Here is a 144,179-nt window from a genome sequence, read left to right as displayed (position 1 = left end):
AATCGATGCTCAAGCGCTCGAAGGGGCGGGTGGCCTTGATCAGGCTTGCTCTGTCCGGCCTAAAGAAATGCGGTTTGCATTCGGCACAGGTTTGGCAGTTCCTGGTCATGGTCCTGACCTCCTCGATGGAGTAGGGCAGGTTGCGGGCCTTAATGAAGTGGTAAAGTCTGGTGACCCCGGGGTGGCAGAGGTCATTGTGGAGGGTCTGCAGTCTATCAATTTGCGCGTTGGCGCATGTACTTCGTGATAGAGCATCTGGGGGTTCGTTCAGTTTACCAGGCCGGTACAAGATATCATAATCGTAGGTGGAGAGCTCGATTCTCCACCTCAAGATCTTGTCGTTCTTGATTTTGCCCCTCAGCTTGTTATTAAACATAAAAGCGACCGAGCGCTGGTCGGTGAGGAGGGTAAATCGTTTGCCTGCCAGGTAATGCCTCCAGCGTCGTACTGCCTCCACGATCGCCTGGGCCTCCTTCTCGACCGAAGAGTGTCGGATCTCAGGGCCCTGGAGGGTCCTTGAGAAGAAGGCCACAGGTCTCCCCGCCTGGTTAAGGGTTGCAGCTAGGGCGAAGTCGGATGCATCGCTCTCCACTTGGAAAGGGATAGACTCATCCACCGCGTGCATTGTGGCCTTAGCAATGTCTCCCTTTATGAGGGAGAAGGCTGCGCATGCTTCTGCCGTCAGGGGGAAGGAGGTGGACTTCATGAGGGGCCTGGCTTTGTCCGCATAATTGGGCACCCATTGGGCATAGTAGGCGAAGAGCCCCAGGGTTCTCTTCAGCGCCTTTGGACAGTGGGGGAGGGGAAGCTCCATGAGGGGGCGCATTCTTTCGGGGTCGGGGCCGATGACTCCGTTCTCTACTACGCAGCCGAGGATGGCAAGGCGCGAGGTGTTAAACACACATTTCTCCTTATTGTAGGTGAGGTTCAGCCGTTGGGCCGTACGGAGGAATCTCTCCAGATTAACATCATGGTCCTGCCGGTCGCGGCCGCAGATGGTGACGTTATCTAGATAAGGGAACGTGGCATGCAGCCCGTTCTGGTCAACCATCCGGTCCATCTCCCTTTGGAAGACCGAAACCCCGTTGGTGACGCCGAAGGGAACCCTAAGGAAGTGGTAGAGGCGGCCATTCGCCTCGAAGGCGGTATACTGGCGGTCCTCAGGGCGGATAGGGAGTTGGTGATAGGCCGACTTAAGGTCGATGGTAGAGAGTACCCGGTACCGTGCAATCTGATTGACCATATCAGATATGCGGGGAAGGGGGTATGCATCCAGCTGGGTGTACCGGTTTATGGTTTGGCTGTAGTCGATGACCAGGCGGTGTTTATCGCCGGTCTTAACGACTACGACCTGGGCACGCCAGGGGCTGTTGCTTCCCTCGATGATGCCCTCCTTCAGGAGTCGCTGCACCTCTGAGCTAATAAAAGCTCTGTCCCCGGCGCTGTACCGCCTGCTCTTGGTAGCGACGGGTTTACAGTCGCGGGTGAGGTTAGCGAACAGGGAGGGGGGCGGGACCTTAAGGGTGGATAGGCCGCAGGTGGTACGTGGTGGGCGGTTTAAAAGCTGCTGGTTGTAGACTGTGAGTGGGGGGAGGGGTCCACCGTATGCCAAAGTGACACTTTGAAGGTGGGATTGGAAATCCAGCCCTAGTAGGACGGCAGCGCAGAGCTGGGGCAGGACGAGAAGTTTAAAATTTTTATACTCCGTGCCCCTAACCGACAGGGTCACAACACAGTAGCCGCTGATGTCTGTAGAATGGGACCTCGACGCCATCGAGATCTGGTTGCGCGTTGGCCGGACAGTGAGGGAGTAGTGGCTCACCGTGTCTGGATGGATGAAACTCTCCGTGCTTCCGCTGTCGAACAGGCAGGTCGTGGCGTGGCCGTTTACTTTGATGTCCATCATGGACTTGGACAGGTGATGCGGGCGACCTTGGTCAAGTGTGACGGAGGCTAGTGTATGGCTGAGCGAGCTGCTGTAGTCTGCGGGTGAGGCGGTGGTCAGGTCTGGAGACAAGGTGGCGGTCGAGTGTGGTGAACAAAATGGCGGTGCCCACGATGTTGAATAAAATGGCGGAGAAGATGGCCGCCCTCACAACTCACATGAGGCACTGCCGGCGTCGGTGGCCTTGATCAAAGATGGCCGCCCGCACGACTCACACGAGGGGATACTGGCATCTGTGGCCTTGATGAAAGATGGCCGCCCCCACAACTCGCATGAGGCACTGCTGGCGTCTGTGGCTTTCCCCCTGCAGGCCTTCGCGAAGTGGACTTTCTTGTGGCAGTCGGAGCAGGTCGCGTTTCTTGCAGGGCAGCGCGCCCTCGGGTGTTTCGCCTGGCCACAGAAGAAGCAGCCGGCGGCCCGATCGCGGGGCTCCGATGTCGCAGCCGGTGCCGGGGGTGGCGGTCCCGATCGGTTCCGGGACAGCGACGCTGTGGTAGGTCCCAGAGGCGGCGGTGCGAGGGGTATTGCGGCCGGGGTCGGGCCCGAGTCCCAGGGTTGCGCAGCACAGTACCTGGAGTACGCCTCGAGGTCCCGATGGGCCACTTCCAAGGAGCGAGCGAGGGTAGCAGCTGTTTTCAGGTCGAGGTCCTTTGATTCCAGCAGTCTTTGCCGTGAGTAGTCTGACCGAAGGCCTTTCACGAAGGCATCTCGGATGTTTCCATCTGTATGTTCTGCAGCTGTTACGGCTTTAAAGTCACAGTCCCTGCCGAGTATTTGCAGCGCCCGTAAGAAATCATCAACCGACTCTCCTGGCTGTTGCGAGCGGGATCTTAGGAGATGCCTGGCGTACATTGAGTTTACAGGGCTCCGATACTGTTCTTTTAGCAGGTTGAGGGCGTCCTCGTATGTGGCAATGTCCCGGATGAGTGCAAATACTTTAGGGCTCACCTGAGCGGTCAGAACTCTTAGTTTGGATGCCGGAGGCACGCCGGATTCTCCCAGGTAGGCTTCGAAGCAGCTCAGCCAGTGTTCGAAGTCGAGGGCTGAATTCGCAGCCTGTGGGTTTAGATCCAGGTACGGCGGCCGGAGGGCTTGTAGCTAGGCCGGCTGCTGGGGCTGTTGTAGATGGCCGTTTGGCTGAGGCTGTACGTCTGACTGGTTGTTTGGCTGCTCCGTTGTAGACATTTCAAAATTTAGCCAATAAAATTGATATACCTATCAATTCAGTTCATGAAAAGCGACGAGTTAAGTTAGTAACTATAGGTTTTTATTAGCTAAATAACAGAGCCCACCCTCGTGGGTGATCGGATCCAACAAGGAGGAATACCAGCCAGTCGACCACCTTTATACCTGGGCAAGCAGGCGGAGCCATGGGCGGAGTCAGCTGTGGTCAGCCCAGGTATAACAGCATGGCAAGAGGTGACCTTGTGTAGTGATACAACAGTGTAAACAGTGATAACCATAGTGTAACGATATAAACAGTGATAACCATAGTGTAACGATAGTGAACGATAAAAGTGGTTTACCACAGCGACACATGCAGTTACCAACCAGACCCCGGCCATGATGTTCTTTAACCGAAGGTTGAGATCTCGTCTGGACTTGCTCAGACCAAATGTGCAAAGAAATGTTGAGGACAAACAATTCCAGCACATCAACGAGAAGCTGACAAGGAGCTTCAATGTAGGGCAACCAGTTTTGGCCCGGGACTATCGAACAGAGAAGTGGCAACCCGGAACGATATGTACAAGGCAGGGGCCATTAATGTACACAGTGGATGTCGGGGAGAACATTGTGAGACGCCAGGTCGATCAGATCTTAGCATCACAGGAATGCGTCAACCCCATGTCTCGAGTACCTGGGGATGAACCCGACATACCGGCAGTATCTACATGAGACCCAGTAGCAGTGGAACCCGATGAACTACCCGATGAAAGGGGGTCAGAATCGCCTCTGCACCAAGAACAAGAACCTCCGGAAAGGCGCTATCCCGAAAGGGTCAGGAAGCCGCCCCAAAGACTGAATCTATAAATGGACTTTTGTTATTGAATGTACATGTAAAAATGTAATTGTTATTTGAATATTAAGGGGGTATTATTAATCTAAAAAGGGAGGAATTGTAGTGTATGTGCTTTAAGTCAGTGTAATGATATCAGCAAATAGTGATGTTATTTGCCTGTTTGATTATCATGCCTTACCAGCATAGTTGCATGTATTGATTACTTATGCCTGACCAGCAGAGGTCATGTGAGAGACAAGCAGTGGAGTTTAGTTTCGGTTTCATTCTAGATGCATCACTAGCAGGGTGTCTCATGAAATGCTGTAAAAAGAGTTGAACAGACTTTAGATTAAAACTCATTCTCTTTCATAAATGTCTCGTCATTGAACCCACAAAGAAATCAATACATGGTGTCAGAAGTGGCTGAAAGAGATGAAGAGAAAAAATCTGAAGTTAAATCAGTTCTCCACAGATTAGCAAGCCAAAAGAGAACATCGTTACTTACCATTAGAGAATAGCTAACGAAGTGAAAAATGGAAGGTTTACACCCACCGGCGACGCTTCAGTTGACAGGTAATGTGGCTGAAAATTGGAGGAGGTTCAAACAACGTGTGGGGTTGTATTTAGTGGCAATCAGAGCTGACGAGAAAAGTAATAAAAAGAAATCGTCACTGTTCTTACATGTCGTGGGTGATGAAGCGCTGGAGGTGTATAATAACTTCACATTCGCTGTTGATGGAGACAAAATGAAGCTAGATAAAATAATGGAACAGTTTGAGGCCTACTGCATACCTAAACGTAACGTGACGTTTGAGAGGCACAGATTTTTCACATGTGTACAGAAAACGGGAGAGACTATTGATCAGTATGTGACTGAACTGAGAAACCGAAGCAAAACATGTGAATTTGGGGGACTGACAGACTCGCTGATAAAAGACAGACTGGTGTGTGGTATTCCAGATAATGGTCTAAGGGAAAGACTGCTAAGAGAGCAAGATCTAGACCTGGGAAAAGCCATAGCACTGTGTAGGGCTACAGAGACTGTGAAGTTGCAGGCAAAGGAGCTGTTCAGTGACAATAGCTGCAACGTGGATGCAGTGAGAATGAACGGACACAAACCGGTTAACAAAAAGAGCGCCAATGTGAAAAAAGAGGCGTGGCCAGTGAACGAAAATGAAAGGGACAATCGAAAGACATGTAGTCGATGCGGTACACAGCATCCACCAAAAGAGTGTCCAGCATATGGTAAAACATGCAATAGTTGCAACAAGAACAACCATTATGCCCGTTGCTGCAAGAACCAAGTGCAACAAATCAAGGTCCATGCAGTAGATGAAAGCGACATAGAGGAGTTCTATGTAGATGTTGTGTCTGAAAACAAAAAAGAAGAAAGAGACTGGATGTTGACACTAAAAGTGAATGACATACACATTCCATTTAAATTGGATACTGGAGCACAAGTTAATGTGATATCAGAGACTGATTTTAAGAAAATTAGACCCAGACCAAAGATACATGGAATAAAAGTGAAAGTGACAGGATACTCAGGTACTGATATACCGGTGAAAGGAAGATGCATTGTCAAAGTAACACACAAGGACAGAGAGCACACGCTAGCATTAATCGTGGTGCCAAAGGGTGTGCAAGCCATACTAGGTTTAAAAGCCTGTGAGAGACTGAACCTGGTAAAGAGAGTCTTCGTTGTGGAAAGCGAAGGAGAGACAGTCTATGATGAACTGAATGTTGCGTACACACCGGGTAAGCTGATGTATACAGCAGACACGTTGTCCAGAGCTGTTGACCCAGGAGAGCCTGCAACCACAGTGAAAAGACTGATGTACAAGGCAAAAGACAGTGGAACTGACTTCTACCAGAGCATGCTTGTATACCGCACAATGCCGCTCGAGTGTGGTAAGTCACCAGCCCAACTCCTGATGGGACGTCGGCTAAGGTCAAACCTACCCACCCCGGAGAACCTCCTGAAAACAAAAGAGGGGGAGAAAGTGAGGAAGTTCAAAGAACAACAGAAAGAAAAGCAAAAGTACTACTATGACAGAGGAACACAAAACCTACCTGAACTCCACACTGGTGACCAAGTAAGGTTGAAAGACAAAACAAACACATGGACTCAGAAGGGAACTGTCCTGAGTGAAGCTCAACCAACATCATACACCATTCAGACAGATGAGGGTGCTGTTCTGAGAAGAAATCGTTGAGATCTTCTCATGGGACCAGCCACAGCAGGTCAAGAGACTGATACTGTTGAACAACCTGATCACACAGCTGAGAACACATCATCTGAGGCAACAACTCAGATTCAAGGACAATCAATCAGAAAATCCTCAAGACACGTGAAGCCTCCTGAGAGACTCATTGAGCAAATTTAAGGACTATTGTTATAGAAGGAAGTAATGTTATCTTATTCTTTCTTGAAGTTCTAGTGCATTTACATATTTCATGTGAACACACAAAGCAAGGTTAAAAAACCTTGATAATGATAATGTTAATGTAAGTTCATTAAGTGTTACAGTTAAAATGCAGATTAATACAAAGAAAACATGTTGTTAGTTAAAAGTAAAATACTTTTGTTTTAAGAAAGGGAGATGTAATGATATCAGCAAATAGTGATGTTATTTGCCTGTTTGATTATCATGCCTTACCAGCATAGTTGTATGTATTGATTACTTATGCCTGACCAGCAGAGGTCATGTGAGAGACAAGCAGGGGAGTTTAGTTTCGGTTTCATTCTAGATGCATCACTAGCAGGGTGTCTCATGAAATGCTGTAAAAAGAGTTGAACAGACTTTAGATTAAAACTCATTCTCTTTCATAAATGACTCGTCATTGAACCCACAAAGAAATCAATACAGTCAGAACTACTTTTTACAGCTCCTGTATACTGTAGTACCAGCAGTGACCACACCGGTAGATAAGCTGTGCGCATGCCTCTGTACTCCAGTCTGGAGATTACCCTCCTCCAGTAAAGACCTGTTATTTGTTTATGTACAGCATCCGTGTAATTATTTATCCACTGAACCACGGATCTAACAGTAACAGTGAACCCGGTCCTTCACACCGTACAATATCCACTTCCGCGGATTGAAGATATTTTCGCCTCGCTATCTTAGAGGGAAACGCTTCACTAAGATTGATCTGGCCCAGGCGTATCTGCAAATGGAGGTAGAAGAAGCATCAAAAAAAAACCTCACAATCAACACCCATAAAGGTCTCTACCAATACAACCGGCTGGTATTCGGGGTAGCATCAGCTCCGGCTATTTGGCAGAGGGCAATGGAACAAGTCCTGCAAGGGATCCCAGGGACCCAGTGTTATTTGGACGACATCCTGGTCACGGGTGTAAATGACAGTGATCACCTTGCCAACCTGGAGCAGGTGCTCACTAGATTGCAGGAATATGGGCTCCGAGCTAACCGCCCCAAATGCGAGTTTTTTAGAAAACAAATCTCGTATTGTGGCCACATTATCGATAAAGAGGGGTTACATAAGTCCCCAGAGAAGATTGAGGCAGTAGTCAAGGCTCCAGCACCGGAAAATGTGTCACAACTGAGGTCGTTCCTTGGGCTGGTAAATTACCACCATAAGTTCTTGCCAAATTTGTCTACAATACTACACCCACTGAACACCCTACTGCAAACTGGGGTGCCATGGAAGTGGAATGACGAATGTAGACGAGCTTTCCAGAAGAGCAAAACACTAATCACATCGAAAGAGGTATTGGCCCATTACAACCCAGCGTTACCAATTCAGTTGGCTTGTGATGCGTCACCCTACGGTATTGGAGCGGTGCTGTTGCACAAATTCTCGGACGGCTCAGAGAGGCCAATAGCCTTTGCGTCACGATCACTAACCTCAGCCGAGCGTAACTACACCCAGATTGACAGGGAGGCACTCAGCCTAGTGTGGGAAGTGAAAAAGTTCAATCACTATCTGCACGGGCAGAAATTCACCTTGCTGACTGACCACCAGCCTCTTGTCTCCATTTTTAATCCGAAGATGGGCGTTCCGGTGATGACTGCGCAACGACTACAAAGATGGTCACTTTTTCTAGGGGCGCACCACTATGAGATTGAATATAAGGGCACGAAACAGCATGGAAATGCTGATGGGCTATCACGCCTGCCACTGCCTACTGCGGAGGAAGCACCAGCAGTGGATCCTGTCGAAATATTCCATTCAACTATAGTTGAATACCTACGGGTAACTAACGCTTGTATCGAAAAGGAAACCCGAAATGACCCGACACTGTCTCGGGTATATGATTTGACGGTGAAGGGATGGCCAGCATATGGCAACTCACTGTTGCCAGCATTCTCGACAAGGAGAGAACAGCTGTCAGTGTGCCGGGGGACCTTGATGTGTGGATCCCGAGTGGTAATTCCACCCAAGTTAAGGGAGAGAGTGCTCAATGAGCTTCATGAGGGTCATCTGGGAGGGGTAAAAGTGAAAAGCCTAGCCAGGGCTTATGTGTGGTGGCCGGGAATCGATAAACAAATCGAGGACCTGACCAAGAGCTGCTCAGGATGCCAGAAAGTCCAAAATGCACCACCACAGGCCCCTCTACCCCCATGGGAGTGGCCCTCATCTCCATGGCAACGGGTGCATATTGATTTTGCTGGTCCATTCATGGACTCAATGGGCCAGAAATTCCAGAACGGGGCTTGCAGCGCATGCAAGCCCCGTATTTGCACTTACCCCGCGCTCCTGCTGATCAGCTCCAGGGACGCCTGCACTTCCAGAAACTGAAACAAGAATCCCGGGCAGCGTATGACGTCACGCCGCCCAGGAGTGCAGCCAGCGCGGACCCAGGAGCGTGCAGTGTAAGTGAGACACGCCCCTTGAGGTCTCAGTTTCACTGGACACGCCCCCAATGTTTCTGTCAAGCTGCTTTGCTTTTTTACATGCAAAGCAGCAGTTTAAATAGGTTTTTTCAAGATTTTGGTAACTTTTATAAATTTTTTTAAATGTTTACATTATTTTGAGTAATCTGAAGTAGTTTTAAAGAGAATTAAAGCAATTTAAAGACTTTTAAAAGCCCTAAAAGAATTTTTTTAATTCCATTTATTTATTTAGTAATGTCGTCATCATACGTGTCTTCACACTGTTCCCTTTGGGGAACTGTATGAAGTGGTGGAAGGATTTATGGCCGTGATTAACGCTCATTCCGTGACCGTAACCATTTTGAACCAGCCATTAGGGCGGTTAGTCCTATGGCGGGAGGGTTTTACGGGCTCCCACAAGCTATACAAGGAGGGGGGGCCACCCACACCCACGGACGCAAATATCCCACTGGATGTCAACCCAGAATTTAGAGCCGGAGCTCCGACTCCACTTGCCGGGACTGTCTGGAGCGGGGTTCGAAACCCTACCCTGATCTGGCCCAGCGGCGGGGATCCTACCGCTATGACAAACGCCCAATCCGATTAGCAACATGAAATGGCAGCATAGGGCTCCAGTCACGGGGAGGGAAAAGGCGCAGGAAACGTATGGGTGTCACCTTTTGTGCGGAGTGGGCCTTTTGCGTAGCAGTAAGCATCCCCTCCGCTGGGCCAGAAGGAGTAGGGTTTTGAACCCCACTCCAGACAGTCCCGGCAAGTGGAGTCGGAGCTCCAACTTTAAATTCTGGGTGGACATCCAGCGGGATACTTGCATCCGTGGGTGTTGGTGGCCCCCCCCCCCCTCAGATGGGTTGTGGGAGCCCATAAAACCCTCCCGCCATAGGACTAACCACCCTAATGGCTGGTTCAAAGATGGTTACGGTCACGGAATGAGCGTTAATCACGGCCATAAATCCTTCCACCACTTCATACAGTTCCCCAAAGGGAACAGTGTGAGGATACGTCCGATGATGACCTCTTGCGCAATGCACCTCCTTGGACCCTCAGTCGCAGATGCGAGGGGGCAAGTCGTGCAAGTGTTAAATTTTTTATTTTATTGACATGTAAAATGTTGGCCCAATAATTCCCTTCCAAATGCGCTAGTACGGTCGGGGTACTTACGCATCTGGCCGGATGAAATGCCAGTTTTCAGCATGCACAGTGCATGTGGGGAAAACCGGCATTTCCTGTCCTCTGAACGAAGGGGTTCAGAGGCAGAACGCGTGCGACTGCACATGCAGCGCGTGCGCAGTATAATTCGCCGCTTTCATTAATGCTTTCAGTGAGGTCCAGTCATTACAACTTACACATGAAAAAAGCATGGGTACAGTTGCTACAGAGGCTGCGGAGGAAGATATTTCTTATCGTGGAGCTTCTGAAAGTATGTATGTCTGTATATATTCCTTTGCGTGTTATGTATATATTCCTTTACTTATGTGTATGAATGTATTATTTAATTATGACTTTCAGAGAAAGTAACTTATTGGAAAATCATAATTAAAAACATACATTCATAGTAAAGGAATATAAAACATACATACATATATGTAAAGGAATATATGTGGACATACATACATAACTCATTCTCACATTCCATTCACACAGCCACAATTGCTCCTTCTACCTACCGTTCTGAAAACCCTTTAAAAAATAAAAAAAATTTAACTTTAAAACTTACTTAAAATTTCTTAAAATAACTTCCCTCCCTTTCCCAAACAAAAATATTGCATTTCAAAAGCTCCATGATAAAATATATCTTCCTCCGCAGCCAATGAACCACTTTACACTTGCTTTTTTTCAGTGTAACTTCTAAGGACTTAACCTCACGGATTTCATGAATGAAATCCACGAAGTTCACTGCGCAAGCGCTGCCTGTGCAGTCGCACGCGCTCGAGGTCTGGAAATGCCGGCGTTCCCCGCATGCGCTGTTCATGCTGAACGCCGGCATTTCCAACGGCCAGAAGCGTGAGTAAGCCGACCGTACTCACGCTTCTGGCCTGGAATTTCTGGCCCAATGTTTTTAATAGCCGTGGATGCGCACTCGAAATGGCCTGAGGTCATCAATATGTCCTCCACCACCACGGAGAAAACTATTGCAGTCCTACGGACCATTTTTGCCAGGAATGGCTTGCCAGAACAGATTTGCTCCGACAACGGACCACAGTTTGTGTCCGAAGAGTTCCGGAGGTTCTTGAAAAAGAATGGGGTAAGGCATTACACATCTGCCCCATATCATCCAGCCACAAATGGATTGGCTGAGAGGTTCGTACAAACCTTTAAGAAGGCAATAAAGGATATGTACAATGACAACATTCCGCTGCAGCACGAGGTGGATAATTTCCTGTTCGCCTACCGGAATGCGACACATGCAGTCACTAACCAGGCCCCAGCCATGATGTTCTTTAATCGAAGGTTAAGATCTCGCCTGGATTTGCTCAGACCAAACGTACGAAGAGATGTTGAGAGTAAGCGATTCCAGCACATCCATGAGAAGCCAACAAGGAGCTTCAATGTAGGGCAACCAGTCTTGGCCCGCGACTACCGAACAGAAAAATGGCAGCCAGGAACGATATGCACACGGCAGGGCCCACTAGTGTACACAGTGGACGTTGGGGAGAGCATCGTGAGATGCCATGCTGACCAGATCCTAGAGTCACAGGAACAAGTCAACCCCATGCCTCGCCCATACGTACCTGGTGATGAACCCGACGTACAGGTCGCATCTACCCCAGAAACAGTAGCATCGGAAGCTGATGAACCAACTGACAACAGGGGGCCAGAATCGCCTCCGCACCAAGAGCAAGACACTCGGGAAAGGCGCTCTCCACAAAGGATCAGGAAGCCTCCCCAAAGACTGAATTTATAAATAGACTATTTTCAGCGAATGTTGCATGTTAAAAGTGTTAATTGTAATTAGTTTGATATTTAATTGTTAAATGAGTGTTATGGTACTGTTAATCTAAAAGGGGAGGAATTGTAATGTGTGTACCTTTAAGGGGGGAACAACTTTCTACAGCTCATGTATACTGTAGTACCGGCAGTGCCCACACCTGTATATAACGCTGAGTAGTAATCTGTTGTTTCAGTTGCAGTTTGAACCACGTTGAGTAAACACCTGTTGTAACGTTCCCTGCAGTCCTTTTCTTCTTGTTACATGAACGTAACAGTCTCGAAGCCGGCGTCCCGCCCCGGGGAAACGCATCGGGAGAGCATCGACCATCCCCGGGCCGTTGCCAGCACGAGAGGCCATCGACCCAACTTGGGAGAAGAGACAAAAAAATAAAGGTCCCAAGAGAAGAAACCTTCCAGCCACCCCGGCTCGGGAGAAGAGATAAAAAACTGAAGAAGCGATGGGAGCCAGCCCAAGGCTCCTCTAACCATGGTCGAGCTGACGATCCTCGACCCCGCCGACATCCAGGCCCACCGGTGTCCAGCCGCCCCCGACCCCCACCTCAGGAGAGAGGTGTGGCACAGCTCGCAGGGGCGCCACGATCCACGTGGAGACGAAACGCCTGAAAGGACCAAACACAGACTCGATTTCAAAACCTTGCACTTCCTAGTGGGATTGGTGAGCATGTTTCTGGCCCTTCACAATCAGATCTAGATAGGTTTAATAAGGGGGTGGATTTTAAGGGTACAATTAACATGAGTTGTTGTCCCTCGATGTTCCGTGTGTTTCCTTATTTCATGATGATCTTTGTAGAGTATAAGATGCCTGTATTTGCTTTAGTTAGTACTGTGTCGTTATGATTTGTTTGTGTGTTTTTCCCTCCCATGTACTCTCTTATCTGCTTGCATTTGATTTTATATTTTTCCTTTTGCAATAAAATTTCATTTTTTTTCATCAAACTTGGTCTGCAAGACTTTTCTCTACATTGTAGTTCCTGCCCCTAAGTCCAGAGTATAGAATCTAAGGGGCGAGTGGGTCGAACCACTCACGGTTTACTGTGCAAGAGAGAGGGGCCTCTAGAGAGAGAAACCTCAGGGAAATCTCTCAAGGAAAACCCCTTACAGTATCACTGCTGCTCTGTAGACCATGAGCTTAGTGCCGGGTTTGAGGTCCTGGTCTTCAAACACTCTTCCTCAGGCGACCGAAGGCTGCACTGGCACACTGAGGGCGGTGTTGGACTTCGTCATCGATGTCTGCCCTTGTTGACAGGAGGCTCCCGAGGTCTGGAAAGTGGTCCACGTTGTCCAAGGCCTTGTCGTGGATTTTGATAATCGGGGGGCAGTACTGTGTGGCGGGGGCAGGTTGGTAGAGGATCTTTGTCAAACAGGTGTTTACTGTAAGGCCCATGCTCTTGTACGCTTCGCTGAAGGTGTTGACGATGGTTTGGAGTTCGACCTCCGAGTGAGCGCAGACGCAAGCGTCATCTGCATACTGTAATTCGACGACAGAGGAATTACTGTCTAACCCGTCGCAGCATTGTCTCTCAGCACACGCTCCCTACAGGCCTGCAATCAACATATTAACACTTTATAATCACCTCTTTATCAGCCGAGGAAGGCCACACCTCCGTTGCCGTGGTAATGCAGCAATATTTGATAAGGAAGGGCCGCCAGGCTTTGGGATGAGTCCAAGGATCACCCTCCCCTCCCCCTCCAGCCTGTCAGTCAGCAGACTCTGCGTGTTGTCCGTGACTCACAGTCAATGGATCAGCAGCTTCTCGGCAGTCAGCTTTTTGCAGCCTGCTTTTTGTGGTAGCTCTTCGCCTCATAGAATACAACACAGAGCGAGGCCATTCAGCCCATCGTGCCTGTGCCGACTCTCTGAAAGAACTCTCCCATTAGTCGCACCCCCCCCCCCCCCGGCTCTGTGCAATAATTGTGGGCTCGGTTGGTATAGATTATCACCCTGTGGGGACTCAGGATTTTTTATTTGTTTATGGGATGTGGGCGTCGCTGGCAAGGCCGGCATTTATTGCCCATCCCTAGTTGCCCTTGAGAAGGTGGTGGTGAGCCGCCTTCTTGAGCCGCTGCAGTCCGTGTGGTGAAGGTGCTCCCACAGTGCTGTTAGGGAGGGAGTTCCAGGATTTTTACCCAGCGACGATGAAGGAACGGCCGATATATTTCCAAGTCAGGATGGTGTGTAACTTGGAGGGGAACTTGGAGGTGGTGGTGTTCCCATGCACCTGCTGCCCTTGTCCTTCTAGGTGGTAGAGGTTGCGGGTTTGGGAGGTGCTGCCGAAGAAGCCTTGGCGAGTTGCTGCAGTGCATCTTGTAGATGGTACACACTGCAGCCACTGTGCGCTGGTGGTGGAGGGAGTGAATGTTTAAGGTGGTGGATGGGGTGCCAATCAAGCGGGCTGCTTTGTCCTGGATGGTGTCGAGCTTCTTGAGTGTTGTTGGAGCTGCACTCATCCAGGCAAGTGGAGAGTATTCCATCACACTCCTGACTTGTGCCTTGTAGATGGTGGAAATGCTTTGGGGAATCAGGAGGTGAGACACTCGCTGCAGAATACCCAGCCTCTGACCTGCTCTTGTTGCCACAGTATTTATGTGGCTGGTCCAGTTAAGTTTCTGCTCAATGTTGACCCCCAGGATGTTGATGGTGGGAGATTCAGCGATGGTAATGCTGTTGAATGTCATGGGGAGGTGGTTAGGCTCTCGCTTGTTGGAGATATTCATTGCCTGGCACTTGTGTGACGCGAATTTTACCTGCCACTTATCAGCCCAAGCCTGAATGTTGCCCAGGTCTTGCTGCATGCGGGCATGGACTGCTTCATTATCTGAGGAGTTGCGAATGGAACTGAACACTGTGCAGTCATCAGCGAACATCCCCATTTCTGACCTTATGTGGCTGAAGATGGTTGCAAACGCTTCAGCCTTGTCTTTTGCACTCACGTGCTGGGCTCTGCCATCATTGAGGATGGGGATATTCATGGATATTCACGACTGGATGTGGTAGGACTGCAGAGCTTTGATCTGATCCGTTGATTGTGGGATCGCTTCACCCTGTCTATAACATGCTGCTTCCGCTTTTTAGCATGCATGTAGTCCTCTGTTGCAGCTTCCCGAGGTTGGCACCTCATTTTTAGGTACGCCTGGTACTGCTCCTGGCATGTTCTTCTACACTCCTTATTGAACCAGGGTTGGTCCCCTGGCTTGGTGGTAATGGTAGAGTGAGGGATATGCCAGGCCATGAGGTTACAGATTGTGGTGGAATACAATTCTGCTGCTGCTGATGGCCTACAGCGCCTCATGGATGCCCAGTTTTGAGCTGCTAGATCTGTTCTGAATTTATCCCATTTTGCACGGTGGTAGTGCCACACAACATGATGGAGGGTGTTCTCAGTGTGAAGATGGGACTTCGTCTCCACAATGACTGTGTGGTGGTCACTGCTACCAATACTGTCATGGACAGATGCATCTGCGACAGGTAGATTGGTGAGGACGAGGTCAAGTAGGTTTTCCCCTCATGTTGGTTCTCTCACCACCTGTCGCAGGCCCAGACTGGCAGTTATGTCCTTCAGGACTCGGCCAGCTTGGTCAGTAGTGGTGCTACTGAGCCACTCTTGGTGATGGACATTGAAGTCCTCCACCCGGAGTACATTCTGTGCCCTTGCTACTCTCAGTGCTTCTTCCAAGTGGTGTTCAACATGGCGGAGTACTGATTCATCAGCTGAGGGAGGGCGGTAGGTGGTAATCAGCAGGGGGTTTCCTTGCCCATTCTTGGCCTGAAGTCATGAGACTTCATGGGGTCCGGAGTCGATGTTGAGGACTCCCAGGGCCGCTCCTTCCCGACTGTATACCACACTGTGCTGCCACCCCTGGTGGGTCTGTCCTGCCCGTGGGACAGGACATACCCTGGGATGGTGATGGAGGAGTTTGGGACATTAGCTGAAAGGTATGATTCTGTGAGTATGACTCTGTCAGGCTGTTGCTTGACCAGTCTGTGGGACAGCTCTCCCAATTTTGGCACAAGTCCCCAGATGTTGGTGAGGAGGACTTTGCAGGGACGACTGGGCTGGGTGTGGCTTAGGTCAGGGATCACCGACACTGCCACACACGGGTGATTTAGTAGCAATCTCCTCAATCACCTCTCTACCAACGCTCCTGCTAAGCTGTGTGTCTGCGTGGCTGTGCAGCTCCCTGGAGGTCCCACGTAGGCCGCTTACCGGCTTCTGAACGGGGGATTTTGCACATGCGCGTTATTTTGAATGGACCGCGCAGCCCGTTAAAGGAACCATTCAACCAAAAATAATTCGGGGGATCATTGCTCACCACCCAATTCTCAAGGTGATCTACGCTGTGATGTCTTCCACAGCCAAATAGCCAGCAAACACTCAACATCTTGACTCATGAATGCAAAAAAAAATCACCAATCAGGTGCGATATCTTTCTGACGAAGGGTCATCGACCTGAAACGTTGACTCTCACTGAAACTTATAAAATTCTAACAGGACTGGACAGACTGGATGCAGGAAGGATGTTCCCGATGGCGGGGGAGTCCAGAACCAGGGGTCAGTGTAAGGATAAGGGGTAAGCCATTTAGGACAGAGATGAGGAGGAATTTCTTCACCCAGAGAGTGGTGAACCTGTGGAATTCTCTACCACAGAAGGCAGTGGAGGCCAATTCATTAAATATATTCAAGAAGGAGTTGGATATATTTCTTAAGGCTAAAGGGATCAAGGGATATGGGGAGAAAGCAGGGACAGGTTACTGAATTTGGATGATCAGCCATGATCTCATTGAATGGCGGAGCAGGCTCGAGGGGCCGAATGGCCTACGCCTGCTCCTATCTTCTATGTTTCTATGTTTCTATGATTCTGTTTCTCTCTCCACAGAGGCTGCCGGACCTGCTGAGTGTTTCTAGCATTTTCGGTTTTTATTTCAGGTTTCCAGCTGACGCAGTATTGTTGCTTTTGCGCAATCTTTTAAGGGCATGTCGAATCATTTGGCACGAGTCAGTGGCTTCAGGAGAGAGGCAGACAAAATTGTGTTTTGCGAGGGAGGAGGGGGGCGGGGGGGGGGTGTGGGAAAGTGAGAAGCAATTCTGGAACATTTGTGCAGCAGCAAGTGTGCGGATTGGGACTGAATGGAAGTGACTGGCTGGATTGGAATCCCCTGTTGGCATTCGGTCTGCTGCTGGTACAGGACTGAGCAAGGAGCTGGATAATTGCGAGCCTCACACCCTGCCAGGTGAGAGGCAGGTTGCGACAGACACCTTCAGAGAGTGGTTGGAGTGGCCTTGTAAATCTGGCTGACTTCCTGCTTTCCGTAACTGACTTACTGGGGTCGAGGGCTACCAGCTGGAGTTGGAAGCATTCCTGGTTTTATCACAGGCCCCATCGCCTCCAACCAGCCCACGATCAATACAACAGCCTCCCCCCTCCTCCACCACTGGCATAATCAATAAACAGAAGTACGCAAAGAAAAGGAATAATAAACGTTTATTTTAACGTGTCCCTATTATTTTTCACCCTAATTGCCCACAGCAGCCTCTCGGAGATTATTCTTTCATTCCTGGAGAGTCCAGGATAATCCTGGGCTGTTCCTGGCAACCCTGCTGCAGGGGGAGGGGCTGCTGAGCTCAGCAGGACCGTCGGAGAATGAACAAAAAACATGACGGTTAACTTCATTTGCATCAATGTAAACGCTGCTTGTCTTGCGAGCTCTCTGCGCTTATTTAATTTGCCCAGCCTGGTGTGTGAAGCTGGCTGTTAATTGCTTGTTCGTTCTGATGTGTCAGCAGCACTGGCTCAAGTGTTAGCTGTGGCTCCTTGGGCAACACTCTCACCTCGGAGTCAGAAGCTTGTGGGTTTAAGTCTCACTCCAGAGACTTGAGCAGAGAAAACTAGGCTAACACTCAGTGCAGTACTGAGGGAGCGCCGCACTGTCAGAGGGCCAGTACTGAGGGAGTACTGCACTGTCGGAGGGGCAGTACTGAGGGAGTGCTGCACTGTCGGAGGGGCAGTACTGAGGGAGTGCTGCACTGTCGGAGGGTCACTACTGAGGGAGTGCTGCACTGTCGGAGGGGCAGTACTGAGGGAGTGCAGCACTGTCAGAGGGTCAGTACTGAGGGAGTGCTGCACTGTCGGAGGGGCAGTACTGAGGGAGTGCCGCACTGTCCGAGGGTCAGTACTGAGGGAGTGCCGCACTGTTGGAGGGGCAGTACTGAGGGAGTGCTGCACTGTCGGAGGGTCAGTACTGAGGGAGTGCTGCACTGTCGGAGGGTCAGTACTGAGGGAGTGCTGCACTGTCAGAGGGGCAGTACTGAGGGAGTGCTGCACTGTCGGAGGGACAGTACTGAGGGAGTGCTGCACTGTCGGAGGGGCAGTACTGAGGGAGTGCCGCACTGTCCGAGGGTCAGTACTGAGGGAGTGCTGCAGTGTTGGAGGGGCAGTACTGAGGGAGCGCTGCACTGTCGGAGGGGCAGTACTGAGGGAGTGCTGCACTGTCGGAGGGGCAGTACTGAGGGAGTGCTGCACTGTCGGAGGGGCAGTACTGAGGGAGTGCCGCACTGTCCGAGGGTCAGTACTGAGGGAGTGCTGCAGTGTTGGAGGGGCAGTACTGAGGGAGCGCTGCACTGTCGGAGGGGCAGTACTGAGGGAGTGCCGCACTGTTGGAGGGGCAGTACTAAGGGAGCACTGCACTGTCGGAGGGGCAGTACTGAGGGAGCGCTGCACTGTCGGAGGGGCGGTACTGAGGAAGCGCCGCACTGTCAGAGGGTCAGTACTGAGGGAGTGCTGAACTGCCGGAGGGGCAGTACTGAGGGAGCACTGCACTGTCGGAGGGTCAATACTGATGGAGCGCTGCACTGTCGGAGGGTCAGTACTGAGGATGTGCTGCACTGTCGGAGGGGCTGTACTGAGGGAGCGCTGCACTATCAGAGGGGCAGTACTGAGGGAGCGCTGCACTGTCAGAGGGTCAGTACTGAGGGAGCGCTGCACTGTCAGAGGGGCAGTACTGAGGGAGCGCCGCACTGTCGGAGGGTCAGTACTGAGGGGGCGCCGCACTGTCGGAGGGTCAGTGCTGAAGGAGTGCTGCACTGTCGGAGGGGCAGTACTGAGGGAGTGCTGCACTGTCGGAGGGGCGGTACTGAGGGAGCGCCGCACTGTTGGAGGGGCCGTACTGAGGGAGCGCTGCACTGTCGGAGGGGCGGTACTGAGGGAGCGCTGCACTGTCAGAGGGTCAGTACTGAGGGAGCGCCGCACTGTTGGACGTGCGGTACTGAGGGAGTGCTGCACTGTCAGAGGGTCAGTACTGAGGGAGTGCTGAACTGTCGGAGGGGCAGTACAGAGGGAGCGCTGCACTGTCAGAGGGGCAGTAGTGAGGGAGCGCTGCACTGTCGGAGGGGCAGTACTGAGGGCGCGCCGCACTGTCGGAGGGGCAGTACTGAGGGAGTGCTGCACTGTCAGAGCTGCTGTCTTTTGGATGCGACGTTAAACTGAGGCCCCGTCTTCTTTCTCAGGTGAACGTAAAAGATCCCATGTGTAAGACTAGGCCCTTTACGGTGTCCCAGCCTGACAGTTACTTAGAGTTCGGACCCGAACCAGAATCAAGACAATGAGACAAAGATTTGAGGGTAACTACTTCTTTACTTAAAATCAATCAAGTTTACAAGCAAGCATAAGCTTAAATGAGCAAACATAAGCGTACATACGTACTAACACCAGCGAGTGACCAGCAGGCCTTCTTTCTGTGCGACTGGTCAAGTCGCCCGACTCACTGCAGCTGTGTCAAGCATTCCCGAACTCTTTCCTTTATACTCAAAGCCTGGCAGGTCTCACAATGCATACGTGTCTCAGACCACGTTGACGATTGTTCAATCAGTATCTCTTCTCCTTATCTACAGACAATGGGCCGCTTATGCCATGTCTAAAAGTGTTACAGAAATTAACTAAATCTGTTTAAAGGTTTGTTTGCAGAACTCTCGAAGCATGCTGGCACATTAAATTCAGCCAAGTCACAACGAGCAGTGAATTATATCTTACAGAGTCCACCCTCAAGTGGCTGTGTGCCCGATCCTTTGGCCAGGCAACATCCGTGGAGAGAAATTAGAGTCGACGTTTCGGGTCTAACCCTTTTTCAAAACTGGAAAGGAAATGAAACAGATCGAAGGCAGGGCTGCGATAGAACAAAAGAAGTAAAGAGACATTAAGAGGTATTCAAAACCAGACGAGATGGTGATAGGACAGTGGAGACAAAAGACAGCTCAGATTAGGTGTGAAGTGTACTGGCAGGATGAGAGACAGCTGCCGTGTGGGAGAGAGAAAAAAAAGGAAAGGAGGGGGAGGGAAAACCCAAAACAAAGGGGTGGAAAAAAAATATAAGTAAAAATGTAATAGGGGCCGAGGTTATTTAATTTTCTTTGTTGTTTTCTTCTACCCGTGTTTCCTGCAGCAACTTGACCAAACTTTGCTGCTTGCATTATCTGCTGGCGCGGCGAGTTATTGTCAGCAGGTATACCACAATCACCAGCTGAACAGCGACCAAGACGTGGGAGGTAATCCCTGTCCATGGGTGGACCTCGATATCCCGACCGATATCCCACCAGGACGAGTCATTCCCAACCTTGGGTATTTCTCTTTGTAATTCACGGTTCTCCTGAACCAAGGTATATTAATGCTTCTGGGACTGATTGACGCCTCTCATTAATTCTACCAAGTGTTCTTGCAGTGGTGGGGTGTCAGAGCTGAACCGAGTCACACACTGATGCAGTCGCTCTTTTAGCTTATCCCTTACAATAATATTCACTTGTTCATGTGAATACATGCTTCACAACACCCGCGCCCCAAGCCTAACAGGTCTGACTTAACAAAAGGTTCCCGTTGCAATAGGACAGCTCAGGTTATCACTGAACTGCTATTCCTGGTGCACAGTGGTGACCCAATATTCACCTTTCCCTCGGTAAGCTGACCTTCCGGGGGAGTGCCCCCCCCCACCTCAGAGTAACTTTCATGGTACAATTCCACTCTATCCTATCCTAAGTGAACCCACAAGCGGGGGCTGCGCGTTCTGCCACATCGTAAGGACAGACGAAGGTATCTTGTATCTGGGCACATCCGGTGAGATCTGGGGCCACCCGTTCACCCAGGCCACATACTTTGGAGGTTCCTCGTACTCGGCCAAATGGCCACCTCGACGCACCCCTACGTTCTCCACGTGGAGCAAGGGGCCTGGGGTGGTTTTCTCGGGCAGGCCCGGATAGTGCAGCATCATCCCTAATAGGGTGATGTTTCTCTGATTTTGAAAGTCATGTTCCTGTTTCACCGGGTGTACCTGTACCAACCTCCTGACCCCACACATAGTCATATTGAGTTGGTGGGTGGACATCGCCGTTAAATGTCGATCAGTCACCCAGGAAGGGAGTTTCCCCTCAGCAACACGCCGTAGGTTGTCCCGGGCCTGTTCCACCAACCAAGATTCATACATTATACCTGCATTGTTTCCCGAGGCTTCGCTGGAGTCATTCCTATCCTCCTTTAAAATCTGATTTACCCTTTTAGTGTGAGATTCCAGGTATTTGACCCCATCCTGCAGATCTTTGGTCACAAGCTGGCCCTGCCGTAATTCCCCTTGTCCTTGATCATTCATTTCATACAGACTTGTCCTTAAACGATTTCTGACTCTCTTTATGGACTGGTCTAAGCTGGCCAAATCAAGGCTATTAGTGAGTGAGGTCCCAGTGTTAAAGATCGCTGCCGTGTCCTTTACCACACTTCGCCGCCTTCCGGTACGACTTCTCGGGGTAGCATTGCCTTCATCGTTTCCCCCAATGAGCTCAGTATCATTGCCCATCAACCCATCCCATGACTAACCCGGTGCAATGGTTCAAATTCCGATTCGTCTAACGTTTCACTGCATTAATTCCTGCATCAATTCCTCATACAACTGTTTTGTCTCGGGCTTACACCAACTAGGGATTGCGGATTCCGGGCTCCGTCAGATTCAACGTCACCGGCACTACCTCGTGGTGTATGTCATGGTACAATACCATTCGGGTTGGGATTACCACGAGCCCGTTTGTTGGCCCCGGGGTATGTTTGGGGCAACCTTGAGGTCTGTCCTGTGTGTCCTTCTGCGCGGGAGTCTGCGTTTCGTTTGTGGGGAGGGGCGGGGCGGAGAGCTTAGGACGAACTTTCAATTGTACTGCATCTGTGGTTCTGTTCACTCACTCCGACACATGGTAAGTGACACAGTTTTCTTGGCATGGGCCTCCCCCCTTCTCATCCAGCATCCATTGATGTGGGGGGGGGGTAATTCCTCGCGCCATACGCGAACGCGGGGGAAAGGCCGCAAGTCGATGATTCGGGCCTAAAGCCGTCCCAATTCTTCAGTGGGCCTGGCCAAGGATTCACACGCCGTAGTCAGCACAACACAGTTTCTCCCTCATAACAACATAAAATGCTGGAAAAACTCAGGTCAGGCAACATCCGTGGAGAGAGAAATAGAGCCAACGTTTCAGGTCGAAACCCTTCGTCAGGACTGAAAAAACACAGGAAATGAAACAGATTAAAAGGTCAGTTTGGGGGCAGGGAAATGGGGATGAGCGAACAAAAGAGAAGTGAAGAGACATTCGCCTCCCGATTGAGTTGGGGGTCCCCTATCTGGCGGTAACTGGTTTAATCCCCCGTTTTCGCTTGGACGAGCCACACACACACACGAGGTTGGCTGGTGGTCCCATTTCTACACTTTATACAAACTCCTCTTCCCTTCCAGACCTCGTACCTGGTCACCCGCACCGGCCCTGAGCAATTCATTTCGCACGTGCCCGAGATGGATCGTGCAGTGCCTTGGGGCTCAGCTGCCAGGGGAAGGGTGATCTGGCCATCCCGACACCGAGTATTACACCGCACAACAAACAAAATACTTGCCCCATTTCCCTTTCAGCCTTGGTCGGGCCTGTGGGAGAAGCGGAGTGTTAGTTCCGGTTACGTACCACCCCTTCACCCCACCGATTGGCCGCTCAGACCTATACAGCCAGTATCGCTTTGGAGGACGCGGGAGATGCGTCCTCAGATTAGACGGGATCTGTGGAGGCGCCGCACCAGGCTCCTCTGCTCCAGTGTTCGGGGGAGGCGCTACATTGCATGCCTCTGCCTCATCCCATTCAATCGGGTGAGTCCGTCTCACCAGGCTCATAATCGTTGCCTGCTGTCTTCTTGACCTGCCGGTGGGCTGAAATAGCTTCATTTGGTTAATGTGGAACCATTTGACTTTCTTAGGCAGCTGCACCGCGGATACCGTGGGGCTGGGTGAACCGCGGATACCGCGGGGCTGGGTGAACCGCAGATACCGCGGGGCTGGGTGAACCGCGGATACTGTGGGGCTGGGTGAACCGCAGATACCGCGGGGCTGGGTGAACCGCAGATACCGCGGGGCTGGGTGAACCGCAGATACCGCGGGGCTGGGTGAACCGCGGATACCGCGGGGCTGGGTGAACCGCGGATACCGCGGGGCTGGGTGAACCGCAGATACCGCGGGGCTGGGTGAACCGCAGATACCGCGGGGCTGGGTGAACCGCAGATACCGCGGGGCTGGGTGAACCGCAGATACCGCGGGGCTGGGTGAACCGCAGATACCGCGGGGCTGGGTGAACCGCAGATACCGCGGGGCTGGGTGAACCGCAGATACCGCGGGGCTGGTTGAACCGCAGATACCGCGGGGCTGCGTGAACCGCAGATACCGCGGGGCTGCGTGAACCGCAGATACCGCGGGGCTGCGTGAACCGCAGATACCGCGGGGCTGCGTGAACCGCAGATACCGCGGGGCTGCGTGAACCGCAGATACCGCGGGGCTGCGTGAACCGCAGATACCGCGGGGCTGCGTGAACCGCAGATACCGCGGGGCTGGGTGAACCGCAGATACCGCGGGGCTGCGTGAACCGCAGATACCGCGGGGCTGCGTGAACCGCAGATACCGCGGGGCTGGGTGAACCGCGGATACCGCGGGGCTGGGTGAACCGCGGATACCGCGGGGCTGGGTGAACCGCGGATACCGCGGGGCTGCGTGAACCGCAGATACCGCGGGGCTGCGTGAACCGCAGATACCGCGGGGCTGCGTGAACCGCAGATACCGCGGGGCTGCGTGAACCGCAGATACCGTGGGGCTGGGTGAACCGCGTACACCATGGGGCTGCGTGAACCGCGGATACTGTGGGGTTGGGTGAACTGCGGATACTGTGGAGCTGGCTCTGTCAACGATGTTATATGGTCCTTTATGGAGAGGTTCTAAAACTCCCACCCTCGCATAGTTGCGCACCATCACCTGGCTTCCCACCTCCCACTCCTGGGGCAACTAGTGAGGTGCCACAGGGATCAGTGCTGGGGCCTCAACTATTTACAATCTATATTAATGACTTGGATGAAGGGACCGAGTGTAATGTAGCCAAATTTGCTGATGATACAAAGATAGGTGGGTTAGCAAGTTGTGAGGAGGACACAGAGTCTGCAAAGGGATATAGACAGGTTCAGTGAGTGGGTGAAAATTTGGCAGATGGAGTATAATGTGGGAAAATGTGAGGTTATCCACTTTGGAAGGAAGAATAGAAAAGCAAATTATTATTTAAATAGAGTGAGACTACAAAATGCTGCGGTACAGAGGGATCTGGGGGTCCTCGTACATGAAACACAAAGTTAGCATACAGGTACAGCAAGTAATTAGGAATGCAAATGGAATGTTGGCCTTTATTGCAAGGGGGATGGAGTGTAAAAGTAGGGAAGTCCTGTTACTAATGTACAGGGCGCTGGTGAGACCGCACCTGGAGTACTGCGTCCAGTTTTGGTCTCCTTATTTAAGGAGGGATATACTTGCATTGGAGGCAGTTCAGAGAAGGTTCACGAGGTTGATTCCTGGGATGAAAGAGTTGTCTTAGGGGGATTGACAGGGTGGGCCTATACTCATTGGAGTTTAGAAGAATGAGAGGGGATCTTATTGAAAAATATAAGATTCTGAGGGGGATTGACAGGGTGGATGCTGAGAGGATGTTTCCCCTCGTAGGGGTATCTAGAACTCGGGGACATAGTTTCAGGATAAGGGGCCGCCCATTTAAGACGGAGATGAGGAGGAATTTCTTCTCTCAGAGGGTCGTGAATCTTTGGAATTCTCTACCCCGGAGAGCTGTGGAGGCGGAGTCAGTGAATATATTCAAGGCGGAGATTGACAGACATTTGAACTACGGGGGAGTCGAGGGGTATGGGGAGAGAGAGCGGGAAAGTGGAGTTGAGGTCAAGATTGGATCAGCCATGATCTTATTGAATGGCGGCGCGGGCTCGAGGGGCCGATTGGTTCCTACTCCTACTCCTGTTCTTGTTTCTTGTTTGTTTGGAGCCAGGTTTAGTCGATTAGGCTGATGGGCCCTCCTGATACTATGGGCGGCCCTCAGGTGTACCTCTTTCAAGGTTTCCCATAGATTGCTCAGGAACTTATTCCTGGTCACCTCCTCAATCTGTCTGTCCGTCAACGTGGGGACCAACAGGTGGGTGGGGGTTCGCATGGGTCTCCCAGTCACCAATTCATGTGTGGAGTAACCCCTTCCTTTGGACTCTTTACTGTGTATTCCCATAAGGATCAGGGGGAGTACCTCATCCCACTTGGCGGGGTTATTGTTTAATTCTTTACGCAGAGCCAGTTTCAGTGTACGGTTGGTTCTCTCCACAATTCCCGACCACTGTGGGTTGTGAGCCACGTGCCATTCTCCCTCAATCCCAGGCAACTTCAGGGTAGCCTGCATCACTTGACCCGTGAAGTGACTTCCCTGATCCGACTTCGCCACCCGAGGAAGTCCCCATCTGGAGAATACCCTCCCTAACTATGGTCCTGGCTGTCCAGAATGCTGTGGCCGACTTACGTGGGACAGCTGCCACCCATTTAGTAAAGTTGTCCACTAGGACCAGACAATATCTGTTGCCGCTCTTGGTGGTGGGCAGGGGCCCAGTAGAATCTATTTGGATATACTGCCATGGTCCCTCGGACTGACGTGAGCCTTTTGCTTGTGGGGGTCGGGATTGTTGGCTGCACATATCAGACAGTTTTTACAAAAGTTCTCCCTCAGGTGGGGCCACCACCCCACCTCCTCTACCCGTATCCCGGTCGTTTCTGGTCCTTTGTGTCCTGCCCCAGGTCCCCCTTGGGCTAGTTGCAAGAATTCCTCCCGGTATCCATCGGGCACGACCCACCTATCCCCTTTAAATAACATGTCTTCCCGTACTTCTACATCCCTGGCCCCATAGGGCCCCTCAATGGGTTGGCCGTTTCCCTTTTCCACGAGGACTACATCCTTCAGCTGTAATGTTTTAAGGTCTGGGGGAAGGGGACCGGTAACGGGCGCTGGGGTGGCCACTGCTACCATTCCTGATTGGTATGGGTCCCACGGGACTCCTTTCTCTGCCCCTTCCCTGGCCAGTTCGTCCGCCCTTCTATTTCCTTCCCATCTGGGCTCTTCTTTAGAGTGGGCCTTCACCTTGTGGATACAGTATTCTTCACCTCTCCTTTCCACCGCCTCCACTATGGTTGCCAGGATCGGGGTGGTTACTAATGGTCTACCGTCTGCTGGCTTAAAACCCCTCCTGGACCAGATAGCCAGCTAGTCTGTGCAAGAGTTACATGTAAACACAGGGTCTGAGCGGATTGTACAGGGCGGGGGAAACTCTGTAGGGTGTGTTATCACGTGCGTTACTGCTGCTAATTCTGCCTGTTGGACGCTAAGGGTGGTGGGCAGTGAAACTGCCAATTCCACTCCCTCTATGTTTCTGTGGGTCATAAACTCCGCACCAGTTTTGTGTTCCCCTTTCTCTACAGAACTGCATCCATCCACATATATGTCTCGCCCCTCGGGGTGAATGCCAGATTTAAATCCGCCGTTCGTTTCCCATACCCCTTCGACTGTGCATGTGTGGGGTTCTCCCTGATACTTCAGGTTGGCCGCTAACTTCGGGTCAACTTTCAAATGTTGCTGTTCAGAGAGACTTGATTGTCCTCGTGCAAGATAAAAAGAAAGCTAGCATGCAGGTACAGCAAGCAATTAGGAAGGCAAATGGCATGTTGGCCTTTATTGCAAGGGGGTTGGAGTATAAGAGCAAGGAAGTCTTGCTACAATTGTACAGGGCCTTGGTGAGACCACACCTGGAGTACTGGGCACAGTTTTGGTCTCCTTATCTAAGGAAGGATATACTTGCCTTGGAGGCAACAAAGTTTCACTAGATTGATTCCTGGAATGAGAGGGCTGTCCTATGATGAGAGATTGTGTAGAATGGGCCGATACTCTCTGGAGTTTAGAAGAATGAGAGGTGATCTCATTGAAACATACAAGATTCTGAGGGGGATTGACAGGGTCGATGCTGAGAGGTTGTTTCCCCTGGCTGGAGTGTCTAGAACTAGGGGTCACAGTCTCAGGATAAGGGGTCGGCCATTTAAGACTGAGATGAGGAAGAATTTCTTCACTCGGAGGGTGGTGAATCTTTGGAATTCTCTGCCCCAGAGGGCTGTGGATGCTGAGTCTTTGAGTATATTCAAGGCTGAGATCAATAGTTTTTGGACTCATGGGGAATCCAGGGATATGGGGATCGGGCGGGAAAGTGGAGTTGAGGTCGATGATCAGTCATGATCTTATTGAATGGCGGAGCAGGCTCGAGGGGCCGAATGGCCGACTCCTGCTCCTAATTCTTATGTTCTTATCATTTTTACCCTCAGGTCCATCCCTTCCAGTTGGGGTGTCCACCTAGCAATTCAGGCGCTAGAAACTGTTCCTTCCTTAATTCAGCCTTCTAATAGGAGACGGGTCGGTGTATGATGGGGGAGGAGGGTGATTGGCTGCGTTCCCGTAAACACCGCAAAATGCTTTACCAGAAGGTAGCGAGCAAGTGCTGCTCACAGGGAGAGTTGCCCTTCTCTACCTCTGACAGTACCTTGGAGGCAGAGGCTACTGGTCTCACGCGCCCATTAGTTCCCTGCATGAGGACAACGCTCAGGTTGGTGTCCATTGCTGCCACCTCCAGGCTAAAGTCCTTCCTGGGGTCCACGGCCCCTAGGGCTGGAGCCGTCTGCAAGTCTCTTTTCAGCTGCACAAAAGCCTCCTCACAGTTCTCGTCCCACTCCCATTCTACTCCTTTTCTTAATAACCTCAACAAGGGAGCCACTGTGGCCGTGAAATTTTCTATAAGTTCTCTGCAGTAACCTGTTAAACCCAAGAGTGACCTCAGGGCAGTAACTGATCCTGGGCGGTGCAACTCCTGGCTTGTTCTACGCTTCACCTCATCTATGGCAAGCTGCCCAGGTCCAATAGTTAATCCGAGAAACTGGACTTCCTCTTCGCCTGTCTGAGTCTTTTTGGGGTTTACTTTGAAACCCAGGACGTTAAGCAATTCCAGCAGTTCTTCCAACAATACCTCAGGCTCTTCCTCATTCTCTGAGAACAATAATAACTTGTCCACGTATTGGATAAGTTGCTCTGGCTTACTAAACTCGGGCAGGCACTTGGCCGGGCACTGGTGCAAAATGCATGGACTGTTGTGGAATCCTTGTGGCAGGCAAGTCCACGTGTACTGTTGGCCCTTGAAGGTGAACGCAAACTTCTACAGATCCTTGGGCTGTAGGGGAATTGACCAGAATCTGTTTGAGATGTCTAGCACTGTGAACATGGGGGCGGGGCTAGGGATGTTGCCGATCGAGTCAACTACGGCCGGCACCGTGGGAGCGCAGGCGGGAATGTTTTTATTTAAGGCTCTGTAATCTACAGTCATTCGCCAAGAAGCGTCTGGTTTCTTGACCGGCCGAATCAGGGAGCTGACATGCGTCGCGAGCGGCCTCAGTACCCCTCGCTCCACCAAGGGCGTAACTGCCTTTTCTAGGTCTTTCTCCGCTTCCTTGGGGAACGTGGACTGCTTCCGTGTCTAGACATTGGCTCCCCGCACCACGCACACTTCCACTCCGGCCACCCGGCCACAGTCATGTCTGTGGGTGGCAAAGACGTCCTTCCCATTCCATACTAGAGTCTGGTCTCTGTCGGGTACCCTGGTCACCAATGTTTCCAGGTCAGAGGGTCCCGCGGGCATCACCACCCACGCCACTCCATGTCGCGGGGGTTCCAGATTTCCAGATTTCCAACTGAGTCACAACTATCCCCTCATTATCGTCCACTCCTCCCCATAGACAATCCTTCTCCATGTCCAATATAACATTACGGGCCAGCATCCAATCTGAGCATGACACCCCCCAGGCCCGGTTGGTCCCATTTCATTAATATACAAGTCCACTTTGTTTGGAGAGGCCCCACTTTAAAACTTAAAGGTTTTGACACCGCCCCAGCCATTGAATCGCCCATAAAACCCCCCTAGAACATAGGGAGTTCCACTTGACCAAGGAGACCTCATTGGGGAGGGAGAGTGGATCACCGTACTCCATGCTCCAGTATCTACGAGGTAGTCCCCTCTCTCTCCCTCAACGGTGATATCTATACATGGCCGTCGCCAATCGTCGTACCTGAGTGGACACAGGAACTCGGGCCGAGCGCAGCCCCTTCATGCTCAGGATTCCATGCTATCTTCCCCTTGGGCTATGTGGACCTTTCCCTGGGGTGCCTCATCCCGTAACTCCCTCAGACACTCCTTCATACATTTGGTAGATAGTTTGTTCACATGCTATTGGGTGGGGGCACTCGGTCGAGGTCCCATTGTCTTTGGGCCCTCTGGCTTCCCCTTTCTCGGGGGTCTACAGGAGCGTGATACTGCCTCCATAATTATAGCACTCTCGCCCCTGGGTCCCCCCTTTCGTTGCCGCCCCCTCTTGTTGCCACCTTTGGGGTGATCCAGCATTGGGTCCCTCTGTGATGAAATATTCCATTCATCACTGCCTGTGACTGTGGTCGGTTTCAGGTTTCTCCTCACCATTGTATTGCATATCACTGCCTGTGACTGTGGTTGGTTTCAGGTTTCTCCTCACCACTGTATTGTATATTGGAATGTATGGAATGCATTGTGTGTAGGGCTCCGCCCATACCTGGCCCCTATGTAAGCAAGCAGTCTGGCCTCATATCCAGTACTGCAGATCTCCAGATGGAAGATACCTCTCTCCACTGCGTGTTATCTTCTAAGTTAATAAAAGCCTTGTTTTGTTTCGCTAACATCGAGTCTCGGAATTATTGAGGCACATCAATTTTATTAACTTATTTTTCAACACAATGGACCAACTCCTGAAACCCGAACGTTTGGATTTGGATCAGCATGCTCCGGACGCATCAGCATGCTTCGGACACTGGTTTATGTGTATGGAATTCTTCCTGGACAATTCCGCAGCCGTCAAAGACGCTACGGACGCTGCGAGTATGAAACTCGGAATTCTGCGGAATTGGGTAAGCCACCGGGTTTACCCCCTCATCCAAGACGCCGACACGTACCTGGCCGCCTGCGACATCTTAAAGGCGCATTACCAGCAGCCTACGAATGAGGTGTATGCTAGGCATCTGCTCGCCACTCGCGCACAGCGACCTGGGGAATCGGTGGAGGAGTTCCGAGGCACCCTGAAAATGCTTGGCAAAGACTGCAAGTGCCGAGATGTAAAAGCCACAGTGTACACCGACGAGCTTGTTCGCGATGCCTTTATCACAGGCCTCAGCTCCACTTACATCCGGCAAAGACTGCTGGAAAAAACGGGATTGGACCTGAAACAGGCTGCGGACACCGCGCGATCCCTGGATGTGGCCCAGAGAAACTCGGACGCCTACTCTTCAGCCCGCGCCGTCCACGCCGCTACGTGTGCACCAAGGGCGCCGCCATCTTGGAAGGCATCTTCCCCGCCCGGCAGCCCGACACCGTCGGGGCCCCGCTCTCCCCCCAGAAGCCCTACGACAGCCGCGACGCGTCGGGGACCCAACTGCTACTTCTGCGGGCAGCCAAAGCATACCAGAAACCTGTGCCCGGCGAAAGGCACCACCTGCTTTAAGTGCGGTAAGAAGGGGCACTTCGGGAAGGTGTGCAGAGGGACCCCTGCTGGAAAACCAACCGCCGGAAAACCCGCCACCGCCGCGTGCGCGCCGTGGGAGCGGCCATCTTGGACGCCATCTTGCCCGACCTCGTGGGGTCCGCCATCTTATGAGCAGACAGCGTGTGGACGCCATCTTGTCTCGATCAGGGCCCTACAGTGGCATCGGTCACAGTGGACCAGACCAGGCCGCACCCGCTATCCAAATCAATGGCGGACATCGAGGTAAACGGGTGCAGGGTTAAATGTTTAATTGACAGTGGAAGCACGGAGAGTTTTATCCACCCTCAACTGGCACAACAACTCTCCCTAAAGGTGGTCCCTACTCAGGGTACCATCTCTATGGCTGATAAAACCCAAACATCGACCATTCTGGGTTACTGCACGGTACAATTGTCCGTTAACGGAACTGTTTATGATAATTTTAAAGTATTAATCATGAAGAATCTATGTGCGAGCGTGATCTTGGGCCTGGATTTCCAGTGCAACCACCAAAGCATCACGCTCAAGTACGGTGGGTCCCAGCCGCCCCTCACAGTGTGCGGTCTGGCTACCCTGAAGGTAAAGCCGCCTTCGCTATTCGCGAACCTTACCCCTAACTGCCGGCCAATAGCGACCAAAAGCAGGAGGTACAGCTGGGAGGACAGGCGGTTTATCGCGACCGAGGTAGACAGGCTCCTGAAAGAGCGCATTATTGAACGCAGCAACAGCCCGTGGCGCGCCCAAGTGGTAGTGGTAAGGGGTAGCGAGAAGAAACGGATGGTGATCGACTATAGCCAAACGATCAACAGGTACACCCAACTAGACGCCTACCCGCTACCCCGCATATCAGAAATGGTGAACCAAATCGCCCAATACCGGGTGTTCTCCACCATCGACCTTAAGTCAGCGTACCACCAGCTCCCTATCAGACCAGAGGACCGCCCGTACACCGCCTTCGAGGCGAACGGACGCCTCTACCAATTCCTCAGAGTCCCCTTTGGGGTGACGAACGGGGTCTCGGTCTTCCAGAGGGAGATGGACCGCATGGTCGATGACCACCACTTGCAGGCAACCTTCCCCTACCTCGACAACGTCACCATCTGCGGTCACAACCAGCAGGATCACGACTCGAACCTCGAGAGGTTCCTGGAAACCGCACAAAAACTCAACCTCACCTACAACGAGGACAAGTGCGTTTTCAACACCACACGCCTCTGCATACTAGGCAGCGTGGTGGAGAATGGGGAAATCGGACTAGACCCCGACCGATTGCGCCCCCTACGGGAGCTGCCCCTGCCCAACACTCCCAAAGCCCTGAAAAGGTGCCTGGGGTTATTTTCTTATTATTCCCAATGGGTCCCCAACTACTCCGACAAAGCCCGCCCCCTCTTGAAAGCATCCTCTTTTCCGCTCTCTGCTGAGGCCCACGCCACCTTCAAAAGCATTAAGCAGGATATTGAGCGGGCCATGCTACAGGCAGTGGACTAGAACACTCCATTTCAAGTGGAAAGTGATGCGTCTGACTTCGCCTTGGCGGCCACCCTCAACCAGGCGGGGCGGCCCGTAGCTTTCTTCTCGAGGACCCTCCAAGGGCCCGAGATCAGACACTCCTCCGTGGAAAAGGAGGCCCAAGCCATCGTGGAGGCAGTGCGCCACTGGCGCCACTACCTAGCCGGCAAACGCTTCACCCTACTTACCGACCAGCGGTCGGTAGCGTTTATGTTCAATAATAAACAGAGGGGGAAGATTAAAAATGATAAGATTCTTAGGTGGCGGATCGAGCTCTCCACCTTCGAGTATGACATCATTTACCGGCCAGGGGCCCTTAACGAATCCCCTGACGCCCTCTCACGAGGGATGTGTGCCAGCGCCACCGGGGATCGGCTACAGACCCTCCACAATGACCTCTGCCACCCAGGGGTCACGCGGCTGTTCCACTTCATAAAGTCCCGTAACTTACCCTACTCGATTGAGGAAATTCGGTCTCTGACCAGGAACTGCCGCACTTGCGCTGAGTGCAAGCCTCGGTTCTACCGCCCAGATAGAGCCCACTTAATCAAAGCTACACGGCCCTTCGAGCGGCTCAGCTTAGATTTCAAGGGCCCCCTCCCGTCCGTCGACCGCAATGTTTACTTCCTGAACATTGTGGATGAATACTCCCGGTTCCCATTCGCCTTCCCCTGCCCAGACATGACCAGCGCCACGGTCATTAAATGCCTCAACAGCCTGTTCTGCCTGTTCGGTATGCCGAGCTACATCCATACGGATAGGGGGGCATCCTTCATGAGTGAAGAGCTACGCCAGTACATGCTGTCCAGGGGGATCGCCACGAGCCGTACCACCAGCTACAACCCCCGGGGTAACGGCCAAGTGGAGCGAGAGAACGGTACAGTATGGAAAGCAGTCACTCTAGCTCTAAGGACCAAGGGCCTCCCTATCTCCCGCTGGCAGGAAGTCCTCTCGGATGTGCTCCATTCGATACGGTCGCTATTGTGTACTGCCACTAATGCCACGCCTCATGAACGAATGTTTGTCTTTCCCCGGAAATCCACCTCAGGCGTATCCATGCCGTCATGGCTCTCCACCCCAGGTCCGGTATTCGTGCGAAGGCATGTGAGGGGCCACAAGACGGACCCTCTCGTGGAGCCAGTGTACCTACTCCACGCCAACCCCCAATACGCATATGTCCGGCACGCCGACGGAAGGGAGGACACCGTGTCCATAAAAGATGTCGCCCCAGCCGGTAACGACAACAACCACTGCAATAGCGGCAACGACGATCACAGCAACTCTTACCCACCCACTACTCTTTCATCACCCCCGGAAGAACATCGACCAACGGCACCCCCACCAACTACCCCTTCAACAACCCTGGCGGCACCCCCGGCAGAGACCCAGGAGGCCCCCGGGGACACCCAGCCGACACCCGCGACACCACATCAGCCACGTCGGTCGCAGAGGACTACCAAACCCCCGGACAGACTAAATCTATAGAAGGGGTGAATGTGATGAAATATTCCATTCATCACTGCCTGTGACTGTGGTTGGTTTCAGGTTTCTCCTCACCATTGTATTGTATATTGGAATGTATGGAATGCATTGTGTGTAGGGCTCCGCCCATACCTGGCCCCTATGTAAGCAAGCAGTCTGGCCTCATATCCAGTACTGCAGATCTCCAGATGGAAGATACCTCTCTCCACTGCGTGTTAGCTTCTAAGTTAATAAAAGCCTTGTTTTGTTTCGCTAACATCGAGTCTCGGAATTATTGAGGCACATCACCCTCACCCTTCATCTCACGGACCTTGCCCTTTGGTTTATTTATCACCAAGGGTGTTCTCTTTATCCACCTGCCCTGCTCCTGGGATGATACCTGGGATGGCAGGAATGACGTATGAGGAGAGATTGGGTCAATTGGGCTTGTATTCGCTGGAGTTTAGAAGAATGAGAGGGGATCTCATTGAAACTTATAAAATTGATGTTCCCGATGGTCAGGGAGTCCAGAACCGGGGGTCACAGTCTAAGGATAAGGGGTAAGCCATTTAGGACAGAGATGAGGAGGAATTTCTTCACCCAGAGAGTGGTGAACCTGTGGCTACAACACAGGACTACTTGCATGCCAAACAACGGAAGCAACATGTGATAGACAGAGCTAAGCGATCTCACAACCATCGGATCAAATCAAAGCTCTGCAGTCCTGCCACATCCAGTCGTGACTGGTGGTGGACAATTAAACAGTTAACAGGAGGAGGAGGCTCCAAAAATATCCCCATCCTCAATGATGGTGGAGCCCAGCACGTGAGTGCAAAAGACAAGGCTGAAGCATTTGCAACTATCTTCAGCCAGAAGTGCCGAGTGGATGATCCATCTCGGCCTCCTCCTGAGGTCCCCAGCATCACAGATGCCAGTCTTCAGCCCATTCAATTCACTCCACGTGATGTCAAGAAACGGCTGAAGACACTGGATACTGCAAAGGCTATGGGCCCTGACAACATTCCGGCAATAGTACTGAAGACTTGTGCTCCAGAACTAGCTGCGCTTCTAGCCAAACTGTTCCAGTACAGCTACAACACTGGCATCTACCCGGCAATGTGGAAAATTGCCCAAGTATGTCCTGTCTACAAAAAGCAGGACAAATCCGACCCGGCCAATTACCGTCCCATCAGTCTACTCTCAATCATCAGCAAAGTGATGGAAGGTGTCGACAGTGCTATCAAGCGGCACTTACTCAGCAATAACCTGCTAACTGATGCCCAGTTTGGGTTCCGCCAGGGCCACTCAGCTCCTGACCTCATTACAGCCTTGGTCCAAACATGGACAAAAGAGCTGAACTCAAGAGGTGAGGTGAGAGTGACTGCCCTTGACATCAAGGCAGCATTTGATCGAGTGTGGCATCAAGGAGCCCTAGCAAAACTGAAGTCAATGGGAATCAAGGGGAAAACTCTCCATTGGTTGGAATCATACCTAGCACAAAGGAAGTTGGCTGTGGTTGTTGGAGGTCATTCATCTCAATCACATGACATCACTGCAGGAGTTCCTCAGGGCAGTGTCCTAGGCCCAACCATCTTCAGCTGTTTCATCAATGACCTTCCCTCCATCATAAGGTCAGAAGTGGGGATGTTCGCTGATGATTGCACACTGTTCAGCACCATTCGAGACTCGTCAGATACTGACGCAGTCCGTGTCCATATGCAGCAAGACCTGGACAACATTCAGACTTGGGCTGACAAGTGGCAAGTAACATTCGCACCACACAAGTGCCAGGCAATGACCATCTCCAACAAGCGAGACTCTTACCATCTCCCCTTGACATTCAATGGCATTACCATCGCTGAATCCCCCACTATCAACATCCTGGGGGTTACCATTGATCAGAAGCTGAACTGGACCAGCCATATAAATACTGTGGCTACAAGAGCAGGCCAGAGGCTGGGAATTCTGCGGCGAGTGTCTCACCTCCTGACTCCCCAAAGCCTTTCCACCATCTACAAGGCACAAGTCAGGAGTGTGATGGAATACTCTCCACTTGCCTGGATGAGTGCAGCTCCAACAACACTCAAGAAGCTCGACACCATTCAGGATAAAGCAGCCCGCTTGATTGGCACTCCATCCACCACCTTCAACATTCACTCCCTCCACCACAGGCGCACTGTGGGTGCAGTGTGTACCATCTACAAGATGCACTGCAGCAACTCGCCAAAGCTCCTTCAACAGCACCTTCCAAACCCGCGACATCTACCACTTAGAAGGACAAGGGCAGCAGACGCATGGGAACATCACCACCTACAAGTTCCCCTCCAAGCCACACACCATCCTGACTTGGACCTGTATCGCCATTTCTTCACTGTCGCTGGGCCAAAATCCTGGAACTCCCTTCCTAACAGCATTGTGGGTGTATCTACACCATATGGACTGCAGCGGTTCAAGAAGGCGGCTCACTACCATCTTCTCAAGGGCAATTAGGGATGGGCAGTAAATGCGGGCCTAGCCAGCGACGCCCACACCCCATCAATGAATAATAAAAAAAAATTCTCTACCACAGAAGGCAGTAGAGGCCAATTCATTAAATATATTCAAAGAGTTGGATATATTTCTTAAGGCTAAAGGGATCAAGGGGTATGGGGAGAAAGCAGGGACCGGGTACTGAATTTGGATGATCAGCCATGATCGCATTGAATGGCGGAGCAGGCTCGAGGGGCCAAATGGCCTACTCCTGCTCCTATCTTCTATGTTTCTATGTTTCTATGCTCCGAAGCGTTGAGTCATTTTCCGCGATACCCTGGCCTCGGTATTGGGCTCACCCTCTGGGTCAAAATCCGCCAGAGCGGCTTGCAAAAAGGGCAGGCTGTGGGAGATCAGGGTGCGCAACCAGTGATTCCGAGGCTGCCCGTCCTGTCCTCCTCCATCTATTGTTCTTCCCGTGGCCGCGTTATAAGTCAGCCGTAACCTATCGGCGAACACCGCCGGCAACTCGCGTGGGCCGTGTGTTACCTCCGCCAAACCTGGAAAGGGTCTCCCTTTCCCTGCCCCATTGCCTGGGTGAATCTTAACTATAGCGCGTCATAATCACCCTCTCCTCTTTTGACTTCCAGGCGGAGACCAGCGAAAACGCCAGGACTCAAAGTAAATAGCAGCAAGCGCTTCCTGTCAGCCTCATCCAGGCCATTTAAAGCGGCTATATAATAGCAAAATACTGCGGATGCTGGAAATCTGAAATAACAACAGAAAATGCTGGAAATACTCAGCAGGCCAGGCAGCATCCGTGGAGAGAGAAACAGAGTTAACGTTTCAGGTCTGGGACCCTTCATCAGAACTGGAAAAAGCTGGAGATGTAACAGATATGAAGCAGGTGCAGAGACAGGGGGTGGGGGGGTTAGGAGGGGAGGAAGGAATAGAAAGAATATCCTGTACTTTTGTAAGAGGCAGGAAAGATAAAATGTTGCAAATGGGAGTGGCAAAAATCATACTGCATGAAAAATGGGGGCAGGGATAATTATCTGAAATTGTTGAACTCAATGTTGAGTCCGGCAGGCTGCAAAGTGCCCAATCGAAAGATGAGGTGCTGTTCCTCGAGCTTACGTTGAGCTTCATTGGAACAATGTAATAGGCCGAGGACAGAGAGATCAGAGTGGGAGTGAAGCGATGAATTAAAGTGACAGGCGACCGGAAGCTCAGGGTCACCCGTACGGACTGAACGGAGGTGTTCCGCAAAGCGGTCGCCCAATCTGCGTTTGGTCTCCCCAATGTAGAGGAGACCACATCAAGCCATTGTTTCCAAGTGTTTCACTGACCTCATCTCCTCTGGAGATCTTCCCTCCATGGCCGCCAACCTCATAGTCCCCCAACCCCGCACAGCCCGCTTCTACCTCCTTCCCAAGATCCACAAACAGGACTGCCCTGGTAGACCCATCGTTTCAGCCTGTTCTTGCCCCACGGAACTTATCTCTTCCTATCTCGACTCTATTTTTTCTCCCCTTGTCCAGTTTCTTCCCACCTACATTCGCGACTCTTCCGACGCCCTCCGTCACTTTAACAGTTTCCAGTTTCCTGGCCCCAACTGTCTCCTTTTCACCATGGACGTACAATCCCTCTACACCTCCATCCCCCACCAGGATGGCCTGAGGGCGCTCCGCTTCTTCCTTGAACAGAGGCCCAACCAGTCCCCATCCACCACCACCCTCCTCCGCCTGGCTGAACTTGTTCTCACGTTGAACATCTTCTCCTTTGACTCCACTCACTTCCTCCAAATTAAAGGTGTTGCTATGGGAACCCACATGGGCCCTAGCTATGCTTGCCTGTTCATGGGATATGTGGAACATTCTTTGCTCCAGTCCTACTCAGGTCCCCTCCCTCACCTCTTTTTCCGGTACATCGATGACTGTATTGGTGCCGTTTCCTGCTCTCACCCTGAACTAGATAAGTTCATTCACTTTACTTCCAATTTCCACCCTTCCCTCACCTTCACATGGTCCATCTCCGACTCTTCCCTTCCCTTCCTTCACTTCTCCGTCTCCATTTCTGGCGATCGGCTTTCAACAAACATCCATTACAAGCCCACCGACTCCCACAGCTACCTGGACTACACTTCCTCCCACCCCGCTTCCTGTAAGGACTCTATTCCATTCTCCCAGTTTCTCCGTCTCTGCTGTGTCTGTTCTGACGATGCCACCTTCCACACCAGTGCTTCCGACATCTCTTCCTTTTTCCTCAACCGAGGATTCCCCTCTACCGTGGTTGACACGGCCCTTGACCGTTTCCGTTCTATTTCCCGCACTTCTGCTCTCACCCCTACCCCTCCCTCCCAGAACCACGACAGGGTTCCCCTTGTCCTCACCTTTCACCCCACCAGCCTCCACATTCAACGGATCATCCTCTGCCATTTCCGCCACCTCCAACGTGATCCCACCACCAAACGCATCTTCCCCTCACCTCCCCTTTCAGCATTCTGAAGGGACCGCTCACTCCGCGACACCCTGGTCCACTCCTCAATCACCCCCAACAGCCCTGCTCCTTCACCTGGCACCTTCCCGTGCAAGCGCAGGAGATGCAACACCTGCCCTTTTACCTCCTCCCTTCCCACTGTCCAGGGCCCCAAACACCCCTTCCAGGTGAAACAGTGATTTACTTGTACTTGCAATTTAATATACTGTATTCGCTGCTCACGATGTGGTCTCCTCTACATTGGGGAGACCAAACGCAGATTGGGCGACCGCTTTGCGGAACACCTCCGTTCAGTCCGTACGGGTGACCCTGAGCTTCCGGTCGCCTGTCACTTTAATTCACCGCTCCACTCCCACTCTGATCTCTCTGTCCTCGGCCTATTACATTGTTCCAATGAAGCTCAACGTAAGCTCGAGGAACAGCACCTCATCTTTCGATTGGGCACTTTGCAGCCTGCCGGACTCAACATTGCCCCCATTTTTCATGCAGTATGATTTTTGTCATTCCCATTTGCAACATTTTATCTTTCCTGCCTCTTACAAAAGTACAGGATGTTCTTTCTATTCCTTCCTCCCCTTCTAACCGCCCCCCCGACCGCCGTCTCTGCACTTGCTTAATATCTGTTACATCTCCAGCTTTTTCCAGTTCTGATGAAGGGTCCTGTTAGATCCGTGTGTTAATGGAGACACGGAATGCAGGAGTTGATTTAACAAGTGTTTACTGAACAAAGTCTGGAGGTGAACTAACAACACAAGACGCTACACAGGCTTATATACCCGAGTGGTCACTACTGGTACTACAGTATACAGGGGCTTCAAAAACATAGTTCCTCTTAAAGGTACATACACTACAATTCCTCCCCTTTTAGATAAATAGTATATAACATTTTAAGTAATCATTAAATAACATTTTTACAAGAACAATAATATACACATTTGCTGAAGTTAATCAATTACAAATTCAGTCTCTCTGGAGGCTTCCTGACTCGGTCCGGATAACGTCTCGGTGGTGTAGTAGGTTCTTTTGGCAAGGTCGATTCGGCTTCAATGCCAGTGTCGGGTTCATCTGGTTCCAGTATCACCGGATCGGAGGTAGATACTATGGGTATCTCTGCTTCATCACTAGGCATATAGAGTTGTGGTGTAGGTTGTCCTTTTTCGGATGACTCTATGATCTGGTCAGCATGGTGCCTTATTATGCTTTCTCCAATGTCCACGGTATACATCAGCGGTCCTAGTCGTGTGCAAATAGTTCCAGGCTGCCATTTCTCGGTACGGTAGTCCCGGGCCAAAACTGGTTGACCTATCTGGAAGGTTCTAGTTGGCCTTTCATTCATGGTTTGAAATTGCCGGTTCTCTACGTCCCTTCTGACGTTTGGCTTGACCAAATCCAGCCGGCATCTTAGTCTTCTATTGAAAACATCATGGCGGGGGTTTGGTTTGTAACCACATGTGTTGCATTCCTGTACGCAAACAAGAAGTTATCTACCTTATGTTGTAGATTTATGTCTTCATTACCCATGGCCTTTATGGCCTTCTTGAAGGTCTGGACAAACCTTTCAGCCAATCCATTGGTGGCGGGATGGTATGGGGCGGACGTGTAGTGCTTAACCCCATTGTTTTTTAAGAACTTCCTGAATTCTTCGGATACAAATTGCGGTCCATTATCAGAACAGATCTGTTCAGGCAGCCCATTCCTGGCGAATATGGTCCTTAATACTGTGATGTTTTTTTCCGTGGTGGTGGAGGACATCTTTATTACCTCCGGCCACTTGGAGTGTGCATCCACCGCGATTAAGAACATTGAGTCCATAAATGGACCAGCAAAGTCGATATGTACCCTTTGCCATGGAGATGAGGGCCGCTCCCATGGATGTAGAGGGGCTTGTGGTGGGGCGTTTTGGACCTTCTGGCATCCTAGACAGCTCTTGGTCATTTCTTCGATGTCTCCATTGATACCTGGCCAGCACACAAACACCCTGGCTAAGTTCTTCATTTTAACTCCACCCAGATGCCCCTCGTGAAGCTCCTTTAGCACTCTATCCTTGAGTTTGGGTGGAATCACCACTCTGGATCCACACATCAAGGTTCCTCGGCACACTGACAGCTGTTCTCTTCTTTGCGAGAATGCTGGCAACAGTGGTTCGCCATGTGCTGGCCATCCCTTCACTGTTAAATCGTAGACTCGTGAGAGAGTCGGGTCATTTCGCGTTTCCTTTTCAATGGTAGAATTTGTCACCGGTAGACATTCCACTATGGTCGAGTGGAATATCTCCACTGGGTCCACTGTAGCCGCCTCTTCCACCGTTGGCAACGGTAGGCGCGATAACCCGTCAGCATTCCCATGGTGTTTTGTTCCTTTGTATTCTATGTCATATTGGTGTGCCCCTAGGAAAAGGGACCACCTCTGTAGCCTTTGCGCTGTCATAATGGGAACGCCCTTTTTAGGGTTGAATATGGAGACGAGGGGTTGATGGTCAGTCAACAAGGTAAATTTTTGTCCGTGTAGGTAATGGTTGAATTTCTTCACCCCCCACACCAGGCTGAGTGCCTCCCTGTCGATCTGGGCATAGTTACGCTCAGCTGAGTTCAATGAGCGTGACGCAAAAGCTATCGGCCGCTCCGAGCCATCAGGGAATCTATGCGATAATACCGCTCCCACGCCGTAAGGGGATGCATCGCACGCCAGTCTGATTGGCAGTGATGGGTTGTATGAGCCAACACTTCCCTGGACGTGATCAAGCCTTTGCATTTATGGAAGGCACGTTTACAGTCTTCGCTCCATTTCCAAACTACTCCCGTTTGTAGCAGTGCGTTAAGCGGGTGCAGAACCGTCGACAAGTTTGGTAAAAATTTATGATAGTAATTTACTAATCCCAGGAACGACCTTAGTTGTGAGACATTTTCAAGCGCTGGGGCCTGGGGCAGCACGGTGGCATAGTGGTTAGCACTGTTGCCTCACAGCGCCAGGGACCCGGGTTCAAATCCGGCCTCGGGTGACTGTCTGTGTGGAGTTTGCACGTTCTCCCCGTGTTTGCGTGGGTTTCCTCCGGGATGCTTCGGTTTCCTCCCACAGTCCAAAGATGTGCGGGTTAGGTTGATTGGCCATGATAAAAAAATTGGCCCTTAGTGTTAGGGGGGATTAAATACGTGGGGTTACGGGGATAGGGCTTGTGTGGGATGGCTGTCGGTGTAGGGACCGGGTGCTGGGGTTTGGATGATCAGCCATGATCTCGTTGAATGGCGGAGCAGGCTCGAAGGGCCGAATGGCCTACTCCTGCTCCTATGTTTCTATGTTTACGACCGCTTCAATTTTTTCAGGTGACTTATGCAACCCTTCTTCGTTAATGACATGGCCACAATATGATATTGCCACTCCGAAAACCAGTCGATTGTACTGGTACAGGCCTTTGTGTGTGTTTATCGTGAGATACTTTTTAGAGGCCTCCTCAACCTCCATCTGTAGATATGCCTGTGCTAAGTCAATTTTGGTGAAATGTTTCCCTCCGGATAGTGAGGAGAAAATATCTTCTATCCTCGGAAGAGGATACTGTACCGTGTGAAGAACTGGGTTTACAGTCACCTTGAAGTCCCCACAGATGCGAACTTTTCTCTGTTCTTCAGATTTATCATTATTCAATGTTTTCTTCATGACCGGGACGATGGGTCATGCCCACTCGCTCCAATCTACCTTGGATAACACGCCTGCTTTTTCCAAATTCTCCAGCTCTGCCTCGACGGCTGGACGAATTGCATATGGCACCGGCCTTGCCTTAAAAAACTTGGGAATTGCCGCATCTTCCACTTTTATTGAGGCGGTGGCGCCTTTCAGGGTTCCTAGTTCCTGTTGAAACACTTCTTTGGCGTTAGCCAAGATTTCTTTTAATCGTCCAGGTATGACGTCATCATCGTTTTTTTTCTTACTGGTCACCGTCAGTGCCTGAATGGAGTGCCAGTCTAAACGTATCTTTCTGATCCATTCGCGGCCCAACAACGGTGGACCACCATCTTGCAGAACGTATAAATACAACTTCTGTATTTCCTTGCCGTTGTATACAACAGGCACCCTTATTTTCCCTCTGGGGTATACTTTCTGCCCCATATATGTCTTCAAGACAATGGATGTGTCTTTCAAAGGTATATGCGGAAATAGCCGCTCGTAATCCCGTCGACTCATGATGGTCAGAGCTGATCCTGTATCTAGCTCCATTTTGACTGGGGACCCTGCTATCATGAGGGTAACCCAAATGGTCTGGTAATCTTCTTTGGCAATTACATTATGTAATTTGAGACAGCTTAGTCTCTTGTTTCCGGAGTCGCTATCGCTCTTCTGGTCTTCGGAGCTACTGTCCGTCATCATTTGTACCTTTCTGTACTTTTCCTTTTGACCTTTTACTGTCAGTGGATTTCTTTCCAGATCTGCATACACGTGCAATGTGTCCCATCTTTCCGCATTGCCTGCATGCTTTGTCCTTGAACCAGCAGTCCTTCTGGTCATGGGTGGATCTGCCACAGCGATAACATCTCTTGAAACCCCGTGTCATTTCATGGGTGCCGAAGTCCTGTGGCTTTTGCTGTATCTCTGCAGCTCCTCTTGCTGCTGCTTCGTATGATACAGCCACACTGAAAGCCTTGTCCAGTGTCAAATCTTTCTCAGAAAGTAGTCTTTTCTGTGTTCCTTCGCTTAGGTGACCGCAGACGAATTTGTCTCGTAGAGAATCTGCCAGTCCTGCCCCGAATTGGCAGTGCTTTGACAGCTTTCGTAATTCGGTGAGGTAATCAGCGTTACTTTCATTCTTGTGCTGATTCCTCCTGAAGAATTTGAATCGTTCCGCTATCAGCAGCGGTGTTGGGTTTAAGTGCTCCTGTAAGGTATCAACAATCTCATTAAAATTCTTGTCCATTGGTTTGGCTGGAGTGATCAAATTTTGTAACAGCCCGTATGTCCTTGCGCCCATCAGATTTAGAAGTACTGATGCCTTTTTATCATCCGCTACTTCATTCGCCTTGCAATATACCTCCACTCTTTCCACATATGTGGTCCAATCTTCTATATCACTATCGAAAGCAGTAATATTGCCAGTCTTCGGCATCTTGAAAATCTAAAATGGCGCTTCCCGCCGCTGCCGCTCTCCACGGTTCCCGTTGCGACCTGCAGCTTTTCGCGGTATTTCTATTTTTTTTATATATCGCTTCAATAGTTTCTCCGTTACTTGAAGAACCGTTCCCGTCGTGGAGCGGACCCTCTGGGACTTTCCCCTCCCTCTGCTCGGTCCGAACGCCGACCTGCTTCGCAGCACCGGCTGCGCCCTGAGTGCTCCACCCTCTCTCTCTCTTTGCTTCTGCTTCCCGACTCGCTGCCCGGCCCCGTTGCAGAGCCACCTGATCGAGCTCTAGCCCGCCGCAGCCCAGGAAGGATCAGTGCACTACCTGCCACCAGCCCGTTTAGCTGGGGAAACCACAGACTGGACACCAAGCCTGGCCTTCATTTTCGAGTTTCTTTGAGTTATTTTTTTTTTCTTGCTTCTGGCTTCGACTTTCGTCTGAGGAATCGATCCCCTTGAGGTGCTGCCGAATTGCAGGTAAGTTCGTTTCTAACTCGTCGCCACTGTTAGATCCGTGTGTTAATGGAGACACGGAATGCAGGAGTTGATTTAACAAGTGTTTACTGAACAAAGTCTGGAGGTGAACTAACAACACAAGACGCTACACAGGCTTATATACCTGAGTGGTCACTACTGGTACTACAGTATACAGGGGCTTCAAAAACATAGTTCCTCTTAAAGGTACATACACTACAGGTCCCAGACCTGAAACGTCGACTCTGTTTCTCTCTCCACGGACGCTGCCTGGCCTGCGGAGTATTTCCAGCATTTTCTGTTGTTATTTCATTTAAAGCGGCTATTTGGTCTGTTTCCAGGAAATGCCCTTGGGGGTCTCCTCCCTGATCTAACTTTTTCATGTCACTGGACATTTTCCTTAACTCCTCTGTATCAAGCGGTAGCTCAGACTCCTGGTCTAGTGCGCCCCAGGCCCCATTGGCATCGACCAACTACCGCCTTTGTCGCATCGGATTCTTGGGCAGCGGCCAGAGTCCTTCCGGTGGGACACCTCCTGGTTCCCACTCGGGATTAACCTCATCACTTCCGTCCTCATTGCCTCCAGACAGTGGAGTCAGGCACACACAATGCCCCTTTCAACTTGTAACCTCTCCTCTAATCCTTCGATTCTCTTTTTACATTCTGTATGATCTCCACGGGCTCCCTGTTCTTCTAATGCCTCTCTTTGGGTTACCCTGAATGCAACCTTAAGGCCCTCATTGGCCTTCTCCGCCTGTTCGGCTCGGTGTCTGACACCTCCTCTGGCCAAACATCACGTTGACTCTGATTATTCATATACTGACTTCTATGATTCTAAACTTCTATGATTCTAAACTTCTATGATTCTAAACTTCTATGATTCTAAACTTCTATGATTCTAAACTTCTATGATTCTAAACTTCTATGATTCTAAACTTCTATGATTCTAAACTTCTATGATTCTAAACTTCTATGATTCTAAACTTCTATGGTTCTAAACTTCTATGGTTCTATGACTTTCAAGGTCCTTGGTACACCATCTTTCTTTTGCCTTTCGAAATCTTCCTCGAGCCTTCTCCTACTCTCTCTTTCGCCTTCTAACTTTTAACAAACGATTTATGACTGCCTTTCCATCACTGGCTTTATTTGCCATGTCTTCACATTCTTTTCACATTTTAATCTTTTCACATTCATCGTTCTTAAACCGTCTTTGATACGCCATTAACCCGACAGCCTTCATTATTCCAGGCTTACACGTGGACCCTTGTGTCCACTGTTCAGCCTCATAGACTGGGTCCTTCCCGTCTATGATAATTCTTACCCATCCCTCCCTGAGGGGTAACCTTCCTGCCATTTATTTTGTGACCATTTCATCCATCGTCTTTGACATTGTCTATTTTGGATGGGTCCCTGTTCGGGCGCCAAAATCTGTAAGAATCGGCCCTTTACGGTATCCCGGTCTGACAGTTACTTTGAGTTTGGACCCGAACCAGAATGAAGACAATGAGACAAAGAGTTGAGGGTAACTACTTCTTTACTTAAAATCAATCAAGTTTACAAGCAAGCATAAGCTTCAATGAGCAAACGTAAGCGTACATACGTACTAACATCAGTGAGTGACCAGTACGCCGGTGACTAGCAGGTCCTTCTTTCTGTGCGACCGGTCAAGTCGCCCGACTCACTGCAGCAGTCCCAAGCATTCCTGAACTGTTTCCTTTATACCCAAAGCCTGGCAGGCCTCACAATGCGTCGGCGTCCCAGACCACGTTGACGATGGTTCAATCATGGGTATGTCTTCCCCTTATCTGTGGTCAATGGGCCTCAAGGCCGCTTGCGCCATGTCGGAAGAGGTTGCAGAATTTCCTCATTGTTCAATCAGCTTAAAGGTTTGTTTTGCAGAACTCTCGAGGTTCTGTCTGATGAGGTTGCAGAAGTTAACTAAATCTGTAGACAATGGGCTGCTTATGCCATGTCTAAAAGGATTACAGAAGATAACTAAATCTGTTTAAAGGTCTGTTTGCAGAACTCTCGAAGCATGCTGGTACATTAAGTTCAGCCAAGTCACAACGAGGAGCGAATTATATCTTACACATGGCACTACTTCGAAGAGAAGCAGTGGAGTTATCCCCAGTGTACTGGGCCAATATTTATCACTAAAACAGATGATCTGGTCATTGTCAGTGTCAGCCATGGCTCAGTTGCTTGCACTCTCAACTCTGCATCAGAAGGTTGTGGGTTCAAGTCCCACTCCAGCGACTTGAGCACAAAAATCTAGGCTGAAACTCCAGTGCAGTGCTGAGGGAGTGCTGCACTGTCGGAGGTGCAGTACAGAGGGAGCGCTGCACTGTCGGAGGGGCAGTACTGAGGGAGTGCTGCACTGTCGGAGGTGCAGTACCGAGGGAGCGCTGCAGTGTTGGAAGGGCAGTACTGAGGGAGTGCTGCACTGTCGGAGGGGCAGTACTGAGGGAGTGCCGCACTGTCGGAGGTGCAGTACCGAGGGAGCGCTGCAGTGTTGGAAGGACAGTACTGAGGGAGTGCTGCACTGTCGGAGGGGCAGTACTGAGGGAGCGCTGCACTGTCGGAGGGGCAGTACTGAGGGAGCACTGCACTGTCGGAGGGTCAGTACTGAGGGAGCGCTGCACTGTCGGAGGGGCAGTACAGAGGGAGTGCCACACTGTCGGAGGGTCAGTACTGAGGGAGCGCTGCACTGTCGGAGGGGCAGTACTGAGGGAGCGCTGCATTGTCGGAGGGGCAGTACTGAGGGAGCGCTGCATTGTCGGAGTTGCTGTCTTTTGGATGAGACTGTAACTGCCCTCTCAGGTCGACGTTAAAGATCCCATCTCAGTATTTTGAAGAAGAGCAGGGCAGTTATCCCTGGGGCCAATATTTATCCCTTAATTAACATAACAGAAACAGATAATCTGCTCATTATCACGTTGCTGCCTCCCTCTCTTCCGTGGCCATGTTCGCACCCGGGTGGCCCTAGAGCTGGAGCACGCGGTGTCCGCCGGCGCGCTAGATCACTTTCGTGACCGGTGGGCGCCGCGGGGACTGGAGTGCTTAATTGGGCTGGAGAACCAAATTTTAATTTGATTATTAAGGTTTATTTGAAGTTTTATTGGTTTATTTACAGTTTTTAGTTGTCTAAATTATGTTTTCTCAAAAAGAGGATCACGTTGCTGTTTGCAAAATTGGCTGCCACGTTTTCCACATTACAACAGTGACTACACTTTTGAAAAGTACTTCATTGGCTGTGAAGCGCTGAGGGACATCCTGAGGTGGTCGAAGGTGCCTTTTTTTTAAATCACATTTCTGGTAGTGTGATCTTGCTTTGCTCAACCGGGCTGAGTGTTTTCTGTACTCCAACAGTGACTACACTTGAAAAATGCACCTCATTGGCTGTGACTGGCTCTGGGAGGTGCTGAGATGGGGAGAGGAGCTGGAGGAATGCGAGTTGGAGCTTTTGCTGGGAGTGGAGTTGGGTGAAAGTTGCTGTGAGTCACTCCGCCCTGCTGGGAGTGGCCATTCCCCGCCGGATGTCGAGCTGCAGGTTGGACTTTGTTTCCTGGTGCTCAGCAGGTTGTGTCCTTTGCGCGCAGCCCCTGCCGAGTGCGATCGCGGGACACCGAGGCCGCCCGAGCCGGGAGTAGCCCAGCGGAGCGGAGCGGAGCGGCGGCCGTTTCCCCGCCAGCAGCCCAGGTGTGGCCCGGGGAACAGCGAGCGGCCGGAGCTCTCCGCCAGTCCCCGCACTGCAGGTAGCGAGCCCAAAGTCGGCGCTTCACACACTTCAGGTGAACCGCCCAGGTGCGTAACTCGTCTGTGTCTGTGTGTACCTGTGTCCCTCAGTGTCACTAACTCAGGTGTGTGTATGTACCTGTGTCCCTCAGTGTTACTAACTCAGGTGTGTGTGTGTACCTGTGTCCCTCAGTATCACTAACTCAGGTGTGTGTGTGGGTACCTGTGTCCCTCAGTGTCACTAACTCAGGTGTGTGTGTACCTGTGTCCCTCAGTATCACTAACTCAGGTGTGTGTGTGTGTGTGTACCTGTGTCCCTCAGTGTCACTAACTCGGATGTGTGTGGGTACTTGTGTCCCTCAGTGTCACTAACTCAGGTGTGTGTGTACCTGTGTCCCTCAGTATCACTAACTCGGGTGTGTGTGGGTACTTGTGTCCCTCAGTGTCACTAACTTGTGTGTGTCTCTGTCCCTCAGTGTCACTAACTCAGGTGTGTGTGTACCTGTGTCCCTCAGTGTCACTAACTCAGGTGTGTGTGTGTGTGTACCTCTGTCCCTCAGTGTCACTAACTCAGGTGTGTGTACCTGTGTCCCTCAGTGTCACTAACTCAGGTGTGTGTGTACCTGTGTCCCTCAGTGTCACTAACTCAGGTGTGTGTGTGGGTACCTGTGTGCCTCAGTGTCACTAGCTCAGGTATGTGTGTACCTGTGTCCCTCAGTGTCACTAACTCAGGTGTGTGTGTGGGTACCTGTGTGCCTCAGTGTCACTAGCTCAGGTATGTGTGGAGCTACCTGTGTCCTTCAGTGTCATTCACTCAGGTGTGTGTGGGTACCTGTGTCCCTCAGTGTCACTAATTCAGGTGTGTGTCTACAGGTGCGCTGCAGCAGTGGATGTGACATGGCGCACCGTTCTCAAATTTCGTCCACGGGCGATGTAGACAATGATCCCAACCACGTCCCTCCTCACTACAAGGAGTATTACCGCATTGCCGTCGATGTCCTGGCTGAGGAGGGGATCGACTCCTATTACCGCTTCCTGGCCGAAGAGAAGGAGGTGGACTTCCTCTGCAGCACCGAGATTGAGCACATTAATATGCACCTGAAGAAACCCGCGATACCCTTGGATGATTTTGAATTTTTGGACGATGAGTATGATGAATCGGCCTCATCGGGCACTTACTGGCCGGTCCACACGGACATTGCTGCCCCAGCACTGGATCTGGGCTGGCCCAGCGTTCACATGTGCAGGGGACCCTCTGATGTCACCATCTTTGTTCACCCACCAGCCCCCGATACCCTGAGCATCAAGGAGGAAATCCGGAGACTCATCAGGTCAGCTACCCAGGTGAGGAGATTAACGTCCTGCTCAATGAGACCATGTAGCAGGGTAATGGGCTCGTTCACCTCTGATCATTCCATGCTGAGCCATTGGGAAAGGGCAGTGAACTTGTTCTAGTAAGCCTTCCCAGGCACACACTAGTATCACTGCCTCCTTCAACAATCACACACTCAGCCTTAGACTCATCTTTAACACTCGCTGTAGAATCGTACAGCGTGGAAGGAGGCCGTTCAGCCCATCGTACCTGTGCAAGAGCCCTTCAATTAGTCCCACTGCCCTGCTCTTTCACCATTGCCCTGCAAGTATTTATTCAATTCCCTTTTGAAAGTTGTTATTGAATCTGCTTCCACCGCCCTTTCAGGCAGCGCATTGCAGATCATAACTCGCTGCGTTTATAAAAATAAAAAAAATGATCATCTCCCCTCTGGTTCTTTTGCCAATTCCCTTCAACCTGTGTCCTCTGGTTAGCGACCCTCCTGCCACTGGAAACGCTTTCTCCTTATGAGAGTTCGAAATTCTCAGCTTTCTTTTCAAATCAATCCATGGACTCGCCCCCCTCCCCATCTCTCTCTCCTCCTCCAGCCCTACAACCCTCTGAAATCATAGAATAGTGCAGCACCGAAGGAGGCCATTTGGCCCATCGAGCCTGCGCCAGCTCTTTCGAAGAGCAATCGAGTCAGTCCCACTCCCTCCGCTCTTTCCTCATATCCCTGTGTTTTTTCTCGTTCAAGTATTTATCCAATTTCCTTTTGAAGGCTACTACTGGATCTGTATCCACCGCCCTATCAGGCAGTGCATTCCAAATCCTAACCACTCGCTGCGTAAAAAAGTTTTTCCTACTGTCGCCTCACGTTCTTTTGCCAGTCACCTTAAATCTGTGTCCTCTGGTTATCGACCCTTCAGCCAATGGGAACAGTTTCTCTTTATTTACTCTGTCTAAACCCTTCATGACTTTAAACACCTTTATCAAATCTCCTCTTAGCCTTCTCTGCTCCACGGAGAACAACCCCAGCTTCTCCAATCTATCCACTAACTGAAGCCCCTCATCCCTGGAACCATTCTAATACAGGAAACTTTTTTTTAAATCTGACACGGACGAGACCGACGTGGTGCCAGTTCATCAAAAATTCCAGATAACCGAGAGCTATAGTGAAAGATACGGAGCTGAGCGCTCCATATAAAGCAACAAACCCTGTTGCTTAGCAACAGGTTCAAAACAATGGCCACAAGTTGCAAGCGTCTCTGTAGCTTAGCAACAGCTGCAGCCACACCCTTGCACAGCAACAGATGGAGGAAGGCAAGTAATAAAAGTTACCTGAACCTACTCCTGAATTTTGCCGGTTAACCGAGACTTCCGGTTATTTAGGTGCCGGTAAATCGAAAGTTTCCTGTAAATCTCCTCTGCACCCTCTTCAAGGCCTTCATGTCCTTCCTAAAGTGCGGTGCCCAGAATTGGACACAATACTCCAGCTGGGGCCGAACTAGTGTTTTATAAAGGTTTAGCATAAATTCTTTGCTTTTGTACACTATGGGCCGTATATTCCAATCACTATGGGCCGTATATTCCGATCCCTACGGGTGTGTATGTGCTATAGGGACATCGGAAATGCCGGTTTCAGGCATGCCAAGCGCAAGAATGGCCTAGACAGATCGGACGCCTGCCCTGGAGAAGGGTTCTGCTTTCTGGAGAACCTCCACCCACTGAAAACCCTTAGAAATCTTAAGCCTCAGGCCTTACACCTGCTTTTACCAGCATAAGAGTTAGAAAAGTAAAAAAAAAATTTCCACTCATTTTATCATTTAAAAATACTTTAAAAAAAGGTAAGTTTATTTTTAGCCCCGTAAAAAACTTTAATTTTTTTCAGAAAATTTAATTTTTGTTTAAAATACTTAATTTATTGTAATTTCAAATCATTTAAAAATGTGATGTTACAAAATAAAATATTTAATGTTTTACAGTCATAGTCATAGAGTTATACAGCACAGAAAGAGGCCCTTCGGCCCATCGTGTCCGCACCGGCCATCAGGCCCCGTCTATTCTAAGCCCATTTTCCAGCATTTGGTCCGTAGCCTTGTATGCTATGGTGTTTCAAGTGCTCATCTAAATACTTCTTGAATGTTGTGAGGGTTCCTGCCTCTACCACCCTTTCAGGCAGTGAGTTCCAGATTCCAACCACCCTCTGGGTGAAAAAGTTTTTCTTCAAATCCCCTCTAAACCTCCTGCCCCTTACCTTGAATCTATGCCCCCTGGTTATTGACCCCTCTACTAAGGGGTAAAGTTCCTTTCTATCTTGTACCGCTCAATCGGGTCCCCCCCCTCAGCCTTCTCTGCTCTAAGGAAAACAACCCCAGCCTGTCCAGTCTCTCTTCATAGCTGAAGCGCTCCAGCCCAGGTACCATCCTGGTGAATCTCCTCTGCACCCTCTCCAATGCAATCACATCCTTCCTGTAGTGTGGTGACCAGAACTGCACACACTACTCCAGCTGTGGCCTAACTAGCGTTTTGTACAGCTCCATCATAACCTCCCTGCTCTTATATTCTATGTCTCGGCTAATGAAGGCAAGTATCCCATATGCCTTTTTAACCACCTTATCTACCTGTCCTGCTGCCTTCAGGGATCTATGTACAAGCTGTTCTTGTCAGTGTTCTCGCTCAGGCCAACATCCCCAGCATCGACGCTTTTACCACACTTAATCAGCTCCGATGGACGGGTCACATTGTCCGCATGCCCGATACGAGACTCCCAAAAGAAGTGCTATACTCGGAGCTCCGGCACGGCAAGAGAGCCCCAGGTGGGCAGAGGAAACGCTTCAAGGACACCCTCAAAGTGGAGGAGAAGCATCCGGGAAGGTGCCGAACACCTCGAGTCTCTTCGCCGGGAGCAAGCGGAAGCCAAGCGCAGGCAGCGCAAGGAGCGCACGTCAACCCAAGCACCCCACCCACCCGCCCGTTCAACCACCATCCTTTGTATCTGCCAAAAGGCTCTCCCTTTTTTTTCCTAATCCATTCTTGTATATCCCTTGACATCCAGGGTTCCCTGGGATTGTTGGTCCCACCCTTGACCTTTACAGGAACATGTTGGCATTGTACTCTCTCAATTTCCTTTCTGACAGACTCCCATTGCTCTGATGTGGATTTTCCTGCAAGTAGCTGATCCCAGTCCACTTTGGCCAGATCCTGCCTTATCATATTAAAATCGACCATCCCCCCCAATTTAGAACCTTTATTTCCGGTCCATCTTTGTCCTTTTCCATGACTACCTTAAATCTCACCGAATTATGGTCACTGTCACCAAAATGCTCTCCTACTGACACTTCCACCACTTGCCCGGCTACATTCCCTAGAATTAGGTCCAGTTCCGCCCCTCTCTTGTAGGACTTTCTACATGCTGGCACAAAAAGCTCTCTTGGATGCACTTTAAGAATTCCGCACCCTCTAAGCCTTTCACACTCTGACTATCCCCGTTAATGGGGAAGTTGAAATCCCCCACTATTATTACCCTATTATTTCTACACTTCTCTGAGATTTGCCTACATACCTGTTCCTCTATCTCCCCCTGACTGGGGGCCTATAGTACACTCCCAGCAAAGTGCTTGCCCCCTTTGTTTTTAAGTTCTACCCATATGGCCTCATTAGAGGAACCTGCTAAGATATCATCCCTTCTTGTTAAGTCTGTGTGTTATATTGAGAATTAATACACAGACCACAAGAGTAAAATTTAACAGGTCTTTACTAGTCGAAGGTCAGGGCGGAACTGCCCAATAAATCCTTACACAGCACTTGTATACCGGTGTGGTCACCACCGGTATTACAGTATACAGCAGCCAAGATAAAGTAGTGCAACCCTTAAAATAGTTCTCTTAAAGGTGGAACGTTACATACACTACAATCCTCCCTTTTTAGGTTAACAGTATATATTCCCATTAAACATAACATCTATACACAACTTCAAGTAAAAACAGTTCACAGATTCAGTCTCTCTGGAGGCTTCCTGACTCGGTCCGGATAACGCCTCGGTGGTGTAGTAGTTTTTGGTGGTGTAGTAGGTTCTTCTGGCAAGGTCGATTCGGCTTGAATGCCAGTGTCAGGTTCATCTGATTCCAGTATTACCGGATCGGAGGTAGATACTATGGGTATCTCTGCTTCAACATTAGGCGTATAGAGTTGTGGAGTAGGTTGGCCCTTTTCGGATGACTCTATGATCTGGTCAACATGGCGCCTTATTATGCTTTCACCAATGTCCACGGTATACATCAGCGGTCCTAGTCGTTTGCAAATAGTTCCAGGCTGCCATTTCTCGGTACGGTAGTCCCGGGCCAAAACTGGTTGACCTATCTGGAAGGTTCTAGTTGGCCTTTCATTCATGCCTTGAAATTGCCGGTTCTCTACGTCCCTTCTGATGTTTGGCTTGATCAAATCCAGCCGGCATCTTAGCCTTCTATTGAAAAACATCATGGCGGGAGTTTGGTTTGTGACCGCATGTGTTGCATTCCTGTACGCCAACAAGAAGTTATCTACCTTATGTTGTAGATTTATGTCTTCATTACCCATGGCCTTTATGGCCTTCTTGAAGGTCTGGACAAACCTTTCAGCTAATCCATTGGTGGCGGGATGGTATGGGGCGGACGTGTAGTGCTTAACCCCATTGTTTTTTAAGAACTTCCTGAATTCTTCGGACACAAATTGCAGTCCATTATCAGAACAGATCTGTTGCGGCAGCCCATTCCTGGCAAATATGGTCCTTAATACTGTGATGGTTTTTTCCGTGGTGGTGGAGGACATCTTTATTACCTCCGACCACTTGGAGTGTGCATCCACCGCGATTAAAAACATTGAGTCCATAAATGGACCAGCAAAGTCGATATGTACCCTTTGCCATGGAGATGAGTGCCACTCCCATGGATGCAGAGGAGCTTGTGGTGGGGCGTTTTGGACCTTCTGGCATCCTAGACAGCTCTTGGTCATTTCTTCGATGTCTCCATCGATACCTGGCCACCACACAAACGCTCTGGCTAGGTTCTTCATTTTCACTCCACCCAGATGCCCCTCGTGAAGCTCCTTTAGCACTTTATGCTGGAGTTTGGGTGGAATCACCACTCTGGATCCACACATCAAAGTTCCTCGGCGCACTGACAGCTGTTCTCTTCTTTGCGAAAATGCTGGCAACATTGGTTCGCCATGTGCTGGCCATCCCTTCACCGTTAAATCGTAGACTCGTGAGAGAGTCGGGTCATTTCTTGTTTCCTTTTCGATCGTAGAATTTGTTACTGGTAGACATTCCACTATGGTTGAGTGGAACATCTCCACTGTAGGCGCCTCTTCTACCGTTGGCAACGGTAGGCGCGATAAACCGTCAGCATTCCCATGCTGTTTTGATCCTTTGTATTCAATGTCATATTGGTGTGCCCCTAGGAAAAGGGACCACCTCTGTAGCCTTTGCGCTGTCATAATGGAAACGCCCTTTTTAGGGTTGAATATGGATACCAACGGCTGGTGGTCTGTCAGCAGTGTAAACTTCTTGCCCTGCAGGTAATGATTGAATTTCTTTACTCCCCACACAAGGCTGAGAGCCTCCCTATCTATGAGCATAGTTGCGCTCAGCGGAGGTCAATGATCTGGATGCAAATGCGACTGGCCTTTCCGAGCCATTTGGCAACTTGTGTGAGAGTACTGCTCCAATACCATAAGGGGAAGCATCACAAGCTAGACGAATAGGTAGCGTTGGGTTGAAGTGAGCCAACACTTCCTCTGAGGTGATCAATGCCTTGCTTTTGCGAAAGGCCTTCTTACAGTCCTCGCTCCACTTTCATGGTACTTCTTTCCGCAACAGAGCATTCAGCGGGTGCAGCACCGTGGATAGATTTGGCAGAAACTTATGGTAATAGTTAATCAACCCTAGGAACGACCTCAACTGGGATACATTTTCCAGAGCGGGGGCCTTCACAACAGCTTCGATCTTGTCAGGTGACTTGTGCAGCCCCTCCTGGTCAATGACATGACCACAGTGCGAGATCCGTTTCTGAAAGAACTCACATTTCTGGCGATTAACTCGAAGGCCATATTCCTTCAACCTGGTGAGCACCAGTTTCAAATTTGCGAGGTGTTCCTCCTCGTCCTCTCCTGTAATCAGGATATCGTCCAAGTAACAGAGTGCTTGGAATTCCCTGTAAGACCTGCTCCATGGCCCTCTGCCAAATTGCTGGAGCCGAAGCCACTCCAAAAACCAGTCTATTATATCGATACAAGCCTCTGTGCGTGTTGATTGTGAGATACTGGCGCGACTCTTCCTCAACTTCCATCTGTAAGTACGCTTGCGCCAGGTCTATCTTGGTGAAGTGTTTCCCGCCAGACAATGAAGCAAAGATATCCTCAATCCGCGGAAGCGGATATTGCACCGTGTGAAGCACCGGATTAACTGTGATCTTGAAGTCTCCACAGATGCAGACCTGCCCCGGTTCCCCTGGCTTGTTACTCGATGAATGCTTCATGACTGGAACAATGGGCGTGGCCCACTCACTCCAGTCCACCTTAGACAGTACCCCTGAACGTTCAAGCCCTTCCAGTTCAGCCTCCACAGCAGGTCGTATCGCATAAGGTACCGGTCTGGCTTTGAAAAATTTGGGGTTTGCATGTTCTGCAATCTTGATTTTTGCCTTAATTCCTCTGTGTTCCCAGTCCCTGTTGGAATACCTCTTTAGCCTCATCCAATATTCTGGACAATCGTTCAGGTTTGACATCTTTCTTTCCGGGATCTACCGTTATTGCGTTTAGGGAGTGCCAGTCCATATTTATTTTCCTGATCCACTCCCGTCCCAGAAGTGGTGGACCTCCCTCAGGTAGTACATATAAGTCCATTCCTTGGTGTTCTTTGCCCTTGTGTATCACCTTGACTTTTATCTTTCCGATGGGGTATACTTTTTGCCCCGTGTATGTCTGCAATACTATTTTCGTATCCCGTAGGGGAATATGTTTGAATAACTTTTTGTAATCTTGCTTATTCATGACCGTCAACGCCGATCCGGTGTCCAATTCCATCTTCACTTGGACTTCTGCCATCTGCAGTGTGACCCAGATAGTTTGTCGGTCAGTTTCCTTACTCACATTGTGAATTCTCAGACTACCCAGTTCCTTGCTGTTGGAGTCTGAATCCAAATTCTGTTCATCCGAACTCTTCACAGCCACCTTATGTACCTTTCTGTACTTTTTCTGCGGTGACTTTTTGTTGCTGGTCTTCTTTCCTGACCGGCATACTTTAGCTATGTGACCAAGCTTGCCACATTTTCTACATTCCTGGTTTTTAAACCAGCATTGGTTCTGATCGTGTGTTGTCTTCCCACAACGATAACATTTCGTTGTACCCGAAGCCATTTGATCTACGCTGAGTACCGCTGCATTTCCGCAGTGCCTCTCGCTGCGGCTTCGTGCGATGCTGCAATAGTGACAGCCTTATCAAGTGTAAGATCATTCTCTTCGAGCAGTCGCTTTTGTGTTCCTTCCTTCGACAACCCACACACGAACTTGTCTCTCAGTGCCTCTGTCAGATTTTCCCCAAACTGACAGTATTTCGCTAGCCTACGCAGTTCAACCAAGTACTCCGCGTTGCTTTCCTCTTTCAGTTGCGTTCTCGCATGAAATTTAAATCGTTCCGCTAACATCAGCGGTGTGGGGTTCAAATGATCCTTCAGGACAGCAACAATATTAGCGAAAGTCTGATCCGCCGGTTTAGCTGGTGATAGAAGATTCTTCAATAGCCCGTATGTCTTCGCACCCATTGAGTTTAGTAAGGTTAGTGCTTTATCATCATTTGATATTTTATTTGCCTTACAATATATCTCTATGCGTTCTACATACGTGGCCCAATCTTCTACCTCGGGATCGAAATCGTTGATGTTACCACGCTTAGGCATCTTCGCAATCTTTTTGAGAGACAACAACGAAATTTTTCTTTAACTTTTTTTTTTTCAAAAATGGCGGTTTCCCGCGCTTGTCTTCTTCCCCGCCTCCGAAAATGGCGGTTTCCCGCGCTTGTCTTCTTCCCCGCCTCCGAAAATGGCGGTCTCGCTCGCCCTCGCCCTCGCTCGCTCGCCCTCGCTCGCTCGGCCTCTGTCTCTCCCGCTGGCTGTAACGGCGATTGCCGTATTGCTGCGTTCGCCCTCCCCAGCGGCTTTCAATTGCGCCTCCCAGCCCCTCTTGCAGTCCGGTCCTTTTACCCCCCCCCCCCCTGGCTGCGGCTGAGTTCTCCGCGGTTTTTTTTTTTATTTTCTCCCGCGCAAGCGGTTCTCGGTCGCTGCGCCTCGCGGCCTCGGTAGCTGCCCGGCTTTTTTTTTTTTTTTTTTTTTCCGGTCGCGGTCGAGCTTGCTCTCGACGCTGCTGCGTCTCCCAGCCCGCTTGCAGCCCGGTCTCTCTCACCGGCTGCGTTTGCCTGCACCGCGGCTTCCGTGCCTTACGCTGCCCAGTCTCAGCGCCTCTGGCCCCGACTTCTGTCCGGCTCTTTTCCCCCGGCCGTGGTCGAGTTCTCCGCCCTTATATCCTCCGTTTTTCCCTCCCCTACTTCACAGTCAATGTGACCGACTCGGTGTTCGTCGCTGATCGGCTTACCCACCACCGTGATAGAAGGGATGATCCTGCCTGTTGCTGATGGAAGGCTTCGTGTTAGAATTCTTCCGTTGCTCTGCAGACCCGAGTCTTCTCTCAGCAGAATGACGAGGGCGGATGCCTCCTCTCGACGTCCGTTAAACTGCCTTGGATAGTCTCTGCCGCAGGGTAAGATCGTCTTCGTCGCCACTGTTAAGTCTGTGTGTTATATTGAGAATTAATACACAAATTTTACTCTTGTGGCCTAACAGGTCTTTACTAGTCGAAGGTCAGGGCGGAACTGCCCAATAAATCCTTACACAGCACTTATATACCAGTGTGGTCACCACCGGTATTACAGTATACAGCAGCCAAGATAAAGTAGTGCAACCCTTAAAATAGTTCTCTTAAAGGTGGAACGTTACATACACTACACTTCTTACAGCAGTAATTGACTCCTTGATTAATATTGCGACACCCCCTCTTTAACACCCCCCTCTGTCTCGCCTGAAGATTCTATATCCTGGAATATTGAGCTGTCAGGCCTGCCCCTCCCTCAACCATGTCCCTGTGATAGCAACAATATCATACACCCATGTGTTCATCAACACCTTCCATTCATCTGCCTTACTCGCAAGACTCCTTGCATTAAAATAATTGCCATCCAGCCTTGCCTTACTCCCTTGTACCGTTACATATTTGCTCTGCCTTCCAGATTGACTTGTTTTTTCCTCTATATTTGGCTGTGCATCACCCCCTACTATAGCTCCACTCCGTATTCCACCCCCCTGCCAATTTAGTTTAACCCCCCCCACCCAACAGTACTAGCAAACCTCCCCGCAAGGATGTTGGTCCTGTTCAGGTGCAACCTGTCCAACTTGTACAGGTTCCACCTTCCCCAGAAGCAGACCCACTGATCCAGGAAACTAAAGCCCTCCCTCCTGCACCAACTCTTTAGCCACGCATTCATCTGCTCTATCCTCCTATTCCTATACTCACTAGCACGTGGCACCGGAAGTAATCCAGAGATTACAACCTTTTGAGGTCCTGCTTTTTAATCTGCTACCTAGTTCCCTAAATTCTTGTTGCAGGACCTCATCCCTCTTTCTACCTATGTTGTTGGTACCAATGTGAACCACGACCTCTGACTGGTTGCCCTCCCCCTTCAGAATGCCCTGCAGCCGTTCAGTGACATCCTTGACCCTGGCACCAGGGAGGCAACATACCATCCTGGATTCATGTCTGCGGCCACAGAAATGTCTATCTGTTCCCCTTACGATAGAATCCCCCATCACTATTGCTCTCCCACTCTTTTTCCTCCCCTCCTGTGCAGCTGAGCCACTCGTAGTGCCACGGACTTGGCCCTTGCTGCATTCCCCTGAGAAACCATCTCCCCCAGCAGTATCCAAAACGGAAAATCTGTTGGAGAGGGAGATGGACCCAGGGGACTGCTGCACTACCTTCCTAGTTCTTTTACTCTGTCTGGCGGTCGCCCATTTCCTGTCTGCCTGTGCACCCTTTACCTGCGGTGTGACCACCTCGTTAAACGTGCTATCCACGAAGATCTCAGCTTCGCGGATGCTCCACAGTGACTCCAGCCGCAGCTCCAGCTCCGAAACGCGGATTTCGAGTAGCTGAAGCTGGAGACATTTCCTGCACATGTGTTCGGCCTGGACACCTAAAGTGTCCCTGACTTCCCACATAGCACAGGAGGAGCACTCCACGTTGCCGAGCTGCCCTGCCATATCCTACCCTTAATTTACTCCCTTTTAAATTAAAGAATTTTAAATACACGAGGGACCTTACTTCCCTTTTAAACACTACTTACTCTAAACTAGAGACCTTACTTTTACCTTAATGACTGGACTGTAGAAATACTCACCAGGTCCTACTTGCCAATCGGCTCCTTCCCTAGCTGTGACGTCACTTTAGCGGTTTCACAGTTGTTGTTGTTTGACTTCTCCTGCTCTCTGACTCCTTCCTTGGTGTAAAGTAAGAACCAATTCCTACAGGGTGAAAAGTTAGGAAAAACAAAAGCGAAGCAAGGGAGCTCCTCCTTCCACTCCTCACCTAACTCCGACACACCCAGCTCACAGCACTCTGTTTAAACCGCACTCAGTCTCTGCGCTCAGTCTCCACCCAGGGCCGCTCTCGCCGCCGCCGGTGAGTCTGTATTTTGGGGTGATCTCCATTCATATATTGGACAGATCTATCTGTCGAGTGTGTGAAGGGAGATTCCCTTCTTTGATTGGCTCCCCATGGCCCACGTGATCCCAGGGACGCTTGCGAACCGCCTGCGCCCCTGGGATACCTGGGCCCTGCGCACTTGGAGTTGGAGAGGCCCAGGATCGGAAGTATCCGGACCTCGGGTAAGTCCGTAGATTTTTTCCAGATCAGAGTCCTCCGCGCGCGGGAAGCCTCCGATCGGGAAAATACGGGCCAAAGCCTCTATTTATAAAGTGCAGGATCCTGTATGTTTTATTAACTGCTTTGTTAACCTGTCCTGTCACCTTCAAAGATTTGTGCAGAAACACCTCCAGCTCTCTGTTCTTGCACCTCCTGTAAAATGGTACCATTTAGCTTGTATCGTCTCTCCTCATTCAACACGATTTGCCCTTAACAAATCCGTGCTGGCTTTCCTTTATTAATCCACACTTATCGAAGCGACTGTTAATTTTGTCCCTGATTACTGTTTCTAAAAGTTTCCCCATTACAGAGGTCAAACTGAATGGCCTGTAGTTGCTGGGTTTATCTTTACACACTTTTTTAAACAAGGGAATAAAATTTGCAGTTCTCCAGTCCTCTGGCACCGCCCCCGTATCTAAGGAGGATTGGAAGATTATGGCCAGTACCGCCGCGATTTCTTCCCTAAATTCCTGCTGCATCCTAGGATGCATCCCGTCCGCTCCTGGTGATTTATCTACTTTAAATACAGCCAGCCTTTCTAATACCTCCTTTTTTATCAATTTTTATCCTATCCAGTATCTCCACTGCCTCCTCCTTTACTATGTCTATGGCAGCATCCTCTTCCTTGGTGAAGACAGATGCAAAGTACTCATTTAGTACCTCGGCCATACCCTCTGCCTCCATGAATAGGTCTCCTTTTTGGTCCCTAATCGGCCCCACCCCTCCTCTTACTACCCTTTTACTATTTATATGCCTACAGAAGACTTTTGGATTCCCTTTTATTTTAGCTGCCAATCTATTCTCGTACTCTCTCTTTGCCCAACTCATTTCCTTTTTCAGTTCTCCTCTACTTTTTATATTCAGCCTGATTCTCCCTTGTATTATCGAGCTGACATCTGTCATACGCCCCCTTTTTCTCCTTCATTTTACTCTCTAACTCCTTCGTCCTCCAGGGAGCTCTGTCTTTGGTTTCCCTCGCTTTTCCCCCTCGTGGAAATGTACCTCGACTGTACCCGAACCATCTCTTTAAAGGCTGCCCATTGCTCCATTACATTTTTGCCTGTCAGTCTTTGACTCCAATTTACCCGGGCCAGATCCTCCTCATTTCGCTGAAATTAGCCCTCCTCCAGTTAAATATTTTTATTCTAGATAGCTCCTTGTCCTTCTCCATAACTAATCTAACCTTACAATAATATGATCACTATTCCCGAGATGCTCTCCAACTGTGACATGCTCCACTTGACTCACTTCATTCCCCAGGACTAGATCAACAACAACAACTTGTATTTATATAGCACCTGTGATGTAGTAAAACGTCCCAAGGCGCTTCACAGGAGCGTTAAAAGACAAACATTTTGACACCGAACCACATGAGGAGAAATTAGGGCAGGTGACCAAAAGCTTGGTCACAGAGGTAGGTTTTAAGGAGAGGTGGAGAGGTTTAGGGAGGGAATTCCAGAGCTTAGGGCCTAGGCAGCTGAAGGCACGGCCGCCAATGGTGGAGCGATTATAATCAGGGATGCTCAAAAGTGCAGAATTAGAGGAGCTCTGATATCTCGGGGTGGGGTGTGGGACTGGAGGAGATTACAGAGATAGATCCAGCATTCAACAGATCATCCTCCACCATTTCCGCCACCTCCAACGTGATCCCACTACCAACCGCATCTTCCCCTCCCCTCCCCTTTCAGCATTCCGTAGGGACTGCTCCCTCCGAGACACCCTAGTCCACTCCTCTATCCCCCCCCAGCACCCCTTCCCCTTCGCCCGGCACCTTCCTGTGCAAGTGCAAGAGATGCAACACATGCCCTTATACCTCCGCCCTTCCCACTGTCCAGGGCCCTAAACACCCCTTCCAGGTGAAACAGCGATTTACTTGTACTTCTTGCAAGCTAGTATACTGTATTCGCTGCTCACGATGCGGTCTCCTCTACGTTGGGGAGACCAAACGCAGATTGGGTGACCGCTTTGCGGAACACCTCCGTTCAGTCCGTAAGGGGGACCCCGAGCTTCCGGTCGCCTCTCATTTCAATTCACCGTTCCATTCCCACTCAGACCTCACCGTCTGCGGCCTCTTGCATTGTTCCATGGAAGCTCATCTTCCGTAGGCACTTTACAGCCTTCCGGACTCAATATCGAGTTCAACAATTTCGGATCATAACCTCGGCCCCTATTACATTTTTATCCACACTTTTGGTTTGTGCCTTTTCCTTTCTCTCTCCCACATGGCAGCTGTCTCTCACTCTGCCAGCGCATTTCACTCTTCATCTTTACCTGTCCTATTACCATCTTGTCTCACCTTGAATATCTCTTAATGTCTCTTCTTCCATCCCCTCCCCCATTTCCCAGCCCCCAAACTGCCTTTTGTTTCATTTCCTGCCTTTTTTTCTCAGTCCTGACGAAGGGTTTCGACCCGAAACGTTGACTCCGTTTCTCTCTGCACGGATGTTGCCTGGCCTGCTGAGTTTTTCCAGCGTCTTCTGTTATTTTAGATCCAGCAACGCCCCCTTCCTCTTTGGGCAGGAAACATACTGATCAAGATAATTCTCCTGAACACACTTCATAAATTCCTCCCCTTCTCTGCCCATAAATTCCTCCCCTTCTCTGCCCATAAATTCCTCCCCTTCTCTGCCCTTAACACAATCACTGCCCCATTCAATATTGGGGTAGTTAGTCTCCCATTATCACTACTCGATAGTTCTTGTACCTCTCAGTAATTTCTTTGCAATCTGCCCCTCTATCACCTTCCCACTGTTTGAGGGCCTATAAAATACACCAGGTAGTTTAATAGCTCCTCTATTGTTTCTCAACTCCAACCAAATCGATTCTGTCTTTGATCCCTCAAGGACATTCTCTCTCTCTGGCAATATTTTCCTTAATCAAAACTGCTACACCTCTTATTTTTCCTTCCCTGTCTTTCCTGAATACCTTGAACCCAGCAATATTAAGCATCCAATCTTCCCCTTTTTTGAGCCAGGTCTCCGTTATCGCCACTACATCACATTCCCACGTAGCTATTTACATCTGCAGCTCACCAGACTTATTCACCGCAGATCTCTGCACTCTTCCAAACCTGACCTCTTGCACATCCCCAGTTTTAATCACTCCACCATTGGCGGCCGTGCCTTCAGCTGCCTAAGCTTAAGCTCTGGAATTCCCTCCCTAAACCTCTCCACCCCTTGCTTCTCCATTTAAGATGCTCCTTAAAACCGACCTGTTTGACCAAGCTTTTGGTCATTTGTCCCAATATTTCCCTGTGCGGCTCACTGTCAAATTTTGTTTGAACATAAGAAATAGGAGCAGGAGTCGGCCATTCGGCCCTTCGAGCCTGCTCCGCCATTCAATGAGATCATGGCTGATCTTCTGTCTCAACTCCATTCACCGGCCCTATCGCCATATCCCTTGATTGATTCCCTTAGTAGTCAAAAATCTATCGATCCCTGTCTTGAATATACTCAATGACTGAGCCTCCACAGCCCTCTGGGGCAGAGAATTCCAAAGATTCACCACCCTCTGAGTGAAGAAATTTCTCCTCATCTCAGTCCTAAATGGCCGACCCTTTATTCTGAGACTGTGACCCCCTGGTTCGAGACTCTCCAGCCAGGGGAAACATCCTCCCTGCATCCACCCTGTCCAGCCCTGTAAGAATTTTATATGTTTCAATGAGATCACCTCATTCTTCTAAACTCTAGAGAATATAGACCTAGTCTACTCAATCTCTCCTCATGGGACAATCCCCCCATCCCAGGAACCAGTCTGGTGAACCTTCGTTGCACTCCCTCTATGGCAAGTATATCCTTCCTTAGGTAAGGAGACCAAAACTGTCCACAATACTCCAGGTGTGGTCTCACCAGGGCCCTATATAATAGGAGTACGACAACTTTACTCTAATACTCCAATCCTTTAGTAATAAAGCCCAACATACCATTTGCTTGCTGTACCTGCATGTTAACTTTGTGATTTGTGTACAAGAACACCCAGGTCCCTCTGAACACCAACATTTCCCCAATCTCTCAGCATTTAAAAAATATTCTGCTTTTCTATTTTTTTCTACCAAAGAGGATATCTTCACATTTCGCCACGTTATATTCCGTCTGCCATATTCTTTACCACTCACTTAACCTGCCTGTATCCCTTTGCATCCTCTTCACATCTTACTTTCCCACCTAGCTTTGTGTCATCAACAAACTTTTGCTAATACACCTGTGAAGCGCCTTGGAATGTTTTATTACCTTAAAGGCGGCAAATAAATGAAAGTTGTTACATAGGAGTAGGCCATTCGGCCCCTCGAGCTTATTCCGCCATTTTAATCAGATCATGGCTGATCATCCAAATTCAGTACCCGGCCACTGCCTTCTCCCCATATCCCTTGATCCCTTTAGCCGTAAGAAATATATCCAACTCCTTCTTGAATGTATTTAATGAATTGGCCTCAACTGCCTTCTGTGGTAGAGAATTCCACAGGTTCACCACTCTCTGGGTGAAGAAATTCCTCCTCATCTCTGTCCTAAATGGCTTACCCCTTATCCTTAGACTGTGACCCCCTGGTTCTGGACTCCCCCGCCATCGGGAACATCCTTCCTGCATCTAGTCTGTCTAGTCCTGTTAGAATTTTATAAGTTTCAATGAGATCCCCTCATTCTTCTAAATTCTAGCGAATATAAGCCTAATCGACCCAATCTCTCCTCATACGTCATTCCTGCCATCCCAGGTATCAGCCTGGTGAATCTTCGCTGCACTCCCTCCATGGCAAGAACATCCTTCCTCAGATAAGGTGACCAAAACTGCACACAATACTCAAGGTGTGGTCTCACCAAGGCCCTGTATAACTGCAGCAAGACATCCTTGCTCCTGTACTCGAATCCTCTTGCTAAGAAGGCCAACATACCATTTGCCGCCTTAACCGCCTGCTGCACCTGCCTGCTTGCCTTCAGCGACTGGTGCACAAGGACACCCAGGTCTCGTTGCACTTCCCCTTTTCCCAATCTATTGCCGTTCAGATAATCTTCCTTCCTGTTTTTGCCACCAAAGTGGATAACCTCGCATTTATCCACATTATACTGTATCTGCCAGGTAATCTGCCCAGCCACCCAACCTGTCCAAATCATACTGGAGTTTCTCTGCATCCTCCTCACAGCACACACGCCCACCCAGCTTTGTGTCATCTGCAAACGTGGAGATATTACATCTAGTTCCCTCGTCTAGATCATTAATATACATTGTGAATAGCTGGGGTCCTAGCACCGATCCCTGCGGTACCCCACTAGTCATCGCCTGCCACTCGGAAAAAGACCCGTTTATTCCAACTCTTTTCTTCCTGTCTGCCAACCGGTTCTCTATCCAAGTCAGTACCTTACCCCCAATCCCATGTGCTTTAACTTTGCACGCTAATCTCTTATGTGGGAGCTTATCGAAAGCTTTCTGAAAGTCCAAATACACCACATCCACTGGTTCTCCCTTATCTATTCTACCAGTTACAACCTCAAAAAATTCCAGTAGATTAGTCAAGCATGATTTACCCTTTGTAAATCCATGTTGACTTTGTCCGATCCTGTCGCTGTTTTCCAAGTGCTCTGCTATCACATCTTTTATAATGGACTCTAGCATTTTCCCCACTACCGAGGTCAGGCTTACCGGTCTGTAATTCTCCATTTTCTCTCTACCACCTTTTTAAATAGTGGGGTAACATTAGCTACCCTCCAATCCATGGGAACCGTACCAGAGTCTATTGAATTTTGGAAGATGACCAGCAATGCATCTACTATTTCTAGGGCCACTTCCTTAAGTACCCTGGGATGTAGACCATCAGGCCCTGGGGATTTATCGGCCTTCAATCACGTCAATTTCCCTAACACCATTTCCCTACAAATACTGATTTCATTCAGTTCCTCCCTCTCATTAGACCCTATGTTCCCCGACATCTCTGGGAGGTTATTTGTGTCCTCCTTTGTGAAGACAGAACCAAAGTATGTATTTAATTGGTCTGCCATTTCTTTGTTCCCCATTATAAATTCCCCTGATTCTGACTGCAAGGGACCTATGCTTGACTTCAATCTTTTTCTCTTCACATATCTATAGAAGCTTTTACAGTCAGTTTTTGTTCCCTGCAAGCTTACTCTCATATTCTATTTTCCCTCTCTTAATTAATCCCTTTGTCCTCCTTTGCTGAATCCTAAACTGCTCCCAATCCTCAAGTTTACTGCTTTTTCTGGCCAATTTATATGTCCTCTCCTTGGATCTTATTCTATCCCTAATTTCTCTCATTAGCCACGGTTGAGCCACCTTTTTTGTTTTATTTTTATGCCAGACAGAGATGAACAAATTCTGTAGTTCATCCATGTGATCTTTAAATGTTTGCCATTGCCTCTCCACCGTCAACCCTTTACGTAACGTTCTGCAATCCATCCTAGCCAACTCGCGCCTCATACAATCGTAGTTTCCTTTATTTAAATTCAGGACCCTAGTCTCTGAGTCAACTACTTCACTCTCCATCTTAATGAAGAATTAGATCATATTATGATCACTCTGACCCAAGGGGCCTCGCACAGCAAGATTGCCAATTATTCCTTTCTCATTACATAATACCCAGTCTAAGATGGCCTGATCTCTAGTTGGTTCCTTAACATATTGGTCCAGGAAACCATCTCGTATACATTCTAGGAATTCCTCCTCCACAGTATTGTTACTAATTTGGTTAGCCCAATCTATATGTAGATTAAAGTCACCCATGATAACTGCTGTGCCCTTATTGCACACGTCTCTAATTTCCCGTTTAATGCCATCTCCAACCTCAACATTACTGTTTGGGGGTCTGTATATAACTCCCACTAACTTTTTCTGCCCCTTGGTATTTCTCAGCTTTACCCATACAGATTCCACATCATCAGAGCTATTGTGTTAATCACCTCTTTAACCAGCAATGCTACCCCACCTCCTTTTCCTTTTTGCCTGTCTTTCCTGAATATTGAATACCCCTGGATGTTGAGTTCCCAGCCTTGGTCACCCTGGAGCCATGTTTCCTTAATCCCAATTATATCATATCCGTTTACATCTATTTGCGCAGTTAATTCATCCACCTTATTACGAATGCTCCTTGCATTAAGACACACAGCCTTCAGGCTTGTTTTTTTAACACTTTGTCCTTTTAGAATTATTATTTACTGTGGCTGTTTGATTTACAACCTTGATTTCTCTGCCTTTTACTTTTGCTTTTCTCCTTCCTGTCTTTTGCTTCTATTCTTGCTTCCCTTTCCTCTGTCTCCCGGCACAGGTTCCCAACCCTCTGCCATTTTAGTTGAAATACTCCCCAACAGCACTAGCAAACAATTCCCCCATGAACATCGGTTCTGGCCCCGCCCAGGTGCAAACCGTCCAGTTTGTACTGGTCCCACCTCCCCCAGAACTGGCTTCAATGTCCCAAGAATTTGAATCCCTCCCCCTTGCACATAGAAACATAGCAGATAGGAGCAGGAGTCGGCCATTTGGCCCCTCGAGCCTGCTCCGCCATTTAATGAGATCATGGCTGATCATCCACGCTCAGTACCCTGCCCCTGCTTTCTCCCCATATCCCTTGATCCCTTTAGCCTTAAGAAATACATCCAACTCCTTCTTGAATATATTTAATGAATTGGCCTCTACTGTCTTCTGTGGTAGAGAATTCCACAGGTTCACCACTCTCTGGGTGATAAAATTCCTCCTCATCTCTGTCCTAAATGGCTTACCCCTTATCCTTAGACTGTGACCCCTGGTTCTGGAATCCCCCGCCATTGGGAACATCCTTCCTGCATCTAGTCTGTCCAGTCCTGTTAGAATTTTATAAGTTTCAATGAGATCCCCCCTCATTGTTCTAAACTCCAGCGAATATAAGCCCAATCGACCCAGTCTCTCCTCATATGACATTCCTGCCATCCCAGGTATCAGCCTGGTGAATCTTCGCTGCCCTGCCTCCATGGCAAGAACGTCCTTCCTCAGGTAAGGCGACCAAAACTGCACACAATACTCAAGGTGTGGTCTCACCAAGGCCCTGTACAACTGCAGCAAGACATCCTTGCTCCTGTACTCTAATCCTCTCGCTATGAAGGCCAACATACCATTTGCTTTGCCGTCTTAACCGCCTGCTGCACCTGCATGCTTACCTTCAGGGACTGGTGCACAAGGACACCCAGGTCTCGTTGCACTTCCCCTTTTCCCAATCTATTGCCGTTCAGATAATAAGCTGTCTTCCTGTTTTTGCCACCAAAGTGGATAACCTCACATTTATCCACATTGGGCAGATGCAGTATAATCACCCAACCTGTCCAAATCATACTGGAGTTTCTCTGCATCCTCCTCACAGCACACACGCCCACCCAGTTTTGTGTTGTCTGCAAACTTGGAGATATTACATCTAGTTCCCTCGTCTAGATCGTTAATATATATTGTGAACCATTCCTCTAACCACGTATTCATCTGAAATATCCTTCTATTTCTACTCTGACTAGCATGTGGCACTGGTAGCAATCCTGAGATTACTACCTTTTTGAAGTCCTATTTTTTAATTTACCTCCTAACTCCCCATATTCAGCTTTTAAGACCTCATTCCATTTTTTACCTATATCGTTGGTACCTATATGCACCACGACAACTGGCTGTTCACCCTCCCCCTCCAGAATGCCCTGCAGCCGCTCCGAGACATCCTTGACCCTTGCACCAGGGAGGCAACATACCATCCTGGAGTCTCGTTTGCGGCCGCAGAAACGCCTATCTCTTCCCCTTGCAATAGAATCCCCTATCACTATAGCTCTCCCGCTCTTTTTCCTCCCGTCCTATGCAGCAGAACCACCCATGGTGCCAGGAAGTTGGCTGTTGCTGCCTTCCCCTGATAAGCCATCCCCCCCATCAGTATCCAAAGCGGTATATCTCTGAGAGGGGGATGGTCACAGGGGACCCCTGCACTACCTGCCTGCGCCTACTACTCTGCCTGGTGGTCACCCATTCCCTGCCTGCCTGTGCAGCTTTTACCTGTGGTGTGACCAACTCCCTAAACGTGCTATCCACGACGTCCCCAGCATCGCGAATGCTCCAGTATGTATCCATTCGCAGCTCCAGCGCCGCAATGTGGTCTGCCAGTGGCTGCAGCTGGATACACTTCCCGCACACATGGTCGTCGGCGACACAGGAAGTGTCCCTGGTTTCCCATATAGTGCAGGAGGAGCATGCCACGGGGCCGAGCTGTGCTGCCATGACTTACCCTTTAATTAATTTAAATTAAACCAATACCACTAATTACACTACAATTAAATGATTACTAGCACTCCCCGCTACACAACAGAGACCTTAGAAACTATAAACCGCAAAATTAAGACCTTCTAAACCTTATACACTATTAACCTTAACTGTCAAACTATAGAGTAGTATAAATACTCACCTGGCTGTACTCACCCAATCAGCTGCTTCCTCTTGCCCGCGTCACTTTTTGAATCGTTATGTGGCTCTGGAATGCCGCCGCCGGTCTGTAAGATTGGTAAGCCTCAAAGAAACCCGCGAAACTGAGTATTAATACTGACCGGCTGCTCCCGACACTGGGCCTCCTCTAGCACAACCCTTCATGATTTTGAACAACTCTATTAAATCTCCCCTTAACCTTCTCTGTTCTAAGGAGAACAAGACCAGCTTCTCCAGTCTATGCACATAACTGAAGTCCCTCATCCCTGGTACCATTCCAGTAAATCTCCTCCGCACCCTCTGCAAGGCCTCGACATCCTTCCTGAAGTGTGGTGCCCAGAATTGGAAACCGTACTCCAGCCAGGATCTAACCTGTGGATTTAAAGGTTTACCGTAACTTCCTGGCTTTTGTACTCTGTGCCTCTGTTTATAAAGCCAAGGATCCCAGATGCTTTTGTAACTGCCTTCTCAACTTGTCCTGCCACCTTCAAAGATTTGTGCACATACCCTCTCTGTTCCTGCACCTCCTTTAGGATTGCACCATTTAGATGATATTGCCTCTCCTCATTCTCCCTTCCAAAATGTATCGCTTCGCACTTTGCATCTGCCATGTGTCTGCCCATTTCACCAATCTCTCTATGTCCTCCTGAAGTCTGTTACTTTGCTCCTCGCTGTTTACTACATTTCCGAGTTTGGTGTCCTCTACAAATTTTGAAATTATGCCTCCTTTACCCAAGTCCAGGTCATTAATACATATCAAAGAGAGCAGTGGTCCCAACACCAATCACAGGGACACCAATGCACACTTCCCTCCAGTCTGAAATGTAATCGTTCACCACTACTCTCTGCTTTCTGACCCTTGGCCAATTTTGTATCCACGCTGCCACTGTCCCTTTAATCCCATGGACTTTACTTTTGCTAACAAGTCTATTATGTGGCACTTTGTCAAATGCTTTTTCAAAGCTCCTACACACATTAACCGCACTACCCCCATCAACCCTATCCGTTACTTCATCAAAGAACCCAATCAAGTTATCCAAACATGATTTGCCTTTAACAAATCAGTGCTGGCTGTCCTTTATTAACCCATGTTTTTCCAAGGTTAATTTTGTCTCTGATTATTGTCTCTAAAAGTTCCCCCACCATTGCTGTTGGGCTGACTGGCCTATAGTTTTCGGGTTTATCCCTCTCCCCTTTTTATTTGAACAGGGGTGTAACATTTGCAATCCTCCCGTCCCCTATCCTGACCCCGCGAGTCACCATCTTGTTTAACACGTCACGTTCTGACTCTGCATGTTATGCATGTTATGGTATATTGTATCATTTAACCCGTCGCTATCCAGCACTGCCCGTTATTGTTGATGCCTCACTGCCGAGGAATGGTGCGTTGATGCTTTGTTCTGGGTTTGTCTTTCCCGCAGGTTATTGCGATTGTAATGGATGTGTTCACTGATGTAGACTTGTTTGATGAAGTGCTGCAGGCTGTGAGCCGTGGGGTCCCTGTCTACCTTCTCTTGGATGAACTGTTCTCTCATCACTTTCTGGACATGGTCAAGAAATGCCAAGTGAATCTGAGCCGCATACACGTAAGAGCCGGTTACGTTTAATCTGGTTTACCCCAGAGCTATGGTGGGGCTTGTTTTTAAAGATCGGGAGACTGGGTGGTGTGCTGGTTTGGACTCTGACCTTTCACCTCTGGGATCAATGCTGAAGTACAGCCCACGCTGATGGGACAATATCTTATCTGCCTGCGGACTGTAAGGGTTGGTGTGAAATGAGTGTGTGCAATCTGAGCACACGTCCTCGTGAACATGGACGGGCGTGTCCTCTAGATTTGAAGAGGCCCTGGGTAAATGCGGTCAACAGTGGGTTGGGTCCAACTGTTGAGTCAGAAGGCTGTGGGTTCAGTTCCCACTGCTCGATGAGTTTCGAATCTAGGCTGAAACTCCAGTGCAGTACTGACGGAGAGCTAGCTTGGCAGAGATGCTGGGCTGGATTTTCATTCAGCAGTCGGGAAGGAGGCGGGACTACAACTTTCGGGGTTTAGTCCCGCCTCCATCGACGTCCGGCCAATCAACGCGATTTTTCCTTGATTGACCTTGTTGAGCCCTCCCAGCGGGCTTAGCAGACCAATTAAGGGCCACCCGGCAACAGGTGACGTCACAGACTGAAATTTCATCTGTCAAGAGTTTTTGACAGATGAAATATCAGGGTTTCACGGCTGTTTGAAGCTGTCAAACACTGACAGTCTGACTTCTAACCTGAGTCCTTCTACGCAGACTCAGTTAGAACTCTCACCGGCACTGAAGGCTGTCACTTTTGACATCGCAGCCATTCAGCTTTCAGTGCCGGCTGAGTGATGGACTCCCGGCTGTTAAGGTAAGTACAGGTAATTTAAACTTCTTTACACACTTTAGACACACCAAACACACTTGCCTTTGCACTCATGCACCCATCACTCACCTGAACACCGACATCGCGACCCCTCCAAGTCCTTCAACCCGACGGCCCGCCTGCTCTAACCTGGCGTGGTTTGGAGCCGTTGGGAGTCCCACACGACACCCCTCAAAATAGGGATTAGGCTAAAAACTGCCTGTTAACTACCTGTTAACAGGCAGTTAATTGGCACTAATCCCTTCCCGCCTCGGGTCGGTGGGTCCCTGTGCGGGGCGGGTACCTGCTTCCTTTGAAACTTGTGTGGAGGCGGGTTTTGGGCGGGATGGTGTCGGGACCCCCGGATTCGGGATTTTTGCCCCCCCCCCCCTCCGTGCGCCTAAAAGCCCGCCTCACGGCACACTGAAAATCTGGCCCGCTGTCTTTGGATGTTGAAGATTCCATTGCACCGCTTTTGAAAGAGCAGAGAGAGTTGACCCAGTGTTCTGTCCAACATTCCCCCCTCAACCCACAGCAGCAGCGACAGAATAACCGCGCCGTCATCTCGCCGCTCCCTGTGGCACCTTCCGGTGTGAACATTCGCCTCCATAACAACAGTGACGGATTTGCAAACAATGCATTGTTGCATGAAGCGTGTTGGGGAATTTCTCGGAGGTGTGAGACTGTACTCCATAAATCCTGGCCATGCTTTAACATTAATAGTAACGGGCTTTTTTTCCCCGCACAGTTTTGTGCCCTGAACACGTTACTATCCCCGGTCCCTTTGTAAAATTTAAGTAGCAACTCCCCCTCCCGCATCCTAAATTAGTACAGGCTCCTCTTACTGAATCAAAGTCAGCAACTGCTGAACGGATTAGAGACAGAGAGAGGAGATTTAAATCAGGGATACCTTGGCAGGGTAGATACAAGTCTACAAAGGATAGGTGGGATATTAAGGGGGAGAGTGGGATTAGACTGGGTGACTTGTGGGTGGAGGAAAACACCAGCACAGTCTTAGTGGAAGAAATGGTTCTACAATCAGCACTGCCACCTCTGTAACCCTTGTAATCAGGTGTACGACTGTTCTGCTTGTATATCCAGCAGAACCCCTATAAACCTGTACCCTACTGTTCTGGCTACATATCCCGGTAGAAAAATGCATCAAGCCATAGAGAAAGTAGATACCGAGTCAACAGAACTATTGGGAAGTGTGACCAAAATCAGCCAGAGTGGTTGATTTAAAGGGGGAGAGGATTCTAGAGGATGAACTGAAGTAGCTGAAGGCACAGTGACCAATAGCGGAGTGAAGGGAGAGGCCTACACAGGAGACCAGAGCAAGAGAGCGCTTGGTGGGTTGCAGGAGGAGGTCACAGGGCTGGAAAGTGATGTGGAGGGATTAAACACCAGGATGAGAATTTTAAATTTGAGGCGTTGGTTGGGCCTTCTACAGTCGGGGAACTCCGAGGTATCGGTAACCCAAAGTGGCACAGTTTAAGGTCAGGCTGGAAAAGAGAATCATAGAATCACAGCACAGAAGGAGGCCATTCGGCCCATCGTGCCTATGCCGGCTCTTTGAAAGAGCGAGCCAATTAGTCCCACTCCTCGTAACCCTGCAAACTTTGCCTTTTCAAGCACCCAATTCCCTTTTGAAAGTTAGGGTAGGGAAGCAGATTCAATACTATCAGGCAGAGAATTCCAGATCACAACAAGTCACTGCCTTTTTAAAAAAAAAAAAAAAAAAAAAAATTCTCCTCATCTCCCCTCTGGTTCTTTTGCCAATTATCTTACATCTGTGTCCTCTGGTTACCGACCCTCCTGCCACTGGAAACAGTTTCTCCTTATTTACTTGACCAAAACCAATCATGATTTTGAACACCTCTATTAAATCTCCTCTTAGTCTTCTCTGCTCCAAGGAGAACAATCCCAGCTTCTCCAGTCTCTCCACATAACTGAAGTCCCTCATCCCGGGAACCATTCTAGTAAATCTCCTCTGCACTCTCTCCAAGGCCTTGACATCCTTCCTAAAGTGCGGTGCCCAGAATTGGACTCGATACTCCAGCTGGGGCCGAGCCTGCGATTTATAAAGGTTTAGCGTAACTCCCTTGCTCTACCTATAAAGCCCAGGATCCCGAATGCCTTTTTAACAGCCTTCTCAACTTGTCCTGCCACCTTCAAAGATTTGTGTGTGTGAACCCAATAACCGGGGGCATAGATTTAAAGTAATTGGTGGAAGGATTAGAGGGGAGTTGAGAAGTTTTTTCACCCAGAGGGTGGTGGGGGTCTGGAACTCACTGCCTGAAAGGGTGGGAGAGGCAGAAACCCTCATCACATTTAAAAAGTACTTGGATGTGCACTTGAAGTGCCGTAACCTACAGGGCTACGGACTGAGCTGGAAAGTGGGATTGGGCTGGACCGCTCTTTGTCGGCCGGCACGGACATGATGGGCTGAATGGCCTCTTTCTGTGCCGTAAATTTCTATGGTGAAACCGGTAACACGTTTGGCGTTATCTCAAATGAGTCATTCAAAACAGGAACAGCATCTGAGGATTGGCCTAAGCCAACGCCAATCTTTAACAAAGGGCATATGGGGGTATTGGTGGCGTGCTCGCTGAGACCAATAGCACATGAGCAGCAGCAGGAGGGGAAGCGAACTGGATCTTGGGGGTGTACAGCCAGATGAGGAGGAATGTCTTCACACAGAGGGTGATGAATCTTTGGAATTCTCTACCCCAGAGGGCTGTGGAGGCTCAGTCATTGGGTATATTCAAAACAGAAGTCGATAGATTTCTGACTAGTAAGGGCATCAAGGGATATGGCGATCGGGCCGGTGAATGGAGTTGAGGTCGATGATCAGCCCTGATCTCATTGAATGGCGGAGCAGGCTTGAGGGGCCGAATGGCCGACTCCTGCTCCTAATTCTTATGTTCTTGTGTCCGGTGGTGGTCTTTTCCCCGACAATAGTGGCCCCCTGGAACAGGCTGCTGGCTCGCGCGGTGATGGCGATTCACTGAATTCCATCAAGTGAGAGCTGGACCGGTTTCTAGCAGGGACGGAGATCATCTCCTACCCAGGATAGGAACTGCAGGAAATTCAGGGCCAGGGTGATCACCTAGACGAGTTTCCATCGCTTAGGGGGGCGTTAGAGAGAAATTTTGCACATTTCACCCCCCTCCCCCCCCCCCCCCCCCCCCCCAAAATTGGCCTGGGTTTTTATCTGGCTTTTCGCCTCTCCCAGGACATTACAGGGACCCCCTGTGAATACTGACACACTCCCGGGACCCCCTGTAAATACTGACACACTCCCTGGACCCTCTGTAAATACTGACACACTCCCAGGGACACCCTGTAAATACTGACACCCTCCCGGGGACTTCCTGTATATACTGACACACTCCCAGGGACACCCTGTAAATACTGACACACTCCCAGGGACACCCTGTAAATACTGACACACTCCCGGGACCCCCTGTAAATACTGACACACTCCCGCAGACCCCCTGTAAATACTGACACACTTCCGGGGACCCCCTGTGAATACTGACACACTCCCGGGACCCCCTGTAAATACTGACACACTCCCTGGACCCTCTGTAAATACTGACACACTCCCAGGGACACCCTGTAAATACAGACACACTCCCAGGGACACCCTGTAAATACTGACACACTCCCTGGACCCTCTGTAAATACTGACACACTCCCAGGGACACCCTGTAAATACTGACACACTCCCAGGGACACCCTGTAAATACAGACACACTCCCAGGGACACCCTGTAAATACTGACACACTCCCAGGGACACCCTGTAAATACAGACACACTCCCAGGGACACCCTGTAAATACAGACACACTCCCAGGGACACCCTGTAAATACAGACACACTCCCAGGGACACCCTGTAAATACTGACACACTCCCAGGGACACCCTGTAAATACTGACACACTCCCGGGGACCCCCTGTAAATACAGACACACTCCCGGGGACCCCCTGTAAATACTGACACACTCCCGGGGACCCCCTGTAAATACTGACACACTCCCGGGGACCCCCTGTAAATACTGACACACTCCCGGGGACCCCCTGTAAATACTGACACACTTCTGGGGACCCCCTGTAAATACTGGCACACTTCTGGGGACCCCCTGTAAATACTGACACACTCCCAGGGACCCCCTGTAAATACTGACACACTCCCAGGGACCCCCTGTAAATACTGACACACTCCCGGGACCCCCTGTAAATACTGACACACTCCCAGGGACACCCTGTAAATACTGACACACTCCCAGGGACCCCCTGTAAATACAGACACACTCCCGGGGACCCCCTGTAAATACAGACACACTCCCAGGGACACCCTGTAAATACAGACACACTCCCAGGGACACCCTGTAAATACAGACACACTCCCAGGGACACCCTGTAAATACTGACACACACTCCCAGGGACCCCCTGTAAATACAGACACACTCCCAGGGACACCCTGTAAATACAGACACACTCCCGGGACCCCCTGTAAATACTGACACACTCCCAGGGACACCCTGTAAATACAGACACACTCCCAGGGACACCCTGTAAATACAGACACACTCCCGGGACCCCCTGTAAATACTGACACACTCCCAGGGACACCCTGTAAATACTGACACACTCCCGGGGACTTCCTGTATATACTGACACACTCCCAGGGACACCCTGTAAATACTGACACACTCCCAGGGACACCCTGTAAATACTGACACACTCCCAGGGACACCCTGTAAATACTGACACACTCCCGGGGACCCCCTGTAAATACTGACACACTCCCGGGGACTTCCTGTATATACTGACACACTCCCAGGGACACCCTGTAAATACTGACACACTCCCAGGGACACCCTGTAAATACTGACACACTCCCAGGGACACCCTGTAAATACAGACACACTCCCAGGGACACCCTGTAAATACAGACACACTCCCAGGGACACCCTGTAAATACTGACACATTCCCGGGGACACCCTGTAAATACTGACACACTCCCGGGGACCCCCTGTAAGTACTGACACACTCCCGGGGACCCCCTGTAAATACTGACACACTCCCGGGGACTCCCTGTAAATACTGACACACTCCCGGGGACACCCTGGGAGCATCTCGCACACCCTCTCTTGCCTGTGGACTCTGATTTGGAAACATGTGTCATGGGGATGTCTGTTGTTGTTATAAATGGAGGTACTGTGTTGTTATAACTGGCTTTTTCTGCTGAAATTCGGCCAACTGACACCTAGCTCCGGGTGATGAGACAGTGCCGTGTTGTGAATAAGTGGTGTGCTCCTAAAGTCGTTTTCTCCACCCAAGGTGTGTTTCCTGTCAGGGTGATTCACTTTCAGGTCTAACTGCTTCTCGGTGAATGATCAGTGTTGACACAGATTGGCTTGGATGGCTGTGGGATATTAGCATGCTTATCCCAACGGACGCCTATTTCTGCCGGTCCACAGATCCTTAAAAGTAGCAGGCCAGGTAGATAAGGTGGTTAAGAAGGCATATGGAATACTTGCCTTTATTAGCCGTGGCATAGAATACAAGAGCAGGGAAGTTATGCTTGAACTGTATAAAACACTAGTTAGGCCGCAGCTAGAATACTGCGTGCAGTTCTGGTCACCACATTACAGGAAGGAGGGTACAGAGGAGATTTACAAGGATGTTGCCTGGGCTGGGGGATTTTAGCTATGAGGAAACATTGGATCGGCTGGGGTTGTTTTCTTTGGAACAGAGGAGGCTGAGGGGAGACCGAAGTGAGGTGAATAAAATTATGAGGGGCCTGGATAGAGTGGATAGGCAGGACCGATTTCCCTGGGCAGAGATTTAAAGTAATTGGTCGGAGGTTTAAGAGTGGAGTCGAGGAGAAATTTCTTCACCCAGCGGGTGGTGGGGGTCTGGAACTCACTGCCTGAAAGGGTGGGAGAGGCAGAGACCCTCATCACATTTAAAAAGTACTTGGATAGGCACTTGAAGTGCCGTAACCTGCAGGGCTACGGACCAAGAGCTGGAAAGTGGGATTAGGCTGGAGAGCTCTTTGTCGGCCGGCACGGACACGATGGGCCGAATGGCCTCCTGTGCTGTAAATTTCTATGATTCTATGACTGGACGGTACTTGCGTGTGAGGGTCTGCAGCAGCAGGTCACCTGCTGAATATGATGGGGGATGGCTCCTTAAAGGGACCGGGATTGGCACCAAATGAGCGCGTGCACGTTTCAATAAATGGAGGGTTATTCAACCAAAAAACAAGAATGCCACAGCTGTGCTCTACCCTGTTCCCGCCCACTTACACCAGCACTTTCCAGGTGCCATGTCCTCTCTCCGCCTTCCCCTTCAGCTAGTGGGTGTTGAGGCCAATTGGAGCTCCTCCAGCGCTACTCTGGCGGAGGGAGGGGGGTGGGGAGGGGGCTGGCTCAGCACAGACTGATCCGTCAATCCAGCCGTATCTGTACAGTTCGGTTCCACAACAGAGCATGACATGGAATGTACAGGTCATTGGGCCCAACAGGTCCATGCCGGTGTTTATGCTCCACACGAGCCTCTTCATCTCACCCCATCAACATAACCCTCTATTCCTTTCTCCCTCATGTGCTTATCTAACTTCCCCTTAAATGCATCTGCAATATTTGCATCAACCACTCCCTGTGGTAGCTAGTTCCACATTCTCACCACTCTCTGGGTAAAGAAGTTTCTCCTGAATTCCCTATTGGATTTATTAGTGACTATCTTATATTGATGGCCTGGAGTGGTGGGCCATTCACTGACTGAGCCACTAGGAGACATTTATTATAGGTTCAGTAATAATTAGAATTTACTGAGGGCTTAAGTATCTGCAGTAAAAAGCAACATTCCGCTCAATGTCCAGTGCTGGAGGTAGTTCTGACACACTGTGCTGCTGGATCATCGAATCATAGAATGGTTACAGCGGGGAAGGAGGCCATTCGGCCTGTCGAGCCCGTGCCGGCTCTCTGCGAGAGCACTTCAGCCAGTCCCACTCCCCCGCCCTTTCCCCGTAGTCCTGCACATTTCTTTCCTTCAGGTATTTCTCCAATTCCCTTTTGAAAGCCACGATTGAATCTGCCTCCACCACCCTTTCAGGCAGTGCATTCCAGATCCTAACCACTCGCTGCGTAAAAAAAGGTTTTCCTCATGTCGCCTTTGGTTCTTTTGCCAATCACCTTAAATCTGTGTCCTCTGGTTCTCAACCCTTCCGCCAATGGGAACAGTTTCTCTCTATCTACTGTCTAAACCCCTCATGATTTTGAACACCTCTATCAAATCTCCTCTCAACCTTCTCTGCTCTAAGGAGAACAACCCCAGCTTCTCCAGTCTATCCACGTAACTGAAGTCCCTCATCCCTGGAATCATTTTCGTAAATCTTTTCTGCACCCTCTCTAGGGCCTTCACATCCTTCCTAAAGTGCGGGGCCCAGAATTGGACACAATACTCCAGTTGAGGCCGAACCGGTGTTTTATAAAGGTTCATCATAACTTCCTTGCTTTTGTACTCTATGCCTCTATTTCTGAAGCCCAGGATCCCATAAGTTTTTTTAACCGCTTTCTCAACCTGCCCTGCCACCTTCAATGATTTGTGCACATATACCCCCAGGTCTCTCTGTTCATGCACCCCCTTTAGGATTGTACCCTTTAGTTTATATTGTCTCTCCTCATTCTTCCTACCAAAAGGTATCACTTCGCACTTCTCTGCATTAAATTTCATCTGCCATGTGTCCACCCATTCCACCAGCCTATTTATGTCTATCACTGTCCTGTTCACTATACCTCCAAGTTTTGTGTCGTCTGCAGATTTTGAAATTGTGCCCTGTACACCCATGTCCAAGTCATTAATATATATCAAGAAAAGCAGTGGTCCTAGAACCGACCCCTTAGGAACACCACTGTATACCTTCCTCCAGTCCAAAAAACAACCGTTCACCACTACTCTCTGTTTCCTGTCACTCAGCCAATTCTGTATCCATGTCCACTGTCCCTTTTATTCCATGGGCTTCAACTTTGCTGGCAAGCCTATTATGTGGCACTTTGTCGAACGCCTTTTGGAAATCCATGTTCACCACGTCAACTGCATTACCCTCATCAATCCTCCCTGTTACCTCATGAAAAAACTCGATCAAGTTAGTTAAACACGATTTGCCTTTAACAAATCCGTGCTGGCTTTCCTTAATTAATCCACACTTGTCCAAGTGACGGTTTAATTTTGTCCCGGATTATCATTTCTAAAAGCTTCCCCACTACCGAGGTTAAACTGACTGGTCTGTAGTTGCTGGGTTTATCCTTGCACCCTTTTTTGAACAATGGTGTAACATTTGCAATTCTCCAGTCGTCTGGCACCACTCTTGTATCTAAGGAGGATTGGAAGATTATGGCCAGTACCGCCGCGATTTCCACCCTCAGCATCCCAGGATACATCCCATCCCCTCCTGGTGACTTATATACTTTAAGTTCAGACAGCCTTTCCAGTTCCTCCTCTCTCAATTTTTATCTCATCCAGTATCTCCACTACCTCCTCCTTTACTATGTCTATGGCAGCATCCTCTTCCTTGGTGAAGACTGATGCAAAGTACTCATTTAGTATCTCAGCCATACCCTCTGCCTCCATGAATAGGTCTCCTTTTTGGTCCCTAATCAGCCCCATCCCTCTTACTACCCGTTTACTATTTATATGCCTATAGAAGACTTTTGAATTCCCTTTTATGTTGGCTGCCAATCTATTCTCATACCCTCTCTTTGCCCCTCTTATTTCCTTTTTCACTTCCCCTCTGAACTTTCTATATTCAGCCTGATTCTCACTTATATTCTCAACCTGACATCTGTCTTACGCCCCCTTTTTCTGCTTCACCGTACTCTCTCTCTCTTTCGTCATCCAGGGAGCTCTGGCTTTGGTTGCCCTACCTTTCCCCCTAGTGGGAATGTACCTCGACTGTACCCGAACCATCTCCTCTTAGGCAGCCCATTGTTCGATTACAGTTTTGCCTGCCAATCTTTGATTCCAATTTACCCGGGCCAGATCCGTTCTCAACCCACTGAAATTGGCCTTCCTCCAATTAAGTATTGTGACTCTAGATTGCTCCCTGTCCTTTTCCATAGCTAATCTAAACCTTATGCTACTATGATCACTGTTTCCTAAATGTTGCCCTACTGACACTTGCTCCACTTGTCCCACCTCATTCCCCAGAACCAGATCCAGCAATGCCTCCTTCCTTGTTGGGCTGCAAACATACTGATCAAGAAAGTTCTCCTGAACACACTTCAGAAATTCTTCCCCCTCTCTGCCCTTTACACTATTACAATCCAAGTCTATATTAGGACAGTTGAAGTCCCCCATTATCACTACTCTATAGTTCTTGCACCTCTCTGTAATTTCCCTGCAAATTTGCTCCTCTATATCTTTCCCCCTAGTTGGTTGCCTATAGAATACACCTAGTAGTGTAATGGCACCTCTATTGTTTCTTAACACTAACCAAATAGATTCTGTCCTTGACCCCTCCAGGGCATCTTCCCTCTCCAGCACTAACGTTCTCCTTAATCAATACTGCCACCCACCTTCTTTCTTTCCTTCCCTATCTTTCCTGAACACCTTATATCCAGGAATAATTTTAACTCAATCCTGCCCTTTTTTGAGCCAGGTCTCTGTTATCACCACTACACCATATTCCCATGTGGCTATTTGCGCCTGCAGCTCACCAACCTTATTTACCACGCTTCGTGCATTTACACACCTGCACTGTAAACCCATCTTAGACCTCCTTGTATTCTCTAAATCTGACCCCACCTAATACCGTACTATTTCTTACTCTAGTGCTATCTGTCTCTCCCCATCCTTTGTGCACATTGTTTCTCCTTTCTAATGCTACATCCTGGTGCCAATCCCTGCCAAGCTAGTTTAAACCCCCCCTGCGAGGATATTGGTTCTGGCTCTGTTGAGGTGCAAACCATCTGGCCTGTACAGGTCCCACCTTCCCCAGAACCGGTCCCAATGCCCCAGGAATCTGAAGCCCTCCCTCCTGCACCATCTCTCCAGCCATGCATGCATCTGCTCTATCCTCCTATTTCTATACTCACTAGCTCGTGGCACTGGGAGTAATCCAATGATTACTACCTTTTGAGGTCCTGCTTTTTAATCTCTTTCATAGCTCTGTAAAATCTACCTGCAGGAACTCATCCCTCTTTCTACTTATGTCATTGGTACCAATATGGACAACGACCTCTGGCTGTTCACTCTCCCACCTCAGAGTGTCCTGCAGCCACTCGGTGACATCCTTGACCCTGGCACCATACCGTCCTGGAGTTAGTTCTGTGCTGGTCTAGTGCTGCTTGAGTTAGTTCTGTGCTGGTCTAGTGCTGCTGGAGTTAGTTCTGTGCTGGTCTAGTGCTGCTGGAGTTAGTTCTGTGCTGGTCTAGTGCTGCTGGAGTTAGTTCTGTGCTGGTCTAGTGCTGCTGGAGTTAGTTCTGTGCTGGTCTAGTGCTGCTGGAGTTAGTTCTGTGCTGAGATGACTCTGCTGGTTTTTGCCTCAACCGGGAGGTTTAATGGCTGTGGGTGTGTGAGAGCTGCGGTGAGCTGGGGGCGTGAGAGGGAGGTCAGGGGAGTTGAGAAGTGCTTAGTCACGAAGGTCCGGCCTCATGGGCAGGCTTGATGGACCAGCTGGTCTTTTCCTGCCCGGTAATTACGTATGTTCCTGAGCAAGTATGTTGCCTTGGAGGTGGTGCAATGAAGATTCACTAGATTGATCCCTGGGATCAGAGGGCTGTCCTATCATAGAAACATAGAAGATAGGAGCAGGAGTAGGCCATTCGGCCCCTCGAGCCTGCTCCGCCATTCAATGAGATCATGGCTGATCATCCAAAGTCAGTACCCGGTCCCTGCTTTCTCTCCATACCCCTTGATCCCTTTAGCCTTAAGAAATATATCCAACTCCTTCTTGAATATATGATGAGAGATTGTGTAGAATGGGCCGATACTCTCTGGAGTTTAGAAGAATGAGAGGCAATCTCATTGAAACATACAAGATTCTGAGGGGGATTGACAGGGTAGATGCTGAGAGGTTGTTTCCCCTGGCTGGAGAGTCTAGAACTAGGGGGCATAGTCTCAGGATAAGGGGTTGGCCATTTAGGACTGAGATGAGGAGGAATTTCTTCACTCAGAGGGTTGAGAGTCTTTGGAATTCTCTGCCCCAGAGGGCTGTGATTGCTGAGTCGTTGAGTATATTCAAGGCTGAGATGAATAGATTTATAGACTCTATGGGAATCAAGGGATATGGGGTAGTGCAGGAAAGTGGAGTTGAGGCCATTCACTGACTGAGCCACTGGGAAACCTTTATTATGGGCTCAGTAATAATTAGAAGCTACCGAGGGCTTGAGGATTACAGCTGTAGTAAAAAGCAACATTCTATTCAGCCTCCAAGTTCCCCTCCAAGTCACACACCATCCTGACTTGGAAATATTTTGCTGTTCCTTCATCGTCGCTGGGTCAAAATCCTGGAACTCCCTCCCTAACAGTAAGTCAAGAAGCTGTGGTTATATGGCACCCAGTTTAGGACGAAAGGGTGACTCGGGTGAGGTAAGCAATTCCAATATTTTGAGTCTGTGGAAAAGAATGAGTTTGAGTAGGGGACAGAGTGACTAATCTTCATTTCAATGTGGTGAAGATATGGGGATCATAGAAAGTTACAGCACGGAAGGAGGCCATTCGGCCCATCGTGTCCGCGCCGGCCAACAGAGCTACCCAGCCTAATCCCACTTCCCAGCTCTTGGTCCGTAGCCCTGCAGGTTACAGCATCCCAAGTGCACATCCAAGCACTTTTTAAATATGGTTAGGGTTCCTGCCTCTACCACCCTTTCAGGCAGTGAGTTCCAGACCCCCACAACCCTCTGGGTGAAGAAATTTCCCCTCAAATTCCCTCTAAACCTTCCACCAATTACTTAAATCTGTGCCCCCTGGTCTTTGACCCCACTGCTAAGCAAAATAGGTCCTTTCTGTCCACTTTATCTATGCACCTCAATTGTGTGCACCTCAATTGTGTACACCTCAATAAGGTCTCTCCTCAGCCTCCTCTGTTCCAAGGAAAATAGACCCAGCCTATCCAGTCTTTCCTCATGGCTAAGATTCTCTACTCTTGGCAACATCCTTGTAAATCTCCTCTGTGTGGCTCCAAGCCAACGCACTTGATGCATTTACCCACAAATCGCTGGAGGGAAAGTTCTTATGTGGTAGAAATGTGGTAGTTCGGTGCTTGATGCTGAGTGTTATTACTCACTTCACCAGTCTGTCTACTGTCTGGGCGCAGGTCGGTTCAGCTCCTGCTCTCAGACTTTCACAGTTCATGTAACAACTGTTCAGCCAGTGTCAGCTGTGGCTCAGTTAGCATCACCCTCGCCTCTGAGTCAGAAGGTTGTGGCTTCAAGTACCACTCCAGGGTGGTGGGACTTGAGCACAAAAATCTAGGCTGACACTCAGTGCGGTACTGAGGGAGCACCGCACTGTCGGAGGGGCAGTACTGAGGGAGCGCTGCACTGTCGGAGGGGCAGTACTGAGGGAGCGCTGCACTGTCGGAGGGGCAGTACTGAGGGAGTGTCGCACTGTCGGAGGGGCAGTACTGAGGGAGCGCCGCACTGTCGGAGGGGCAGTACTGAGGGAGCGCTGCACTGTCGGAGGGGCAGTACTGAGGGAGCACGGCACTGTCGGAGGGGTAGTACTGAGGGAGCGCTGCACTGTCGGAGGGGCAGTACTGAGTGAGGGCCCACTGTTGGAGGGACAGTACTGAGGGAGCGCTGCACTGTCGGAGCGGCAGTACTGAGGGAGCGCTGCACTGTCGGAGGGGCAGTACTGAGGGAGCGCTGCACTGTCGGAGGGGCAGTACTGAGGGAGCGCTGCACTGTCGGAGGGGCAGTACTGAGGGAGCGCTGCACTGTCGGAGGGGCAGTACTGAGGGAGCGCTGCACTGTCGGAGGGGCAGTACTGAGGGAGCGCTGCACTGTCGGAGGGGCAGTACTGAGGGAGCGCTGCACTGTCGGAGGGGCAGTACTGAGGGAGCGCTGCACTGTCGGAGATGCCATCTTTCGGATGAGACATTAAACCGAGGTCCCGTCTGCTCTCGGGGATTTTAAAAGATCCCGTGGCACTATTTCGAAGAAGAGCAGGGGAGTTCCCCCCCCCCCCCCCCCCCCCCCCACCAGTGTCCTGGTCAATATTTATCCCTCAATCAACATCACTAAAACAGATTATCTGGTCATCATCACATTGCTGTTTGTGGGAGCTTGCTGTGCAAAAATTGGCTTCCGCGTTTCCTACACATCACAACAGTGACTATACTTCAAAATTAGAGGCTGTAAATCACTTTGGGATGTCCTGAGGTCATGAAAGGCGCTGTAGAAATGAGAGTCTGTCTTTCTTACAGCCTACTTGGCTTATCTTTAGGTGCACGTCCTTATCTCTATTAACAGTGGTCTCTGGGAGTCAATCAGTATTTGTCAAAGGTTTGTTTGAGTACTCAACCACTTGCAGGGATCCCGCCAATATGTCACTATTTACAGAGGGTTCGCGGAGATGTTTCGCCAGTACAGGGGATTCCTGTGAAGGTGCTACTCAAGGGGGTCCTGCGAGTGCGCTATTATTAAGGGGTCCCCGGGAGTTTGTCTCTGTTTGCAGGATGTCCCTGGGATCCTGCCACTATTTATGGACAACCCCTGGCAGTTTGTCTTTTAACGGGGGTTCACCATAGAAACATTGGCAGAAGGATCAAGAACCAAAGGACCCAGATTTAAGGTGATTGGCAAAAGAATCAAAGGCGACATAGAAAAAACTTTTTTACACAACAAAGTGGTTATGATCTGGAATGCACTGCCTGAGAGGGTGGTGGCGGCAGATTCAAGCACGGCTTTCTAAAGGGAGTTGGAGAAGTATCTGAAACAGAAATTTGCAGGGCTACGGGGAAAGGGCGGGGGAGTGGGACTAGCTGAGTGCTCCTGCAGAGAGCTGGCACATAGAAACATAGAAAAATAGGAGCCTGCTCCGCCATTCAATATGATCATGGCTGATCCTCTATCTCAATACCATATTCCCGCTCTCTCCCCATACCCCTTGATGCCTTTTGTCTAGAAATCTATTTATCTCCTTCTTAAATATATTCAGTGACTTGGCCTCCACAGCCTTCTGTGGTAGAGAATTCCGCAGGTTCACCACCCTCCTGAAGAAATTTCTCCTCATCTCAGTCCTAAATGTCCTACCCCGTACCCCGAGACTGTGACCCCTCATTCTAGACCCCCCAGCCAGGGGAAACATCCTCCCTGCATCTAGTCTGTCTAGCCCTGTCGGAATTTTATACGTTTCAATGAGATCCCCTCTCATTCTTCTAAACTCTCGTGAATACAGGCCTAGTCGACCCAATCTCTCCTCATACGACAGTCCTGCCATCCCAGGAATCAGTCTGGTGAACCTTCGCTGCACTCCCTCTATGGCAAGTATATCCTTTCTTAGGTAAGGAGACCAAAACTGCACACAGTACTCCAGGTGTGGTCTCACCAAGGCCCTGTATAACTGTAGTAAGACATCCTTGCTCCTGTACTCAAATCCTCTTGCAATGAAGGCCAACATACCATTTGCCTTCCTAACTGCTTGCTGCACCTGCATGTTTGCTTTCAGTGACTGGTGTACAAGGACACCCAGGTCCCTTTGTACATCAGCATTTCCCAATCTATCACCATTTAAATAATACTCCACCTTTCTGTTTTTCCTACATTTATCCACGTTATACTGCATCTGCCATGTATTTGCCCACTCACTCAACTTGTCTAAATCACCTTGAAGCCTCTTTGCATCCTCCTCACAACTTACAATCCCACCTAGTTTCGTGTCGTCAGCAAACTTGGAAATATTACAGTTGGTTCCCTCATCCAAATCATTGAGATATATTGTGAATAGCTGGGGCCCAAGCACTGATCCCTGCGGTACCCCACTAGTCACCACCTGCCACCCCGAAAAAGCCCCATTTATTCATACTCTCTGTTTCCTGCCTGTTAACCAATTTTCAATTCATGCCAGTATATTACCCCCAATCCCATGCGCTTTAATTTTGCACACTAACCTCTTATGTGGGACTTTATCAAAGGCCTTCTGAAAATCCAAACACACCACATCCACTGGTTCTCTTAGCTATTCTACCAGTTACATCCTCAAAAAACTCCAGTAGGTTTGTCAAATATGATTTCCCTTTCATAAATCCATGTTGACTTTGTCTAATCCCGTTGATATTTTCGAAGTGTCCTGTTATCACATCCTTTATAATAGACTCTAGCATTTTCCCTACTACTGATGTTAGGCTAACCGGTCTGTGGTTCCCTGTTTTCTCTCTTCCCTCCTTTTTTTAAATGGTGGGGTTACATTTGCCACCCTCCAATCTGCCGGAACTGTTCCATAATCTATAGAATTTTGTAAAATGACAACCAATGCATCCACTATTTCCATGGCTACCTCTTTTAGTACTCTGGGATGCAGATTATCAGGCCCTGGAGATTTATCAGTTTTCAGCCCTATTATTTCCTCCAGCACTCTTTTTTATTAATGCTAATTTCCTTTAATTCCTCCTTCTCACTAGACCCTTGGTTCCCTAGCATTTCTGGGAAGTTATTTGGGGGAAAAATTTAGTATCACCCCATTCGGGGTGTGATTCTCGGCCGTGCGCAAAGTTTAGCGCCTGGCGCTAATTATCGCCTCCAACTGCAAACTTGGCTTTTATCGCCCCTGGAGGTGATTGGAGCGCTAAATCAGGCGCGTCACACCTGTCTTAAGGCGCAAAGGCCAAGGAGCGAGGCGCTACCTCAGAGCGCTGGCGAAGCTCGGGTGATGTCAGTCAGTAATGGAACACAGGCACACTGGCGCCGGCCAGTTCTTAAAGGGGAGGGTCGATCTTGCTCTCCATCCACACCCTGCTCATTGCAGCCTTGAATCTCGGCCTGGAGAGACCTGTACATCAAATCTGCTGGAAAGAACAATGGAGAGGCTCGGGGAAAGAGCTCAGAGTGCAGCCCCCACAGTCTCTTCTAAATCGATACAAGGAAGGTCAAATCAAAATGAACCTGCAAAGTGCTGCTCGTACCCAAAACTCCTTCACACAGGGTTGAATCTCTCCAGAGGTCTCTCTCTCTCTCTCTCTCTCTCAGAATGCGTGGTGCAAAAATGTCACCAACAAAAAAAAGGCAGGAAGCGGCCGCCTTTAAATAGCGCTCCCCCAGTCCCTTCCCGACTGCAAAACGCTCCCCTCAACCTGTCGTTGCTAGCGGCAGGCGGTAAGGCAGGGGGCGCCACTCAATATCCGGTCCGGGGCGTGTCACAATCTGCCGGCGCAGGAAATCGTGGCGGTAGTGTTTAGCGCCGCCGCAAAATGTCTAGTTAATTTCATCAGCGGTGCAATCATCGCTGTGCCCGGGCGCTAGTTGCTTTGTGCCCTCTTAAGGCGCTAACAGGAGGCACAAACCAACTGAATTTTTCTCCCTTTGGTTTTGTCTTTGTGGAAGAGGACACAATATATTTGTTTAATTGCTCAACCATTTCCTTGTTCCCCATTATAAATTCTGCTGTTTCTGACTGTAAGGGACCTACATTTGTCTTCACCAAATGTTTTCTTTTTACATACTTGTAGAAGCTTTTACAATCTGCTTTTATGTTCCTTGCAAGTTTACTCTCATACTCTATTCTTCCCCTCTTAATCAATCTCTTGGTCCTTTTTTGCTGAACTCTAAACTGCTCCCAATCCTCAGGCTTGTTACTTTTTCTGGCAACTTTATATGACTCCTCTTTGGATCTAATACTATCCTTAATTTATTTTGTTAGCCATGGTTGGGCCGCTTTTCCTTCTGTGTTTTTCACCAGAAAAGAATGTATAACTGTTGCAATTCATGCATTCGTTCCTTAAATGTTAGCCATTGCCTATCCACCGTCATGCCTTTTAATGAAGCTCCCCAATCTACCATAGCCAACTCACTCCCCATACCATCGTAGTTTCCTTTGTTTAGATTTAGGACCCTAGTTTCGGATTGGACTTCTTCACTTTCCATTTTAATGAAGAATTCTATCATGTTATGGTCACTCTTCCCTAAAGAGCCCCGAACAACAAGATTATTAATTAACCCCTTCTCATTGCACAATACCCAATCTAGGATAGCCTGTTCCCTAGTTGGCTCCTCAACGTACTGGTCTAAAAAACCATCATGTACACACTCCAGGAATTCATCCTCCACAGTATTATTGCTAATTTGGTTTAGCCAGTCTCTGTGTAGATTAAAGTCACCCATGATTACTGTAGTACCCTTGTTACATGCATCTCTAATTTCCTGTTTGATGCCATCCCCTACATTACCACTACTGTTTGGAGGCCTATAGACAACTCCCACCAATGTTTTCTGCCCCTTGGTGCTTCTTAGCTCCACCCAGACTGATTCTACATCTTGATTTTTCTGAGCCAATATCTTTTCTCACTATTGCTCTGATTTCATCCTTTACTAACAACGCCCCCCACCTCCTTTTCCTTTTTGCCTGTCCTTCCAAATATTGAATATCCTCGGATATTCAACTCCCAGCTTTGGTCACCCTGCAGCCATGTCTCCGTAATTGCAATTATATCGTATCCGTTTACATCTATTTGTGCTGTTAATTCGTCTACCTTATTACGGATGGGAGCCGGGCGCGGTGTCCAGAGCGGGAGAAGCAGGCCACCACACGTGGAGCCGGCGACGGTGAGGAGGAGGCCGCGGTGAAGAGGAGGCTGAGGGACATCGTGCTCCCACTGCCACGGGAAGCCATTGTATTGACTCTGAACGCGGCGCTGTATGAATAGCTGATGCATCCCCACGGGGAACAAGCATTCCATTGTACTTGTTACATTATGGCAAATAAATCTAATCTGAATCTGAATGCTTCATGCATTCAGATACACTGCCTTTAAATTTGTCTTTTTAACATTTTTAGACATCTTAACTTTTTTGCACTATGGCCCTATTTGTCATCTTACCATTTTCTCTTACCCGGACCCTATTTGTTGGTGCACTCCTTTGTTTGTACGCTCCGTCCCTTCCTGACACAATCGGGTTATCCTTACCCCAATCACTTTCCTGCTCTGCTCCCTTGTCTTTTCTGTTCAGCATTCTAGATTTCTCTCCACCGGGACCCTCCCCAACCCCATTATTTAGTTTAAATACTATCTACCCTTTCTGTTCCCCTTACTATCTTGAAAACTTTGATCAAATCACCCCTTAACCTCATATAGTTTGTGTAACCTCTCCTTGTAATTTAACCCTTGGATGCCAGGTGTCATTCTGGTAAAACTATCAAGGCCGATATATCCTTCCTAAGGGGTGATGCCCAGAACTTCTGTCAGTGCTCCAGGTGTGGTCTAACCAGGGCTTTGTATAGCTGAAGCATAACTTCTGTATCTAACCCGTGCTGTACCTGCCCTGGGAGTGTTTGATGGGACAGTGTAGAGGGAGCTTTTCTCTGTATCTAACCCGTGCTGTACCTGCCCTGGGAGTGTTTGATGGGACAGTGTAGAGGGAGCTTTACTCTGTATCTAGCCCGTGCTGTACCTGCCCTAGGAGTGTTTGATGGGACAGTGTAGAGGGAGCTTTACTCTGTATCTAGCCCGTGCTGTACCTGCCCTGGGAGTGTTTGATGGGACAGTGTAGAGGGAGCTTTACTCTGTATCTAACCCGTGCTGTACCTGCCCTGGGAGAGTTTGATGGGACAGTGTAGAGGGAGCTTTACTCTGTATCTAACCTGTGCTGTACCTGTCCTGGGAGTGTTTGATGGGACAGTGTAGAGGGAGCTTTACTCTGTATCTAACCTGTGTTGTACCTGTCCTGGGAGTGTTTGATGGGACAGTGTAGAGGGAGCTTTACTCTGTATCTAACCCGTGCTGTACCTGCCCTGGGAGTGTTTGATGGGACAGTGTAGAGGGAGCTTTACTCTGTATCTAACCCGTGCTGTACCTGCCCTGGGAGTGTTTGATGGGACAGTGTAGAGGGAGCTTTACTCGGTACCTAACTCGTGCTGTACCTGCCCTGGGAGTGTTTGAGGGGAATCTACATTCTCAATTTCTCTGCACCGGGACCCTCCTCCCGCAACCAGGATTGTATCAATGTTTACAGAGGGTACTTCAAACAAAAATATTTACTGACCATGGCGCTTTTTTTCACAATGCTCAATAGCTTGTACCTTCACACAAGTTACACTCTTGGTTGCAGTTTCTGCCGATTACTGCAACCAAGATTGCGATGATCGTTGCACACACCCCAGGTGTGTGAGCTCGTAGATTGTCAGTAATCTGTCTCCCTGCCGAGTGTTCACTTGGTTGAAGTGTACGCGGAGCACGTTGTGCAATTATTTGGTAACACCTAATGTGAACTTTGCCCCGGGTGAGTTGATTTGAATGCCACAGCCTTTTGTTACTCCAGATTATTTACCATGAATATTTCATTAGAATGTAAAGTTGGCTTCTCACTGGGTGACTCCACTGTATCTAAATTGTCACACTGCTTGTCCGAAATCTGGAACTCCGTTCCCTAGCCACCGACTCCATCCTTCTCCCTGGCAACTGTCTGCGGCTGAACCAGACTGTTCGCAACCTTGGTGTTATATTTGACCCTGAGATGAGCTTCCAACCCCATATGTGCTCTATCACTAAGACCGCCTATTTCCACCTCCGTAACATCGCCCGTCTCCGCCCTTGCCTCAGCTCACCCGCTGCTGAAACCCTCATCCATGTCTTTATCGCCTCCAGACTCGACTATTCCACGCACTCCTGGCTGGTCTCCCACATTCTACCCTCTGTAAACTTCAGGTCATCCAAAACTCTGCTGCCCGTGTCCTAACTCGCACAAGTTCCCGTTCACCCATCACCCCATGTGCTCGCTGACCTACATTGGCTCCCGGTTAAGCAATGCCTCAATCTTAAAATTCTCATCCTTGTTTTCAATTTCTTCCATGGCCCTCGCCCCTCCCCCTCTCTCTAACCATCTCCGGACCTACAATCCCCTGCGATCTCTGCGTTCTGCCAATTCTGGCCCCTCGAACATCCCCGATTTTAATCGCGCCACCATTGGTGGCTGTGCCTTCAGCTGCCTGGGCCCTAAGCTTCGGAATTCTCTCCCCAGACCCCTCCGGCTCTCGACCTCTCTTTCCTCCTTTCAGATGCTCCTTAAAACCGACCTCTGACCCTCGCCTGCCCTAATAGCTCCTTGTGTGGCTCAGTCTCATGTTGTTTGATAATCGCTCCTGTGAAGCGCCTTGGGATGTTTTACTACATTAAATGCAAGTTGTGTGTACACTGGCACACCCTTTTCCTGTAGCAACCTCTTTCTGTGACTGCTTGAACAGTTCTGGCCTTGTGACCGCATTATCTCTGGGGTCACCTCCCCTAACATCTCTCCTGTTTTCCTGCTCGGTGTGTTCACTGTAAACTCCAGGGCGTTTTGTTACAGCCAAGTCCCTGTAGAAATGCAAGCGCTTCCCGATAATTCCAATTATCTTGCACCGCTCCGAGTGAGTTAGCAAGAGTATCGTAACTACACCTCGAAAGTTCGAACATAAGCTGGCTGAGTGAACTTGTAACTGAACTACAAACACAGTGAAGACGGTAAAATGGGAATTTGGGGCAGAGATGGAAGGCAGTGCTAATTAATTTAAACTGAGGGACAAAAGCGAAAGAGTAATAATACTTTAAATAAGAGCATGGAGCAGCATCAGAGATAAAACAAGCAAACAACCCTAATTTTAACTATATAGTTGGATATTGGGCTAATTAACTTAAAATAGAAAGAAAGACAGACTAGTATTTATATCGTGCTTTTCACAAATCAGTATGTCCCAAAGTGCTTTACAGCTTATAAGAACATAAGAACTAGGAGCAGGAATGGGCCATTCGGCCCCTCGAGCCTGCTCCACCATTCAATCAGATCATGACTGATCATCGACCTTAACTCCACTTTCCCGCCCGATCCCCATATCACTTGATTCCCCTAGAGTTCAAAAATCTATCAATCTCAGCCTTGAATATACTCAATGACTGAGCATCCACAGTCCTCTGGGGCAGAGAATTCCAAAGATTCACAACCCTCTGAGTGAAGAAATTCCTCCTCATCTCAGCCCTAAATGGCCGACCCCTTATTCTGAGACTGTGACCCCTGGTTCTAGACTCCCCAGCCAGGGGAAACATCCTCCCTGCATCTACCCTGTGAAGCCCTGTAGGAATTTTGTATGTTTCAGTGAGATCACCTCTCATTCTTCTAAACTCGAGAGCGTATCGGCCTAGTCGACTCAATCTCTCCTCATAGGACAATCCCCTCGTACCAGTGTACTTTTGAAGTGCAGTCACTGTTGTAATGTAGGAAAATAACACATACAGGGCACGGGTAAAAAAAACCAGCAACTTTAAACACGGAAATACACCTAATAGGATAAATTTACTAGGCTGAGTGGTAGAAGAAACCAAATTAATATTTATGGGGATGTGGTTAGCACTAAAGATAAATAAATAACGACTATAAAAGAAAGACTTGCATTTCTATAGCGCCTTTCACCATCTCCGCACGTCCCAAAGTGCCTTACAGCCAATGAAGTATTTTTGAAGTGGAGTCACTGTTGTAATGTCGGAAACACGGCAGCCAATTCACACACAGCAAGATCCCACAGTCAGCAATGAGATAATGACTAGATAATCTGTTTTTTAGTGATCTTGATTGAGGGATAAATATTGGCCCCAGGGATAACTCCCCTGCTCCTCTTCGAAATAGTGCCATGGGATCTTTTACATCCACCTGAAAGAGCGGATGGAGCCTTGGTTTAACGTCTCATCCAAAAGGCGGACATATAAACGTTAAAGTAAATAAATATAGAATAGGAAATGGCAGCGCAGGCGGCATGTTGGGACTGTAGAATGTGGGAATTTGTGGACAGCAAGACTTGAAGATAATGTCTCTGCCTTGACTGATTGCGACTCGGTGGTTGAGCTGGAGTGTGAGTTAGAGACCCTCTGACCCATAGGATGGGGAAGGAATATCTGGATAGTTTACTCCAGAACACACCAAGTAGGTACAAGAAGGGGAGTGTGTGACTGACGGCCAGTAAGGGAAGGGAAATCTAGTTGACACAGGGAAGGAGGAACCTCGGAATCTGGTCCTGTCCAATAGGTACAATGTGCATGCTACCGGAGATAAGGAGGAAGGCTGAGGGAAGGACAGCCGCAATGCCGATCAAAGCATTGTGGAGCAGGAGGCAGTTCAAAGGTGGAGGAGCAGAACAGAAAGGTTGTAGTTATAGGGGATTCGATAGTTCGGGGGATAGTTTACATCCACTGCAGTTACAATCAAGAGTCTCAAAGGGTATGTTGGCTACCTGGTGCCAAGGTGGGATATCCCGGAGCAACGGGACAGGGAGGGTGAACAAGTTGTCGTGGTCCATGTTGGGACCAGTGACATAGGAAAGAACACGGAGGAGGTCCTGCTAAGAGCGTATCAGGAACTAGGAGCTAAATTAAAGGAGATATTGGCCTCGGAGAGGAAGCAGCGCAGATTCACCCGAATGATACCGGGGCTAAAGGGGTTAAATTGCGAGGACAGGTTGCACAGACTGGGCTTGTATTCCCTGGAGTTTAGAAGATTAAGGGGTGATCTAATCGAGGTGTTTCAGATGATTAAAGGATTCGATAGGGTCAATAGAGAGAAACTATTTCCTCTGGTGAGGGGCGGGGGGGCGGGGGGGGGAGTCCGGAGCCTTCAAATTAGAGCCAGGCTCTTCAGGGGTGAAATCAGGAAGCACTTCTTCACACACAGGGTGGTGGAAATCTGGAACTCTCGCCCAAAAAACAACAACTTGTATTTATATAGCGCCTTTAACATAGTAAAACGTCCCAAGGCGCTTCACGGGAGTGCAATCAGACAAAAAATTGACACCGAGCCACATAAAAAATTAGGGCAGGTGACCAAAAGCTTGGTCAAAGAGGTCGGTTTAAGGAGCGTCTTAAAGGAGGAGAGAGGTAGAGAATCAGGGAGGGAATTCCAAAGCTTAGGGCCCAGGCAGCTGAAGGCACGGCCACCAATGTTTGAGCGATTATAATCAGGGATGCTCAAGATGGCAGAGTTTGAGGGGCGCAGATATCTCTGGGCTGGGGGTTAGGGTGGGAGGTTGTGAGGCTGGAGGAGGTAACAGAGATAGGGAGGGGGCGAGGCCATGGAGGGAGGTTGTGAGGCTGGAGGAGGTAACAGAGATAGGGAGGGGGCGAGGCCATGGAGGGAGGTTGTGAGGCTGGAGGAGGTAACAGAGATAGGGAGAGGCGAGGCCATGGAGGGATTTGAAAACAAAGATGAGAATTTTAAAATCGAGTCGTTGCTTAACCGGGAGCCAATGTAGGTCAGCGAGCACAGGGGTGATGGGTGAACGGGACTCAGTGCGAGTTAGGACACGGGCAGCCGAGTTTTGGATGACCACAAGTTTACATAGGGTAGAACGCGGGAGGCCAGCCAGGAGTGCGTTGGAATAGTCAAGTCTGGAGGTAACAAAGGCATGGATGAGGGTTTCAGCAGCAGATGAGCTGAGGCAAGGGCGGAGACAGGCGATGTTACAGAGGTGGAAATAGGCGGTCTTAGTTATGCCACAGATATGTGGCTGGAAGCTCATTTTAGGGTTAAATATGACACCAAGGTTGCGAAGAGTGTGGTTCAGCCTCAGACAGATGTTAGGGAGAGGGATGGAGTCGGTGGCTCGGGAACGGATTTTGTGGTGGGGACTGAAAACAATGGCTTCGGTCTTCCCAATATTTAATTGGAGAAAATTTCTGCTGATCCAGTACTGGATGTCGGACAGTCTGACAATTTAGAGACCGTGGAGGGGTCGAGAGAAGTGGTGAGGTGGAGCTGGGTGTCGTCAGCGTACATGTGGAAACTGACACTGTGTTTTCGGATGATGTCGCCGAGGGGCAACATGTAGATGAGAAATAGGAGGAGGCCAAGGATAGATCCTTGGGGGACACCAGAGGTAACGATGCGGGAGCGGGAAGAGAAGCCGTTGCTGATGATTCTCTGGCTACGATTAGATAGATAAGAATGGAACCAGGCGAGTGCAGTCCCACCCAGCTGGACGACGGTGGAGAGGCGTTGGAGAAGGATGGAGTGGTCAACTGTGTAAAGGCTGTAGTCAGGTCGAGAAGGACGAGGAGGGATAGTTTACCTTTGTCACAGTCACAAAGGATGCCATTTGTGACTTTAATGAGAGCCGTTTCGTTATTGTGGCAGGGTGGAAACCTGATTGGAGGGATTCAAACATGGAATTGCGGGAAGGATGGGCACGGATTTGGGAGGCGACAACACATTCAAGGCCCGGAGAGGAAAGGGAGGTTAGAGATGGGGTGGTAGTTTGCATGGATGGAGGGGTCAAGGGTTGGTTTTTTGAGGAGAGGGGTGATGACGGCAGATTTGAGGGAGAGGGGGACAGTACCTGAAGAGAGAGAACCATTAACAATGCCAGCTAACATGGGAGCCAGAAAAGGAAGTTGGGTGGTCAGCAGTTTAGTGGGAATAGGGTCTAGGGAGCAGGAAGTGGGTCTCATGGACAAGATGAGTGTGGAGAGGTCGAGAGGAGATCGGAGAAAGATGCGAGATCAGATCAGCCATGATCTAATTGAATGGTAGAACAGGCTTGAGGAGCAGAATGACCTCCTGTTCCTGTCCTCCACCTGAGGCTGCTTAATAGTGCGATTGTTTAACAGGGAATGAAGAGATTCTCCCAGAAATGATGTGGTTAACGGCACTGCTTGGTGCCACACAGACCAGGAATGTCGAGGATACGTCCCCGGTAACGCTGAGTTGGATGACCTCCGCTAGGGAGGGGAAGTTTGACCAGTTTGAAGGTCGAGAGCTGGAGAGACAGTTTGAAGGTCGAGAGCTGGAGTGACAGTTTGAAGGTCGAGAGCTGGAGAGACAGTTTGAAGGTCGAGAGCTGGAGTGACAGTTTGAAGGTCGAGAGCTGGAGAGACAGTTTGAAGGTCGAGAGCTGGAGAGACAGTTTGAAGGTCGAGAGCTGGAGAGACAGTTTGAAGGTCGAGAGCTGGAGAGACAGTTTGAAGGTCGAGAGCTGGAGAGACAGTTTGAAGGTCGAGAGCTGGAGAGACAGTTTGAAGGTCGAGAGCTGGAGAGACAGTTTGAAGGTCGAGAGCTGGAGAGACAGTTTGAAGGTCGAGAGCTGGAGAGACAGTTTGAAGGACGAGAGCTGGAGAGACAGTTTGAAGGACGAGAGCTGGAGAGACAGTTTGAAGGACGAGAGCTGGAGAGACAGTTTGAAGGACGAGAGCTGGAGAGACAGTTTGAAGGACGAGAGCTGGAGAGACAGTTTGAAGGACGAGAGCTGGAGAGACAGTTTGAAGGACAAGAGCTGGAGAGACAGTTTGAAGGACGAGAGCTGGAGTGACGAGAGCTGGAGTGACAGTTTGAAGGATGAGAGCTGGAGCGGAACCCGGTTACCAGGACGCCAAGTTGGACAGCCAGGGGTAATGTGCAGGTGTGTGGAAGAAACCGAGGGGAAACATCGAGAGAGACCAAGATGGAAACATCGAGAAAGACTGAGGGGGCACTTTATTTATTTAATTTTATTAATTTATTAATTAATTTATTTAATTATAAGTTGTGAGTTCCTCACGATGCTTTCCCAGTGCGCCCACCCTGTAGCCAGAGATTATTCTAGAAGCCTGGGTAGAAATATCAATGTAATTACTGTAGAAATTACTTTTTTTACATTATTGCTTGTTCATTTTATGTGCTGTCTTTTTATGTCTTTTATTTATTTTATGTCTGCTTTATTTATATTTAAAGTATGTATGTGTGTATATGTCGGTCTGTGTTTGTTTGTGATGGCGCCGATGAAGATGGCTGCCGTCCTTGCGAGCTCCGTGCGTACCAGGCAGCTAAGTGTTCTTGGTGCTTGGTGCTCTCGGCTCGTCAAGGAAAAAGCATTTCACTGACTAGATTACACTTCTTGTATTTAGTTATGTGACCAATAAAATTGAAATTGAACTAAATTCGTCTTGGCGTCCCTGGGCTAGTGAGGGGGGGAAACGGAGCACTGGTTCCTCCTTCTGCTCACTTTCCAGTGGGCTCAGGTGGAACGTGCACAGGCGAGGAGAGGATATTGACACCCTGATGGTTGGTTATACTGCCGACACTTACTGCCCAGGCTCACACCTTGCTGGTGAGGCCACATCTATTGCCCTGGGATAGGAGTGGTGATTGTTTTGCTATTAAGAGGCTTGCTAGGCCACTTTGGAATCAAATATGTAGCATGGGACTGGAGTCAATGTATAGGCGAGATCATGTAAGGCCGGCAGGTTCCCTGCCCTGAAAACAACTGCATTTTTATGAAAGTTTTGATTCTATTTATTCTAAGTGTCAGCTGTGGCTCAGTGGGCCGCACTCTCTCTCTCGCTTCTGAGTCTAGAACGGTTGTGGGTTCATAGTCCCACTCCAGAGACTTGAGCACAAAAAGCCAAGGCTGACTCTCCAGTGCGGTGCTGAGGGAGTGCTGCACTGTCAGAAGCGCCGTCTTTCGGATGAGACGTTAAACCGAGGCCCTGTCTGCTCTCTCAGGTGGGCGTAAAAGATCCCACGGCCACTATTGGAAGAAGAGCAGGGGAGTTCTCCCCGGTGTCCTGGGGCCAATATTTATCCCTCAATCAGCATAACAAAAAACAGATTATCTGGGTCATTATCACATTGCTGTTTGTGGGAGCTTGCTGTGTGCAAATTGGCTGCCGAATTTCCTACATTACAACAGTGACCAAACTCCAAAAATACCTAATTGGCTGTGAAGCGCTTTGGGACGTCCTGAGGTGGCCCTGAAAGGCGCTGTGGAAATGCAGGTCTGTCTTTCTTTTATTCGATTTAGCAGAAATTCAAATAGCCATGGTGGGGCTTGAAGTCATGACGTTTGTGTTGCTAGTCCCGTGCCATAAACAGTCGACTACTACATGCTGCAAATGGAAAGGGGCACTGAATGAGTTACTGCCAATCCCCAGCCTGAGGAGGTGGACCTGGAGTCTGCGCTGTGATAGTTCTGTGTTTACCTGGAACCCAATGATCTCTCCAATGGCCCAGTGACTGGCTAGCAAATCTTCCCTGTCGGAATTTTTCTGTATCTCGGGTGCTTTGTGCTCATTTTTCTTCATCTTTCTTCACCTTTCCAGTTCCTGAGAGTGAGGACATTAGCGGGATCAACCTACTACTGCAAATCTGGGATGTCCTTCACCGGGAATTTGATCGAGCGGTTCATGCTGGTGGATTGTAACGCTGTTCTGTGTGGCTCCTACAGGTGAGTGACAGACTGTGATGATCCTTTCTCCGAATGCTCGAGCTCTGAAGTGTGCAGGGACGCTAACTGATACCCAGCTGTCACATTCAATGCAAGTCAGCCACCTCCCACAGGAAAAACCTGTTTCTAATGTGTGCGGCCTAACCGAAGAGCTTGTGCTCTGCCGGTGCCAATTCGCCTCTCCTCGCGGTGCTCACTGTTGCTGGGTGTTGGCTGGTTACCCAGCGAGGGCCTCATGACGGAGCCAAATCCTGTCTTCCCTCACACTTGATGACGTGGGTTGCTCGAAAGTGATCAACCCTGTCCTTGCAGCTCTCGGCTTAAAGTCTGCCCAGGCTGATGAGCAGAGAGTCTGTCTGCTCGCTTTCAGGGCCCTGTACGAAATAAGCTTGGAATGTGAGCTTTGGCCCTTGCATATCCACAGATCCCTGAAGGCAGCAGGACAGGTAGAGAAGGTGGTTAAGGCGGCGTACGGGATACTTTCCTTTATTAGACGAGGCGAGAAATATTAGATGAAATAAACATAGTGAAAGAGGAAGTATTAAAGGGTTTAGCATCTTTTGAAAGTGGATAAATCCCCAGGCCCGGATGAAATGTATCCCAGACTGTTAAGAGAAGTAAGAGAGGAAATAGCAGAGGCTCTGACCATCATTTTCCAATCCTCTCTGGCTACAGGTGTGGTGCCGGAGGTGGTACCATTGTTTGAAAAGGGAGAAAGGGATAGACCGAGTAATTACAGGCCAGTCAGCCTAACCTCGGTGGTGGGAAAATTATTGGAAAAACTTCTGAGGAACAGGATAAATCTTCATTTAGAAAGACACGGATTAATCAGGAACAGGCTGCATGGATTTGTTAAGGGAAGGTCGTGTCTGGCTAACTTGGATTGAATTGTTTGAGGTGGTAACAAGGAGGGTCAATGAGGGTAGTGCGTTTGATGTAGTCTATGGATTTTAGCAAGGCTTTTGATAAGGTCCTGCATGGCAGACTGGTCACAAAAGTAAAAGCCCATGGGATCTAAGGCAAAGTGGCAAGTTGGATCAGCAATTGGCTCAGAGACAGGAAGCAAAGGGTAATGGTCGAAGCGTGTTTGTGACTGGAAGGTTGTTTCCAGTGGGGTTCTGCAGGGCTGAGTGCTGGATCCTTTGCTTTGTGGTATAGATCAAGGATTTGGACTTGAATGTAGGAAGTATGATTTAAGAAGTTTGCAGATGATACAAAAATTGGCCGTGTGGTTGATAATGAAGAAAGCTGCAGACTGCAGGAAGAAATCAATGGACTGGTCAGGTGGGCAGGACAGTGGCAAATGTAATTCAATCGGGAGAAGTGTGAGGTAATGCATTTGGGGAGGGCTAACAAGGCAAGGGAATACACTATAAATGGTAGGACACTGAGAAGTGCCGAAGATCAGAGGGACCTTGGAGTGCATGTCCACAGATCCCTGAAGGTAGCAGGACAGGTAGATAAGGTGGTTAAGAAGGCATACGGGATACTTGCCTTTTAGCCGAGGCATAGAATATAAGAGCAGGGGGGTTATGCTTGAACTGTATAAAACACTAGTTAGGCCACAGCTAGAATACTGCGTGCAGTTCTGGTCACCACATTACAGGAAGGATGTGATTGCACTAGAGAGGGTGCAGAGGAGATTTACGAGGACGTTGTCTGGGCTGGGGAATTTTAGCTATGAGGAAAGATTGGATCGGCTGGGGTTGTTTCTTTGGAACAGAGGAGGCTGAGGGGAGATTTAATTGAGGTGTATAAAATTATGAGGGGCCTAGATACAGTGGATAGGAAGGACCTATTTCCCTTAGCAGAGAGGTCAATAACCAGGGGGCAGAGATTTAAAGTAATTGGTAGAAGGATTAGAGGGGAGTTGAGGAGAACTTTTTTCACCCCGAGGGTGGTGGGGGTCTGGAACTCACTGCCTGAAAGGGTGGGAGAGGCAGAAACCCTCATCACATTTAAAAAGTACTTGGATCTGCACTTGAAGTGCCGTAACCTACAGGGCTACGGACCGAGAGCTGGAAAGTGAGATTAGGCTGGATCGTTCTTTGTCGGCCGGCACAGACTCGATCGGCCGAATGGTCTCCTTCTCTGCTGTAAATTTCTGTGATTCTATGATGCTGTGAACACAAAATTTCACCAACTGGGCAACAAAGGGCACTAAATCTAAAACTACAAAGGGGAATAGATAGATTAGCTGGGCAAAACTATGGCAGCAGACATAGAACAATAGGAGCAGGAGTAGGCCATTTGGCCCTTCGAGCCTGTTCCTCCATTCAATATGATCATGGCTGATCCTCTATCTCAATACCATATTCCCGCTCTCTCCCCATACACCTTGATGCCTTTTGTGTCTAGAAATCTATCTATCTCCTTCTTAAATATATTCAGTGATTTGTCCTCCACAGCCTTCTGTGGTAGAGAATTCCACAGGTTCACCACCCTCTGAGTGAAGAAATTTCTCCTCATCTCAGTCTTAAATGTCCTACCCCGTATCCTGAGACTGTGACCCCTCGTTCTAGACCCCCCAGCCAGGGGAAACATCCTCCCTGCATCCAGTCTGTCTAGCCCTGTCAGAATTTTATACGTTTCAATGAGATCCCCTCTCATTCTTCTGAACTCTAGTGAATACAGGCCTAGTCGACCCAATCTCTCCTCATACGACAGTCCTGCCATCCCAGGAATCAGTCTGGTGAACCTTCGCTGCACTCCCTCTATGGCAAGTATATCCTTTCTTAGGTAAGGAGACCAAAACTGCACACAGTACTCCAGGTGTGGTCTCACCAAGGCCCTGTATAACTGTAGTAAGACATTCTTGCTCCTGTACTCAAAACCTCTTGCAATGAAGGCCAACATACCATTTGCCTTCCTAACTGCTTGCTGCACCTGCATGTTTGTTTTCAGTGACTGATGTACAAGGACACCCAGGTCCCTTTTGTACATCAACATCTCCCAATCTATCACCATTTAAATAATATTCTACCTTTCTGTTTTTCCTACCGAAGTGGATAACTTCACATTTATCCACATTATACTGCATCTGCCATGTATTTTCCCACTCACTCAACTTGTCTAAATCGCCTTGAAGCCTCTTTGCATCCTCCTCACAACTCACAATCCCACCTAGTTTCATGTCAGCAAACTTGGAAATATTACATTTGGTTCCCTCATCCAAATCATTGATATATATTGTGAATAGCTGGGGCCCAAGCACTGATCCCTGCGGTACCCCACTAGTCACCGCCTGCCACCCCGAAAAAGACCCATTTATTCCGACTCTCTGTTTCCTGTCTGTTAACCAATCTTCAATCCATGCCAGTATATTACCCCCAATCCCATGTACTTTAATTTTGCACACTAACCTTTTATGTGGGACTTTATCAAAGGCCTTCTGAAAATCCAAATACACCACATCCACTGGTTCTCCCTTATCTATTCTACGAGTTACATCCCCAAAAAACTCCAGTAGGTTTGTCAAACACGATTTCCCTTTCATAAATCCATGTTGACTTTGTCTAATTCCGTTGATATTTTCTAAGTGTCCTGTTATCACATCCTTTATAATAGACTCTAGCATTTTCCCTACTACTGATGTTAGGCTAACCGGTCTGTAGTTCCCTGTTTTCTCTCTCCCATCTTTTTTAAATAGCGGAGTTACATTTGACACCCTCCAATCTGCAGGAGCTGTTCCATAATCTATAGAATTTTGGAAGATGACAACCAATGCGTCCACTATTTCCATGGCGAGAGACCAGGAGCTGGGGAGGACCAAAGGGATTTGGGTGTCTGTATACTCAGATCACTAAAAGCTCGTACACAGTTGCAAATGTTAATGAGAAAAGCTGATGGAAATTCTGTTCTATCTTCATTCACGGCAAGCTTTGCTAAATTGGTCTCGTAAAATGGGAAGTGGCTAAGGGATGGTTCGACCATATTTGGTTGTGACCTCTTGCCTAATAGGGAGGACATAACCCAGTTAGTTCACAGGTTTGGCATTCAAGAGAGCTGTATCACTCGTCCCCATCCCCATATCCAATAAGTTTGATAGAATGTGATTGGCCCAGAAATTCGGCAAGCCCCCGACCTACACTTACCTTGCGCGCCGGCAGCTGAGCTCTGGGCCTGCGTGGAATTCCTCTCTCTGGCCCGGTCCAGCTCCCGGCGCGCTGTGCTTGCGTGTCCCAGGGGCGTAATTAGTGCGATGCGTCCCCTGGGATCACGTGAGCCATGGGCAGCCAATCGATGGAGGGAAAAGCCCATTCATAAGATTGACAGAAAGACCTGTCAAAACGTATGAATGCTGAGGGCCCAAAACAGTACTTAACCTTCAAATAACATTTTTTTTAAATCACACTTTTTAAATAAACTATAAATTACATTAAATAACTATTTTAAACAATAATTTAAATTTTTGAAAAAAATAATTTTATAAATAAACGCGGCTAAAAATAAACTTACCTTGCTTTAAAGTATTTAAAAATAATAAACCTGTGGAAAAAATGTTTTAATTTTAATTAATTGACCACTTACCTTTTAAAATGCAGTCCTTACGCCTGGTTTTTACATGTCTAAAATCTAAAGACTTACCCTCATGGAAAAACCTGTATTAAAAAAAAAACGTAAGTTCAAAGCGCACGCGCAGACTCCAGCGCGCACGCGTTCGACCTCTGAACCCGTGCGTACTCACGCGTTGAGACCCGAATTTCTGGGCCATTAGTTTTTGTATGGCTCTGTGCTTGGAATGGTTCCATAGAGCTGAACTGTAATCACTCTACATTGATTTAGACTGAATGATGATTAATGCAAAGGTTATTTTTAATTTTTCTTCTCTTTCCCCCCCCCCCCACCCTGCAGTTTCATGTGGTCCTTTGAGAAGATTCATCGCAGTATTGTTCAACGGTTTCAGGGAGAGCTTGTGGCAATCTTCGATGAAGAATTTCGGATTCTTTTTGCCCAGTCGAACCCTCTCCCTGGGGTAGAGAATCCAATGCCAGACTTGGATAACTATTACACCGTGGCACCGTACCAGCCTACTGAGAGGCAGCGATGCAGACAGAACCCCAGATTCGCGCATCAGGAGGACAGGCTTTCACAGCACTCTGGCTATTCGTGGGCAGACTCGGATCTTGATCGCTCTTCCCGTCGTTTTAGACCGGATGATGTCTACAGGCATGTTCAGGAGGGAGCTGGCATCCGAGGCTGCATGAAGCAGTATACACATTTTCAGCAGGAGAAAATTCAGTTTGATCCCACATCGAGCGCTATTCTGAGGGCAAAGCGGATGGAAATGAACTCGTACAAACGGAGGAGTTATGCAGAAGGGACTTTGGAAAGTCACGATGCTAGGGAACAGAGATATGGACGGATAAGTGAGCACTATGATGAGTTAGATGCCAGATCTGAGCATTTATTCAGGGAAAAGATGCATCCTTTAGAGCCTGGAATGAGGAGGTTCAACTCTTTTAACAATAAGCAGCTAATGGGTGGCCCTGGAATACTTGACCGATTTAGGCAAAACCGAGCAGGTATGCATCAGTTTGATGAGCTTGGGGAACAAGCAAGGCCCGGATATGAGCCCAGGAATTACGAAGAGACTTACCTGCCTGGCTCACCACACCATCCACAGATGCAGGAACCTACATTAAGCTATGAGCCTTCTGACTCCTCCAAAGAAGTCCGGCATGGTTCAAGTGATCTAGAGCTGGTGAGTGAAGGAAGACTGGGTCAGAAAATACAGAAGCGACCCAACATTGGCCAGTCGTATGCCTGCCAAAAGTCTCCGACTCAGAAACAAGTTCTGGATCCAAAAATGCTTTTCCAGGAGTCGAGCCTGGACCGAAAATCTGACGATCAACCCACCAAACATGGGCTGAGAAGATTGAGACTTAGCTCCTATCTTAGTGCTCATCAGGATAAGCACCTGGAGCTGCTTGATGAGGGCATTTCTGCGCCGGATGAACCTCAGGGCAACAGTGAAGTGCTTCAGGAGTCGAGGATAAACACAGCTCCTTTTGAGGCAACCTTCAGAGATTCTTCACAAATTACAAGTTATAAACGTTTGGATCTGTACAACTCAAAGTTCCAACAATCAGATTTGCTTGACAGCCAGTCTCTGTCATCGGATAAAGGAACCGAGGAGCGGAATGTTAAGCTGGCGAAGCACGAGTCGATACGCAGCAAGTTCAACCCAATGCTGCACAGGGGCTCCAGGTTGCGTTCTTCGCTGATCTTCAATTCTTCAAAAGTGGAGCAGCACATCACACAAAGAGGAAAAACGATTCTGAGCATCAGGGAGCAGATACAGAGCGGAGTAAAGGAATCTGAAGAGATGCAGGAACCTACAGCAACTGCAGGTCTGCAGGAACATGGCAGCAAACAGGTGCTCAGTAATGACCAGCCCAACCAGCGCCAACATTCGGTGCTTGCCAACGCCTTGCCAAGTGAGATTGCCAAAACATCAGAACCAAATCCCAAAGCGGATTTTGGTGGGAAGGCACCGGACTTGGTCCTGAGTAGGCAGCAGAGTGATTCTGGTTTGGGCAGCTGTGTCCCAGACGTGCCGTCCAGCACCCAACCCAAGGTGAAGCCAAGGATAGAACTGCAGCTGAGCAAAAGGGTCCAAGATGCCCTTAACAAAATGACCCAATGCACATCGCAATCAAAAGAAGTTAAACCACCACAGTCCGAGAAAATTGAAAAGCTGCCTCTGGAGAAATCCGGGAAGATCATTCATTCTCCACCTGTGCAGCAAAGCCCCCAACTTTCTCCCCAGCCACGTCCCCCATCTCCTGCTCCGCCAGGTACCCAATCCTCTCCTCAACTAGATCCCAAACCCCCTCAGTCGAACGCCAGGCCTTTATCTCAGCCAGGACCCCAACCTTCTCCACCAGCTGCGCAAAATAATGCCACCAATCCCAGAGAGGTTCCAACACGCTCCTCAGGACCCACTGAAGCTTACAAAAGACCCTCTTCTACCTTGGAGGAGACCAACAGCAATTTAGCAAAAATTAAGCTACATTCATCTGCTGTGTGTCTGGACACAAGAAGCAGTAAAGAGGACAAGACAGGAGAGGAATCTGGAGTTTTGAATTTGACTGTAAAAGGTTCTTCAAAATGGAAAACTTTTCTTAACCTTCCTGGTGACACAAAATCGAAAGAAATGCCCAGCAACATAGTGCCTGGGCAACCTGCCACAGAGAATGAGAAGAATCCTGATAAAACACCAAAAAGTAGCCTTGGTGAGGCAATACCTTCCAGCTCTCAGAGAGAGGAGAAGCCACATAGGTCTGCATCCACCCCCACTGCAACCAAAGGTGCACAAACTGTCCAAGGGAGCAGGTATTCCGCGTCGACTTCCAACGCCCTGTACAGCAGCAACCTTCGAGATGATACCAAGGTCATCCTGGAGCAAATCTCAGCCAACAGTCAGAAAAACCGGGCCGAGAATGCCAAAGTGCAGCACCCCGCCACCGCCGAGGTTGATGGCCCTGGAGGCTCGGCGGAGCACAAGGTTACCTCCGAGTCAGATAAAACCGACTCCGATAAAAAGCAGCAGTCCGGGATCTCGAGGTTTGAAAGCCTGCTTAAAGCCAAAGGCAGAGCGCCGACCTCCCCTGATCAGACAGACCCTCTGATTAAGAAGATGGACAGCTTTCGAAGGGAGCGGCGCGCGTACAGCAGGTTCGAAGTCTTCTATAAGAAGGATGACTCTTTGAAAACCGAGGGCTCCTCCGCAGAGCAACAGAATGATGGAACACAAGATTCCAAGGACATGGATGGTGGAGACAGGAAGAAACCGGCAAAGCTTATTCCCAAGCTCTTTGGGACATTGAGGAGGTTTTAATGCTGCCTGTGACTCACTGAACTAAGAGGCGCTCCACCACCGCACCTGGACTGCTGGGTGCTGCTATTTTCGTGAAAGGGTCCAGGACATGAGGCAGCAGCTGACCAAACAGAGATGTTTAAGATGTCAAATTTTAGATCAGTACGGTAACGTGCAGCCGGGCTAGGAAGCTAGCACTGAGACCCGGTCACTCCAGCGGAAGACTCTTGGAGAGTTCGGCGTGAGTTTAAAAAGCTCTTCGATGGAGAGGAATGGCCCCGTGATATCAGCAGGTTTAGATATACCCGGGCATTAAACAGCAGCTTTTCACTCTCCAGTCAAACTTTTTTTTTTTGGTTAGTATTTCATGGTGTTGGCAGAATATAGACAGTCTTCAGTGAGGTAACAACTGAGACGAGAGGGATTGTCAGTAGGGGCCTGGATTACTGATGCCTGTACGTGGCCTTTAACATAGCTTCGCAATGGAGGGGAGAAGGGAGAGATTGGACACTGCACGGGAACTGGGGCAAGAGTTTGAGGATGGGATCGAAGGCTTGGTCAAAGAGGCAGATTTTAAGGGGGGCCTTTTGAAGGAGGGGAGAAGCCACGAGATGGAGGGACGGGAATAGCATATTAGACAAGTTTTAGGGGAAGAACTGAGGTGCTAATTTGCCCAAAGATGCCAAAGTTGTACGCAGCCATATAAAAACTAGCCTTTATAATGTGGGGTCATTTTCGTGGGTGGGGGAGGGATAAACTTGTTTTGCCCCCAACTTTAAAAATAAAAATTGGTACCAGGTAATTAATATTTGCAATCACAGCCAAACATGTATAGTGGGACCTCACAGCTGTGCACTCTGCAAATGGACTCACATTTTGGGCCGATGGGTTGTGAAATAAAAGGCCACCAGATTCAGGTAATTCCAGACTGATCAGTGTAAAAGGCTGTTTTTTTAACCTGTTTCACAAGCCAGTTCATTTTTTTCTCCCTCTGAAGTTCAAGGCTCAAGTTTAGTGTTGTGGACACACACGCACGCACTGCTCTTGGGCCTCGCTAAAGTGGCCGTTCTTCGTTTGAGAGTATCGATTGGGTCTGTCACCAGACTCTGACGCCACAGCTTTGCTTCGTGTTCGCGGCCATGCAACTTTCCAACTGAAGTGGGCACCCTGGCTGATTTTTTTACATTTTTCCCTCCTGAGACCGAGAATGCAGCGGCCAATTGGAGTATGCCTGGCCTGCCCTGGCTGAGCTAACTCGACACTAACCTGGCAGGGATCGAACCTGGCTCCTCACCGGGTGAGTGTGTGCTCACTAACCACTGGTGCGCTTACGCGCTGAACCACACGGGCAGCTAGTGAAAGCATGGAGTGGAATTACTGGGCGTGAAAGGAATGTAAAGGCTGGAGGGTTGACTGAGTGGGGAAGGCGGAAGTGTTTGATATTTACTGGCTGGGATTGGGAAAGGCCGGGGGAGGCTGCTTTCAATCAATTCTGATCTTATTTGTGATTAATTCAATATCCTTTTCATCTGTATGCTATACCCAGGTCACGACTAATTGGCCAACTGGCAGTGGGAGCACTGTAATCAGCTTCCCTACAGTCGGCTGCAAACCAGATTGACCTGTAGCTGGGACTCTGCGCCAGTCTATTGGCCTGTATATATAACCCGTATCAAAGTGTATAGATATTGTATACCATATGCAAGGATTCGATCCTGTGCTGCTGATTAGGTTAACTTACAGGCTGTCTTCTCTCCTTCGCTCAGTGGATGTTCAGTGCCACTGATGGGGGAAACCCCATAATGTAACACAGGAAGTGGCTGCACTGTGCCTGTAAGTCTAATTATAACCATCTCTTATTAGAATGTGCACTAAATGTAAATATTTTTGATACTGTGCAAGTCTGCTGCCTGTATACATTCACCAAAGGCTTTTATTGTGTATTAAATATGAGGGTAAGGCTATCTGTAACTGATGTAAATCTACTGTACTCTATCTAACCTGTACTGTACCTGCCCTGGGAGTGTTTGGTGGGACAGTGTAGAGGGAGCTTTACTCTGTATCTAACCCGTGCTGTACCTGCCCTGGGAGTGTTTGGTGGGACAGTGTAGAGGGAGCTTTACTCTGTATCTAACCCGTGCTGTACCTGCCCTGGGAGTGTTTGGTGGGACAGTGTAGAGGGAGCTTTACTCTGTATCTAACCCGTGCTGTACCTGCCCTGGGAGTGTTTGATGGGACAGTGTAGAGGGAGCTTTACTCTGTATCTAACCCGTACTGTACCTGCCCTGGAGTGTTTGATGGGACAGTGTAGAGGGAGCTTTACTCTGTATCTAACCCGTGCTGTACCTGCCCTGGGAGTGTTTAATGGGACAGTATAGAGGGAGCTTTACTCTATCTAACCCGTGCTGTACCTGCCCTGGGGGTATTTGATGGGATAGTGCAAAGGGAGCTTTACTCTGTATCTAACCCGTGCTGTACCTGCCCTGGGAGTGTTTGATGGGATAGTATAGAGGGAGCTTTACTCTATCTAACCCGTGCTGTACCTGCCCTGGGGGTATTTGATGGGACAGTGTAGAGGGAGCTTTACTCTGTATCTAACCCGTGCTGTACGTGCCCTGGGAGTGTTTGATGGGACAGTTTAGAGGGAGCTTTACTCTGTATCTAACCCGTGCTTTACCTGCCCTGGGAGTGTTTGATGGGACAGTGTAGAGGGAGCTTTACTCTGTATCTAACCCGTGCTGTACGTGCCCTGGGAGTGTTTGATGGGACAGTTTAGAGGGAGCTTTACTCTGTATCTAACCCGTGCTTTACCTGCCCTGGGAGTGTTTGATGGGACAGTGTAGAGGGAGCTTTACTCTGTATCTAACCCATGCTGTACCTGCCCTGGGGGTATTTGATATTGATACTGGGTACCTGAAATGCAACGTTTCCCATTCTCTTCCACCTCAACAAGCACAAAACTGACAAGACAATAAGCAGGGGAGGGAGGAGAGGAAATCCACTTTCCACTAACTGGGAATATTACTGGAAAAATGATGCAACAGCTCAGGGAACGAATAGTATAACCTTAGCCTTTAGCCCAAGGCAGCATGGTTCCCCACTTTCCTGGGCACCACGACGGTCATGGGCTCAAGGAAGGACGTTTTGGTTTTCTCTTAATTTGTACTTTTCTACAGAAGAGGCAAACTAGCGAAATATTTAAATTAAAATGGTTTTAGCATTTTGTATATATTTTTACACCTAAAAGGGGATTGTCTCGAGTGTATTACTTTTTATCTTGATGCCGTTCCACGTCTGCTGGACGAGGCTTTTTAACCTGTTTCTCTGGGTAGATTATTCTGCTTTCACTTTTATTTAGTTCCAGTTTTCTGGCTTGTGCTGGGCACGGCCCAACGACTGCTAAGTGCCCTCTGGTACCTCGCCCAGCTGGCCATTCTTCCTGTGTGGACTCAAACAAGCTCAGCAGCCATGGAGGACATTGGAGCCAAGACCCGTCCACACACGCGCTCGCTTTCTCCCAGACCTCTTGCCAATTGTAGTTCCCAAGCGGCTGAGACTGTACTTGGCGCCCCCCCCCCCCCCCCCAAAGCGGCATCGACTTCAGTTTTTCCTGCACCAGATTGTGGGTGAATGATGCTGGTGAGGACTCCTCCTGCCCCCTGTCTAAGGATGGCCAGTGATGATTGAGTATCGTCATGCGGGCATGGGGCCGTCACGTGGAGATGAGGAACGCAGGGTGGCAGCATTTACCCATGATGTTTAGGAGGAGCAAAGATGTGATGGCAATGTAGATGAGTTGAATAAGAGATCACAGAGCCATCGGGCTGGAGCGATAAGAAATAGCAGAGGAAATGTTCTGAATTATATCAGGAAAAGATAATCCAACAAAAAATGGCTGTGTGAAGGGGACCACCCTCCTGTCGATTTACTGTGCCAAAATCTGTGATGGGTGGGCTTTCCAACCTGGGGGTGTGGGAAAGACCAATCGAAACAAAGCTGTATGCTTTAGCAAACGTAAATATAACTGGAACAAAATGATTGCCATTTACAGATCTGTAACGGTTTGGTTGATAACTGTTTGTTTGGTTCTTTATATCTCAGTGCAATGTGTAATAAGTCACATTCTCCTGTACTTCTGCACTATACGAGCGAAATAAACAGCGTATGGTTTACACTTTGCCACTTCGCCCATCTTTGTGTTTTTCGACTTGTATAAAACAAGTTGGGTTTTTTGTGTGACTAACTTACTGCACCTTGACCATCGAAAACCAGCCCACGAGGCTTCACAAAAGAGCAAAAATAATCGCCACGCGTGAGGGGGGGAGGAGGGAGGAGGCAAGAGTGGTGAGCAGAGGTCTGGGCTGGTCTTTGATGGTGTGGAGGGGGTTAGGGAGGGAGTTCCGCAGAGCAGTGTTGAGACAGATGAAGGCTCTGCTAATGATGATGGGACAAAGGGAGGGCAATGTTCAGGAGACCAGAGGAACAGTGGGCTTAGAGACAGAGTATAGGGGTGGAGGAGGCCATCGAGGTAGGTGTATAACTTTTCATTTTGTTTTCAGTATGTGGGTGATATTGGCACGGCCACAGTTATTGTCCAGCCCGAGTTACCCTAAGAAAAAAATATAGAAAAGGTTAATCCCAAGCACTACTTTAATTCAACCCATGCCTGTAGGACAAGGCATCTCACAGGGAGTGAATAAGATCATTCCTTCCCAGCAAAGAAACATAAAAATCCATGACTCGCCAGAAAAGGATGCTGGATAGTCAACGGGAAGTTAGTGGGAATGGGGTCAAGAGGTGGATCTCATGGATGAGAGGAGGTAGGAGAGGACATGGGGGATTTGGAAAGAAGCTGAAGAGGGAGGTGTTCAGGGCTGGGGCAGGGGGAGGTTTGTCCTGGTGGGCAGGGGGGAAGAGGAGAGAAGCAACAGAAGCAGATGCATGCATGATCTCAACCTCCGTGATAAAGAAGTCCATGAGCTCTGCACTAGTTGTTGCAGATAAGAGTGGTGGGGGCAGAGGAGAGAAGTTTAAGGAGACAGTTGGTAGCGGAGAAAAGAAGAAGAGGTTATCTTTGTCTTCAGGATGATCTTGGAGGAGTGATCAGTTTTGTTGAGAGTGAGGCTTGATAGCGCTTGATGTGGTCCAGCCAGACCTGGTGATGGACGACTAAACCAGCTGTGTGTCAGATACGCTCAAGTCTGCACCCCCTGGCCTGGCCCCACTTTTGGTGGAGATTGCACCTCCAGACACCGTCTCTTCCAATCAGTCAATGTATTTTTAGTTATAAATCACAATTTATAGGAGAGTTATAAAGTGTCACACTGTCCCTCACTGGCAAGAAGGCAGCATTACAGGAAAGCCTCATTGCTCAGCTAGGAGGGAGGGCAGTGCTGCTAGGAGGGAGGGCAGTGCTGCAGGAGGGAGGGCAGTGCTGCAGGAGGGAGGGCAGTGCTGCAGGAGGGAGGGCAGTGCTGCAGGAGGGAGGGCAGTGCTGCAGGAGGGAGGGCAGTGCTGCTAGGAGGGAGGGCAGTGCTGCAGGAGGGAGGGCAGTGCTGCTAGGAGGGAAGGCAGTGCTGCAGGAGGGAGGGCAGTGCTGCAGGAGGGAGGGCAGTGCTGCTAGGAGGGAGGGCAGTGCTGCAGGAGGGAGGGCAGTGCTGCAGGAGGGAGGGCAGTGCTGCTAGGAGGGAGGGCAGTGCTGCAGGAATGTAACATTTCAAGAAGGCAGTTTACTGCGATCGCAGTTAAATATTGGTTTTTATTTGTTCTTGCATGTGTGCGATACTGTAAGTGCTGCATTTATTTACCATTCCTAGCTGCACTGAGACGGTGATGCTGGGCCAATCATTGCAGTCCCTCTCGCAACGGTGCTCCCATGGGGATGTTCGGTCGGGAATTGCAGAATACTGAACCAGCTGATGACGCAGGAATGGTGATCTATACCCGAGTGAGGACAATGTGAGGGGCTTGGAGAGAACAGACAGGGTCATGATTCAGGTGTAGATTCTTCATCAGCACTGGAAGAAATTACAGATGAACAACATTTAAAAGGAATAGAACAAAGGGGAGGGGAGGAAAGGAGATCCACACATGACATAAACAGAAACAAGATGATTGGGAATAGGAATAGCAATGGCAGTGAACATGGTGAAAGAGACAAATGGAAATCATGCTGAAAAAAGGAACAGCGTTTCTTGAAGGCAGTGAGACCACAGCTGGAGTACTGTGCACAGTTTTGGTCTCCTTACCTAAGGAAGGATATACGTACCGTGGAGTGGGTGCCGCGTTTCCTACATTCTTCTTGGGCAGTCCCTCGGCACTGAGGATGACTTGCTCCCACATTAAAAATGAGCTCGCAGGTGACTGAGGCCAATGCAGGACCTACAGTCTCTGTCACAGGTGGGGCAGACGGTGGTCGAAGGGGCGGGTGGGTGGGGTGCTTGGGTTGACGTGCGCTCCTTCTGCTGTTTGTGCTTGGCTTCCGCTTGCTCCCGGTGAAGTGACTCGAGGTGTTCTGTGCCTTTCCGGATGCTTCTCCTCCACTTTGTGCGGTCTTGGGCCAGGGATTCAGATGTAGAATCAGTCTGGGTGGAGCTAAGAAGCACCAAGGGGCAGAAAACATTGGTGGGAGTTGTCTATAGGCCTCCAAACATTAGTGGTAATGTAGGGGATGGCATCAAACAGGAAATTAGAGATGCATGTAACAAGGGTACTACAGTAATCATGGGTGACTTTAATCTACATATAGACTGACCAAACCAAATTAGCAATAATACTGTGGAGGATGAATTCCTGGAGAGTTGTTTTTTTAGACCAGTATGTTGAGGAGCCAACTAGGGAACATGCTATCCTAGCTTGGGTATTGTGTAATGAGAAGGGGTTAATTAATAATCTTGTTGAGCGGGGTCCTTTAGCGAAGAGTGACCATAACATGATAGAATTCTTCATTAAAATGGGAAGTGAAGAAGTCCAATCTGAAACTATGGTCCTAAATCTAAACAAAGGAAACTATGATGGTATGAGGAGTGAGTTGGCTATGGTAGATTGGGGAGCTTCATTAAAAGGCATGACGGTGGATAGGCAATGGCTAACATTTAAGGAACGAATGCATGAATTGCAACAGTTATACATTCCTTTCTGGAGCAAAAACACAGAAGGAAAAGTGGCCCAACCATGGCTAACAAAATAAATTAAGGATAGTATTTGATCCAAAGAGGAGTCATATAAAGTTGCCAGAAAAAGTAGCAAGCCTGAGGATTGGGAGCAGTTTAGAGTTCAGCAAAGAAGGACCAAGAGATTGATTAAGAGGGGAAAAATAGATTTTGAGAGTAAACTTGCAAGGAACATAAGTGGATTGCAAAAGCTTCTACAAGTATGTAAAAAGAAAAAGATTAGTGAAGACAAATGTAGGTCCCTTACAGTCAGTAGCGGGAGAATTTATAATGGGGAACAAGGAATTGGCAGAGAAATTAAACAAATACTTTGGTTCTGTCTTCACGGAAGAGGACACAAATAATTTCCCAGAAATGCTAGAGAACCAAGGGTCTAGTGAGAAGGAGGAATTAATGGAAATTAGTATTCGTAAAAAAACAATAGTGCTGGAGAAATTAATGGGACTGAAAGCCGATAAATCCCCAGGGCCTGATAATCTGCATCCCAGAGTACTAAAAGGTAGCCATGGAAATAGTGGATGCATTGGTTGTCATCTTCCAAAATTCTATAGATTATGGAACAGTTCCTGCAGATTGGAGGGTGGCAAATGTAACCGTACTATTGAAAAAAGGAGGGAGAGAGAAAACACGGAACTACAGACCAGTTAGCCTAACATCAGTAGTAGGGAAAATGCTAGAGTCTATTATAAAGGATGTGATAACAGGACGCTTAAAAAATATCAACGGGATTAGACAATGTCAACATGGATTTATGAAAGGGAAATCGTGTTTGACAAACCTACTGGAGTTTTTGAGGATGTTGTGGTAAAACCACCAATGAACTCCTGTACAAATGAATAACTGTCTTTAAAGCAATGTTGCAGCACCTATGTCCGTTTGCTGAGTGTAAACAAGCTTTCTGTAAAAACCCTGAAACAACGCGATGACGTCGTCATGTTGGTCACGTGGTGCCCCGAGTGGCGGGAAACATGATGACGTCATGACGTCAGAGGTGGGAGGTTCTGGGTTCAGACCTCGTGGAACAAGCTACTGTATAGACCTGTTTGCTATTGCTCCTGCATGTTTTTGTTTTGTTCACCAGTTTAATTAAATTCGGTTAATTTACTGAACTGACTCGACCTCTCTGATTTAGATAGGAATCCGTTGATTCCTACATTGGTGACCCCGAAGCTTCGCGGACGATTTTCGCGGAGGCAAGCTCGAGAACAAGATGGATGTAAATGCAGCGAGTTTGAAGCTCCCTCAATTTTGGGAACAACAGGCAGCCTCCTGGTTCGTTCAAGCGGAGGCTCAGTTCCAACTGCGAAACATCGTGCTGGATCAGACCCGTTACCTTTATTTGGTCTCCGCACTGGACAGCTCGACGGCTTCCCGCATTATCAGCCTGCTGGAGACCCCGCCCGTGGAGAACAAGTACAAAACGCTCAAGGCGCACCTCGTGCAAGTATTCGGTCTCACAAAGGCGGAGCGCGCACGACGCTTGCTCGCACTCCCCGGGTTAGGCGATGCTAAGCCTTCCGAGTTGATGAGCCACATGCTCACCCTCCTCAGGTCTGAGCCGTAGTGTTTTATATTTCGGGAACTGTTCCTGAGCCAGCTCCCTGAGCAGGTACAAGCAGCCCTGGCCAGGTCGACGTCTACGGACGGTGTGGCGCTCGCGGCCGAAGCCGACACCATTTACGCGGTGATGCAGCAGTACTGTGCCACCTCGATGCGTCCCGCCTCCAAGAACCCCGCCTCGGCGCCTCCACAGACTGGCCTTTGCTACTACCACGCCCGTTTCGGTCAGAAAGCCAGATGCTGCCGACCCCCGTGTAAATTCGTGCCGCCGGCACCGAGAAAGCAGCAAAACTGATTGCGCGACCGGAGAGGGGACCCTGAGGTCGGTTTCGCGTCTACGCTGACAGTTGGTGATTCCAGGAAATTGTTGTATATCACCGACTCCATTTCGGGCCGGCGTTTCTTGTGCGACACGGGCACCCAGTGCAGCATCCTCCCCGCTTCGGTCCTCGACGTCCGATCTGGGAGGCGCGGTTCTCCACTACAGGCCGCCAATGGCAGCGCCATCCATACGTACGGGAAGCGGCGGATCCGATTGTGTCTCGGTGGGCAACTTTTCCACTGGGAGTTTATAACCGCCATGATACCACTGGCAATCCTCGACGCTGACTTTTTCTGCACGCATGACCTACTGGTCGACGTACGTAATCGCCGTCTGATTCACGCCGCCTCACAGGCCCCCATTCCCTGTTTTCGGGGCTCCGGCGTGACCCACGCGGTTGCCTGCACCGAGTCGATGCCTGACGAGTTCACCCACCTGTTCAAGGAATTTCCGGAGCTCACTCGACCCACCTTCTCGGCGACGACCGCCAAACATGGTGTTGAACACCACATCGCGACGACCAGCCCCCCCGGTTTACGCCTGGGCTCGGCGATTGGAGGCCAGTAAACTCGAAGCCGTGAAGGCGGAATTCGCCACTATGGAGCAGCTGGGAATCGTTCGCCGGTCAGATAGTCCCTGGTCGTCTCTGCTACACATCGTGCCAAAGCCCGGCGGTGGGCGGCGGCCCTGTGGTGATTATCGGCGCCTCAATGAGGTCACGACTCCGGACCGGTGCCCGATACCGTACATTCAAGATTTTTCCGCCCACTTAGCCGGCACTTCGTGGTTCTCCAAGATCGACCTCGTCCGCGGGTACCACCAGGTGCCCGTCCACCCTCAGGACGTCCAAAAGACGGCGGTCATTACCCCGTTTGGCCTTTTTGAATTTTTACGAATGCCTTTCGGACTCAAAAATGCGGCACAGGCGTTCCAACGCCTCATGGATTCGGTGCTACGGGATCTCAAATTCCTTTTCGTGTACCTTGATGACATCCTCGTTGCCAGCGCGTCAAAGGAGGAACATCTACATCACCTGCGCGTCCTTTTCCGCCGTCTCCAGGAACATGGCCTTATAATTAACCCAAACAAGTGCCAATTCGGACTGAGGCAGATCGATTTTCTGGGCCACCGCATCACCGCAGAAGGGGCACTGCCACTCCGGGCGAAAGTGGCAGCCGTCGCTGCGTTGCCATGGCCACAATCCGTCAAGGTGCTCCAAGAATTCCTCGGCATGGTAAATTGTTACCATCGCTTTGTCCCCCGGGCTGTCCAGCTCATGCAGCCGCTCTACGAAGCACTCCGAGGGAAACCGGGGAAGGAACCTGTGATTTGGTCGCCGGTTATGGACCGCGCTTTTGGGGGCACGAAGGAGGCCCTCGCCAATGCGACGATGTTGGCGCACCCGCTGCCCGGCGCCACCATCGCGCTCACGACAGACGCGTCGGACTACGCCGTCGGCGCTGTGCAAGAGCAATGGGTCGACGGGACATGGCAACCGCTGGCGTTTTTTAGCCGCCAGTTACGTAGTAACGAACGTAGCTATAGCACATTTGACCGGGAGCTGTTGGCATTGTTCCTGGCCATCCGCCACTTTCGCTTTTTATTGGAAGGACGCCAATTCGTCGCTTTCCTGGATCACAAGCCCCTGACGTTTGCCATGGCCAAGACGACTGAGCCGTGGTCGGCCCGACAGCAATGGCAACTCACTTTCATTTCCGAGTTTACCACCGACGTCCAGCACGTGGCCGGCAAGGACAACGTTGTTGCCGACTGCCTCTCACGTGCGGCCGTCCAGGCCGTCCAGCTGGGTCTCGATTATTCGCTAATGGCTGCCGACCAAGTGGCTGACCCGGAGACGCACGCTTTCCGTTCCGATTCGTCTTGCCTGCAGCCAGTGAACGTACTTTTCCACTCAGACGGCACGTCCTTGCTCTGCAATGTCTCCCTGGGAGACCCACGCCCGATCGTTCCGTCATCCTGGCACAGGAAAGTATTCGATATCATGCACAGCCTCGCACACCCGGGCGTGCGTGCTTCACAGAAATTGTTAGCATCCAAGTTTGTCTGGAGGGGAATGAGAAAAGATGTGCGCGACTGGGCCAACACCTGTGTCATGTGCCAGAGAGCGAAGCTGCAGCACCACGTTAAAGCTCCTGTCGCCGTTTTCGAGGTACCGGAGCGGCGATTCGATCATGTTCATATCGACCTCGTGGGCCCACTACCGCCATCACAAGGGTTCACACATCTTCTGACAATCGTCGACCGTACCACCAGATGGCCGGAGGCCATTCCATTGACGTCCACCACCTCCGCGGATGTCGCCCGGGCTTTTCTTTCATCCTGGGTTGCCCGTTTCGGCGTGCCATCGGACATTTCATCAGACCGCAGGCCACAGTTCTCGTCTGCTTTGTGGAACGCCGTGGCTTCAGAATTGGGCGCCAAGCTCCATCGCACCACAGCTTACCACCCGCAGGCCAATAGGTTATGCGAACGCTTTCATCGTTCTCTGAAGGCATTGCTGCGGGCTACCCTCCAGGCGACCGCGTGGATGGATAAGTTGCCATGGGTGATGCTCGGGTTGCGCACGGCGCCTAAAGAGGACATGCAGGCGTCGGCCGCTGAACTGGTTTATGGCCAGCCGCTCAGGGTCCTCGGCGAGTTTCTCCCGTCGTGGACGTGTCCGTGGTCCGCCACTGAACAACTGGGGGCTCACTGGGCCGCAGCGCACGCTTTCCAGCCCATTTCGACTTCACAGCACGGACTGCCCGCGTCACATGTTCCGCCGGAACTTATGAGGGGTAAATTCGTTTTTGTCCGGCAGGATGCCCACTGTAGTCCCCTCATGCTTCCATACACAGGCCCTTTCAGAGTACTGCAGGCAGGCGCCAAGAGTTTTCTAGTGGACGTCGGAGGTAAACCCGACCACATTTCCGTGGACCGCCTCAAGGCTGCACACCTGGACCTCGAGCAGCCAGTCGAAACAGCGCAGCCGCCGCGTCGTGGGCGACCGCCCGTGGCCGCCACGCCTGGCCCATCGGCCCCGCGACCCAGCTCCTCTCCTGCACCGTCCATTCCTCTCCGGGAATATAGGAGTCGCTCCAACAGGATTGTCCGACCTCCTCTGCGATGGAATTTGACGATTAAAGACACTTCTGGGGGGGCGCATGTGGCAAAACCACCAATGAACTCCTGTACAAACACATAACTGTCTTTAAACCAATGTTATAGCATCTATGTTCGTTTGCTGAGTTTAAACAGGCTTTCTGTAAAAGCACTGAAACAACGTGATGACATCATCACGTTGGTCATGTGATGCCCCGAACGGCGGGAAACGTGATGACGTCATGGCGTCAGAGAGTGGGAAGTCCTGAGTTCAGACCTCGTGGAACAAGCTGCTGAGTAGACCTGTTTGCTGTTGCTCCTGCATGTTTTTGTTTTGTTCACTTGTTTAATTAAATTCGGTTGATTTACTGAACTGACTCGACCTCCGTGATTCAGTTAGGAATCCGTTGATTCCTACAATAACATACAAGGCTACGGACCAAATGCTGGAAAATGGGATTAGATTAGACAGGGCTTGATGGCCGGCGGGACGCGATGGGCCGAAGTGCCTCTTTCTGTGCTGTATAACTCTATGACTCTATTGTACAGTAGCAGCATTAATATAGAAGACTTGCATTTCTATAGCACCTTTCACAACCACCGGTCGCCTCAAAGCGCTTTACAGCCAATGAAGCACTTTTTGAAGTGTAGTCACTGTTGTAATGTAGGAAACGGGGCAGCTAAAGTGTGCACAGCAAGCTCCCACAGACAGTAATGTGATAATGACCAGATCATCTGTTTTAGAGATGTTGGTTGAGGGATAAATGTTGGCCAGGACACCGGGGAGAACTCCCCCTGCTCCTCTTCGAAATAGTGCCGTGGGATCTTTTACGTCCACCTGAGAGAGCAGACGGGGCTTCGGTTTAACGTCTCATCTGAAAGACGACATCTCCGACAGTGCGGCACTCCACTGGAGTGTTAACCTAGATTTTTGTGCTCAAGTCTCTGGAGTGGGATTGGAACCCACAACCTGCTGCCTCAGAGGTGACGGAGCCACGTTGACACTGGGTGTCAGGACTATACAGGACTGGACGGGGATAACCAGCGAGGGAAATGCCCTAAGCTGCAGGTTCTGGCAGTGGGTCATGTTAGAGCCATGATTCTGAGAGTGATGTTTTCAAATAACTACACGGATGCTGTAACTTAACAATCAACAGTTGTTTACTGGAGTAGGGTAGTCTCAAGACTGGGGGTACAGAGGCATGCTCAAGGCTTATATACAGGTGTGGTCACAGCCGGTACTACAGTATACAGGAGCTGTAAAAGTAGTTCTCTCTTAAAGGTACATACACTACAATTCCTCCCCTTTTAGATTAGCAGTACCCATAATATTCAAATAACAATAAACACTTAAACATGCACATTAAACAAAAATAGTCCATTTATAGACTCAGTCTTTGGGGCGGCTTCCTGATCCTTTCTGGATAGCGCCTTTCCTGAGGTTCTTGTTCTTGGTGCGGAGGCGATTCTGGCCCCCTTTCGTCGGTTAGTTCATCGGGTTCCACTGCTACTGATTCTGAGGTAGATGCTACCGGTGCGTCGGGTTCATCCCCAGGTACTCAAGACATGGGGTTGACTCGTTCCTGTGACGCTAAGATCTGATCGACGTGGTGCCTCACAATGTTCTCGCCGACATCCACTGTGTACATTAATGGCCCCTGCCTTGTGCATATTGTTCCGGGTTGCCATTTCTTTGTTCGGTAGTCACGGGCCAAGACTGGTTGTCCTACATTGAAGCTCCTTGTCGGCTTCTCATTGATGTGCTGGAATTGTTTATCCTCAACATTTCTTCGCACATTTGGTCTGAGCAAATCCAGACGAGATCTCAACCTTCGGTTAAAGAACATCATGGCCGGGGTCTGGTTGGTAACTGCATGTGTCGCATTTCTGTAGGCTAATAGGAAATTGTCCACCTTATGCTGTAGTGGAATTTCATCGTCGCACATGGCCTTTATTGCCTTTTTAAAGGTTTGTACGAACCTCTCAGCCAATCCATTTGTGGCTGGATGATACGGGGCGGATGTGTAATGCCTTACCCCATTCCTTCTCATAAATTTCCGAAAATCTTCGGACACAAACTGTGGTCCATTATCAGAGCAAATCTGCTCTGGCAAGCCGTTCCTGGCAAATATGGTCCGTAGGACTGCAATCATTTTCTCTGTAGTGGTTGAGGACATTTTTATCACCTCAGGCAATTTCGAGTGAGCATCCACTGCTATTAAGAACATTGAGTCCATGAATGGGCCAGCAAAATCAATATGCACCCGTTGCCATGAAGAGGAGGGCCACTCCCATGGGTGTAGAGGGGCATGTGGTGGTGCATTTTGGACCTTCTGGCATCCTGAGCAGCTCTTTGTCAGGTCCTCGATTTGTTGATCGATCTCTGGCCACCACACAAGCCCTAGCAAGGCTTTTCATTTTCACCCCTCCCAGATGACCTTCATGAAGCTCATTTAGCACTCTCTCCCTTAACTTGGGTGGAATCACCACTCGGGATCCACACATCACTGTCCCCTGGCATACTGACAGCTGTTCTCTTCTGGATGAGAATGCTGGCAACAGTGAGTCGCCATGTGTTGGCCATCCCCTCACCATCAAATCATATACCCGAGACAGTGTCGGATCATTGCGGGTCTCCTCTATATCCGCGTTAGTTACTGGCAATCGTTCAATTATTGACGAATATAATATCTCGATAGGGTCCACTGCTGGTGCTTCCTCCACAGTAGGCAGTGGCAGGCGTGATAGCCCATCAGCGTTTCCATGCTGTTTCGTGCCTTTATATTCTATTTCATATTGGTTCGCCCCTAGAAAAACGGACCATCTTTGTAACCGTTGTGCAGTCATCACCGGAACGCCCTTCTTTGGATTAAAGATGGAGACAAGTGGTTGGTGGTCAGTCAGCAAGGTGAACTTCTGCCCATGCAGGTAGTGGTTGAATTTTTTTACTCCCCATACTAGGCTGAGGGCCTCCCTGTCAATCTGGGCGTAGTTGCGCTTGGCTGAGGTTAGTGACCGAGACGCAAAGGCTACTGGCCTCTCCAACCCGTCTGGGAATTTGTGCGACAGCACCGCTCCAATACCATAGGGTGATGCATCACATGCCAAACGAATTGGTAGTGCTGGGTTGAAATGGGCCAACACCTCTTTTGATGTGATCAATTCTTTGCACTTCTGGAAAGCTCGTTTACGTTCGTCATTCCACTTCCATGGTACCCCTGTTTGCAGTAGGGTGTTCAGTGGGTATAATACCGTAGACAAATTTGGTAAGAACTTATGGTAGTAGTTTACCAGCCCGAGGAACGACCTCAGTTGTGAAACATTTTCCAGTGCTGGAGCCTTTACTACTGCCTCACTCTTTTCAGGGGACTTATGTAACCCCTCTTCATTGATAACGTGGACACAATACGAGATCTGCTTCTGGAAAAACTCGCACTTGTGCCGATTAGCTCGTAGCCCATATTCCTTTAATCTAGTGAGCACCTTCTCCAGGTTGGCGAGGTGATCACTGTCATTTTCGCCCGTGACCAGGATGTCGTCCAAACAACACTGGGTCCCTGGAATCCCTTGCAGGACTTGATCCATCGCCCTTTGCCAAATAGCTGGAGCTGATGCTACCCCGAACACCCGCCGGTTGTATTGGTAGAGACCTTTATGAGTGTTGATCGTGAGGTATTATTTCGAGGCTTCTTCTACCTCCATTTGCAAGTACACCTGGGCTAGATCAATTTTGGTGAAGTGTTTACCTCCAGATAGCGAGGCGAAAATATCCTCAATTTGTGGAAGCGGATATTGTACCATGTGAAGGACTGGGTTCACTGTCACCTTAAAATCCCCACAGATGCGGACCTTCTTTGGTTCCCCAGGTGTATTACTCAACGACCTCTTCATTACAGGAACGATGGGTGTAGCCCACTCGCTCCAGTCTACTTTGGACAGTACTCCTGAACGTTCCAACCCTTCCAGCTCTACTTCGACGGCTGGTCTGATCGCATAAGGCACTGGTCTGGCCTTAAGAAACTTTGGGCTTGCATTTTCCTCTATTTTAATTGTTGCTGTTATGCCTTTTAGTGTTCCTAGTCCCTCCTGGAACACTTCTTTTGCGTCAGTTAGCATTTTTGACAGTCGTCCAGGTGTGACGTCGTCATCCTTTTTGGCCTCAACCTTCAGTGCCTGTATGGAATGCCAATCTAATTGTATCTTCTGGATCCATTTCCGTCCTAGTAGTGGTGGTCCTCCATCTGGCAATACATATAGGTCCATTTTAGGTATTTCCTGGCCTTTGTATATCAATTTCACCCTTATTTTTCCTTTGGGGTAGACTTTTTACCCCGTGTACGTCTTCAAGACAATCTCTGTAGCTTTCAAGGGTATGTGTGAAAATAGCCGCTTGTAGTCCCTTTGGTTTATGACTGTTAGGGCTGATCCTGTGTCCAATTCCATTTTCACTTGGACTCCGTCTATCTTGAGTGTAACCCAGATAGTCTGGTGATCCTCCATTTTGGTTACCTTATGTAGTTTCAGACAACCCAGCTCCTTGCTTCCGGAGTCTGTATCACTTTTCTGTTCGTCTTATGTACCTTTTTGTACTTCTCCTGTGGAGATTTCTTGCTGTTGGTTTTCTTCCCTGACCTGCAGACTCTTGCTATGTGTCCTGCTTTTCCACACTGTCTGCACACTTGGTCCTTGAACCAACAATCCTTCTGGTCGTGTGTTGTTCTGCCGCAGCGATAACACTTCCCTGTTCCATATGACATTTCATTGGTGCCATATTCTTGTGGTCTCCGTTGTATCTCTGCAGCGCCCCTTGCGGCTGCTTCGTGTGATACTGTCATGCTGAAAGCCTTGTCCAGCGTAAGATTCTTTTCTGATAGAAGCCGTTTCTGGGTTCCTTCACTTTGAAGCCCACACACAAACTTGTCCCTTAACGTATCTGCTAGTCCCACTCCAAACTGGCAGTGTTTCGATAGCTTGCGCAGTTCCGTTAAGTACTCAGCATTACTTTCGTCTTTATGCTGGTTCCTTTTGTGGAACTTAAATCTTTCTGCTATCAGCAGCGGTGTGGGGTTTAAGTGGTCCTGTAGGATTTCTACTATGCTTTCGAAATTCTTATTCACTGGCTGCTCTGGGGTTATTAGGTTTCGCAGTAAGCCATAAGTTTTTGCACCCATGGAATTTAACAAAACCAGTGCTTTCCTAGCATCTGGCACTTCATTCGCCCTGTAGTACACCTTAATACGTTCCACATATGTTGCCCAATCTTCGACTTCATTGTCGAACGTAGAGATACGGCCACTCTTCGGCATCCCTGGGTGTGATTTAACTGTCAAAAATGGCATCTCCCGCGCTCTCCCTTCTTCTCCGCTGGCACAAAATGGCGTCTCCCGTGCTTTCCTTTCTTCCCGCACTCGCCCTTCTTCTCCGCAGCGGCTTCTAAAAATGGCGTCTCCCACGCTCTTCCTTCTTCTCCGCAGCTGAATGGCGTCTCCCCCACTCTCCCTTCTTCTCCCTTCGGACACTGTTCAGCCCTTGAGCCCTGGCTGTGCTCTGCGCATTTTTTTTTTCTGTGTGCCTTTCCCGTTTCCGCCGCTCGGTCCTGAACCCAGCTGCTGCTTTACCCTCTCTCTCTCTGTTTTGTTTTTCCTCGACACCACTCGGTTTTCAACCCCCGGCTGCGCCCTGTGTGCTTCACCCTCTCTCTTACCCCGTCGACGCTGCTCGGCTTTTTCTCTGCCGTCGGTCGGCTCCAGCCGCCGCTGTCCGGGAAGGGTCTGCGCTGTACCTGTTGTCAGTCTGTTGCTGGATCGTCGTGGCTGGGGAACCAAGCCCGGCTCTCACCAGCCTCCCCTGCAATGTTCACTCTCTGCCGGATGACTGGGCGGTTGCTCGTGGTCGACGCCTGTGCTTCTGGCCTCGACTTTCTTCCACCGTCCTCCCGGAGCGAATCCTTGAAGGGAAATGCAGAGTTGCAGGTAGATTCGAATCGACCTCATCGCCACTGTTAGATCCGTGATTCTGAGAGTATGATGTTTTCAAATAACTACATGGAGGCTGTAACTTAACAATCAACAGGTGTTTACTGGAGTAGGGTAGTCTCAAGACTGGGGGTACAGAGGCATGCTCAAGGCTTATATAGAGGTGTGGTCACAGCCGGTACTACAGTTTACAGGAGCTGTAAAAGTAGTTCTCTCTTAAAGGTACATACACTGCAGGTGAAGAAATGGCTTTGTCACATCAGGCTGAACAGTACAAATAGAGGGAGGGCAGTGTAATGGTTATGTGACTGGACGAGTAACCCAGAAACCAAATGGCAGTTCAAATTGCACCATGGCTATTTGAGAATTTGAACTCCGTTTTCAAAAGCTGGATTCAGTCAAAGTGATGAAATGAAACCTGTAAAGTGCGGACACCCTGGGGACTGGCGGCAGCTGTAGTGTCCGAGGATCAATAATACTCAGACTGCAGGAGAACAATAAAACAGGTATTTACTGAACAGAGAGTAATTCAAGACTGAAATACAGAAGCCTGCTATGGCTTTATATACAGGGATGGTCACTGCCGGTACTGCAGTATAGAATCAGTTCTTCTCTTAAAGGTACATACACAACAATTCCTCTCCTTTTAGATAAACAGTGCATAACATTCATTTAACAACTAAATAATAACTAATTACAATTACAATTTTCTCTGTACTATATACATCAACTGAAATAATCATTTATAAGTTCAGTCTTTGAGGAGGCTTCCTGATCCAGACTGGATAGCGCCTTTCTCGAGCATCCTGTTCTTGTGGCGGAGTTGATTCTGGCTCATTGTCATTGGTTGGTTCGTCAGCTTCCAATACCCCTGCTTCTGAGGTAGACGCACTCTGTACTTCGGGTTCATTACCAGGTGCACCTGCTCGTGGTATGGGTTTGGCTTGTTCCTGTGACTCTAGAATCTGGTCAGCATGGCGTCTCACGATGCTCTCTCCAACGTCCACTGTGTACATTAGTGGTCCCTGCTGTGTGCATATCGTTCCTGGCTGCCATTTTTCTGTTCGGTAGTCGCGGGCCAAGACTGGTTGCCCTATCTTGAAGCTCCTGGTTGGCTTCTCATTTATGTGCTGGAATTGCTTATCCTCAACATCTCGTCTTATGTTTGGTTTGAGCAAATCCAGGCGACATCTTAGCCTTCGGTTGAAGAACATTACGGCTGGAGCTTGGTTGGTGACTGCATGTGTTGCTTTCTGGTACGCAAACAAGAAATTATCCACCTTGTGTTGTAGTGGTATGTCGTCATTATGCATTGCCTTTATGGCCTTTTTAAAGGTCTGAACAAACCTCTCAGCCAATCCATTTGTGGCTGGATGATATGGGGCAGATGTGTAATGCTTCACCCCATTATTCCTCAGAAACCTCCGGAAATCCTCTGACACAAACTGTGGTCCATTGTCGGAGCAAATCTGTTCATGCAAGCCATTCTTGGCGAAGATGGTCCGTAGGACTGCAATAGTTTTCTCCGTGGTGGTGGAGGACATTTTGATGACCTCTGGCCATTTCGAATGGGCGTCCACAGCAATTAGGAACATTGAGTCCATAAATGGACCAGCAAAATCAATGTGTACCCGTTGCCATGGAGATGAGGGCCACTCCCATGGATGTAGCGGGGCCTGTGGTGGAGCGTTTTGGACCTTCTGGCATCCTGTGCATCTCTTGGTCATATCCTCAATTTCTTTATCGATTCCCGGCCACCACACAAATGCCCTGGCTAGGCTCTTCATTTTTACCCCTCCCAGATGACCCTCATGAAGCTCATTGAGCACTCTATCTCTCAACTTGGGTGGAATTACCACTCGGGATCCACACATCAAGGTCCCCCGGCACACTGACAGCTGTTCTCTCCTTGGCGAGAATGCTGACAACAGTGAGTCGCCATGTGCTGGCCATCCCTTCACCGTCAAATCATAGACCCGAGAGAGTGTCGGGTCATTTCGGGTTTCCTTCTCTATACTTGAGTTTGTAACAGGTAGACATTCGACTATGGTCGCATGGAATATCTCAACAGGGTCCACTGCAGGTGCTTCCTCTACCGTAGGCAACGGTAGGTGCGACAGCCCATCAGCATTTCCATGCTGTTTCGTACCCTTGTACTCTATGTCGTACTGATGTGCCCCTAGAAAAAGTGACCATCTTTGCAGCCGTTGCGCCGTCATCACTGGAACGCCCTTCTTTGGGTTAAAAATGGAGACCAGGGACTGATGATCAGTCAGCAGGGTGAATCTCTGCCCATGCAGATAGTGATTGAACTTCTTCACCCCCCACACCAGGCTGAGGGCCTCCCTGTCAATCTGGGCATAGTTACGCTCGGCTGAGGTTAACGAGCGCGACGCAAAGGCTATTGGCCTCTCTGAACTGTCAGGGAATTTGTGTGACAGCACCGCTCCGATGCCGTAGGGAGACGCATCACATGCTAACCGAATCGGTAGTGTTGGATTGTAGTGGGCCAATACTTCTTTTGAAGTGATTAGGCATTTACATTTCTGAAAGGCACGCTTACACTCATCACTCCATTTCCATGTTACTCCAGTTTGCAGTAGGGCGTTCAGTGGGTGCAGAATTGTAGATAAATTCAGCAAGAACTTATGGTAGTAGTTCACCAACCCGAGGAACGACCTCAGTTGCGACACATTTTCCGGTGCTGGAGCCTTGACTACAGCCTCAATCTTGTCCGGCGACTTATGCAACCCTTCCTCATCAATTATGTGGCCACAATACGAGATTTGTCTCCTGAAGAACTCGCATTTGGGGCGGTTGGCTCGTAGCCCATATTCCTGTAATCTCGTGAGCACCTGCTCCAGGTTGGCAAGGTGTTCACTGTCATTTTCGCCCATAACCAGGATGTCGTCCAAATAACACTGGGTCCCCGGGATCCCTTGCAGGACTTGTTCCATCGCCCTCTGCCAAATAGCCGGGGCTGATGCTACCCCGAATACCAGTCGATTGTACTGGTAAAGGCCTTTGTGAGTGTTTATCGTGAGGTATTTCCTAGACGCTTCTTCCACCTCCATTTGTAGATACGCTTGGGCCAGATCAATCTTTGTAAAGCGTTTCCCTCCAGATAGTGAGGTGAAAATATCTTCTATCCGTGGAAGTGAATATTGTACTGTGTGCAGGACTGGGTTCACAGTTACCTTGAAGTCCCCACAGATGCGAACCTTCTTCGGTTCCCCAGGTGTGCTGCTCAATGATTTCTTCATTACAGGAATGATGGGTGTGGCCCACTCACTCCAGTCCACCTTGGACAGCACACCCGAACACTCCAGACTCTCCAGCTCTGCTTCAACGGCTGGGCGGACCGCGTAAGGTACCAGTCTGGCCTTAAAAAATTTTGGGTTTGCGTTATCTTCGATTTTTATCGTTGCCGTTACTCCTTTCAGAGTCCCAAGTCCTTGTTGGAACACCTCTTTCGCGTCAGTTAGAATCTTTGTCAGTCGTCCAGGTGTGACGTCATCATCCTTTTGATCAGTCACAGTTAGCGCCTGAATGGAATGCTAATCCAATTGTATTTTCCGGATCCATTCACGTCCCAATAATGGTGGTCCTCCATCTGGTAGTATATATAGATACAGTTTCCGTGTTTCCTTGCCGTTGTACTCAACTGGCACTCTTATTTTTCCTCTGGGGTAGACTTTTTGCCCCGTGTATATCTTCAATACAATGGACGTGTCCTTCAAGGGTATGTGTGAGAATAGCCGCTCATAGTCTCGTCGATTCATGACAGTTAGGGCTGATCCTGTGTCCAATTCCATCTTTACTGGGGACCCTGCTATCATGAGGGTGACCCAAATGGTTCGGTGATCCTCCTTTGCGATCACGTTGTGTAACTTTAGACAACTTAGTCTCCTGCTCCCGGAGTCCTTATCACTCTCCTGATCTTCCGAACTACTATCTGTCAATTTCTTTACTTTCTTGTACTTTTCCTTAGTAGTTCTTGTAGTGTTGGTTTTCTTTCCTGACCTGCAGACTCTTGCTATGTGTCCCATTTTCCCACATTGCCTGCATACTTTGTCCTTAACCCAGCAGTCCTTCTGATCATGGGTTGTTCTGCCGCAGCGATAGCACTTTTCTGCTCCATACGCCATTTCGTTAGCGCTGTATTCCTGTGGTTTCTGCTGTATTTCCGCAGCTCCCTGTGCTGCTGCTTCGTAGGATACTGCCACACTGAAAGCCTGTTCTAGCGTCAGGTCCTTTTCCGAAAGTAGTCGTTTCTGGGTTCCTTCACTCTGGAGCCCGCAGACAAACTTATCCTGCAAGGTGTCTGCCAGTCCTGCTCCGAACTGGCAGTGCTTCGATAACTTGCATAGTTCCGTAAAATAGTCAGCATTGTTCTCATCTTTGTGCTGGTTTCTTTTATGGAACTTGAATCTTTCTGCTATCAGCAGCGGTGTAGGGTTTAGGTGTTCCTGTAAGATATTTGTAAAGTCTGTGGGTTGTGCAGTTAATTACGACACAGACTTCAGGAGCAACATACAACAGGACTTTACTATTCGAAGGTCAGGGCGAATCTGCCCTATAAATCATGCCACAGCACTTATATACCGGTGTGGTCACCGTCGGTATTACCGTATACAGAAGCCAAACAAGTAGTGCCACACCTAAAATAGTTCTCTTAAAGGTGAACGGTTACATACAATAGTCTCTTAAAGGTAGACGGTTACATACACTACAATCCTCCCTTTTTAGCTTACAACATACGTATTCCCCATTAAACATAACATATATTCAACTTCATGTAAAACAATTTACAGATATAGTCTCTGCGGAAAACAGTTCACAGGTTCAGTCTCTGTGGGAACAGTTCATAGATTCAGTCTCTGGTCTTGACTCGGTCCGAACAACATCTCTGTGGTGTAGCCGGTTCACATTGCTAGCGTGACTCATCCAATAGTCTTTCCCTTGACGTAACAGCTTGAACTTCCGTCCTGCTGAACCAGCAGTGCTGACTTTTACAAACAGCTGGACTGCCTTAGTAATTTTTCCCTACTTTCCCATTAGAAGTGATAATGATTTAGATGGTTATCATCTTCGGCTTCGGCTTTTCCTTTTTTGCTTCTTGGAGACTCTCGGGGCTCCCTTCTCAGCTGCCAGCTGTAGCGCCACCATCTCCCTATGTTCCTTAGACTTTAAGTGCTTCATCCTGATTTCTGCACTTTGGGAGTTTTCATCACAAGCTGGGCAGACCAAGTCCTCGTAATATTTCGTGTCACTCAACAGGTCATGGTAATATTCGGTGTCATCCTGAGCTAGTCTAGCGAGAGGGCCTGCTACTTCTTCCTTACCCAACTGGACGTTAGCCGACTGTTGTTCCCTCCCTAGACATCTTTCCTGAAGGGACTTCTTCATGCGTTCATAGTCATCCCGCTCTTCCTGGGTTTCCTGCAAATCCTTCACTAAGGACCTCATTTGTGATTTCAATACTTCCCCTTCCATCGGGGATTGATTGATCGGGCTATTCAATCCTTCTACTGGAGCAGCTGTTTCAACATTCTGTTGTTCACATAGACGTGATTCAGCATACTTTTGGCATCCCAGTAAAATCTGTGTTGCAACCTCAGCTATTTCCATAACTTTTGAGAGCTCCGAACTCCTTCCCTTTGAAGATTGAAGCTCGTGTTCAGATTGTTCCCATTGCAGAGTCTTGTCCCTCAGCATATGAAGGAGTTGGCTGACCATTAACTCTTCCACGGGAACACTGTGGATCAGAGTCTTCTCCATTTCATCCACCTTTTCCTCCAATGCTTTCACCTTCTTTTCCTCTTGTACTTTGGCTTTCAGCGCTCGGAGAAGTTGCGCCTTGATGCTCTCTAGCTCATGTTCAGGGTCCATTCTTACAGTCTCTGTGTTTCTTACAGTTTCCTTTTCTTCCACTGAAAGGATTCCCAGTTGAATCTGTTCTTCAAGTTGTTGAACCTCAGTCATTGCCGCCTCATATTTGTCTTGGGTTTCCTTCAATATTTTTATGAGTTCTTGGACATCTTGTCTTTCATGTTCTGCCATGTCTTTCACCTCTAATTTCTCATCTATGGATGGAACTTCTACCAATGAGTCTGTCTTGGCCTTGAGCTCATCAAGAATTTCCTGCAACCTTTGGACTTCTTGCTCATGTTCAACCTTTAGTTGCTCATATGTTTCTACTGAAACTAGCTTTTCGGAGGTTGCCGAGTTAACCCCCTCCAGAATTATAGCCTGGGCCTGTTCATACTGTTCTTTCAACTTCTCACACTCTGCTTGTAAGGAGTCGTAGAGAAGAACTGGAATAAAATCCTGGCTTCCTGAAGATTCCTCTTCATTTGCTTCTTTCGCAATTTTCTGTTGGAGTTCAGCCAAGGCTGCTATGCTATCTGCCTCTCGAAGTCTCACTGCCATCAAATCTTCTTTATTCTTGCAGTCTATCTCAGCCATTTTCCCTTTACTTTCATTTAACTGAGTGAGTAGTCCCTTATTCTGGGCTGAGAGATATTGCACCTTCTCCTGTAGACCATTGCACTCCTTCTCTGCTTGACATAGCTAGTTACTGCTGATTTGGTTCTGTGTTTCAAGTTCCAACATCCTTTGCTTAGCTTCTTTCAGTTTCGCCCCTATAAGCTCCTCTTGCAACATGGCCACATTATTCTCATCAGGTAAAGAAGCGTTTCTCTTTTCTATGTCCAAGATTTTTTTCTGCATCTCTTTAAGTGCACATTGCGATTCAGCTTCTCTTAACCTTGCCTGCACTAGCTCCGTCTCCAATTGCAGGACAAAATCCTCAGTGTAGCGTGGTTTGCCTTTATGCTGTATCTCTAGATCATGCAAATATTCTAACTCCTGAACATCATAAGGGAGATGTGATCGGTAATTGGTCACGATGGCTCTATGGTCGCTCTCTGCTTGAGCCAGCAGGTTCTGTTGTCTTTCCAGACTCTCCCATTCGGTGTCATAGAACTTTTTCATTGTTTTCATCTCTTGTACGAGACGGTAACTCAATTGTTCTAATTGTTGTCGTACTTTGAGATAACGTTGAGTTTGAGCCCGGTGTTCCTCCGTAATGCATATGTCTGTAACTTGAACAGACTCAGAATTCTCTGTCTTTATACACGCCATCGTTTTTCCAACCTTAGTGAGTTCATGTTAACCTTGTTTTTCATACTTGGGCTGGACTTATCGTCTTCCGGCTCAGAGTCTGAGCTGCTTGTCTGCACCGAGTCCTCACTCGTCATTGCTTGTAGGTAGTGCCATTCCATGTCTATTTTCTTGATCCACTCCCGTCCTAGAAGTGGTGGTCCTCCCTCAGGTAGTACGTATAAGTTCATTCTTGGGTGTTCTTTACCCCTATCTCTCACCTTGACTCTTATCTTTCCCATGGGGTATACTTTATGCCCCGTGTATGTCTGCAATACGAACTTGGTATCTCTTAAGGGTATATGTGAGAATAGCCTGTGGTAATCCCTTCGATTTATGACTGATACAGCTGATCCAGTGTCCAACTCCATTTTCACTTGGACTCCAGCTATTTTTAGCATGACCCAGATAGTTTGTAGGTCAGCTTCCTTACTCACATTATGAATTCTCAGACTACCCAGCTCCTGGCCGTTTGGGTCTGAGTCTGAATTCTGTTCGTCTGAACTCTTCTCAGCCACCTTGTGTACCTTGTTGTACTTTTCCTGTGATGGTTTCCTTTGGTTGTTGGTCTTCTTCCCTGACCGGCATTCCTTAGCGATGTGACCCAGTTTGCCACATTTCCTACATTCCTGGTTCTTAAACCAGCATTGGTTCTGATCGTGTGTTGTCTTCCCACAGCGATAGCATTTTGTTATACTCGAGGTAATTTGGTCCACACCGAGTGCCGCTGCCTTTAGCTGCATTTCCGCAGTTCCTTTCGCTGCGGCTTCGTACGATGCGGCTATAAGGACAGCCCTGTCCAGTGTGAGGTCATTCTCTTCGAGTAGTCGCTTTTGCGTCCCTTCCTTGGACAGTCCGCATACGAACTTGTCTCGCAATGCCTCTGTCAGATTCCCTTCAAACTGGCATATTTCGCTAGTCTACGCAGTTCGACCAAGTATTCCGTGTTGCTTTCGTCTTTCCGTTGCGTTCTCGCATAGAATTTGAATCGTTCAGCCAACATCAACGGTGTGGGGTTCAAGTGATCCTTCAGAACAGCCACTATCTCATCGAAAGTCTGATCCGCCGGTTTAGCTGGTGATAGTAGATGCTTCAAGAGCCCGTATGTCTTTGCGCCCATCGAGTTTAGCAAGGTTATAGCTTTGTCGTCTTCTTCTATTTTGTTGGCCTCACAATAGATCTCAATGCGTTCCACGTACGTGGCCCAGTCTTCTATCTCCGAATTAAAATCATTGATGTTACCACGCTTAGGCATCTTCCTCTCTTTGGGAACAACACAAGTATTTCTTTAAATTATTATTTCTTTTTTTTTTCTAAGATGGCGGTTTTCCCGCGAAAATGGCGGTTTGCCGCTCTTATCTTCTCTCCCCGCCCACTTCAATGGCGGTTTCCCGCTTCTGTCTTCTTCCCCACCTAATGGCGGCTTCCCGCGTTTCTTCCCTGGCGGGAGGGGTACACTTTCCCCCACGGGCGACGGCCGCTGGCTTTCAGGTTCACAGCCTGCGCGTCGGCTTCAAGGCTTTCCCTTTTTTTTAATTTATTGGCAGGGCGACCGGCTCTGGGTACCCCGTTGACGGCGAACAGGTTCAGCCGCTGGGCTGGCTCTCACACAGTTCCCCTTGCTCGGCTCTGTCTCTCTCCCGCTCGCTCGGCTCTAACGGCGCTGGGTACACCCCGTTGACGGAGGACAGTTCAGCCGCTGGACTGGCTCTCGCGCAGTCTCTCTTGGTCGGCTCTGCCTCTCCCGCTCGCTCGGACCCCAATCGCGCCTCCCAGCCCTCTCGCAGTCCGGTGCTTCTCTCCCCGGCTGCGGCTGAGTTTCTCTCTTCCCGCGCCTACGCTCCCGGTCGCAGCGCTTGGTGGCTTCGGTCACCGCCCGGCTTTTCCCGCCGGTCGCGGTCTCTCACGACGCCGTTGGACCCGACTTTTTTTTTTTTTCCGGCTCCTTTTCCCCCTCGACCGTGGTCGAGTGCCCAGCCCTTATCCTCTGGCTATTCTTTTCACTTTCCCTTACTCACAGTCACCGTGGCAGAAGGGACAGTCAGTGCCTGTTGCTGATGGAAGTTTTTGTCGCTAAAGTCTTCCTCCTTTCTACTGCTGCAGCCTTGAGTTTTCTCCCAGCCGAATGATGAGGGCGGTTGCCTCTTTTCGACGCTCTTTCGTTGCTTTGAAATTATTGTTGCCGCAGGGTACGGTCGGACTCGTCGCCACTGTAAAGTCTGTGGGTTGTGCAGTTAATTACGACACAGACTTCAGGAGTAACATACAACAGGACTTTACTATTCGAAGGTCAGGGCAAATCTGCCCAATAAGTCATGCCACAGCACTTATATACCGGTGTGGTCACCGTCGGTATTACCGTATACAGAAGCCAAACAAGTAGTGCCACACCTAAAATAGTTCTCTTAAAGGTGAACGGTTACATACAATAGTCTCTTAAAGGTAGATGGTTACATACACTACAATATTAACAATCTCTTCAAAACTTTTCTCCATTGGCTTAGCTGGGGTAATTAAATTCCGCAATAGGCCGTACGTTCTCGCGCCCATCAAATTTAATAATACCGGCGCCTTCTTTCCATTGGCCACCTCATTGGCATTGCAGTACACTTCAATTCTTTCCACATACGTGGTCCAGTCTTCTACCTCGTTGTCGAAAGCAGTGATACTGCCACTCTTCGGCATCTTGGGTGATTTAAAATGGCGCCTCCCGTGCTTTATCTTCTTCCCCAATGTAATAAAATGGCGCCTCCCGCGCTTTTCCTTCTTCCCCAATGGAATAAAATGGCGCCTCCCGCGCTTTTCCTTCTTCCCCTTGCTGCCACGCTGCTCCTAGCGTTCTACAGGGTAATGGCAGTGACCCGCGGCTTCGGCGAGTCTCACTTTTCCTTCCCCAAAATTCTATCCTCTCCACGCTGCCCTGTTCTTGAGCACCGACCGCGCCCTGTGCGCTCCACCCTCTCTCTCTCTCTTCCTCCCGACGACGCTGCACGGCCCCTTTGCAGAGCCGCTCGATCGAGCCCGAGCCCGCCGCAGTCCGGAAGGGTCAGCGCACTACCTGCTACCAGCACGACTTGCTGGAACACCTCGACTGGGGAGCCAGGCCCAGCTCTCCACAGCCTCCCCTGCAACTCTCCGATGGATCCCTGAGCGGTTGCCCGCGGTCGACGCCCGCCGTTCTGACTTCGACCTCCAAGAAGCTTCTCTTCAGGGAAAAGATCCCCGTGAGGTGATGCAGTACTGCAGGTGAGTTCAAACCTGCCCGTCGCCAGTGTAGTGTCCGAGGATCAATAATACTCAGACTGCAGGAGAACAATAAAACAGGTATTTACTGAACAGAGAGTAATTCAAGACTGAAATACAGAAGCCTGCTATGGTTTTATATACAGGGGTGGTCACTGCCGGTACTGCAGTATAGAATCAGTTCTTCTCTTAAAGGCACATACACAACAGCAGCCATCCTTTTTGTTTGCAGGCATCCTTATTTTCAACATGGCCGTTGCCTGTACTGTAAAAACTCTCAGTAGAATGGGCAGCTCTTCAGCCAGCTTCCACAGCAGCAGGGAAAACCGCGCTCTCCCTGGGGTCGAGCCGTGAAAGCGTTCAATCCCAGAGATAGAGCGGTTTCCCCAAAGCTGTGCAGGCTGGGTAAAGAGCTCCCCATTCCACAAAAGCCGCCCCTGTCCCGATACCCACGGCCACCTCGCGCTGACTGGCCTGCACTGACCGCACGGGGATTCAAGGGCAGAGAGGAAGCGAGCTGCCAGGGGAATCACGTGATCCCGACCCAGTGAAAGTCCCAGATTCAGCAGCTTTGCAACAGGCCCTTACCCCCCTCCTGCTTTAAGCTGTAAAAGGGCTTGGAGTATTGAGGTTGTGCGTAGTTTGTAAGTGGCGAGAGTCGGTGGTTTTGCAGGAATAGGTGTATTCCTAACCAAATCACTGAGCTCGACTCAGGAGAAACAATCCAATAGGTTTTTAATGAAGGATTTGACGAAGTACAGAAACCAACAAAGATCAATGCAGGAGAGCCTTGGAACAGGTCTTACCCGAACGGGAACACCACAAGGACTGACTAGGCAGTCCGGAGGTTTGTGCAATGATGTCATCGCGTTTGCGTCGTGATGTCATCGCGTTGCTCGTGTTTCCCGCGCTTGGGGTGTCACGTGACTTGCGTCATGATGTCATCGCGTTTGCCCGCGCTTAGGGCGGTCACGTGATGTGCGTGACGACGTCAGCGCGTTTACACGGCACCCGGCACTGCAGCTGGCCGTTGCGGCCAAAGTCGGGAACGGGAGGCCGAACTAGGCCGGCGCTTGCCGTGTGAGCGGGAGACCGAGTTGGGCCGGTGATTGCCGCGGGAGCGGGAGACCGAGCTGGCCCGGCTCGCGTTCCTAAAGGGGCGACGGCCCGAACATGCAAACTCAACACAACGTAGGTAAGTTGAAGGGAATTATGTACACAGGTAAGAGACATTCGGTAGTGCCACTGCAGTTTCAGATTTCCTCTTGTATATTGTACCACGTGATTAATTGGGTCTTCCAATAAGTGTCTGTTGTTTGGGAGATCCCCTGATACAGATTTCACTGTATCAGGCTGTAGTGGGGTGCAACTGTTTTCTGTACCTTACTGGGCAGAATCAGAACAGGAAAGGAAGCCTAGTGGTTATGTTACTGGCCTTGGACTAATGATCCAGAGATGTGATGATCCTCAATGATGGTGGAGCCCAACACGTGAGTGCAAAAGACAAGGCTGAAGCGTTTTCAACAATCTTCAGCCAGAAGTGCCGAGTGGATGATCCATATCGGCCTCCTCCTGAGGTCCCCACCATCACAGAAGCCAGTCTTCAGCCAATTCGGTTCACTCCACATGATATCAAGAAACGGCTGAGCGCACTGGATACAGCAAAGGCTGTGGGCCCCCGACAACATCCCGGCTGTCGTGCTGAAGACTTGTGCTCCAGAACTAGCCGTGCCTCTAGCCAAGCTGTTCCAGTACAGCTATAACACTGGCATCTATCCGACAATGTGGAAAACTGCCCAGATATGCCCTGTCCACAAAAAGCAGGACAAATCCAATCTGGCCAATTACCGCCCCATCAGTCTACTCTCAATCACCTGCAAAGTGATGGAACGTGTCGTTAACAGTGCTATCAAGCGGCATTTACTCACCAATAACCTGCTCACTGATGCCCAGTTTGGGTTCCGCCAAGACCACTCGGCTCCCGACCTCATTACAGCCTTGGTCCAAACATGGACAAAGGAGCTGAATTCCAGAGGTGAGGTGAGAGTGACTGCCCTTGAAATCAAGGCAGCATTTGACCGAGTGTGGCATCAAGGAGCCCTAGTAAAACTGGTGTTAATGGGAATCAGGGGGAAAACTCTCCACTGGCTGACAGAAGTGTGGATGTTGCTGATGAATGCACACTGTTCAGTGCCATTCACAGCTCCTCAGATAATGAAGCAATCCATGCCTGCATGCAACAAGACCTGGATGATATTCAGGCTTGGCCTGATAAGTGGCAAGTAACATTCGCGCCACACAAGTGCCAGGCAATGAATATCTCCAACAAGCGAGAGTCTAACCACCTCCCCTTGACATTCAACGGCATTACCATCGCCTAATCCCCCACCATCAACATCCTGGGGGTCACCATTGACCAGAAACTTAACTGGACCAGCCACATAATTACTGTGGCAACAAGAGCAGGTCAGAGGCTGGGTATTCTGTGGAGAGTGTCTCACCTCCTGACTCCCCAAAGCATTTCCACCATCTACAAGGCACAAGTCAGGAGTGTGATGGAATACTCTCCACTTGCCTGGATGAGTGCAGCTCCAGCAACACTCAAGAAGCTCGACACCATCCAGGACAAAGCAGCCCGCTTGATTGGCACCCCATCCACGACCTTAAACATTCACTCCCTCCACCACCAGCACACCGTGGCTGCAGTGTGTACCATCTACAAGATGCACTGCAGCAACTCGCCAAGGCTTCTTCGACAGCACCTCCCAAACCCGTGACCTCTTCCACCTAGAAGGACAAGGGCAGCAGGCGCATGGGAACACCACCACCTCCAAGTTCCCCTCCAAGTCACACACCATCCTAACTTAGAAATATATCGGCCGTTCCTTCATCGTCGCTGTGTCAAAATCCTGGAACTCCCTCCCTAACAGCACTGTGGGAGCACCTTCACCACACGGACTGCAGCGGTTCAAGAAGGCGGTTCACCACCACCTTCTCAAGGGCAATTTAGAATGGGCAATAAATGCTGGCATTGCCAGCGATGCCCACATCCCATGAACAAATAAAAAAATATATAATTAGAATCATAGAATCATGGAATGGTTACAGCACAGAAGGAGGCCATTCGGCCCATCGAGTCCGTGCCGGTTCTCTGCAGGAGCACTTCAGCTAGTCCCACTCCCCTGCCCCTTCTTTTCCCTTCAGGTACTTATCCAACTCCCTTTTGAAAGCAGTGATTGAGTCGGCCTCAACCACCAGTTCATTCCAGATCATAACCACTCGCTGCATAAAAAGGTTATTCCTCCTGTCGCCTTTGGTTCTTCTGCCAATCACCTTAAATCTCTGTCCTCCGGTTCTCGACCCTTCCACCAACGGGAACAGTTTCTCTCTATCTACTCTGTCTAAACCCCTCATGATTTTGAACACCTCCATCAAATCCCCTCTCAACCTTCTCTGCTCCAAGGAGAACAATCCCAGCTTCTCCAGTCTATCCACGTAACTGAAGTCCCTCATCGCTGAAACCATTCTAGTAAATATTTTCTGCACCCACTCCAAAGCCTTCACATCCTTCCTAAAGTTCAAAGTAGTTATGGAAAGGGACAAAGAAAAATCAACGGTGAAAATACCCAACTGGAAGAGATGTGAGAAGGGATCTAGCACAGGTGGATTGGAAACAAAGATAGGCCAGGAAAACAGTAAATGAGGAGGAAAGATGGGGCATCCAAAGCTAGAGCTCCCTGGATGCCAAAGAGAATAGAGGTTAAAATAAAACAGGAAAAAGGAGGCTTATGACAAATGAAGTGTAAGCCAGGCAGAAGACAGAGAGTGTGGTGGGGGGGGGACTGGGAATTGATACAAGATGTGCAAAGAGCGAGTATGAGAAAAGATTAGCGGGTAACATTAAAGGGAATCCAAAAATTCTTTATAAACACATAAAACGTAAAAGTTAAAGGAATGATGGGGACGATTAGGGACAAGAAAGTAAATCTTTTTGTGGAGGCAGAGGGCCTGATTGAGGGACTGAATGAGTAACCTGTCCTCACAAAAGAAGAGGATGGAGTTAATGTTGCTCTAGAGGAGGGGGGAGTCGAGTTATTGTATAGGATGACAATAGATAGAAAGGAGCTGCTCAATAGGTTGGTATCACTCAATGTTAACAAGTCATCTGGTCCAGATGGGACGCATCTTAGGAAGCTAGGATGGAGATAGCAGAAGCTCTAACCACAATCTTTCAATCCTCTTTGGGTATGGGACTGGTGCCAGAGGACGGGAGGATTGCAAATGTTACACCCCTGTTCAAAGAGGGAGAGGGATAAACCTGGTAACTACAGGCCAATCAGTCCAACGTCAGTGGTGGGAAAATTACTACAGGCCAGGACAAAATGAATTCTCACTTGGAGAAGCAGGGGTTAATAAGGGACAGCAAGCACAGATTTGTTAAAGGCAAATTGTTTCTGACTAACCTGATTGAGTTCTTTGATGAAGTAACAGAGAGGGTTGATGAAGGTAGTGCAGTAGGTGCTGTATATGTGGACTTTCAGAAGTACCACATAATGGATTTATTCAGAAAATAGAAGCACATGGTGTAAAGGGACAGTGGTAACTTGGGTACATAATTGGCTGAGGGATAGGAGGTGGAGAGTAGTGGTGAACAAATGTTTTTCTGACTGGATAGAGATAGGGGATGGAGTTTAAAAGTAGGGAAGTCTTGCTACAACTGTACAGGGCGCTGGTGAGACCACACCTGGTCCACTGCGTACAGTTTTGGTCCCCTTATTTAAGGAGGGATATACTTGCATTGGAGGCAGTTCAGAGAAGGTTCACTCGGTTGATTCCGGAGATGAAGGGGTTGCCTTATGAAGGAAGGCTGAGCAAGTTGGGCCTAAACTTATTGGAGTTTAGAAGAATGAGAGGTGACCTTATTGAAACATATAAGAGTCTGAGGGGGATTGACAGGGTGGATGTAGAGAGGATGTTTCCCCTCGTGGGGGAATCTAGAACTAGGGGGCATAGTTTCAGAATAAGGGGTCGCCCATTTAAGACGGAGATGAGGAGGAATTTCTTCTCTCAGAGGGTCGTGAATCTTTGGAATTCTCTACCCCGGAGAGCTGTGGAGGCGGAGTCAGTGAATATATTCAAGGCGGAGATTGACAGATATTTGAACTACGGGGGAGTCGAGGGGTACGGGGAGTGGGCAGGGAAGTGGAGTTGAGGCCAAGATCAGATCAGCCATGATCTCATTGAATGGCGGAGCAGGCTCGAGGGGCCGAATGGCCTGTTCCTGCTCCCATTTCTTATGTTCTTGTATATGTAGTGGGGTCCCCCAGGGGTCGGTATTTGGACTATTGTTTTTCTTGTTATATATAAATCACCTGGACTTGGGTACAGGGAGAACAATTTTGAAGTTTGCAGATGATACAAAACTTGGCAATGTAGTAAATAGTGAGCAGATGCAGCTGTGGAAATAGAGGTTAATAATTATGATCTAATTGGGATTACGGAAACATGGTTGCAGGGTGAGCAGGGCTGGGAGCTTAACATACAGGGGTATTCAGTATTTAGGAAGGATCGACAAAAAAGAAAGGGAGGAGGGGTAGCATTGCTAGTAAAAGAGGGGATAAATGCAATTGAAAAGAAGGATATTAACTCAGTTAATACAGAATCTATATGGGTGGAGCTAAGAAATAGCGAGGGGCGAAAAACATTAATAGGAGTGGTATATAGGCCTCCAAATAGTAAAATAGAGGTTAGGGAGGGCATCACGAGGGAAATTAGAGAAGCGTGCAATAAGAGCACAGCTGTCATCATAGGTGACTTTAACTTACATATAGATTGGACTAGCCTAATCAGTAAAAATAATGAGGAGGAGGAATTCCTTGAGTGTTTAAGGGATGGTTATCTGGATCAATATGTCGAGGAACCAACTCGGGAACAGGCTATATTGGACTGGGTACTGTGCAATGAGAAGGGACTAATCAGTAATCTTGTTGTACGGGGACCCTTGGGTCAGAGCGATCATAACATGATCGATTTCTCACTCGAAATGGAGAGCGAAGAAATTGACTCAGAGACTAAGGTCCTGAATTTAAACAAGGGGAATTATGATGCCATGAGACGGGAACTGAGTAGGTCTGATTGGACAACGTTCCTGGGAGGACTGGAGGTAGATAAACAATGGCAAACATTTAAAGATAGAATGACAAAATTGCAAAAATTGTTTATACCAATCTGGCATAAAAGGAAATCTAAAAAGGTGACTCAACCGTGGATAACAGGGGAAATTAGAGACAGCATAAAATCCAAAGATAGGGCGTATAAAATAGCCAAAAAAAGCGCCAGAGCGGAAGATTGGGAACAGTTTAAGATAGAGCAAAGGAGGGCAAAGGGCATGATCAAGAGGGGCAAAATAGCTTACGAAAACAAGCTGGCGGAAAATATAAAAACTAACTCCAAAAGCTTTTATAAATATATCAAAAGGAAAAGACTGGTGAAAACCAAAGTTGGTCCATTGCAGTCAGATACGGGGGAATATATAATGGGAAATAAGGAAATGGCAGATCAACTAAATGCATACTTTGGGTCAGTCTTTACGAAGGAAGACACAAAAAACCTCCCTGGGATATCGGGAAAAATAGGGACATTGGCAAAGGAGGAACTGACGCAAATCAATATCTCTAAGGATATGGTGTTAAGGAAGCTAAAGGGATTGAAGGTGGACAAATCCCCAGGGCCTGATAACATGCATCCTAGGGTACTGAAGGAGGTGGCCCTAGAGATAGCGGATGCACTAAGGATGATTTTTCAGAATTCATTAGACTCGGGAACAGTGCCGATGGATTGGAGGGTAGCTAACGTTACCCCACTATTCAAAAAGGGGGGTAGGGAAAAAGCAGGTAATTACAGACCTGTAAGCCTTACATCAGTTGTGGGCAAAATGCTGGAGTCCATCATTAAGGATGAAATAGCGGAGCACTTAGCAAATGGGGACAGGATAGGACAGAGTCAACATGGATTTACAAAGGGTAAATCGTGCTTGACTAATCTATTGGAATTTTTTGAGGGAGTAACTGGTAGAATAGATGGGGGAGAGCCAGTAGATGTGGTGTACCTGGACTTCCAAAAGGCCTTCGATAAGGTCCCACATAAAAGATTAGCATGGAAAATTGAGGCTCATGGGATAAAGGGGAAAGTTTTGGCGTGGATAGGGAACTGGCTGTCAGATAGAAAACAGAGAGTTGGAATAAACGGCTCATTTTCTGAATGGCAGGCAGTAACAAGTGGGGTACCACAGGGATCTGTCCTGGGCCCCCAGCTGTTCACAATTTACATTAATGACCTGGATCAGGGAGTCGGATGCAGCATTTCCAAATTTGCAGACGACACTAAACTAGGAGGGGGGGTGGGCTCAGAGGAAGAGACCAGGAAGCTCCAGAGCGATTTGGACAGACTGGGCGATTGGGCGGATAAATGGCAGATGCACTATAATGTGGACAAGTGCGAAGTTATCCACCTTGGGTGCAGGAACGGGAGGGCAAATTATTATTTAAATGGCAATAGATTGGGAGAGGGGGAAGTACAGAGAGACCTGGGTGTTCTTGTACACCAGTCACTGAAGGCGAGCATGCAGGTGCAACAGGCGGTCAAGAAGGCAAACGGTATGCTGGCCTTCATAGCAAAAGGGTTAGAATACAGGAACAGGGATACCTTGCTGCAGCTGTACAGGGCACTGGTGAGACCACACCTCGAGTACTGTGTACAGTTTTGGTCGCCTCATCTGAGGAAGGATGTTCTTGCCATGGAGGGGGTGCAGCGGCGATTCACCAGGCTGATACCAGGAATGGCGGGAATGACCTATGAGGAGAGACTATGTAGTTTAGGGATGTACACACTGGAGTTTAGAAGATTGAGAGGGGACCTCATAGAAGTGTATAAAATTCTGACAGGTCTAGACAGACTGGATGCAGAAGGAATGTTTCCCTTGGCGGGTGAGAACAGAACTAGAGGACATAATTTAAGGATAAGGGCTAAACCATTTAGGACAGAGATGAGGGGGAATTTCTTCACTCAGAGAGTGGTGAACCTGTGGAACTCATTGCCACAGAGGGCAGTGTACGCCAGCTCATTAAATATATTTAAGAGGGAATTAGATATATTTCTACGGGCAAAAGGGGTTAAGGGTTACGGAGAGAAGGCGGGGACGGGATACTGAATTAAAGGATCAGCCATGATCTCATCGAATGGCGGAGCAGGCACGAAGGGCCGAATGGCCTACTCCTGCTCCTATCTTCTATGTATCTATGCATGGGGACACCACCACCTCTAAGTCT

General features: G+C 49.2%; 1 protein-coding gene across 1 annotated transcript; it reads left to right on the top strand.

The window, feature by feature from the left end:
- The first annotated feature begins 47,651 nt into the window (after window positions 1-47,651).
- Window positions 47,652-111,493, top strand: sack1hb (scaffolding CK1 anchoring protein Hb). The gene is made up of 5 exons (XM_085987244.1): window positions 47,652-48,063; window positions 48,868-49,338; window positions 71,155-71,319; window positions 99,368-99,492; window positions 104,347-111,493. The coding sequence occupies exons 2-5, from the start codon at window positions 48,892-48,894 to the stop codon at window positions 107,333-107,335; spliced, it is 3,726 nt and encodes a 1,241-aa protein (XP_085843370.1). The 5' UTR covers window positions 47,652-48,063; window positions 48,868-48,891; the 3' UTR covers window positions 107,336-111,493.
- Window positions 111,494-144,179: the final 32,686 nt, after the last annotated feature.

This window comes from Somniosus microcephalus, chromosome 5 (genome assembly GCF_052327205.1).
Source record: "Somniosus microcephalus isolate GS21.2 chromosome 5, FLI_Smic_1.0, whole genome shotgun sequence".
Taxonomy (NCBI): Eukaryota; Metazoa; Chordata; class Chondrichthyes; order Squaliformes; family Somniosidae; genus Somniosus; species Somniosus microcephalus.
Note: the sequence above shows the minus strand (reverse complement) of the source record. Positions and strands in the feature narration are given on the sequence as shown.

What these genes read in the sequence shown, in the direction of transcription:
- sack1hb (XM_085987244.1), top strand. Translation starts at nt 48,892, where the DNA reads ATGGCGCACCGTTCTCAAATTTCGTCCACGGGCGATGTAGACAATGAT. An exon ending in TCATCAGGTCAGCTACCCAG is followed by an intron (nt 49,339 to 71,154) that starts GTGAGGAGATTA and finishes TCTTTCCCGCAG; the next exon opens with GTTATTGCGATTGTAATGGA. An exon ending in TGAATCTGAGCCGCATACAC is followed by an intron (nt 71,320 to 99,367) that starts GTAAGAGCCGGT and finishes TCACCTTTCCAG; the next exon opens with TTCCTGAGAGTGAGGACATT.